General features: G+C 65.8%; 5 protein-coding genes and 1 long non-coding RNA gene across 11 annotated transcripts; 3 read left to right on the forward strand and 3 right to left on the reverse strand.

Moving 5' to 3' along the window:
- Window positions 1–18,590: 18,590 nt before the first annotated feature.
- Window positions 18,591–18,963, reverse strand: LOC118502262. The gene is made up of 2 exons (XR_004904977.1): window positions 18,912–18,963; window positions 18,591–18,807 (listed from the first exon to the last, which is right to left on the reverse strand). It is a non-coding gene; the product is annotated as an uncharacterized LOC118502262 (long non-coding RNA).
- A 248-nt stretch (window positions 18,964–19,211) lies between these two features.
- Window positions 19,212–75,146, reverse strand: TBC1D16 (TBC1 domain family member 16). Of its 5 annotated transcripts, none has more exons than XM_028522011.2 (12): window positions 75,074–75,146; window positions 62,659–62,895; window positions 60,979–61,570; window positions 29,639–29,800; window positions 28,529–28,676; window positions 27,501–27,668; window positions 26,883–27,031; window positions 26,272–26,406; window positions 25,378–25,564; window positions 23,443–23,622; window positions 20,944–21,090; window positions 19,212–20,536 (listed from the first exon to the last, which is right to left on the reverse strand). In XM_028522011.2, the coding sequence occupies exons 2-12, from the start codon at window positions 62,834–62,836 to the stop codon at window positions 20,288–20,290; spliced, it is 2,295 nt and encodes a 764-aa protein (XP_028377812.1). In that variant the 5' UTR covers window positions 62,837–62,895; window positions 75,074–75,146; the 3' UTR covers window positions 19,212–20,287. The 5 variants fall into 5 exon arrangements, with proteins under 5 accessions (XP_028377812.1, XP_028377813.1, XP_035890122.1 ...); XM_028522012.2 differs by having other exon boundaries at window positions 27,501–27,665; window positions 62,659–62,898; window positions 75,073–75,139; XM_036034229.1 differs by having other exon boundaries at window positions 26,883–26,989; window positions 62,659–62,898; window positions 75,073–75,139.
- Window positions 75,147–75,216: 70 nt separating this feature from the next.
- LOC118496666 (collagen alpha-1(I) chain-like) lies at window positions 75,217–80,147 on the forward strand. The gene is made up of 4 exons (XM_036009080.1): window positions 75,217–76,041; window positions 77,296–77,356; window positions 77,869–78,654; window positions 79,971–80,147. Exons 1-4 carry the CDS (start codon window positions 76,013–76,015, stop codon window positions 80,145–80,147), a joined length of 1,053 nt encoding a protein of 350 aa, XP_035864973.1. The 5' UTR covers window positions 75,217–76,012.
- Window positions 80,148–80,162: 15 nt separating this feature from the next.
- CCDC40 (coiled-coil domain containing 40) lies at window positions 80,163–103,525 on the forward strand. The gene is made up of 17 exons (XM_036009082.1): window positions 80,163–80,305; window positions 80,937–81,178; window positions 81,471–81,643; window positions 82,170–82,253; window positions 82,345–82,564; window positions 85,246–85,403; window positions 85,547–85,669; window positions 87,517–87,638; window positions 89,701–90,127; window positions 93,908–94,153; window positions 94,857–95,070; window positions 96,085–96,254; window positions 96,346–96,437; window positions 98,121–98,241; window positions 101,000–101,188; window positions 101,499–101,657; window positions 102,551–103,525. The coding sequence occupies exons 1-17, from the start codon at window positions 80,163–80,165 to the stop codon at window positions 102,800–102,802; spliced, it is 3,135 nt and encodes a 1,044-aa protein (XP_035864975.1). The 3' UTR covers window positions 102,803–103,525.
- A 690-nt stretch (window positions 103,526–104,215) lies between these two features.
- GAA (glucosidase alpha, acid) lies at window positions 104,216–116,540 on the forward strand. 2 transcript variants are annotated; one of them, XM_036034232.1, is made up of 20 exons: window positions 104,216–104,347; window positions 106,693–107,234; window positions 108,017–108,162; window positions 108,582–108,747; window positions 108,828–108,924; window positions 109,358–109,477; window positions 109,569–109,687; window positions 109,806–109,937; window positions 110,798–110,908; window positions 111,097–111,210; window positions 111,305–111,389; window positions 111,595–111,712; window positions 111,875–112,008; window positions 112,798–112,949; window positions 113,088–113,236; window positions 114,175–114,316; window positions 114,755–114,904; window positions 115,217–115,381; window positions 115,589–115,741; window positions 116,088–116,540. In XM_036034232.1, exons 2-20 carry the CDS (start codon window positions 106,707–106,709, stop codon window positions 116,145–116,147), a joined length of 2,841 nt encoding a protein of 946 aa, XP_035890125.1. In that variant the 5' UTR covers window positions 104,216–104,347; window positions 106,693–106,706; the 3' UTR covers window positions 116,148–116,540. The 2 variants fall into 2 exon arrangements, with proteins under 2 accessions (XP_035890125.1, XP_028377732.1); XM_028521931.2 differs by having other exon boundaries at window positions 104,291–104,347; window positions 106,670–107,234.
- A 6,741-nt stretch (window positions 116,541–123,281) lies between these two features.
- Window positions 123,282–130,775, reverse strand: EIF4A3 (eukaryotic translation initiation factor 4A3). The gene is made up of 12 exons (XM_028519537.2): window positions 130,523–130,775; window positions 128,491–128,563; window positions 127,643–127,709; window positions 127,198–127,260; window positions 126,620–126,752; window positions 126,411–126,491; window positions 125,561–125,702; window positions 125,096–125,234; window positions 124,796–124,911; window positions 124,093–124,200; window positions 123,882–124,009; window positions 123,282–123,727 (listed from the first exon to the last, which is right to left on the reverse strand). Exons 1-12 carry the CDS (start codon window positions 130,689–130,691, stop codon window positions 123,711–123,713), a joined length of 1,236 nt encoding a protein of 411 aa, XP_028375338.1. The 5' UTR covers window positions 130,692–130,775; the 3' UTR covers window positions 123,282–123,710.
- Between the last annotated feature and the right edge of the window lie 3,873 nt (window positions 130,776–134,648).

Raw genomic sequence — 134,648 nt, forward strand, 5'->3', positions numbered from 1 at the left:
TCGTGGGTACCCAAGCCTCGGCTCCCACTCCCCTGACCACGGTCGGGTGCCTGGCACCCCGTGAGGAGCTGGGCCGGGTGCCACCCGCCTTGGCAGCCCGGCCCCACGAGCTGTCTCCTCTGGACACCCGGGACATTACTCCTCCCCCACCTCAGGTCCGTGGGGCTTGTTTGGCCCCTGGGGCCCCTCTGTGCGGGGTCCACCTTCTGGGGCCCCCCACCTGCCCTCAGAGGGCCTCCTTTGGGCTGGACCGCCTCCTGGCAGGGTGACCTTGAACAGGCGACCCGAGGGCCTCCGGTTCCTCGGTGCATAGAATGGGAACTAGCCGAGGCTCTGGGGGATTCAACGGGAGGGTGAGCACAGGCGGGGCGCAGCGGCATGCCTGCCGGTGCCGGTTCCTCCCTTCTGGGGTCCCCAGGTCCCCCCCTGTCCGGCCTGCCCCTTCCCCCCGCCCCACCCCCACCCCCACCGGGTGTGTTCCTCCCCTGCGCTTCCTTCCCCCTCCTCCCTGCGCCCCTTCAGGTTCCGTCTGCGTCCTTCCGTTTCTCACTCTTGGTTTCCTTTCTCAGCTGGAATGTTCGGTGCCGCCCCAGAGCGGGTGCCGGCCGCCGCTGGCCCGCCCGCACCTGCTGCCCGGCGGCCGGGGGCCTGCCCACCTGCAGCCCGGGGCTGGGGGGCGGGGGCGGCGGCGGCGGCGCGCTGATGTCACGTTTATCTGCCGCTCCCACCTTCCGCAAATTTCATCCCCTTTCCCTCCGAATCAATTTACTTTTATTGCCTCAGCTGCTCAAAAGCAATTTTTCAAGAACAAAAAGGTCAGCACGTCCAAGACTAATCAATTCTGGGAGAGCTCCCGCCGCCACCGCCGGGGGAGCCGGGGACGGGCGCCCCACCCCCAGCCCCGCCGGCCCCCTCCTGCCGGCCCCGCCGCGGTTATTGCCTCGTGATGCCCGTCATTAGCCGTGTGTTTGAGATGCCCCACGGTGCTCTTGGAACATAAAACCGGAGCCCCTCGCGGGGGGGCGCGGGGGGCAGCGGGCGTTTATGGCCACGGCCGGGCTCCGGACAGCACGGCCCGGCTGATGGATGGCCTGCCACGGGGGACGTCCAGCCACTTGTTCAAACCGTGGCTGCAGAGGGACAGGCAGAAGGGCCGGGGCCCCGCGGGTCTGCTCTCAGGCCATCGAGTCCTGCATCTCTGTGGCCTCGGCACCTTCCCGCTGCGGCCCTGCCCGGGGCGCGGAACACTCCTCCCAGAGCGCCCCCCACCGGTGGTCCCCACCCCTGCAACCCTGTGCGGTCTCTGCTGCGGCTGGGGAAACCGAGGCCGGAGTCAGGGATGCAGGAAGAAGCAGATGCAGGCTCCAGGGGTCGCTCGGATGAGCTGTGCCCAGTGGGGAGCCGGGTCCACGGGTCCTGGCTTTGCTCGTCCACAGCCCGCCGCGGGCCGTGTCCGGGGATGCCGCCCTGACGTCGGATGCCCATGAGGACAGCAGCTCCGTGCGGCTCCCGCGGCCGAACCTCCGCTCTGGCCCCTCCGCAGACTCATTCGTGGGCCCGCTCCGCAGACAGGGGAACGGGCCCGGAGCTGGAGCGCGCCGCCGGAGCGCACGCAGCTGGAGACGCGCAGTGGGTCCCCGCTCCCTGCGGCTCGCTCTTCTGGAAATGGCTTCGGACAGAAAATATCCGGAGTGGGCCGATCCACAGCTGCAGGGGGCAGCCTGGCGATTGCCCGGGGATCGGGGGCGGGGGGGACAGACTGCCTCACGGGCACGGGCTTCCTCTCGGGGTGAAGGGAATGTGCCGGAACTAGACAGAGGTGGCGGCCCCATGACTCGGCAGACGCACCAAGTCGCACCACTCAGAATGGTTACAGTGTCCTGTTAGGCGAACCTCACTTCAGTAAGATATTTAAAACAAAAGAACACACGGCTTAGGCTTTTCTGTCGCCTGCGTGGCGGGAGGCTGGACGACCGCCAGCCCTGGCTGTCCGGCATAGGTGGCCTGGGCGGCTCTCCCGGGGGCAGGTCTGGCAGCGGGAGGCGATTCCGAGACGCCCTCCCACCCAGCAGGAGAGTCAGCCCGGGAGGGAGGCCTTCCCTGCTGACCCCGCTGGCCCAGCCCCCACAGTCCGGCAGGGCCCCGGGGCCCCGCCTGCACTTGGCTCGGAGCCACCGGTAAGAGGCGTCTGTTTATTTCCCCGGCCAGGCCACCGCCTTCTCCCTGCCGGGCGGTTTACCGCTCTGCCCACCGCGTGCAGGGCACGGTGCCACGGCCGGCCTGCCTGCCACACAGGACCCGAACCTGCTTCTCCTGCCCAGGTCCCCGGGGCGCGAGCTCCCCTGCCTCCACCTCACCGTGGGAGCCCCAAGCTCTCAGAGCCTCCGGCCTTCTGGGGTCATCTGGTAGACCCGGACCTGCTCGCCAGCGCCCCCTCCAGGCTGCCTTGCACTGCACCGGGACGCTCGCTGCTCCCCAGCAGGGCGCCTCCACCCTGATGCACGGGAAAGGTCTTCCCTGGGCAGAACCCCGGGCAGGGAGTCCCTGTGGAGTTCCAGACGTCCTGCTCCGTCCACAGAGAGCACGCCTGTGTCCTCTCTGCGGGACAGACCAGCACACCCCGAAGGCTGGCCCTGGTCCCCCCCAACCCCACCGGTGTGGGGCTGCCCCTCTCCCGCGCCCAGGCCAAGGCCAAGGCCCAGGCCCAGGCTGTGCCCAGCAGGAGCCCACACCCCCAGTGGCCCTGTCCCCGGGGGACCGATGTCCTTCCAGGTCTCTGCTCTGAGGGCCACGCTGTGTCCCTGGGGCCCCGGGGAGCCTCTGTCCCCAGGTGAGAAGGGGTCTCAGAGTGGAAGTGAAGTGCAGGGCCAGGACATAGGCCCCGGGGTCTGCCGGGTGGCAGGATTCAGCCCTTGCCAGGAAACGGATGGGGCACTGGCCGGTGCCCCACTCTCCCGCTGGGGCGCGCAGGGGAGGCCAGACAGGCAGCAACGCCATGTCTCCACGGGGCCGTGTTTTGCCACATACGGTGTGCACTTTTCTGCCCAAATTTTTGAGGGAAAAATAAGGGTGTTCCTCGTCCATGGGCAGTACCTGAAACACCTCGTATCAGGTCTTGTGTCCTGCCATTATCTGTCACCTGGAATTTCTTGTGCCACCTTGAGTTCAAAACTAAATGCTAAAATTCCTTTGCGATACAAAACTCAAGTCTCTAAATAAAAGTAAATAAATAATGGGATTAAAAAACTAAATCGGAGCCCTGGCTGGTGTAGCTCAATGGATTGAGCTCGGGCTGCGAACCAAAGCATCGCAGGTTCGATTCCCAGTCAGGGCACATGCCTGGGTTGCAGGCCACGGCCCCCAGCAACCACACATTGATGTTTCTCTCTCTCTTTCTCCTTTCCTTCCCTCTCTAAAAATAAACAAATAAAATCTTTTAAAAAACCCTAAAGCGGAAGATTTCCCCCCTTGAAAGTTTGGGCCAAAATGTGGGCATGCGTCATACACGGGAAAATACGGCGTGTTTGTTTCTGTGACAGCGATGGTGATGCTGGCGTGTGACTTGTGTCTCATCCTGGCACCGTGCCCACGGCCAAGTGCCTGTGCCCCCAGAGCCCCGCCCAGCCAGCAAGGCGGCAGTCAGGCTGGGGGTCGGGGGGCCCTTGCAGACAGAGCCCACGAGGGGCAGGGCAGCAGGAGGCCCCCTGCCGGGTCGCCTGGCTTCCAGGCCTCGGAACTGGACCCGCTCCCCTGTTCCGGCTGCCGGGGCTCCCGCCAAGTCCTTCTGGAGGAGCGGCCACTGCCAGACGTTCTCAGAAATGCCCCCTGGGGTTTTCTCCGGAGCCGGGTGGAGCAGGAAGTCCCCCGGCGCAGGCGACAGAGCGGCAGCTGACGCCCGCAGCTCCAGGCGGGCCTGTCCCTCTTGTCCTCCCTCCGTTCTCCTCTCTCTGCAAGTAAATAAATAAAGTGTGTTTCAAAAAAAGAAAAGACAATTACCCACGTATTATGTTTCTTTTTAAATTTTATTTAAACAGTATTCTGTTTACTTATTTTTAGAAAGTGGGAGAGAGAGAAAGAAAGAGAGGGAGAGAAACATCAACGTGTGGTGGCCTCTCCAGCGCCCCCTACTGGGGACCTGGCCCGCAACCCAGGCGTGTGCCCTGACCGGGAATCGAACCGGTGACCCTCTGTTTGGCAGGCTGACACTCAGTCCCCTGAGCCACACCAGCCAGGGCTGCTATTGCTGGTGTTCTGACAAGAGCTACGTACTTTCAGGTCCAGCCAGCCCCGGTGACGCGGCGTCCAGTAAGGGGCAACGTGCTGCCCTGGAGCACTGGACGCCTCCCTCGGTTCTCTCCTGCTTGCCTCTGGGCCCCCCTCTCTCCTCCCGTGTCCCCTTCTCCCCAGCTCCCCCACCCTCTCAAGCCTCGAAACCCAAGGGTCACACTGTCACCTGAACGGCCCAGTCACAATGGCATCATTATAATTCTAAGGCTACAGCCACAAAAAAAGGTGTGTGTGTGCAGGGGGTGGGGGTGGGGGCTGCAGGAACCCAGCCGCACCCGGACCGGGGAGGGCCACACAATCGGCTATTGTTGTGCGAGAAGTGTCCGGGTGATAAGAAGAGCGTCTAGAAATGCCACTTTCTGAGCCAGTTGCAAAACAGAATAGAAAGTTCAAGGCCGAGAGATAGCCCAGCACAGTGCTCCGGAGCAGCCCCTGCAAGCGGCCCCCGGGCCCTCGGCCTGCCGACGCCTGGGGGACAGACGTCCCTGACAGACGTGTGTCCCTGTGTCCCCGTCTGCCTGCTCCTCGGCTCCCGGGCTCCCCAGCCCTGGGGCTGCCCTCGTGACACCTGGCCGGAGGGGGGGGAGGGCTCTGTCCACATTCTCCTGAGCAGCTTGGGCAGTGGGGGGCCTGGGGGGCACCAGGCCCTGAGTGACAGGCGTCGTTTGTCCCCAGCCCCTCACTGACCCTCCACCTGCATAGAAAGAAGGTCTTCGTGCCTCCCACTAGGACGGGTGGGGTGGGGGGGGAACTGAGGCATGCAGAAGGGGGTGAAATGCTGGGGTCCGAACGGGAGCTGCGGGTGCCTGCCCTCTCACCCCCCCACGTTGCCTCTCGTCCATCCCCCAGGACTGTCCCTTCAGATGTCCAGTTTGTGGGGAGGACAACACCAGCCTCGAGCCTCCGGGGTCATTTCCTGTTGTTGGTTCCTGTGTTCTCTCCCTCGGGACGTGGCTGACAGCATCCGCGGGGCCCCGGCCAGTGGACAGGGACCACACTGCCCCCCGCCCCCACCCCGGCTTGCGGCCCCCGGCCATCTGGTGGGACCTGACGTGGGCCAGTCTTTCCCAGGGACACTGGCCTTGGGCCGTCAGGGTTCGCAACCAAGACGGCGGCAAGTGAGGGCAGGAGGGTCTGCGGGGACACGGTCAGAGTCGGGGCTCGGGGGCCCGGGGGCCGCTGAGCGGCTGTGTGACCTCGGGCAGGTTGCTGCACCTCTCTGCGCCTCAGCTTCCTGACCCAGGGAGTGGGCTGGGCGCCGCCCTCCCCCCACCCCGAGGACTGTGGCCGGGAGAAATAATAACAGAGTGGGTTGGCCGGGTTCCTGCCTTGTTCAGGGGCCGTGTCCCTCACTGTGTAGGCCAGCCGGGGGGCCCAGAAACGCAGAGCCCCGTTCTTCTGAATTTGGGGGCGTTGTCGTTGCACCGTGGGCCCCTTTCCCGTACGTCCAGGCCTGGGGGCGGGCGGCAGCCGCGTCCTTGGGCCACAGCCACAGGCTCGGGGACCTGGGGATGAGTCACTGCAGGTGGGGCTCCCGCGGGGACAGGGTGGCCCAGCCGGTCAAGCCTCGTGACATCACCCCTCAGATCTGCAGCCTCTCCGCGCAGGGCCCCAGGGCCCCTCCCCCCGCAGGGTGGCTCCCGGCCAGCAGCTCGGTCACCGCAGAGTCTCCGAGCCCCTCCCCCAGGGCGGAGGCCTTGGCTGGCCTCCCCTGGCTCTCTCCCAAGGACGCGAGAGCTTCCCACGGGGGGACCTCCTCTGTCCCCTGGTCTTTGCCTCTCACACCTGCTGTGGGGTGGCCGCGGCCCCCAGCCAGGCCCCCAGGGGGGCCCTGTGTGCCTGGGCTGGTGGTGGCGGCAGAGCGGGGACGTGCCTGTGAAGGCAGGGGGAGCCTTGCTCCCCGGGAGGCAGGTCCCAGGGTCGTGCTTTAGGCTCCTTCCCCCTTTTCACTGCATCCCCCCGGAGCGGGCATCAGCGGTGGTGCCATCACCTCTGACGGGCGAGCAAAGCGAGGCTCAGAGAAGCCAAGCCACTTGCTCACGGTCACACAGCGCAGGAGAGAGGCCTGGGGCGGAACCCCAGGACGCACCGTGCATAGAAGATTCCGGAGGGCAGCGAGAGCGTTCTCAGGCTCAGCTCGGAGCAGAACACCCGCTCCCCCACCTCCCGCCGTGCCCCCCGCAGCCCCTCCCCTCGCTGACCCGCGGGCCTGGCCTCCGGGCGCCGGCGCTAATCTTATCGGCGCATCGGCACTTGTCGGAGCCGCTTTTATGGTCTGTGTACTCTGACAGGGTCCGTGTCGGCGGGGACGTGCCTTCATTCCGGCCGTGTTTGCCGAGGGCGGGAGGGGCCCCGGCGTGTGAACGTGCCGCCGGCAAACAGTGTGGGGCCGCCGTGGGCGCGGGACCCAGGGTCGGGCCTGTGATGGCCGCGCACTGTCCGTGAGGGTCCCGGCGGGAGGTCCGGGGCCCGGTGGGCGCGGGTGGGGGAGCCAGTTCTGGGCGTACAGCCTGTCCTAGTCGTTACTGTGCTACTTGCTGGCACTCAGGCTCGGAGAGGTCACAGGATGGATGTGGTCAAAGCCCCGCCCCCCCCCCCCACAGTGGAAAAAGGAATTTGGGATTCAAGCATGGGCCTCCCCCACCCCCAGCCCCTGCCGTGGGGAGTCCTGGAGCCACAGGCTACCTTGGGGGGGGGGGGGTCCTCGTTACTTAGAAAGGACTGGTTGGCTTGGGGAGTGGCCATGGGCTGCAGGGACGGGGACACCCCGTGTCCATTCTGCTCCTCATGGGGACCAGGGCCCGAAGCTGTGAGGTGCATGGCGGTCACGGAGGGTGAGGGGACACACCACTCCTGTTGGGGGCACTCGGTGACAGCGGGGTCCAGCCGAGTGGAGGTGGGAGCAGCCTGCCCCCCCGCCCCCTGCAGGTGTGCTGACCCGGGGACACAGCAGCCCTGGCCCCAGGGACAGTGGAAGGTGGCAGGTGGGCAGGGCAGGGCAGGTCCGGCAGGGGCGGGGGACCCCTGAGGACTTCCGGGGCCTGTCATCTCTCCGAAGACTTGAAGAGGGAGGACGGGTCTGCTGCTGGGGCCTCCGGAATATAAAAGCAAAGGTGGGGGGGAGGTGAAGAGCCCCTCCCAGGTCCTCCCTGCAGCCCTTCGACAGGCACCCCGAGGCCTGGGAGGTCAGTGGCAGGGCAGGGGGGTACAGTGGAGGGAGGAAGGGGCAGCGAGGGGCGCCAGGCTCCGCTGGGGAGAGCCCCCCTTCCCAAGAGGGCAGGGCGGAGGCATCCTCTCGGAGGCTCCAGGGGCCTTCAAACAGACAGGGGCTCACCCTGCTTTCCCTGCCCCCCCCAAACCTGGGAGGGATCCAGGCATCCCCAGTGTTCAATCCCGGGAGATCATCCTGCCCGGTCAGGGTTGGGGCTCAGCCGAGCCGGAAACCGCTCTGCGTCCGGGCCCTGGACGGACACCCGGCACCTGGGATGCGGGACCCTCTGAGGCAGGTGTGCACTGGGTTGCAGGTGGCTGGGAGGGGGCGCTGCTGGCAGCTAAGCCACGTGGGTGGGGGGGGCAGCTTCCAGGGCACAGAAGCCACGCCCTCCTGTCACTGCCGCCGGCACCTAGGCCCTGATTGTCACCCCACGGTCTTGCCAATTTTTTAAAAATTTTATTTCTAGAGCCCTGGCTGGCGTAGCTCAGTGGATTGAGCTCAGGCTGCGAACCAAAGCATCGCAGGTTTGATTCCCAGTCAGGGCACGTGCCTGGGTTGCAGGCCATGGCCCCCAGCAACCGCACATTGAGGTTTCTCTCTCTCTCTCTCTCTTTCTCCCTCTCTTCCCTCTCTAAAAATAAATAAATAAAATCTAAAAAAAAAGAAGAACTGGTGCCTAGAGCAGCGATGTTCAATCTTTTTTAAAAAAATTTATTTCTAGAGAGAGGGGAAGGGAAGGAGAAAGAGAGGGAGAGAAACATCCATGTGTGGTTGCCTCTGGTGCGGACCCCACTGAGGACCCAGCTTGCAACCCAGGCCTGTGCCCTGACTGGGAATCGAACCCACGACCCTTTGGTTCATAGGCCGGCACTCAAACCACTGAGCAGCACCAGCCGGGGAGCCAAGCTTCCTGCGTCTTCTCTGGTTGATGGTTGCAGCCCCCTCCCCCCGCCCGCCTCTCACCTGAGAGTACCCAAAGGGTCTGCACTGGCTGCTTGGTACACAAGAGAGGCGCTTGGCACATGTGGCTGTTTGCAGGGGGTGGGGGGGCCTGGGACGGAGCCCAGAGCTCGCTCCCCCACTCCACGCACCACCGCCGTACCCCCACGGTGAGGCCAGGCTGGACCCACAAGGGTGTGCACAGGGACTCCCCACACTGCTGCCGTGTCCCCACATCCGCCCCCTGAGACCCGGGGGACTCCAGTGGGGCCTGACCTCGCCTCCCCTTTCCTCGGGGGCTGCCCTCCCTGCTCGGAGGGTCCCTGAGGTGAACAGCCCCTCCCTCCACCCCCAGGACCAAGCGCAGGGAGGCGACCAATTCTGGGCGCCCCTCTACCCCGAGGGCTCTCCGCCTAGTGGGCAGAAGACTCTGTGGTTTCTTGCCAGCCTGCTTCCGGGGTATAACCCCTGGGACCCCGAGTCTGGGTGGCCGTACCCGTGTCCCCGGCTGCTGCCTGCTGAGCACCAGGGCTTCCGTCCCCAGGCTCAGTGTCACACCCCTCAGACAGAGGTCCAGAGAGGGCAGGCTACCGCCGGAGGCCACACAGCAAGCCCCTCACCCCTGGGTGGGCCTGCGGGAGGAGCCAGGTAAACTGGGACTCGGGGTGCTGGCGGGACAGGGCTCAAAGCGACCCCCCTTGGGGAAGGACGGCCCAAGCCCGGGGCGGGGCGGGGACTGCCCCAGCACAAGGAAAGGAGAATCAGAGAGACCTGGGCATGGGTGCTGGCTCTGCCGCCTTGCCTGCCCGCCCGGCGACCTTGGGTCATTCCCGAGCCTCTCTGCCACCTCCTTCACGCAGCAGGGGGAACCCCACACTGCCCCGTCCGGTCGCCGTGAGTATCCTGTGCCGGATGGACAGGACGGGGGCCCAGGGCCCGCACAGGGGGCCACCCCCAGCCCCGCGCTCCGGCCCAATAGTCTCTGCCACGGTCCTGGGACTCCTGGGACTCCTGGCCAGAGGGTGGTTCCTGCTGGCAGGTGGCGCACTCTCCACTGCAGGGGGTATTCCAGAGGGCAGGGCGGGCAGCCTGGGGTGGGACCAGAGGAACTACCCCAGGCCTCCCCAGGGGCATCCCTGAGTAGCCGGGGGTGGCCAGCGGCACCCCCTCCCCCACCCAGGGGCTTCTCCTGCAGACAGTCCGGGCTGGGGGGGGCTGCTCATCTCGGCTGTTTGCCCCAAACACAGAAGCAAGAGCCGGCGCTGCCGCTGTGCAGGTGCAGGAGCAAGAGCTGAGTGGCCGGCCCTGGCCCGCGGGCCGCTGTCAAAGGCGGGGGCCGGGGCCCCAGTGAGGGCTGGGGCCGGGCTGCCAGCCGGGGAGCCGGTGGGGGGTGGGGGCCCTGTGCTGTGCTCAGGCTCTCCCTGCTGCCCGGGCCCGCGCCTCCTGCTCCGCGGGACCGAGCCGAGTCGGAGAAGGCGGGGAACCCCATTAACTCACACGAGGGACCCCCATCAATCTTGATTTCAAGAGAAAATGAGCCCTGAGAGCCTGCGACAGGGACCGGCCAGGCAGACAGACACCGCTGAGCGGGTGGGCCCGGCCCGGGGAGGGCTCTGCCCGCAGCCGGTGCAGCCTGCGGGGTGGGGGGGGGCCCCACTGCCCCCCCAGCGAACCCGGGGCTCTTCCGAGGCCCCCTTTCTTTGACTCTGGAGAGGGGGCTGGTGCGTGTGCTCAGGGTTTGTAAGGACAGAGCGTCAGCTTGACACAGACCGACAGACAGACAGACAGGGTGGGCGGGGCTTGGCGCGCCGAGGGGTGACGGCGCTGGGATGGGCATGCGTGGCAGCGCGCGGCGGCCTCGGGCTGGCTCCCGGGGTGGTGCCTGGAGGGGTGGGGCCCGGTGGGGTGGGCCGGGGGCTCAGAGGCCGGGGGTCCTGTGAGCTGCGTGAGTGGGAGGGGCTGGGCGGGGGTGGGCCTGGGGGGGGCGCCCAGCGGGCAGAACTCTCCAGCAGGGGGCGGCTGCGGCCACCGGGGCAGCTCCGTCTTCCTTGGGGCCTCTCAGGGGCTCGGGGAGCTCCCCGCCCCCCGCCCTCGGGGCTCCCTGGAGTGACTGCCGGCAAAGCTGCCAGCTTGCGTGGTGTCCTTTTAATTAGACCCTCCCAAATTCCCTCTGTCGCCGGGTGATTAATATTTATCGGGAGTGCACGGGATAGGATTGGCTCGTGGGCCTGCAGAGGGGCTGCCCCTCCCCCCTCCCCTCCCCTTCCCGCACCCCTCCCCCTCCCCCGGCCCCTCTGCTTCTCCCAGCCCCCCGCGACCCTCCGCCCCTCCCTCCGGAAGGCCCCCAGCCCCTCCCCGGTCCTGCCCGTCCCTCCGAGGGGGCTCCTCTCTGCCCCCCGCGGGGGCGGGAACCCACACAGAGTGCCTGTAAGGGGTGCGCCAGGCGTGGGCGGCGCCCCGACTTGAGAAACCCCCCCCCCAGGGTGAAGGCAGAAGGAATGGGCCCTGGGCAGCCCCAGCGCAGGCTGGGGGCAGCTCTGGCAGGCTGGGGTGGGGGGCCGTGAGCCAGGGTGGGGGGCGGGCTGACCGCACGTGCTGCCCCCCTCCCTCCCTCCCTCCCTCCCTCCCAGGAGGACGGTTCCAGGTGAGTGGCCCCAGCTTTGCACCCGGCTGTGCGGCTGACTCCCACAGGCAGGCCTGCGGGTCGGACTTGTCAGGACGGCTGGGGATGGGGGCTGGGGACGCCGTGCCCGCCCCCAGCCTCAGCCCCGCTACCTGTTCCCAGGGTCTGCAGCAGGCCCCAACCCAGGCTTTGGACTTGCTTGGGGGGGGGCAGGGTCAGCAGAGAGCAAACCCTGTGGGGCCCTAGTGCTGGGTGAGGTTTGGCCACCTCAGGCCCCCCTCTCCCGCCCCTCGGGGCTGGGTGGGAAGCCACAGGAACCCAGGACCGTCCCTGGGACAACTTGGGAGGGGTGGTGTCTCCTCTGACCCGAGCCGTCACTAACCAGACTCTGGGGGCTCAGCAGCCAGCCTGCCGGTCTCTAGGTCGGTTTCAGCCCGTGACGAGGCTGGGGGTTTGTGCAGGGACCCAGCAGGCCAGGCCAGGCCAGGCCAGGGCAGCCACGCCCACGGGGGGCCACCCTGGAGGCCGCACCCTAGCTGAGTGGGGGAGGGGCCCGGGCGAGAGCCCATAGTTCTTGGGCCCCAGGATGGTCCTGTCTGTGAGACTCTCGGATCTGCCGTATCCTCGGCCACCGTGCGGGGCGGGGGGGGGGGGGCAGAGGGGGGTAGAAGGGGTGCAGGCAGGAGTGGGGGGCCGACACCCAGCCCTGCTGCCCCGCACCACCCATCAGCACCCGAAGAAACACCCTGAGGTTTGTTGTCTGACCCCCCCACGCCCCGAGAAGCCAACTGGGCCCCTCCCCTGCGCCCTGTGTGCATGACCCCTCCCTGCCCCCCACACGTCTGGTTCGGGCTGCCTGACCTCGGGCCCCGAAAGTTCACTTTCACCGTCTGCCTGGCTCGGGCGGTCATGCGCCCGGTGGAGCGGCGAGACCAAGGCCGGGGAAACTCCCATCTAAATTAATCATTTGACAGAACCTGGGAATTTATCAGAAAACCGAGGGGATGCCAGGGCTCTGGAGACAGACAGACACACAGACCTTCCTGGAAGAGGAACGGACCCCCGCCCCCATGGCGTCTGCCCGGAGGTCTCCGAGTCACAGGTGCTTTTTTTCTGAAGTGGACTCAGAGGGCGGAACGAGGGGGGGACACCCGGGGCCCCCCCCACCCACGCACCATGGGAGCTCCTGGGTGGTTTTTGTCTCCGCTGGTTGTGTTCCCGGCCGCTGGGTTTCCCGCTGCAGAAACACACAGAGACCCCCCCGCCTCGCCCCCCGCCCGACTCGGGAAGCCGGCTTCCAGAGACCCCCATCCCGTTTCCTGGGACAGAGCAGGGGAGGCCCCAAGGGGCTTCTCCTGCAAAGGTGGGGGGTCCGCACCCAGAGCCTGGAGTCCCAGCGGGCAGGCCGGACAAGACTCAGACGCAGGCAGCGGCCACGGAGCCCCCTGACGCCCAGCCCCTCGGCGGTGCCGGGGGGCACAGCCAGTGGACGCTCTCTTCGCCAGTTCCCGAACCCTGCACGGCACTGGCTCTCCTTCGGCCTCTCGGTCACTGTGGGTGTCCCTCTCAGAACCCTCTGCCCGTCCCCCCGAGCTGGTGTCCAGCAGACACTGGCCACCGTCCCCCAGTGAGTCCGAGCCAACGCTCTGAACGTCCGCCCCAGGACCGACATTCTGCGGTTAGGGTTACCGACTGCCCGGCCATGGGGCTCACTCGTCACTGACTTGAAGCCACGGGGACCCTGACCCTTGGTGTCTTTGTCTGGTGTGCTCACTCACGGCCGGGAGCCTTCCCGTTCCGTGCGACTGCGCGGGACTCTCCTCGGCCCAGGGGGCGGGTCTTGAAGCTGCCTCTGCTGCTCCGCCCAGCCCTGGGCCCTGGGCCCGGGTGGAACCCCGATGTCAACGCCCGCCCATGGGCTTAGAGGGTCCGGCGATTCTCTCTGGTGACGCAGAATCCACAGCAGCCCCTCTTCCGTCTGGATGGCCGCTGGCAGAGCGCGGCACCTGGCCTGTCGAGGAGACGGAGCAGCCCGTGGGCCCAGCCTCCGTCTAAATCACGTGGCACCCGCCCCAGGAGGGAGCCTGGGGACCCGGTGGCTGTGGTGACCTGCAGAGAGCGTGGCGGAGGGAGGACTTCTGAAGAGTCCCAATGCTCAGACCCAAGCGTGGCGCACGAGGCCCGAGGCAGGTGCCTGCTGGTCCGCAGGCCGGGCCCCCGCCCCGGGATCTCCTGGAAGAGGAGAGGGCGTGAAGCAGAGCAGGCTCAGGCCAGCCCCCAGGGCACGGTCACTCAGGGAGAGGGCTGTGCTCTGTTCCCCCCCACACACACAACCCCCGGCAGGGTTCCTCCAGGCGTCTCCCAGGCCTCGCCAAGCCCAGTGCAGAAAGGTGGGCGGGGCCTGCAGCCAGCCTGCTGTGGGGTCCGTTCTGAGTCCCACCCACCGGGAGGGGAGTGGGCGGCCTGGAGGCGGAGGGGGGTGTGTGTGTGTTTGTGTGTGTGTGTGTGCGCCCGTGTGTGCTGGTCAGCAGCCTCCTCCTGGGCACAGGATGGGGGCCACCTGCTGGTGTGCCTGGGCCGGTGCCCTTGGGTCTGGACTGGGAGCCTCAGGGGCAACAGTGTGCCTGGAGCAGAGCCCTGGCATGTTTTCCGGGGACCCTCCTGCCCTGCTCATGGCACGCCCTTGGGTGGGTGGGTGGAGGAGGAGAGACTCCGGTACAGACAGAGACGGCGCTGGGTCAGCCCATAACGGGCTCCACCGCGCCGGGAGAGGTGGCGGCGCTCGGGGCTCGCTCGTCTCCAGAGGGAAGGGTCACACCTACGGGGAAGGGCTGGTGCCAACGGCCCTTCAGACTCCGAGCTTTGCCCTGGGGTCCCTGGGGGGCGGTGGACGTCCAAGTGGCCTCTCCCGGGGGCCCGAGGGTGGCTGTGCTCACTGGAGGAGGTGCGGGGTGCACACAGGCCCGTCCGGGAGCCCCAGGGACCCCTGTGCTCTGGCCTTGGTGTCCCGAGGAGGGGCCCACAGCAGGGTGTTACCGGGCCGTGCTGCTGAGGCTCTCGGCCAGCTCGAGCACCTGCGTGCGTGCACGAGTGACGTGGGGTCAGCGGTGCTCGGGACACTGATTCCACCAGGTGGACCAGGCCTCCGGCTCGTCCCTGATGGAGCCCGGACGGTGGGTGAGCGGTGTGGACGGCCGTGGACATGGCCGTGGACCAGCCGTTCCCAGGCCCCAGGCCCGCAGAGGGCAGGCCCTTCCGGGCCCCGCCCCGGAGTCTGGCTGTGCGGAGGCCGAGTGCACGGCGGTTGTTTACGGAGACCCGGAGCGAAGACAAACATCCTGGCGGGGCCACACCCGGGGAGCCGGCTGCCTCCCAGGCCGGCCCTTTCGGGCGTTGGGGGTGGGAATGGGCCTCGTCCTCCCGCAGGGCTGCCTCTGGGGGCCCTGTTCACCCCGCTCCCAGGGCCCGAGGCGGCATGGCTGTGGTCCCCGAGCACCAGGCTGCGTCTCCCCATGTGTCCGGCCGTCTCCGGGGCTTCAGATCCCAGGTCAGGGCCGGGGCCCGGCGTCTGGGCAGCGGGGGAAGCAGCCACCCCGTCCCAAAAGGACAGACTGAGGCTTCTCTCAGTGGGGCCACCAGGCAGGCCGGGTGACTGATGTGCCACATGGTCCACGGCCCGTCCTGCCCCCAGCCGGCCTCCACCCTGCCGTGCACAGGGGGTGACACCCTCAGACAGCACGGCCAAGGCCAGGCGGGGGGAGGGTGACCTGGACCCTGAGAACATGAGGTCCCCAGGGGTGTGGACAGCGGGAGGCTGCACGGGCCCTCCCACACCCCCCGTGCAGGCAGAGGGTGCTGAGGCCCTGGGCACCCGCCACCCGGTGCCCCAGCAGGTCCGGGACCCAGCGGCACCCTTGCTGCCCTGGGGGCAACACTGGGGTGTCCGTGTCCCTGCAGCGGGCTGCGGGGGCTCCCGAGGAGCCCATACTGGACTTCTTCCTCTGACTCCCCACCGCCCCCCACACAAGGCCAGCGCCTCTCGTCCGCCTCCTTTGAAGAGCTCACCACCCTGTTCTTCCTGAGGGCGGAGTCTCTCCGGGACACCGCGTGTCCCAGTCTCGGGCCCGGCGGCTGGGGTCCAAGGCTCTTCCCTGTGTCCTGTGAATTCTCCATCCACATCTCCATGGCGGGGGCACCGGGCCCCCCCCTGCCCTCCAAGCCAAGTGCCCGGGGGCCCCATGGGCCAGGCTTCCTCCTGCCGGGGGCCAGCCCTGCCGGCTTCCCAGTCCCCGAGGGCCCCTGCCACCCACCAGAACCCACCCAGGAACTATAGCCCTGGCTCTCTGGGGGGTCCTCTTTGCCCGGCACCAGAGCCTGCTGGGTTCTGACCCGCCAGACGGTCTCCCGGAGGCCCCCAGAACACACGTCTGTTTTTAACACTTTTTATTCTCTTTGCGGTGGGACCCATGAGGGCCGGAAGCATGGCCGGGCCGAGGCCAGCGGGGGTCACGGTGTCTGGGGCAGGGTCCAACCGGCAGGTGATCGTGTTTAAAAACAAAACACACAGAAGGAATCGCTGGCCACGGACACCGGCAACGTCTTGGTGGTGGCCCCTCAGACAGCACGGGCTTGTCCTCTTTGAGCCGAGATGCAGGAGAGGAGCCGGCCACGCGACTCCCTCTTGCTTGGAGCCTGAACCTTCTTAGGAAAAGCCCCCGTGGCCGGCTGCCTGCCTGCAGTCTGCAGGCCCCGCCCTGCCCGGCCCCCCTGCCCCCCCCCCAGACCCAGGGAACCAGAGCCCGGCCCAGGTGGTCCTCACACCGAGGGCGAGCCCGGGTCACACATGCCAAATCCCTGCTCCGGAGCCCTGGGGGCCATGATCACACCAACAGGCACCTGGCGTGGTGCTGAGGTCAGGGTTCGTGGCTGATTTTTCTTCGTGGCCGGGAATGGGGTGGCAGAGGGTGAACGTGGCACAGGACAGGGGCGCGGAGAGGCACCTCGCAGAAGGGAGCTCTTGAGCCCTAAGCAGGACACCTTTCTTGGTCAAGGTCGCTGAAGGCCAAGGTCAGTAGTCTCTTCCCTGAGTGGCAGGTGAGGTCCCAGAGGCCAGGTAAGCCTCCTCACGACAGCTTTCACCCGGAGTCCCCGTGGCCGTCTCCTGAGGTGGGAGTCCCCGCCCCCTCCACGGGCAGAGGAACTGAGGCTCGGGTGGTGGTGGGCCAGGCCAGGCACGGGGAGGGGTGGGGGCAGGGCCGGAACCGGGCTCCCGACCCCCGGGGAAGTGTCATCCTGAAACACAGTGCTGCGTGTCCGTCCCCTACGGGGGAGGGGGGTGCCCTGCAGCTCCACAGCTGTGGGGGGAAGAGCTGCTGGTTCCTGTGTGTCCCTCCGAGCGGGGACAGATGCTCTTGCCACTGGGGACGCCGTGCTGCCTGGACAAGACACACGGGGCTAACTGCCCCCGGGCTGCCTGGTCCCCGAGGTCTCCGGGGCATGTGTCCAGCCTTGGGCACGACCAGGGGGCTCTCTCGCTTCCCTGTGGCTGTGGCACAGCCCAAAGGCCACTCCGGGCCAGCCTCTGGCCCAGGCTGCACCCCGAAGCCAGGTGCCCCGGGGTCCTCTCCAGCCTCCCTGCAGGGGGAGGGGAGATGGGGGGGAGGGGGGAGGTTCCCCATGAGCACCGCCGGGGGCAGATTCCCATCTCCAAGGGGGCCGCCCCTCAAGCTACTCCTCCCAAACCAGAGCTGACAAGAGAGCCCGGGGGACCTCCAAACACTCAGGGTGCCCCTCTCCTGCCCCGCCACGCTCCAGCCTTGGCCCCACTTCCTACGTCCACCCATCAAAGGGTGGCGTGGGGCCACCGCTGCCAGCCACGGCCCTGCAGCCCAGGGAAGCCCATGTTCCAGGCCCCACACGTTCGTCCCGTCCAGCCGCCCGTCCCCAAGGGGCCTCGGGCAGGGCTCCTATGGAAAACCCCGAGGACATATGGTTGGGGTCTGGGGTTCAAACACCTCCACCCTGAAGCACGTGGGCACACGGGCCAGCACGGGGCTGCCCTTCCCGGGCTGCTGGCCCTCCCCCTGCAGGCGTGGGCCGGCCCCTCCCTGCCCGGCCCACCCTGCCCAACGGGCTCAGACGACTCCAATGGCGGCAGGTTCCAGTTCTCCCCGGCTGCACTTGGGTCCGGAACCTCGGGTGAGTACGCAAGGTCCCCTCCCCCCACCACCTGTGAGTGCGTCCTCCACCCCGCGGAGCCCAGCTTCCTCCTCCCCTCCCAGGCCGGGCCCCCAGCACGGCGCCCCCGCCCCAGCCAGCAGGCACGCATCAGCGGCGCCCCGGAGGCCTGAGGACACCCGCGGCGCCGGCACCGACACCAGCGCGGGGGAACTTAGGCATGCGCGCGCACGCACGCCAGCCAACAGCACTAAGTGTCATTTTAAAAAATGGGTTAAATAAGCGGCATCGCGGAGGGCCGCGGCGCGGGCTGATTACGCCGCCGCCCGCACGTGCGGGCGCTGGCGAGGCCGGCGGCTAATGACTGAATTATCACCCTGATGCGTGCGCGGCTGGGAACGGTGCTGGGCGGCAGCTGCCTCGGGCTTTCGGCTGCTTTGCTCTAATTGCATCCAGACGACGGGGTCCTAGTGGGCGGGCCTTCCGGGGCCCACACAGCCGGGGCGTCCGGGCTCCCGGCTGTTCTGAGAGGCGGCCCCCCACCCCCCGGGGCCCACGGAGGGTCGAGGTGGCACTCGGTGCTGGATCTTGGGGAGCTGTGGGGCGAGGGGCCGGGAGATGCGGGATAAAAGCTTTGTGCCAGGACTCTCCAACGAGGGGATCCCTGCACAATCCCCCTCCCACCAGCAGCCCAAAGGCACAAGGTATTGATTGCACGGCAACGCAGGACCCTCAGCCTGGGGTCGGAGGGCAGCCTCTTCCTCTCCAGGGGGAGCCTGGCCCCCGAAGAAGGCACGGTCCAAAATCGTGACTTGGGCCACCACCTCCTGACAGGGCGAGGCTGTATCGACCCCTCGTGTCCTCTGCCCTTCCCGAATCCCCAGGCCTGCTGGGTGGCCACACGGCCCCTCTCACTACGGAGACGGACGGTCCGTTCCCACACCTTGTGGCTCACTTTGGCCAGGGGGACGGCAGCCGGCGTGGCTTCCGCCGAGGCTCAGGGAGGCTCGCATCTCTGCCTCGGCCCAAGGTAGCCGGCAGGACAGGTGCGGAGACTCGGAGCAGAGCCGGGTCTGACCTCGACTCTGGCGGGCACCCCTCCGGGGCTCCACAGCAGGCTGACCCCCGACACGGCAGCGGCCCAGCCTAGCCCACGGGCCCCAGATGCGCGTGGCAGACAGGTGCATGCAGAGTGAGGCCCCCAGGCGCTGGGGCTGCTCAGCAGCGCGGCTGTGGCCCCGGGGGGCTGATGCCGTGATCGTGGGGACGCGGTTTCCAGGGGAAACACCAGAAGTGTGGTGCCTCGTTGACGTCACCCAACCCCACCATGAATCGGGGACCCGTGTGGAACAGCGGCAAGGTGGAGGAGAGGGCCACCCCCGCCCAGCCGGGACCCCTGCCGCCGGGCCAGCATGGTCAGCACCCCAAGGTCTGGGCACCGGTGGGGACCCACGATGGTCTCCCCAAAAGGTTCTTGGGCGGAGGGACCAGGAACTTGGAAGGACCAGTCTGTTTGCCTGGGGGCGGACCTGGGCTCAGGTCGCAGAGTTGGAGAGGAGGCTGCTCACTGCCCCTTCCTGCGGGAACCTTCCCCCTTCCTGCTGGAACCTTCCTCCTTCCTGCTGGAACCTTCCTCCTTCCTGCGGGAACCTTCCCCCTTCCTGCTGGAACCTTCCCCCTTCCTGCTGGAACCTTCCTCCTTCCTGCTGGAACCTTCCTCCTTCCTGCTGGAACCTTCCCCCTTCCTGCTGGAACCTTCCTCCTTCCCGCTGGAACCTTCCTCCTTCCTGCTGGAACCTTCCCCCTTCCTGCGGGAACCTTCCTCCTTCTCGCTGAAACGCTGGCTGGGAAGCTCTCAGGTGGGGCTGTGGCCCCGTGACCTCACGTCACGGTGCCTCCTCCCCAGAAGAGCGGCTGGAGGGTTCGGGTGCCCTCACTCCCAGCTGTCCAGGAAGTGGCGTTCCATGCACATGGCCTGGCCTGCCCACGTCCCAGCCTCACGGAGGAGGGAGGGCTGGCTGGGGGGGCCTGCCTCCTCCCCGGAAGCGGAGGGGCCTGGACCGTGGGCGTCTCTCCTGTGGTCCCCCCTGCATCCCACCACCTCACCACCTTCAAGTGCCTCTGTCCTGGTCGGTCTGCGACTGCACTAACCCTAGCCCCCAACGTGCCGATTCTCTCGAGGGCTTTGCACACGCGCGTGTACACACACCCCTCACCCATCCGGCGCCCCCAACCCCCCGTTTGCCACATTTGGTGAAGTTGACCTTAACATCGAAGAACCTCACATAGAAATTCCTCAACACGGGAGGAAGCCACCATTGCCAGCGCCTCTTGGCTCAGCTCACGGGCAGGTGGCTCGCTTCACACTCCAGGGTGTCCAATGTCTGCACGGACCGCGTGCGTGGAAGCCCCCAGCTTCTCACCCCCCCCACGGACCACACCTCCCTATCCTGAAACCAGTCCGTCATTTTTCCTGTGGGGGCAGGTGTCTTCACATCGGGGCTGCCTCCCCCGCTGGACAAGCTGCGGGAAATGGCTGGCTGGCGCGGGGAGCCAGGCCAGGCCGAGAGGTGTGTCCAGCTCACCCCGAAGTGTCTGGGGCTGGAGGGGACCCCTCCCCTTGCTGCTGCATCCACGGACGCTGGTGGGTGAACCGGACCCGCTTTTCCTGTCCCTGCTGGGCAGCGCCCCGCATCTGTGTGTGAACGGGGTCGGGGGACACCCTGGGCCTCCCTGGGGTGCATCGGAGGAGGGCGCCACGAGGAGCCAGCCCACTGCGTCTCCGGGCGGAGGGGCTGTGCGTTCCGGTCCCACTGTTTCCCCGGAGCCGGCTCTTCTCTGGGTGGCTGTCGGGACTTCCTTCTCTCGCCCCCGGACTCTGCTTCCGCCGTCAGTATGAAAGTTGTCCCCCTCACGTCGCCCGAAGGTGTTCTCCTCACGTTTCAACCATCCCCCGTCCCATCCACGCCCATCCCCACCCCTCCCACATGCTCGGGACCCGCGATGAGGTCCCCTGGACCCTCCTCATCTGGCGCCAGGGGCCCGACCTATCTGCGGAAGGCAAACCCTTCCCGGGGCGTCTTCGGGCCCTTCTTGCATTCCCCGGGGGCCTTGGGCGAGGGCGGCTCCACTGTGCCCCCGTAGGGACAGCTCTCCGACCCCAGGTGGTGGCCCGTGCACTCCACGGCGGGTATGTAGCCGCTGTCCCACATGCCGGGCCCGCACAGCTTACACAGGTCGTGCAGGCTGCAGGGGACCCGGGGCAGGAGGCGGAACTGGTAGAGCAAACTCCTCGCCTGTGGACAGAAAGGACCGGGGACGGGCCATGAGGAGAGTGAGGGGACAGCTGGCGGCCCAAGAGCACGCGCAGCCATGGCTCCCACCTGCGGGCGCCCCAGGCTCCCCCCAGCCTGCCTCTGCCTTCCTGGCTCTGGGCTGCGTGTGGGGTGCCCCACGGGGGGGAACGGGTCTAATGCCCCCGGTCATCTGTTCAGTCCCGCGGGGAGTGAGGCTCTAGGGGCACGGCCACGTGGGCGATGGTGCTGAGGAGCCTGCAGGCTGGCCCAGGCCACGGCCACCGGTGCTGATGGCCGGGCCCAGGTGGGGAGCTCCCTGCACCTGGGGCCTGGGGTCTAGGTGGGGCCTGAGCTCTACTACTGAGGGGGTGGGGCCTGTCGGTTCGGGGGCGGGGCCAGCCGCTCACCTTGCGGAGCACCAGCTCCCCGTTCATGTGCATGGCCAGGTTTCCGAAGTGCAGGAGCATCTGGTCGGTGGCCAGCTGCTGCTCGATGACGTCATCCCCATAGATGGCCACGATGGCCACGCAGATGAAGAGGTGGAAGTAATCCGTCTGAGGGGCATGGGGGGCGGGGTTCAGATCGGGCCCCTGGCCCGGCCGGGCCGGGATGGGGGGCCCTGGCTGCAGGCGGGGCCGAGTTCGGGGGTGCAGGCGTGGCCACACGCCCTCGTCTGTCCTCAGTTCCCCAGCCTGCAAGGGCCAGTGCCAGGGCCCGTGACAGTCAGCACCCACAGGCCACTGTGACACCCAAGGGGACAACATAGGCCCTGGCCTCCCATGCGTTTCTGGGACACTCCTGGGGGGCCCTGTGGGTGCTCGCTGTCTGGGGATCACAGAACACCCTTCCTCTGAAGGCAGGCGGGTGCTCGTTCGGACGTAGGTGACAGTCTTCAGCCACAGCGGGTGTGGAGGCCGGGGCAACGAGCCAGTAAGAAGGGGCCTGTGGCGGCCACCCACCAAACACTCAGGCCCATCGTCCCCCCCCACCCCCGGCCCAGGGATGACTCTCAGGCTTGCTGCTGAGAAAGGGGGAGGAAGGTCCTCACGGAGCGAGCCCCCAGCCCCCTGCTGGTCCCCCCCCTCCTCCGAGGAGTGGCAATGCCGGCCCACTGCAGGAAGCCTGCACTTGATCTTGACCCCGGTGCATCCTGCCTGCTCCGCGGGCCCGGACGCTCTGCGGGCGTGTGGGCTTTGATTCCAGTGCGTTTCCGGGAGCAGAGGAAGGACGAGGAGCTCCGGGAAGCCCGTGTTTAGTCTCCCGGTGCCGACTGCCCAGCCAGACGGGCCAGGGACCCACACCGGGCCAGGTGGAGCCCGCGGTGCGGGCGGGCTGTCGTCACGGCCGCAGATGCCTCATGAGCCCCGGAGAGGTCACCCCCCGGCGGCCGGCCCGTCCCCGGAACTGCCCACTACCGTCTCCTGTGGGCTCAGATCGCGCCTGCCTCCTGCGGCTGCGTGAACTCCGGCGGGCGGGGGAAGACAGCAGAGGGTTCCAGGAAGGGGGGTGTCGGCCCCTCTCAGAGAGGACGGACGGTGGAGTGGAAAGGGCACCACTCGCCCACAATCCGGCTGGACACCAGGGCAGGACCAGCTGCGGGCCTGGGGCACGGCCCCGGGCGGTCTGGCCCCCGAGGCCAGCGAGCAGCACAGGCTCAGCACAGAGCCGTTCTCTCTCGGGGGTCACCGCCTAAACCGTTAAAGGCACTGCGGAAGGTGACCCCCACCCGGAGCTCACCCCTGATGAAGGGTTGTGCCCCCACTACCCTAATTGGATCAGAGAGAGGAGCCAATGTGGCTAAATTTTGTCCAAAGTCTGACAATGATGTGAACTTGATTGGTGTACCTCAAGCCAAGAGAGATGTCCCAGGGGCTGGGGGGATGGGGGGCCTCCCCTGGGAATTTTTACTGGGGGACGGTGAGGGAGTCTCGGTGAGAAACAGCCCCGCCTCTTGGGTGGAGCTCAGGGTTTACTGATAACATCAGCCCAAACAGAATGCATGGCCGGCGGCCGCGTTGGCGGCAGAGAGGCCGAGCGAAGCAGGCGTGATCAGGGGAAAACATGCGGCGGGTCTGGACCGCCCTGGCCGGAGCTGGTCCTGACGGGGCGGGGTGGGGGGGGCATCGCCCCGAACCTACGGGTGGAGCTGGCGGGCACCCCACCGGTCCCCGTGGGTCGTGGAGTCCAAGCTGCGAGGGCAGCCGCAGTGGGGGCGGGGCGCACAGAGAGGGCCCCGGCCCCTCCCGAGGCGTCAAACGTCAAACCCGTTCCGTGTTAAAGGCTGACGGATGGGAAGGGACTCGCCTACCCTCCAGCATCGTCAGCTCGTCGCTCGTTTGGGCGTTAAAGCCCTGTGACAGGGTCAGCACTGGGCTCCCGGGGGACTTGCCGGGGAGACGTTGAGCGCCGGGGGCCGCAGGGGGAAATCGCCCTGACTGTGGCGGGGGGCCTGGGCGCTCTGGTGGGGAAGCGGGGCTGCGGCCCGTTCTCCCCGAGCCGTCCCGAGGGCAGAAGGTGGGTGGGCACCTGCTCCCGCTCGCGGACACCAGCCTCCCGGGCTGCGGGGGTGGGCCTGCCTGGCCCCGGACATGTCCTTCACGCTGATTGGATGTGACAGTGGCGAGCTGCGCGCCGGAAGGCAGTAATGAGGGCGGCCAGCGGGTGGCTCGCCTCGGTGTCAGCTCCTTGGGAGGTGGGCTGCAGGTCTGCAGCCAGCGCGGCGGGGCGGAGGGGGGGCGGCGGCAGCGTGAGGGGCCCACCTGGGGCTTTCAGCGGAGGGCCCCCCCCCCCAGGAGGTGCACGGTTACGCTGGCCCTCGGCCCCCCCAGGAAGGCGGGGCGAGGGATGGCGACGCCCACTCCGGGGCCCGGTCCTGGCGGCCCCTCCCCTCGGCGGCGCCCGCTCACCTGGTAGTGGGCCCAGCAGGCCTCCCAGACGCGCAGCGCCTCGGCTTCGGGGAACTCTCGCTTGAAGCAGAGCAGCAGCCAGCGGTGGCAGAACAGCATCTGCAGGCCGTCCTCGCCCAGCGAGGCCAGGTGCTGGTAGAAGCGCGGGTGCATCAGCCGCAGCAGCTCCCGCAGGTACAGCTGCGGTGAAGCAGACCCACCGAGTCAGCCCCCCGGGCCCGGGCCGCTGCCCCCGGGCCCTCCTCGACCGCCCCGCCCTGGAACACCGCCCGAGTGCCGCCAAGCACCAGGCCACTGGGGGCAGTGTCTGCACCTGCTCACTTCGAACCCACCCCCACCTTTGCCCGTTTACCCCGGACTGGAGACCGTGCCGGGGGCCGTGCTGTGGCCCAGGTGGACAGCCGGCTGACCAGAGCTCTGTGCTGGGAAGACCCCCCCCCCCAGGCGGCAGCCACCCTGGGGGGTGGGGCTGATTCTGACACCCCCTCCTTCCTGGGAACCCAGGGCCCGACCGCCTTCCACTCAGACCTTGAAGTCCCATCATGCCCTGGGGCTGACACAGAGCAGAGCCCCAGGACACGCCAGTCCTGCCCTTGAGGTCCCCACCCCGGGACGTGGGACGTGATTATGGCTGTTTGCAGCAGCGTCTGGCTGGGGCCGCTGACCTCGCCAGCGCCACTGGAAAATCAGTCTCCAGTGGCTAACAGGTCACGGGGCCACGTGCTTCCCAAGTGCGCCGGGGCCAGTGGCGTCAGACCCGGTAACTGGCTCCCCAGGTTCCACGGAAACCTGACCTCACACTGTAGCAGAGAGGGGAGCCTGGCGGGCCGGCGTCACATCACGGGCTCTCGGGATCACAGCGGCAGGGCTTGGGGGCGGGGCTCAGTGACTCACTGGCCCCTCCCACACAGGCAGCCCTTCCTCCCGCTCCCCAGAGACAGGACCCGGCCTACGGGCCTGGCAGGAACTGATCCTGCGGGTCCATCCCCACTGGGCACTTTCTCCCACCCTCGGCCCACGGCAGGGTCAGGCCCGTAAATGTGGCTGAGCCCTCCTCACACAGGTGCCCCTTAGCCCCCACCCATGTGCCCTCGCCGTCCTGTCCACACCCCCCTGCTCCCAGCCACCCTGGCTCAGACCCTCTGCTCTGTCCTCCTCTCCCAGGCGCAGAGTTCAGTGGCCCCCAATGGGCACTTGACAGGTCACCCGAGCCCCACTGCTCGCGACACCCATGGCCCAACGTGACCTGGCGACGCAGGGCCACTGCCCAGGACTCGCTGGGCAGCCAAGTCTCGGCCGCATCAGGGGCCTGACCCCTGCGCAGTGGAGTCGACCTGCCCACCTGCCTTACTCCCCATCGGTATCCCCCACCCCACCCCCTCTGGCTCCCAGCACCCTCCCCTCCCTGTCCGCTCTCTCCACAACTGGGGAGCCAAGGCCGTACCCCAGTTCCTGCCAGCGGCGAGGACTTGGAACCCCCAGGTGCCTTCTCGGGCTTTGCCTGCCCCCCACCCCCAGCATCCAGTGCTGCCTGCCCTGTGCGGGTCACAGGAGGCCGTGGAGCAAAGGCCACTGCCCGGGCTCTGCAGGGAAGGCCGGTGCCCTTGGGAGGGAGTGTGTGACCACTGTCCAGTGGGCCTCAGGGTGGCTTCAGGAGCCCTGGGGACCCGGGGCTGGGCTGCCGCGTGCAGGTGAGAGCCACCAGGGAGGGCCCCGTGCCGCCCAGCCTCTGAGCCTGCTGGGAATGTGGGGTGGGGGGTGAGAGCAGGCACCCTGGGACCGGGGAGCAGCAGGCGGCCCTTCCCCAGAGGCCCCCGGCTAAGCCCCCGCACCCCATCAACGGCACCCGCCCCCGGCTTTCCTGCTGACCCACAGCAGCCACGCTGCACGCAGCCGACAAGACCACCCCACGCACGTCCCCAAAGGCAGCCTCACCAGCTGCTTCTCCATGTCCTCATCCCGAGGGGAGCTGACGAAGATCGTGTTCTGCATCAGGCCCACAAAGCACCAGAAGGTGTCCGATTCGTCCAGGACCTCGGCCAGGATGGGCGCCACCAGGTCCGACATGCCCTGGGAGTAGCCGATGGCCGGGTTGTACACCGCGTAGTTCAACAGGATCCTCCTGGCGGCGCGGCCCAGAGAGCAGGTGGTCCGTGAGGGTGACCACGACACACCCACCCTCGCTGTCCTGACAGTGGCATGTTGCCTGGGGCCCACAGAACCCCGGGCTGGAGACCCCAGGCTGCCCAAACCCCTGTCCTTCGCCTCGACCCCAGGGGCACCGTCTCCAAGCCTCAGGAAGGGTAACGGCCTGCAATTAGCCACTCACCGGCCGGCCTCGAGTGAGTGGGGGGAGGCGGGGAGAGCGCAGGACTGATTTCCTTAACGGTCGGCTGCCTGTGACAAAGGGGGGGTCGGCAGGCACATTTTTATGGGCTGCTAATTTTGTGCAATTATTTGTCAGGCAGCAGCAGAATGTCAGAGATGCCGGCCCCCGCGTGGTGTGGCTTTATCGCCCGGAGGACCACCCACTGGGGGACACTCAGGCAGGCTCTGCCCTAGTTCTTGTGAGCCCAGCAAGGCCAAGCAAGGCCCAGGTGGACGCCCAGGGGGTGGTGGCTTTGCCGGCACCCTTGGGAGAGACCTGCGGGCTTCCCCAGGACACTATGGCCGCGGGGGCTGGGGGAAGCCGTCTAAAGTACCTAAAGATTCTCGGCCTCTGGGGTGACTGTACGAATCCCCTCCCTGCTCAGGAGCTGCAGTCAAGCATCCTCTCCCAAAGGGTCACCCGAGGCCGGAGGGGTACGGGGTGGCGGGGGGGGGGCGCACCTCATGCGCTCCACGTTGGGATTGCCTTCGCCGCGGAAGAACTGGTTGCTGCGATCCGTCCGCACCACGTCCTTGTCCACCGTGAACTGCACGTTCCGCCAGAACGCCCTGTGCTCTTCCGGGGCCATGGAGAGCCTGCGCCCGCCGCCGGCGCCCACCGGGGTCAGCGACTGGCACGCGCACTCCCTCCCTCCCCACCCCCACCCTGGATGGGAACTGGGGACCCTCCCTCTGGTCTCCCTGCTGACTCCGGGGAAGGGGTAGGAGTCCCCAAGGCAATGCCCAGCACAAGCGTGGCCCCAAGAGGGGAGCTGACCGCAGCCCAGGGACTTACCAGGCCCAGATGGACCTCAGCCGTCCTGGCTTCCGCTGGGCCCCTGAGCTGCCCCCAACCCCGCCCCCCAACCCCCCAGCGCCTGGCCAATTCTGCTGAAAAGAATGCTAAAACTGTGACATGTGAGCCAAAGGGGGCCTGGGCTAATGACGGCAATCACGGTCTGGGGAGAACATTCTGGAAAGAGACGGTGGGGACGGCTCGCAGAACCCGTCGACGCTGACTTGCCCCTCCCGTCGCCTTTCCGAGGGCCCCTCCCCCGCGCTCGGGCGGCTACCTTTTCTGCTGGATCTCGGCGTACTCCCTCCGCTTCTGCGCCCGCAGCGCCTCTCTCTCCTCCGACGTGGACTCGTGGCTGTAATACCGCAGCAGGAAGGGCCAGACCTCCCCCCGGATCGACACATCAATGCCGCCGAAGAAAATGGCCTGGAGGAAGCGGCCGCGGTTGGGGAGGGGCCGGCAGAGGGCCGCTCCGAGCGCCCCCCCAGCCCGGGAGGGCGGTGTTTTCGTGGCTTGGCTGCGCCTTCTGACAACTGATGCCTTGATTCGGCGGCCGCAATTTGCACTTGTTTGGAAGGGGAAAGTGCGGGCCCTCCATTCCCATACAGGACGCAGCCAGGCTCATTTCAATGTCAATGCCCCCCCGGGGTGGCGCTCGGGGAACGTGTGGTTCCCACGTCACGGCCTAATCCGCGGGTTTGGACGGGCTGCATTTCACCGCGCGCTCTTCCAGACGGGCGGAGGCGGGACCCCCGCACCCCGCGAAGGCGAAGGAGGCTGGGATTGCTACCTCGGGCGTGCTCCGCAAGGGAGGGGACCAGCCCCGCCCAGGTGGCCCCGCCCCGCCGAGGTGGCCCCGCCCCCGGGCCCGGCTCCACCCTGCGGGCGGCCTCACCTTGCGTAGCTTGTACTCTTCCTCCACCTGGCCCAGCTCGTTCAGGTGGCGCAGCCAGGCGGAGACGTCCAGCCTGCGGTACATGCTCTCCTCGGGGTGCGTCTCGGAGGAGGGCAGTTTGGGGCGTCGGATGGAGAACTTCATGCACGTCTTCTCGTCGGCGACCTGCTGGACAGGGGGGCAGGGGAGAGATGAGTGCGCAACCCCGGGGGGCCAGGCCCGCGATGCTCTTGGGGGAGGAGGGGGGCGCTGGGAAAGCCGCTCCCATTCTCCTGAAGGGAGAGAGGGGCCTCTCCCTTGCACGCAAACCCCTGGGTGGCAGCCGTCATCACACGCAATTAAAATGAAAATACCTTCATCTTCCACACGTTGCTTCCCCGGCCCCCGCCTGGCTCCCTGGCTGGCTGGCTCCCACCCACCGCCTGCCCCCGCCCCCCACTCTCCCTCGACCCCCAGCCGCAAAATGGAATTAATGCCTCGTTGGGCCCAACTTCCCTCTGTCTCTGCCGGAAGGGCCTGCAATAAATTACATGTGATTGGCCGCGTACAAAGGGGTCGCTGTTCGGCGGGCGCGGAGCCCGCCTGTCAGGCTGTCTCCACGGGCAGTCACGAATCCAGGGCAAAACTGCAGCTGACATTTAATTCAGAAATCAAAGGTTGTTCGGTGTCGGGAAAAGCCAGGCTACTGTAATAAGGGAAGCCAGCAGGAGGCTCGGTGGGAAGGAGGGGGGGTTTTCCAGCCGGCCCCATTTCTAATAAGCACATACAGCATCTTAAACAGATAATTAAAGAGCGCTTATTACATTCGTATGGAGCCTGAGCAAAATATGGCGGGAAGCCTTGTCAAAACAGGACTTTCCGAGCGCAAGGCGCTGGCATCACAGGCAGCCCTGGGCACTTGTTTCCAACCCGGAGCGGCTGCCCCATCGGCCCCCGGCACCCTCGGTGGGTCGCAGCCCACCGCCAGGCCTCGGGCGGGAGCAGGGAGCGCGGACCCTGCCGGAGGTGGGCGGGGCCTCGGCGCCTACCTGGTCTCGGAGGTGGGTCTCGGCGCAGTACTTCCACTGCTGGAACACGTCCGCCAGCTTGTCCAGGCCGCCGCGGTGGAAGTGCAGCACCTTGTACTGGCTCTCCCGGCTGGCCACCACCAGCTGGCCGCTGGTGCAGGCCTCGTCGCTGGGCGGCCATCGCAGAGGGGGGAGGAGAAGGGGTGGACGTGTAAACACGGGCTTTTATTTCCAAGTCTAATCAGAGGCCACTATCACCGACCTCAGAGGCAGGAAACAGGAAGTCCCTGTGGCGTTTGGCTGCTGGCCCGAGAGGGGGACCGAGTCCGGCCCCCGCAGAGGCCAGCACCCCTTTGCTGACGAAGGCAAAACAGCTCGCTCCCTGCTGGGGAGGCAGGGACGCAGGGCTGGCCTCGTTAGCTCCCCAGGGGGCCAGCCCGAGAGAGGTCTCATGTGCAGCCCCTTCTCTTCGGGAGTGGGGGGTGGGGCAGGGCGGATTCTGTCCGCGGAATCAGATGTTGAATCCAGGTGGGCGGCAGGCAGCCAGCCAGCCAGCCTCCTCCCGAGCTCCCTCCAGCAGGCCTGGGTGGCCCCCTGGGGGACCTCCTGGGAAATCACCGCCAGCCAGGGCCACCAGCTGACCTTGGCAGCCCTGGCCTGAGAGGCCCCAGTGCCGCTCTGGGTGTGCAAACCCGCTGGGGTGACACTCCCGCTTCTGCTGAAGGTCTGTGCTTGGTGCCATCTTGTGGCCGGGCCGCCCTGCCTCTCAGGAGGGATCTGAGGCGGCTACCGGGCGGGCAGGACAGTCACAGGGACATCCCAGAAGAAAGGGCGCCTCCCCCCAGAAAGCCCAGAGCAGCTGGGTGGGAGGTGGGGCAGCCTGAAGCGACCGCCGGGTGGGCTGGTCCCCCCACCCCTCCCGCCAGGGTCCCAAACAAAAGCTGGCCATCGCCACCCTGACCGACGGCGGATGCATGAGTTTGGGAGCCACCCCGACCCACTTCCTGTGCGGCTGCCGCCGTGGGTCCCGCTGCTGATGACATCATGATGCCAGCACCCCCCCCCGCCCAGGGCCACTGCCCACGGGCCCGCCGCGCCCAGGCCCGCCTGCCGCGGGCCGCCGGCTCTCACCTGAAGAAGAGGCGCAGGGAGTGCATATGCCCCAGGTCCACGCGGAAGACGCCGCAGATCTGCTCCAGGGCGCGCGCCCGCTGCGGCTCGTCCCAGCGCGGCGCCTGCAGGAGGCCGCTGCCGTCCGGGAACTGCAGCTGGGCGTCCACGCTGGAGGGGGAGCTGGGGGAGCAGGTCGTGGGATGGCCGCCTGTGTCTCTGTCCTCGAGGCCCAGGGGGAGGGGCGGGGGGGGGGGGCGCGAGGCGGCCGTCGAAACACGCCCGCCAGGCTCAGGCGCTCACAGACACGGCCAGGCACCCGCCAATGACCGCGCACGAGTCACACCCAGCGGCGGCGTTCACGGGCGGTCCAATCCCGTTCCGCCTCGTGACAGTAAGCTCATGCTGACCAGTCTTTGCTGTGTGACCTTAGGCGAGTTGCCAAGCCTCTCTGAACCTTTGTTTCCCCCTTTGCAAAGTGAGGAAAATAACTGGATGTTGTGTCGACTAGAGGGCTGTGGAGTGGCCACTGTGGCCCCCTGCCCTTGGGGCCTTTTCCTGGCCGTCTCAGACAGCACAGGGCTTCTGTGAGGGCGCCAGCTGGCTCCCTGCATCCCTGAGAAAACACTGGTTCAGTTAGGAAACGTTTGGGGTATTAATACTATTCATGCTAATAGTGAACATGTATTAAACACTCAGTATGGGCCTGGCCCTGGGTCAGCCACTCCTCATGTGCTGTGGCCGTCCTCACAATAACCGTAGGAAATGAATAGTGTTACCCCCCCACACACACACACACTGCACAAAACAGGAACCGAGGTCCAGAGAGGCTGAGGAACTTCCCCAAGGTCACACAGCCAGCAGGTGGTGGAGCTGGGATTTGAACCCCAGCTCTGTGGCCCATGCCCTCACCAGCATTATCTTGTGGCTCCTAACTCTGAAGTTCAGCAACACAACCCCATTTATCCTGCGTTAATTAGAAGATGCACAGATCCGTTCAGAGCCCCGGATGTAGCCTGCTTTATTATGTGGGTTCGGCCACACCACAGGCTGAGTGTGGTCTCTCGGGAGTTCGTGAACCTCGGTCAGAGCGAAGGCAATCTCCCACGGGGGACGGCAGCCCAGCGTCTGAGGAGACAGGGCTGCTGTCCCCGTGCCTTGCTGTCCTGTCTCCGCCCAGAGCGACAGTGCCGGAGGGGACGGACCCCAGGCCCCTCCGCCCCTGTGGGCACCACGTCTCTGCATGAAGCTGCGCCCGGGTCGCCTGCGCGCCGTCCCTCACAACTCGGGGACGTCCCGGCCGGCAGAGGCCGCCTGTCTAGGGTCCCAGCAGCAGCTTCTGGAACAACACCAGGCCCGGCGTGCGGGCCCGGGCGGCTTTTCTTCCCGCCCTGCCTCGAGGTGTGGGCCCAGCCGCACCCCGAGGGCGCCCGGGCTGGCGGAGGAAAGAGACTGGGGGCGGGCGGACAGGGAGTCGGGCGGGAAGGTCGGCAGATCAGCTGAACCACGGCGGCTGCAGGGCGAACACGCCCCAAAAGGCCGAGGGAGGGGCTCACTGCCTTCCCTCAGGGACCCTGCCCGGGCTTCGCCAGGGGATCACTGTGCAAAACGAGGCAAGCTGCAGGTCGGTCTGAGGACGGCCCCCCACCAGGCCGCGTCACACGGAGTTTTGTGATCCGCTCGCTGCACGGCGAGGCCTTGGTGGTGGCGGCCGGGGGGCCCGTGCTCAGCGTGTTTCCCACCGGCTGGCCCGTGCTGGGCTCACCTCCAAACCCAGCTGGAGAGGGGCCCTCAAAGGGTGGCATTATTTCCAGCCTCTCCCCCCAGCCCCCGCCCCCACCACTCCTCGAGCACCCAGCACCACCCTCCAAGGCCGGCACCCCCTTCCCAGCAGGCAGTGCCTGCGCGCCCCCGTGGGGCAGGCCTGGGGTTCCAGAAACCGGATCCAGGACGGAGACTCCCTCAGACAGGCCTGGGCGAAAACCCCTGGTCTGAGGCCGTGGCCGGGGGGACTGGTCCCTGGCCCCTGGCCCCTGGCCCCTGGTGGGGAAGGAGCCCGGGAGAGACAGAGAGACAGAGCAACGGCCCCCCACACGCCTCCCTGCAGCAACTTGCCTGCAGGCAGAAGGCTGCTTAAGCCCTTCCCAGCTCCTTAGGGGGAAATTATTTACATGAATTAATTGACTGATGAATTCATTCAGGACACCGTGTCGGGGACCTGCGGCCTGGTTTCCCCAGGTTCACCCCGGCGCAAAGCTGACGGCACCTCGGTTGTCCGCTCCCACGACCTGTCATGCCGGGTGGCTGCTCGGCCAGCTGGGCCCTCTAGGAGGATGACCCGTGTGCCCCTCAGGACCGGCTGCCTCGGGGTCAGGGCCATATCTTGGTGCCACCCCCACCCCCGGGCTCCTAGTACAGGCAGGCGTTCGAGACCCATGCCTGGGATGGAAACGTAAACCTCTGAGGATCTTGGAGTTAGAGGAAAAAAAATCATAAGAAAATAAAACTTCAGGAAAATGGAAATATATGCAGTTTCAATTTTTTTTAAATCTTTTTCCACATGTGGAGCGATTTGGTGTTAGAAATAGTCACACGTGCTGCATGCAATCTGGTGTGTCCATGGAATTATTATGTGTGGCGCATGAAAGTTAAAAGGATGGTTTATGTAGGTAATAACTCCGGACGCGCTGCAAGAAAAATGCTTTGTAGTTAAAGCTACAAGATGCGAAACTTAAAAACGCGGCGTGTTTCCGGGTTTTTGTCCTCTTCTGAGGGTCACCGAAACGCAGCAACGGAAACAGAAGGGCAAGCCGGCACCAGTACGGGAGACGGAGCAGCCCAGTTCTCCCTCCCTCGGAACCGGCGCGGGGGCCGGCCCGGAGCCCGGCCCAGGCTCGGGGACCAGAACCGGCCACAGAGTCCTTGCAACTCAACCAGGTCCAGCGTGCGGTCCGCCTGTGCGCTGGCGAATCCAGGCGGGCCGGGCAGTGGCCGTGGTGTGAGGGACATTCTGTGAGCCCCAGGGCGGCCTCAAGAAGCCGGCATCCGCAGACGCCGGGAGAGACTCAGCGGCCAGTCGGCATCGGAGCCCCTGCAGCCTGGACAGAGGCCGTCTCAGACCCTCCGCCCCCGGCCCCCCGGCCCCCGGCCGCTCCAGGAGCCTGAGCAAGCACCCGGCACAACAGCAGATCCGCCGGCAAATAAAAGGTGGTTGCTTTAAGCTGCAACATTTGAAGTCGCTTGTTACGCAGCAATAGATAGCTGGTACACGTAGGCAGTGTCTGCTTTCAGAGAAAGCCGGAGTGGGGAGGAAGACACCTCCAAAGTGACCGAGTTGTGGTTCTCAAGGTCGGAGAGACTTTGGGGCCAGATTTTAACATTTGCAAATAACCCAATGTATCAATTCATTTTTCTTCGTCCTGAGACTTTTGAGTCAGCTGAACAATAAGTGGACAGAACTCCGGTGGCAAACCCCAGACGGTGGCCTCAGTTAAATTAGCAATCGATTCACTCATGCAAATGACTTCCCCCTGAGGAGCTGGACTGGGGCTCAAGCAGACTTCCTGCTGTCTCTCTGTCTCTCCCTCTCTCTGTCTCTCTGGAGCTCCTTCCCCGCCAGGGACCAGGGACCAGGGACCAGTCCTCCCAGCCACAGCCTTGGAATAGGGGTCTTCCCATCACGAGTCTGTCCGAGTGAGTCTCCGTCCTGGATCCAGTTTCTGGAACCCCTGGCCTGCCCTTGGGGGCCAGCAGGCACAGTGTGCTGGGAAGGGCGTGCTGGTGTTGGAGGGTGGTGCTGGGTGCCCGAGGCATGGTGGGTGGGGGTTGGGGAGACGGGATGGAAACAATGTCACCCTTTGGTGGCCCCTCATAACTGCCAGAACTTGGAAGCAACCAAGATGCCCGTCTGCAGGCGAGTGGCGAGGCCAGCCATGGCACACCCAGACGACAGACTTCCCTGCTCAGCGCCGGAAGGAGCTGAGCCGCCAAGCCCCGAAAAGACTCGGGAGGAACTTTAAACGCGCACGCCCAGGTGAAGGCAGCGGGTCTGGGGAGGGTGCGCACTCCGCCTGACGCTCTGGGAAAGGCGAAGCTGTGGGGGCAGGAAAGACGGGTGCCTGCAGGCGTGTGGGGGCTGGGGGGGGGAGCAGGTGCAGCGCAGAGGGTGCGTAGGGCCCTGAGACCCCCCCCCGTGTGACCCTGCAGTGGTGGGGCCATGTCCCCCCGCATTTCTCCACACCCACAGCATGCACAGCACCGGCCTGAGCCCAGTGCCCACCGGGGGCTCGGGGTGACGGTGCCGTACGGATGAAGGTGCGTTCACGGCCGCGCATGCACCACCTGGGGGGCGGGGGGTGGGGGGAGGCTGTGCAGGTGTGGGGGCGGGAGGGCGTGGGAAGTCTGCACCCTCTGCTCGGTTTTGCTGTGAACCCGAAACTGCTCCGAAAGAGTCACGTCTGTTCAAAGGAAACAAAAGTGAAAGAACACAGAGATGGCAAGGATTGATGTCCTCAGTGTGAAAAAAGTATATGCAGCTCAAAGAGAGGAAGACGGGTGCCCGACAGAGAAAGGGACAAGGACGAGCAGAGCCAACCCCTGCAGACTAGACCCCAACAACCAGGGAGGCCTCCGCGTCCAGAGAAGGGCGACAGACGGGGACGGAAACCACGTACCACTTTGGGGGAGACCCGTGATCCTGGCGGTGACTTTAAAAATCACAAAATCGTGAACCAAAGCGTCGCAGGTTTGATTCCCAGTCAGGGCACACACCTTGGTTGTGGGCCAGGTCCCCAGTGGGGGGCCAGGTGAGAGTCAACTACACATTGATATTTCTCTCTCTCCCTCCCTTCCCCTCTCCCTAAAAATAAATAAATAAAATTTAAAAAATAAAGTTTCTTTTAAAAAAGGCTTAAAATGCTTATTATACATTTTGACCCTTTACTTTCATGTCTAGGTATTGATCCCAGGAAAATAACCAGGTTTGTCCATGAAAAATACGCACGATTTGCTGCAGACAAAGCGCCTGACACTCATTCATGATAACAACAGTCAGCTGGTGAGAAAGAAGGGAGCCCCTCGAACCCATAAAGGGTGCCCACAAACACGCTCCAGTTCCCACGTGCTCCGTGGGGGGGGGGGGGGCACTGAGCAGCTTCCCTCTGCGTCGGGAGGAGGCGAGGACGGCCGCCCTCCCTGAGGCCGCTCGTGATGAGCCGTGGAGGGCAAGAACAGGAAATGAAATGCGTGCAGGTTGGGGGAGAAGAGGTGAAACCGTCCCTCTGTAAACAGCGCGATGTCACTGTCCACGGGAGAAACCCCAGGGAGCTCACAGGACACCCCCTGGAGCAAATGCATGCATTCAGCCAGACTGCAGGACCACAGGGTAATGTGCAAACGTCAGTGGTATTTTAAAGGACTAACAGCACACAACTGGGAAATGTGATAACATTTTTAAATTTCATTATGGTAGCAAAAAAAAAAAAAACAACCCTACATGAAATCCTTAGAAATAAGTGTGACATATGACACCCAAGACCTTTCTATAGAGAAGCACAGTTCCTGGCAGAGAGCAATGAAAGGGAGCCCAAGCGGCCGGAGCCGGCACCGCGTCCCCGGAGCCCAGCGGCCGACGCGGGGAGCAGGGTGGTCTTGCCCAGAGCATCTGAGTATTGGACACAGGGTCCCCTCAGAATGCCGGCAGGCCTCGGGGCAGGGAGTCAAGACTGACCAGCAGACTCCAAAATTCATATGTGGATGAAAATTTCCCAGAGTAAGCAATGCAAATGTTTTTTAAAAGGAGGAAAGTTGGAGGATGTACTTGATTTCGGGACATTACATACCTTCAGTGACAAGGCTGCTTGGTGTTGGTAAAAAAAGGTAAGACTTTTAAATCAATGGAACCGAACGGAGAGCCCAGAAACAGACAAATACGAACAGCTGGTTATGGACAAAGACACAGCGGAGAAAGGGCGGTTTCCCGTGATGGTGTTCCAGTGGCCGGGTGTCTGCGTGGGGAACAGTAACCCCCCCCCCCCACGTTATACACAGAAATGACCTGGATCGCAGACCTCGATGGGATACCGAAGCCACGCATTCTGAAAGAATCCGCAAGCAAAAAAACTTGTTGACCTTAGAAGAGGCCCAGATTCCCTACAACACAAAAAGCGCAGACCATGAAAGAAATGATGAATGAGCTAAGCAGGAAGAGGAAAACGCTCGTCTTGGAAACAGAGCGGCGAGGAAACGAAGGCGGGGAGCAGGGCCGGGGAGACGCCGACCCTCCCCACGTGTGCGCGCACGCCCGGTAGCGGACGCGTGTCCGTGGAACGCACGGGAGCCCCTCCCCTCCAGCGGCGCTGTTAGACTGAGCTTTCTTAGGCGCAACACCAAAAGGGTGGCCCGGAAAAGGAGAGAACCGATCGGCTGGGTGATCTGGCCTTGGGGGAAATGGAAAACTCCTGTCCTCCAAAGACGCCGGTAAGGAAACAGAAAGACGAGCCACACACGGAGCGGGAAAAGATGTTCGAGAAGCGCCTCTGGTGGGGAGCCTGCGTCCGGGACAGAGGAAGGAAGGACATTCCGATCTCAGCAGCGAGGAAACCAAGAACGTGATCTAAAAACCGGCGACAGATTTGAAAAGACGCTTCACCAAACCAGGTGGCGGACAGACATGACCTCACCGGGTGTGAGAGAGATGCAAGTGGGACCCACCGCAGCGCACGGATATGTTTCGAATATGATGCCTTTCGATACCTCGTACGGATACAGGAAGAGAGAAGGCCACCACGGGAAGACAGGTCGCGGTGACACGCACTTGGGTGTTTCAGTACCTGAAGCACAAATGACCCATCGGGCACGGATGGGGGGTGTCTGCACCTTCAGCACAGGGCACGGGCGGCTGCGCCCCGCCCCCGGCTGGTGCTGCTTCCGAGGGTTCCCCACCTCGGCTGGGCCTCAGTCTGCATCCGTGCAAGGGGGTGCCCAGGGGAGGGGACACGTGCAGGGACCTGGCAGAGCAGAGCAGAGCAGGACCGGCCTGGTCAACCCGGCCATCACCCTTGGCTACTGGACAGTCAGTCCCTGGGGAGACGTCCTGGGCCTTCCAACGCGCCCGTCACCCCCGTCACTCCTGGCACGTCAGGCTCCAGAGTCCCCGCTGCTCCCGACCCCGGCCACCCCCTGGCCCTCAGCTCTGGCGTGTCCCCGTCCGTCACCTCCCCTGCCCCCTCTGCTCTTACCTCTGGGCCCCGCCGAGCCCTCCCTGAGCGAGGGGTCGGAGGACATGGGACTTCAGGGAGTCCCTGTCCCAGCCCATGTTCCCTGCACCCTGACCCAGGGGACCTCTCCGGGGCCTTGTTAAGTAGAGGAGGAAGATGGGGTGGGGCTGTGGCCTCCACCTCTGGGTCTCTGACTTCCACCGACAGGGAGCACCCCCCTTCCCCACACCTCACCCCCACCCTGAGCCCTTCCCCAGCATCTGTGCTGCCAGCGGATGGGCACGCCCTCCCCAGGGAGGGAGGGAGGGTGCCACGGCCGTGTCTGTACTCTCGCCCCGCAGGGACGCAGGTGGATGACGGGGTCACTTCTGTCTGTGCGAGGGAGGTGATGGGCTCCACTTCCGGGACCTCCTCCGGCGCTCAAACCCCAGTGGTTTCTGAAACGCTACTAAGCTGACGGGTCCAAGTAAAACTGCAGTCGCGGCTGCCGGAATGAACGGCGCGCGTGTGCGCGCACGCACGCAGCGCTGGACCAACCCGCCCGCTGGGCTGGACGCGGCCTGCTTCCCGCGGACCGCGGGGCGGAGGTCCGGGCGGGCTGGCTCTCGGAGCACCAGGGGCGCACGCAGTCAGTGAGCCCGGCCAGGGCGCTAAGCCTGGGCCGTGGAGCCCTTTTCACCAACAATGTGCGTGTTACACGCTTTCCGAGACCTCGAATGGAGTGGTCAGGGCAAAGGCCCCCAAGACTCCGTCATCCCAGCCCCCAAAACCTGCGGTTGCGGAGCTCGGAGGTGTCATCAGCCGCGGGTGCAGGCGGGCGGCCGCGCGGAGCAGGGCATAAATCACAGCTCTCCCCGCCTGCAGCCCGGCGCTGTGCCGAGCGCGGGGGACAGCGCCCCACCCGGCGATCGGCTCGGCCACACGTCCCTGACGCCGCGGGAGCTCGCACAGCGCTAATTATGGAAGGTGTAAATCACGGGAGGAAGAGAGCAGGCACATTATTCAGGTTTATTACCCACACAATTTAGGAAAAGATAACCAGGCCAGCCCCGGCTTCTCTGCCGCGCGGGGAGGGTGCGGGGCGCGCGAGAACGCTCCGCCTGCGGGAGGAGAGGCCCCCGCATCCTCTGGGCGCTGTTTTTATTTTCACTTTTTTTTTCCTGCCTCAAAGAGAACGACGTGGTCGGATTTCTGAGTAAAAGGAAGAGCGGTTTTACTTGAGCAGCCGGGCTGCGTTCCCGGGTCTCCGCGCGGCTGCCTCTCACGGGTTTCTAGCTGCTGAGCAGGTAGGTTCTGGCTGCCCCCGGAGGCCGCGGCTCTCCCGCCTTAACAAGATCACCGGGCGCCATTCATTACGGGCTGGAGACTCTGACGGCAGGGATCATTTGTTTCTCTTTTTCCCTGAAGGCGTGTGCAAATATGCTTGGAGGCTGAGGGATGCCGCGCACGTCTAATAAATAAAGCAAAATAATTAATAGCACCGGCAGCCTAGAGACCACGCCTAGCTGCTGCGGATCCGGGCCACCAAGAGCCCTCCGCTCCGCTCCATTCCCGGCCGGCCGCGTCCTCCAACCGCCCCGCCGCCGAGAAGACCCCCGCTAAGAGAGCCTTCCGGACCCAGGGGGAGCCAGAGCCGACCTGCACCTTCCCCCAGATGTCACAGGAATTCCACGCACATACGAAGGGGTATTTCTAAAGGGAGGTGCTCTCCCTAGCTGTGCGTGCCTGGCCCGTTCTCGGGCGGACCTGGGAGGCGTCGTGGGACCAAGAGAAAGAATGAGGAGCAGCCCCCGTTCGGGCCAGAGTGGGCCCCGGACAGAGGCCGGCCCTCCCGTGAGCCGCCCTGGTGACTCCCTGGCCTGGCAGAGGAAGCCAGGGCCAGCGGGCGGGTGCGTGGTAGGTTCACACCTGCCCGCAACGCCCGGCTGAGGTTACCAACTCGGGGCTCCCCAGGGCGAGCCCCAACCCGGTGAGTGACCTGCTCCAGCTGGTCACGTGAGCCTCCGGATGGGGAAGCGGCAACCTCAGCCCCGGAGAAGGAAGAGGCGGGTGGGCGGGCAGGGCGGAGAGGGGACGCCTGGGTGAGAGCCACCGGTGGGCTTCCCGGGGGGCCGGCACAACGCATGGCCACCCCGGGGCTGTTTGGCGGGAGGCAGCTCGGCCTGGGGGGGGGGGGGGGTCGTCCGCCCACTGAAGAGGCGCCACGTTGCCCGTGTGGTTTTTCTGCAGAAACACCTGGCGTGGACCACCAGCGCTGAACGGCTACCCCACAGTCTGATGGGCCCCTGTCCCGGCGGGGGGTTACCGGGAGCGGGAAGGGCCTCTGTCCTCCTCCTCCACACGCCTTTTGGGGACCTTCACAGCCATCGAAAAGCCCGCCCTGTCTACAGGGCCAGCAGAGAGCGAGGCCAAGGGAGGGAACTAAGCAACTAGGAGCCGGATTCGTGGGGACGGGTGCCGACCGGTGGGGACCGGTGCGGACCGGCATGGACCGCCAAGGACCAGTGGACGAGGCCCAGGTCCACTGTGGTCCCCTGCAAGTTTCTTACCGCCAAATGCAGGACACCCTCGGGTCTGCCTGACCCCACCGTGGGTGCCAGCCCCTCCCGGCCCCCTCCGGCTCCCGAGTGGCCACCACTGGTGGCAGGGGCGTGGTTGACGGGACCCCCAGGTCCCTGACACGTCCCTAGGCTCTGTAGAAACAGAGTTGTCACAACCCAGGCTGGCTGGTGGCTTCCCAGTGTTCCTGGTGACGTTCCCCCCAGGCGACTCAAAAATGGGATGAACGCTAATAATAATTTGACTAAATTTAGGTGTCCCCCTCAGGCATCTGATTAAATTCCATCAGCTCCTTCTCGGGTTCGCTGTGCCCAAGTGCGGTTTCTCTCTCCGCTTCGAAGCGAGGGCTCTGACCACCCAAGGGGCCCGCAAAAACCCCGCCGGACAGGCTGGAGCGCCCCTCCCCGGAGGGACGAGGAAACGGGGACAGGCTCTCGGGGGCCGGCAGGGGGCTGGGTGACCAGAGGCCTGTCCAGAGGAGCAGCCGGTGGTGGCAGAAGCACCTTAGAGATAAAGTGCCACTTGGTGCATCGTCCTAACAAGGACACGGGGACTCGGAGAAGCAAGGCGGACGGAGGAGGGCGTGGCTGGAAGCCAGGACCTTCTGGGTCCCGAGCTGTGGGCGTGGCGCGCTCCGGGGCGTGGTCCCAGGCTCCGCCACTCCCGCCCGCCGGGAACCGCCTTGGGAGCCCCCTGCGGCAGACAGGCGGGCCCCAAACGGCCACTCCAACCGTGCCAGCCGGGACTTTCAGAGGGCCCTCCCGGGACTGCCCGAACCTGTGCTTGCCCATCACCCCCGGTCCCTGCAGGCTGGGAGGGGAGCCACACCCTGGGCTTAGTGAGGGCGTCCCCGTAGCCAGATGGCTGGTCACTAACCCGGTGAGGATGGGCTCAGAAAGCTCTTCTGCCCACCAGCCGGGCTCGGCATCCCACCTGGAGCTCCCGGACCCCCTGACCACCATGCGAGTGTCCGACCTCGGGGCCGGTCGAAGGGACGGAGACGCCAGAGCGCCATGAGCGGCAGATCCCGGGGCGGGGGCACATCCTCTGTCTCCCGGCGACCACCAACTCGTCTCCGAAGGGGGTGGGACACTGGAGGGGGCTTTGGGGACCCGCCAAGGGGGGCTAACGCCCTTTCTCTCTCTCATTCGCTCCTCTAAGAAATCAGAGACCCCAGGAGGCTAATGGGCTGAGGCCGCAGACTCCCCGGAAGAAGCGGAGCGAATCAGCACAGCCACACAGTGCGGGGGGAGGGGGGGGGGATGCAAATGAGCCTGGGTCTCTAGCTGGTGTGTCCGAAACGGACTTATTTCCAAACGGGGTTGGGGGGTGCGGACCAGGCGCCCCCTCCCGCCCGAGGCAGCGTGCACAGCCGGATCTCTGCCCTCCCCACCAGCTCGTTTCAGTTGGGAAGCGCCCCATCGCACACCCAGATGCTCAGCCGCACGTGAGGTGACACAACTGTCCGCCCCCCCCATCAGTGTGGAAATCCCGCACACGGCTGTGTCATGGCTGGGTCCATCCGGGGACCGCGTCCAGGCCTCTGTCTGGTCCGTACGTCCGGTTGGCCACCCCTCATTTTAACGGCCACCTCCGGTCCCCAAGGGTATGCACGAACCTCTGTGCAGGCACGCGCTTGTGCATCAAACTTCAGCACACCCGTGTTCGTGCCTTCTCGCACACCCGTGAGTCTGTCGGCGTTAGATCTGCATCGCCCCAGCCCCGACACTGGTGGCCATTCTGCAGACACACCAGCTTGGGGGAAATTGGGGGTTGCGCGCAGGTGGGAGACAGCAGGCTGGGACCCACGCGCTCCGGCGGCGGCGGGAGGGGAAGCTGGCCCGGCGCCCGCAGGAAACAGTCGGCGCGTCTCCGGCCGCCGGGCTCCCACCCGCCCCGGTGGGCCCCCCAAGGGGTGGGCACCGAAGGGCCAACACGGCAGCCCTGCTCCCCGACGGGGACCCTGAGAAGGAACCCAAGGGCGAGCCAGAAGGCACGGGCCGTCTGGAGAGTCGTGGCCACACGGGGTGCCGCGTGGCCGTCGAGAGAAGTGGGCGCCCGCGGCTGCATCACGGAGGGTCGTGAAGGGCGGTGACGTGTCCCTGGTGCTCACGGCCACACGAAACTGGCGGCGTGCTGCTGGGAAGGGCGCACATGTGTGGGCAGCCTGCCCCGGAGCCAGGAAGTGACGCGCTCGGCATCCCGCAGAGCGGCGTCTTCCGGAGACCGGATTCTGGGGCCGAGGTGGGGTGGGGGGGTGTGGGGGGCTGTGTGTGGGGTGGGGGGCTGTGGCCCTGTCAGCCCCCGTCCGCGGAGGTGAGCCACGCACTGGGCCTGGGGTTGCTGCCGTGCCGCGCGGCTCCTCCGTCTCACATGCATCTCCACATACATCAGAGGGAGCAGAATCCGGGATTGTGTTTTTAAGACAATCAGGACACCCGGCCCCGGCTGGCGTAGCTCAGTGGATTGAGCGCGGGCTGTGAACCAGTGTCGCAGGTTCGATTCCCAGTCAGGGTACATGCCTGGGTTGCAGGCCACAGCCCCCAGCAACCGCACATTGATGTTTCTCTCTCTTTCTCCCTCCCTTCCCTCTCTAAAAAAAATAAATAAATAAAATCTTAAAAAAAAAAAAAAAAAGAAAATCAGGACACCGAACAGCGTGTCCACAACTTGGTCACACAGCCGAGGCGTCGGACGCAGAACGAAGACATCGGAACAACAGCACACCAGCGGCCGAAGCCGGAGGAAACGGCCCCGGTGTTCGCGATGGCCGGCTGGGGGGCGGGCCTGGGTAGCGGGTCACCCCTTTGGCCTCTCGTCTTTTCCCTACTTTCCAAAATCCCCGTGGTGGGGAGCTGTTGCTTTGATCATTAAAAAGGAAAACAACCCCCCATCCTGAAACACATCAAGGGTGAAAACAAACAAACAAGAACCAGGCGGAGCAGAGCCCTGCCCTCGGCCAGCACAACGTTACCTGAGCAAACCGGTTGCGAACGGGAAACGAAACCAGGAGGCCCGGTGGCCACACCCGCGTCCATCCTCGGACGGCAGGGAAACAGAGTCCCTCCCTCTGCCCCCCTCACCTTCCCGGGCACCCCCCCGGCTTCCTCCTGCTCCCCCCCACGACCCACGCTGGGCCACCCACCCCTGTGGCCCAAGGCCGCTGGGGCAAATCACCATGCACCAGGAGCTTAAAGCACAGAATTTATTCGGTCCCGGTTCTGGAGGCCAGGGGTCCAAAACCCAGGGGTCCGAGGGGCCGGGCCCCCCCCCCAGAGGTCCCGGGAGGGCCCTTCCTGCCTCCTCCAGGGTCAGGTGGCCGCTGACGCCCTCGGCGTCCCTGGGCTTGCAGAGCGGTCACTCTGTCACCCTGAGGTCAGCCTCCTCGCCTGGTGGCCTTCTCCATGCCATTGGCCCCTTTCTGTCCCTCATAAGGACGCTCGCTGGATTGGGGCCCGCCCGCATCCAGGGTGGCCGTGACCCTCAGTCACCCCTGCAGAGACCCTTCCCCGTGGGGTCCCGCTCTGAGGTTCTGGGGGGACGGTGTGATTTTGGGGGGGCACTGTTCAACCCAGTGCAGACACGTAGGAAGACAAGTCTGACTGATTTTTAAGACGGGGACGTGGGAAGTGCATGGGAGGCGGAGTGGCCACTCTGAGTCCAGTCAGACCACTCAGGGGGCTTCACGCACCGGTCCTGGAGGGACCGGCCTCCACTCTCAGAGGGGACAGCTCCCGGGGACGTGGGCCAGTCCCTCTCGTGGGCCGTTCTCCGGCCCTTCCCCTCGCCCCACCAGGGAACGCCCGCCCCAGGCCCCCAGGCCGCCGCGCTGAGTCAGACGGGAGGGGGTGCACGGACGTGGGATGGGCCCCCTCTGCCTCCCGCCCCCCATCAGCAGCTGCTGCGCGTTGACCCCGTCCGCTCCCACACGGGCCTCGCCCGCCCGCCCGCCCGCCACGGGGCTGAACGCTCCCCAGCAGCTAATGAACTTTCTGTGTGAAGCCCTCTCTGATTGCTCGGTCTCCCCCTCCGGCCCGGGCCCCCGGGGACACACAGCTGTCGTTGGGCGCGGGTCCCGCTCCCCCGGACTCACAGGCACAGCCTCCAGCCCCGCGACACCCTGCCCATCGAGACCGGAGAGGTCGAGGGGAACCAAATTAGGAGCCCCCCCTGCCCCCACCCCCGCCAAACTTGCTTGGTGAAGCTTCATGTAAATGGGAAGCAAAAAGGTTATAGAAAACAATGTTTCCCCACGAATGTCTGGGCTGCGGGAACGGCTGATTTCTTCCTTGAAACGTTCCGACCGGGACCTGAGGCTGCTCTGACGGCCCCGGCACCTGCCATCCATGAAGAGGCCGTCGGGAAACGCAGGCGGCTGGTGAGTCCACGCGGAAGCCAGCATGGCGGCCCCACGCACGGGAGGCGGGCGGTGGGTCCCCACCCCCCCGCCGTGGCCAGAGCCGTCACTCCCTCTGCGTTCTGGCCCCGACCTCGCATTTCCCGGGTGCACAGGGCACCGGCTCCGTGTCTCGGGTTCCCTCGGTACACGCAAGGGCATCTCTGACCGCCCCCCGAGACCGGGGCCACTCTGGGCCTCACCGCGGCGGGGGTTTCACAGACCCCATTTTCAGATGCTCTGCCCCCACCCGGAAGGTGCCCCGGTGAAGTCTCCCCCCCAAAGCCCTTCTCATCTGAAAAGACAGACGGGAGGGGAGAAAAGCCACCTCAGAAAGCGGAGGCCCAGGGTGGGGACTCGGGGCCTGGAAGGATGACCAGGGAGGAGTGTGTCCGCCGGGCGCCCCGACGCCCAGCTCTTGGCTCCTGTTCAGGGAACGGGTTCAGTCCAGGGCCTCAGGCCCCACTGGGTCTCCCGCTCGCCAGGAAAGGCCTGACAAACCGGACCCTGCAGGAGGCCTCGCTGAGCCCTGCGTCCTGTGTCTTCCGCGGGGACGTCCCCGTCGGGCCAACAACAGGAAGGTCGGGTTGAGGGAGAAGCCTGCAGCCAGACCCGGGTCTGAGGCCCTTCCCCGGGCAGGCTGGGCAGGCTGGGGTGGGGGGCCCCGGGGCCATCCAGGCACAGCTTGGGCTGCATTTGTCATGGCCTCAGGAAGGAGCCGGACTTGAGGCCAGCTGTCCCCTCGCATCCTGTGGTCCCCACTGCTGCGTCCCCGGCGCCCTGCCTGCAGCAGCCCGGGAGCAGAGCCATCTGGGATGTGTCTTGTGTCCACGCAGGGCCCTGGACAGGAGGTGGGGCCAGGCTCCTCCATCACAGGCAACAGGGGGCCAGGGCCAGGGCCAGGGCCAGGGCCAGGGCCGGCCGGGGCCGTGGCCAGCCTCACTGCCCAGGCAGACCGGGACCTGTGGCCAGGAGCAGGCATCGGGGACCCCTGTGCGGCCGTGGCCCCCACCCCGGCCCCCCCCGGGGGAAGTGCCCCAGCATAGCTTTCTCTGTGTGTGGGGGGGGGCGGGGAGTGCTTCTTTGAGGATGGCTATTTTTAAAACAGAATAAACAGGCGTCTGGTGACCAGGAATGGTTACTCTCTCAGACAACGAGGCAGGGGTGGGGGGAGGGACCTCGGGGAGCAAGGTCGCTCCTGGATTTGTGACTGCAGCCTCGCTGCTGGAGCCTCGCCCCCGCCCCCGGAGAGCCCTGGGCGCTGCCACTTCTCGCTTCTCGGGCAAAGGGCGTGTGGGGAGAGCCAGGCGGTTTCGAGTAGAGGGGGCGGGGCCCCTCCCACAGCGGCGGGCTGCGGGCGGGCAGGGCCTGTCCTTCCCGAGAGCGCGGGAGGCACGTGGGCTCGCCCCCCCCCCCATAAGCTGGTGCGGAATCTGAGGGGAACAGCGTTCACCTGTGGGGGTCAGGCAGCCCAGCAGCTCCGACCGCGACTTACAGGGAACAGAGACGCAAAGGGGAATTAGACACGGGGTGGGGGGCGGGGGGAGAGCGAGGGCGCTAATCCTCATCTGACTCACCTGTGTGTGTGCATGTGTGTGTCACGTGTGCTTGTGACATGTTTGTTTGTGAACATGCATGTGCATGCCACGTGCACACATCACATGGTGCGATGTGTGTGCATGCATGTGTGCTTGCCCGATGCCTGTTCATGTGCATGTGTGTGGGTCATGTGTGCATTTGTGTGTCCATGGATGCACATATGTTATGTGTGTTGCATGACATGTGCTTGTGTGTGTGTACAGCCCCCCACCCCTGTCCAGGCCCAGGCCCATGTTCAGTTGCGAAAGGACCAGCGTGTCCCCAGGGGTCCCAGCCCCACGCACACGCACAGACCCCCGTGTTCATCCGCTCCGTGTGTTTGCCCTGACGCCCACCCGTAGGCAGGCGCTGGCCTGGCTGCCGGCCCGGCTCCTCGGCCAGCGGCCCCGGCCCAGCCTCTCACCACGTTCTCCCCAAAGTCACAACACACACAAACAGCACCACCTCGAGCCGTCACTCTGGCCCGGGGGCTGCATCCCCAGCGTCGGCGACGGCGACCGCAAACCGTCAGGTTCCGGAGAATTCTGTCCGCAGCTCCACACACCCGTCGTGCGACAAAGGGGGAAAACCATTAACTCTAGGAGCGAGGGGTGGTGCTCTGGAAGGTTCTGGGTGTGGGGTGTGGGTCCCTTCGTTCATCAGCCCCAGGGAAACCCCAGCGGCCCCCGAGTGCTTTGTCAGCGAGAGCCTCGAGGAGTCAGGGCCCCGTTCGCACGAGCACCGTGAGGTCGGTCCCCGCCTGTCCACCACGGTGTGTGTCTCGGGCCGGGCCGGGCCAGGCTGCACGGCGCCGCCCGCACCTGCACCCGCACCCGCACCCCCCGCCTTGCCTCCCTGTCCCCGGGCCCAGCCGTCTCAGTCCACTGAGGAAAAGCCTTTCAATCAGTAAGACAGAAACAGGTTTCCCCAAAGGACATTTTTTAAATCAGAAAAAAAAATAGCGGTGGGGAGTGGGACGCTTCTCACCGCCCGGTAGAGGACCTGCCACGCTGGGTGCACACTCAGTGTGAGTGACCAGGGAGTGAGCCCCGCTCACAGACAGGATTCCAGGTGGCCCCACGGGCACCCCAAATGGGGGGGTGCCACACAGACCCTCGTGAGTGGCCCTGCTTTCCTGGTAAAACCCGCTTCAAGCCCAGGGACAGACTTTGCCCGTTTACTAACTGCAGCGGAGCCTCCCGCCGAGGCCCGACCCCTGGGCTCTGGTGCCTTCTGCGGGGGGCGGGGGGGGGGGGGCGCTGCATCACCTGGGACCGGCCACCCACGTCCAGGCTTTGTGAGCAGGCTGAGCTGGACGGACGCTGTATTGGCCTCGGCCTCATCTGAGTGACAGAGGGGTGCCCAGGTGAACGTGTTGCCGGGGTCCCCGCCGGACCCCAGGGAGCCCTGGGAAGGGCTGCTTGTCCTCACCGCCCCCACCCCACCCTCCCCAGGTGTGGGCGGGGGCCTTGGCAGAGGAGCTCAGAATTGTTCCGCGGGCTGCGCCTGTGTGGGCGGGGCTGCTCGCCTCACTGGGGGACGAGCGAGTCCCCACAGGCCCCCGGTGGCCCTGCCGTGGTGGAGTGGCAGGTGCTGAGTCATCAGGGATTGGGCTCCGGCCGGGCCAACCCCGGGGGAACAGGCTGATGACCCCAGGGGTGGGCCCCAGGTGGCCCGGAGTCTTGTCTGGGCGACCCTGTGACCTCAGGGTCACTGGGCTTTCAGAGCTGTTTTCGGGCTGACCTGCGCCCGAGCACCCTCCAAACTCAGAGGTCACGTGTGCATGAGCTCTTTCCGGGCCCTGGACTTTGCCCCTGGGTCCCCGCTCTCCAGAGGGTGCGTGCCCTCCAGGGCAGTGGGGCTCTGGCCCGGCACCAGCCCCCCGATGCACCCCAGCCCCTGGGGCTTGGCTCCAAGGCACCAAGGGGAGTGTTTTGGGACCCCGAGCTCAGCCTCGCAGCGTGGCTGGGGGACGGGCCCAGCCCATGAACGGGAGGGGACAAGGAAACAGGCCACGAGCCCGGGTCCTGCAAGCCAGGCGCCCTTCCCGTGCCTCGCCACACTCCGGGGGGCTCCAGGACCTTCACCAACACAGAAAAACCGGTGCTCACACCTGCTACGGGAAGACACTGGCCCTGGCCAGTCTTGTCACACAGTGTCACCGACAAAGAGTTCCGGGGGCTGCAGAGGGGTCCCTCTGTGTCGGCCAGGCAGGTGCACCCAGCCAGCCAGCCCCTCCCTGACACCCCTTCCCGACCCCAGGGCTGGCCGCAGAGGGTGGGTCAAGGCGCCCTGGTCAATCCCCACCCTCCTGGGGTGGCCAGGGGCTCTGGGGTCAGCTTTGGGGAGCCCAGGCCTGAGGGTGCCCCGCCTTCCGTGACAGGCCCAGCACCTTCGCCCGGAGGGGTGCACCCGAGTGTCCCCGCTCCCAGAAGATGGTGGAGAGAGCCTCTGTCTCCAGGCTCTGCTGAAGGCTGGGCTCCGTGACCTCGACGAGGCCCCGAGGGCTCCCGCCACGTCAGGGTCTCTCGGAAGAACGAGATTCCAGGGCCTGGCTCTGATTCCGATGGGACAGCAGGGGTCCATCTGTCCTACAGGGAGTCCCCGCGCCCCGGCCAGCGAGAGGACAGGATCAGCCTGAGCCCGGGCCCGGGCACCACAGCCGGCAGCACGAGCCTTCCCTCGCAGCCCGGGCAGAGGGCAGGGGCTGCTGCAGCGAGGCGGCCGGGGCCACATCAGCGAACGTCCCCCGAGCGCAGGTCTGGAGCAGGGGCAGTGTGCCCAGGCTTACGGGACCCAACAAGCTGGCCCTCAGGCTGGAAGGGGACCCCAGGCGGCGTCTCACAGCCCCAGGGCTGCCCTGGCGCCTCAACCTCCTCTTCCTCCCCTCCCTCTTCCCTATCGCGGCAAAAACACCGAACACCGACGGTCTCAGCCTTTTTTAAAGCACAGCGCGGGGGCACCGAACCCATTCACGCTGCTGGACAGCCGTCACCACGTCCTCCGCCTGAAACCCCGCCCCCACGAACGTTCGCCCCGCCCCCCGTCTGCGCCAGCCCCTCCCACTTCCTGTCTGTGGCTCGGTGGCTCCAGGGACCGCGTGTCACTGGGGTCACACGGGGTGGCCCTGAGCGCTGTGTCCCGCGGGCCCCTCCAGGGTATAGCGGGTGCCGGGACGGCTCCCTTCTCAGGGCCGGGCGAGCGTCCCCGTCGTTTGTGCGTCACCCGCCTGCCCACCCGCGGCGGCGGCGGCTCCCACCCGCGGCTGCTGCGGACGCGGTGCGCGCCTGTCTTTTCAGTCCCGTGTTCACTCCTTCTGGGCGGCCGCTCCTCACCTCTAACCCGTCTCCGCTGGCCACATACTAGCCGTACAGTAATAATAATAATAATAATAATAATAACAACAACAATAATATTTTACGAAAGTAGGGGCTCCAGCAAAGCGCAATGCAGACAAGGCCTCCGTGGAGACTCAGCTGGGCCGTGCGAGGGGTCAGCACGTCCACGCGGCGGTGTGGGAAGGGCGGGAACCAGGCTGCCTCCCTGGTCCGGCTGGCCCGGGCCGGCCCCGCCCCGCCCCATCCTGGGTCTAACGCCAGCGGGGCGCCTCTGCTCGGAGGCCAGAGGCCAAGCCGAGGGAGGGCCTGCCTGGTTTCTGGGAGGCACTGGCTGGGGCAAGGGGGTGGGGGTGGGTATGCTGGCTGCTCTCCACCGGACCCCCGGAGAGGAGGTGGAGCGTCTGGGGAGACAGCGGTCAGCTAACAACAGAGACGGGACACAGGGAAGGAGCGGCCAGGGGCCCTGCAGCCCCCGGAGCCCGGCTGGGGTCTGAGCCTGCCCCGGGCCCGCAGCACACAGCCAGCCGGCCTTGACAGCTGGCCCTACATTGGGCGATGGCCGGTCTACATGATGCTCGGAAAAGAAACCCAGCTTGGGGGCAGGTAGTGGGAGGGGGGGAGGGTAGGTGGGCCACCCAGGGTGAGGGGACTTCCTTCTCTGCGTCATCCTTGGCCCTTAGCAACTGGGGGGCACCTCGGAGGGGGGGCCTTGGGGGGAAGGTGGCAGGAGGCACGGTGGCCAGGGCAGGGCCGCGAACACCCCGGCCTGATCTGGGCAAAGCCTGCCATCTGCTGGGCGCGCGGGGCTCCCTCCGCGTGAGGTGCCACCTCCAGGAAAGGGAGCTCAGGGGTGGGGACAAGGCCGTGCCCTTCACAGGGGGGTGTTGCGGGGCCGTGCCGCCCAGACACGGGACTCTGGGCCTCGAGGAGAGCGGCCGGCACTTCCCAGGGAGCAGGGCCCAGGCGCCCCCCCGCCCCGCGCCCTGCGCGCACCCCGGCGGTCCAGTGCCACGCCTGCCCGTGAGGCGCGCACCCCCGCACGCCCGCCGGGCGGGCCCGACACAGACGCCGCTCTGCCGGCTTCCTGCGCTGGGGACACACAATGCATCCTTTCACGCCAGGTGGGGCCGCTGGGGCGCGGAGGCCTCCCTGGGGTCCGCGGCGTGCGGTTGGGGAACTCAGGGAGCTGTCACTCTCGACGCCCGTCAGGAAGCTCCGGAGACGCGAGGCCCAGGCTCGTCACGCTGGCGTCGCCCGGAAGGTGACAGCCCAGAAGCCTCTGACCACGCTGTGCGGAAAGTGGGGGAGCCGTGACCGACCCCCGCCGCGCTGTGGCTGCTGGAAGGGCGGCCCCGCGGAGCCCCGCGGCGTGAAGTGAGCCATCTGTCACCCGACACCCCGCCCGGCAGCCCGCCAGGCTCGGAGAGAGACCGTGGCTACCAAAAATAATCCTCCGGTGTTTAAATATTTACAGAAGCAGACAGATCCCCGTGCCTTCGCCCTGCACGGCGGGGCCCTGACCGCCGGCCCCAGGCTCCTGCGCGAGGCCACGCCCACCTCCCAGGTCCTCGCCCCGCCCCCGCCCTCCCATCCCCCCCCCACCGGGCTGGGTCTCCTACGGACCCGCGAGAGCCACCCTGCCTCCTCCCAGAACAAGTCCACTCCCACTTCCTTCCCCCCTGCGACCCCAGCCCTGGCAGGCGCCGCCCTCCTGTGGCCCCTTCTGTCCCCAAAGCCCCTCGGGAAAGGGCCCCCTTGTCTAGGGGGTCTGCGCCCCGTGTTGGACGTCGGCAAACACACTGGCGTGTGGGGGTGCGCCCACGGAAGCCCTCGATGTCTCCCCTCCTGGGTGCCCGGTCACGGGCCGCGGGTCTCAGGATGGTGAGTACAAGCAAGGGCAGCTCCTTGGGAGGAGAGAGTGAGACGGGCGGGGGGGGGGGGGGGGGGACGACTTTTGGGGACCACCAGTGCGCAGAGCTGGGAACAGTGACCAGGGCTTTCGCGCCCCAAGGTCCCTCCCTCAGGGACAGGGACGCCCTGTGTCACCGCCTGCTGTCAGAAAGGCCGGGACTTGCCGCGGGCCACCTGCTGGCCCCAGAGCCCACGCCTGCTCCCAGCGGCCCGGCTGGCAAAGGGCGAAGGTCGAGAATGACCCGTGTGATCCACCCGTGTGGACCATCTTCATCCGCCCTAGATCGTCCGGGAACCGGCCCCCGGAAGCCAGGAAGCAGCTCTGATGTCGGGGGAGGGGCCTCAGGAGCCCTGTGCCCCCCGTCTGTCACAGGTGCGTTGACAACACGGGTCGAACCCAGTGGAAGCCCAGGTGGACAGGCCCGGGCTCCGTGCTGGCCGGGGGGGCGGGAGGGGGGAATTCTGGGGCGAACGGGAGCCCACGGAGCGGCTGCAGCACAGACAGAGGTCATCTGCCCCCCCCACCCCACCCCCGGGGCGATTTCATCAGGTTTGGGGTTACATTGCAACAGCCAGGTGGGGGTCTCCCAGGGCGGGGGGTTCGAGCGCCCCCCCCCGTTTCACTGCCTGTGACCTCATGCTCAGGGCCCTCGGAGGGGCGGCCACGCGGGCCTCTGCCAGGGCTGCTGATGCAAGAGTGGGGGCCCCCGGCTCCCCAGGGCTCAGTGCCATCGGGGCGGTGCTGCCGGAGAACGTCCCACGGCCCCTGCAACCGTCAGCGAGGGTTGCGTCACGGGTCCCCAGAGGCGCCGTCATGGTTCGCGAGCGACAACAGCCTGTCCCCCGCATCCCCCCTTGCAGCTGGCGTGCCGGTCCCCAGGGAGTGCTGCCTCTCCGGGAGGCCGGACTTCCCTCTCTCCGTGGCGTGGCGGAGGGCTGATGGATACACCGTTTCCTGCCAGTCCTGGCAGCTCCAGGGGGAACCGGGGTGGGGGGGTGAGCCGGGGGGGCCTTTGGAGGGCAGACCACAGCCAACAGCTGGACTTCAAGAAGACCCACCCGGCATCTCTCTGGCACCTTGCTTCTTCGTCCCCCTTGGGCGGTGACTTCAGGGGTTCACACGCTCAGAGCCAGGGAGGGGTCAGTGCAGCAGAACTCTCTCCCAATGCCCTCCCCCTGGCCGCCGGCCGCCACCCGCCACTCGTGGAGGACCCAGGAAGAGGGGAGACCTAGGGAACAGGGCGAGAGAGAACGTGAGAGAAGAGCTGGACACCAACCTGCAGAGACGTGAGCTGGCCGTGCGGGAGACCCCGCTGCCCACCCGCCCGCGGGCCGACTCCTGACGGACGTGTGGGGAGTCCTTGGGGAAGGTGCACACGGGCCCCAAGACTCAGTGCAAACCAGAGCGCAAAGCCCTCTCGTCAGCAACTCTTGAAACGCTGACCACATGGTGCAATGTTGACATGGGAGGGACATGGGATTGTTAAAATTAATTTTGCGTGTCTCCTTTTTTTTTAACTTTAAAAAATGTGGCCGTCTGACCGGTATGACTGAGTGGGTTGGGTGTCGTCCTGCAAAGCGAAAGGTCGCCAGTTTGATTCCCAGCCAGGGCCCAGGCCTGGGTTTCGGGCCAGGTTCCCGGTGGGGGGCGGGCGAGAGGCAACTGATCCATGTGTCTCTCCTTCTCTCCGGCCCCTTCCCTCTCTCTAAAAATAAATAAGTAAAATCTTCCAAGTGTGGCTACTAGACCCACACAGAAATGCCCAAATGGTTTTTGGCAAAGATGCAGAAACTCTTCAAAGGAGGGACAGCTTCTCAACCCACGAAAGGAGGGATCGCGGCCTGGGCCTCACTCCTGCCGTGGAAGTCACCCCCAGGTGACCCTCACCGTCCCGCGGGCAGACTGCGGGGAGGACCACGCAGGGGGTCACCTTCAGGATCCAGGGCCAGGCCGGGAGCCCCTAACCCTTGACACCCAAAGCAAGGTCCACACGAGGGAAAACTGAGACGTGGACGCCACCACGATCCAAGCCTTCCCGCCTGTGGACGGCCCCGCGAGGGGCCGGCGAAGAGAGCTGCGACCGGGAGAAACGCCCGCAGAGCCACAGGGACGACACGAAAGCAGCGTCCGGAACACGTAAGGACCCTTGAAAAGGCTGCAGCCACGAAGGAAGGCCCCTCGGAACACGGGTGAGAGACACGAAGAGGCGTCTCGCTGAGGAGGAGGAGGAGCGGGCGACCGGGGGACATGCGGAAAGACGCCCGGCGTCACCAGCAAAGTGCGGATTAAACCGCCAGGAGCTACCACGCCACGGTGTCCGAATGGCCAAAAATACCCCACAAACCCCCACCCAACGCTGTGACCACGCGGAGAAGCCGGGCCGCTCCTACCGCTGGGGACAGGGAGGGGGCGCCACTGCTCCGGAAGTAAACAGGTTGGCGATTTCTTTCATCACTAAACACGCGACCGCCATCCGCGTGACCCAGCGGCCCCACGTTATCCCGGAGACGTGAGAACCGTGCTCCCACAAACACCTGCGCGGGAACGGCCCTGGAGGCTTCATCCATGAGCCCCTTCCTGGAGGGGACCCGGGACCCCCGTGGGCGGCTGGGCGGCCCGACCCACCGGGACGTGCACACCGGGAAGAGCCGGTCCCAAAGGCTACCTAGCATTTCTTCTAGAAAATTCCTGCACAGATGGAGAGTGCCGTGGGGGGTGCCAGGGGTGAGGAAACGGGGACAAGGACTTGGGGACAAGGACTCAGGTGTGACTACAGAGGAGCCTAGGGGAGCCACGTGGCGACGGGCTGGGCCGGCACTCGATGCTGGCGGCAGTCACACCAGGCTACAGGGGGTTCATACCGGGGATCAGTCTCAGGACCCCCAGATACCAAACCCACAGAGCAGTATCTGCATATGACCCCCACACATCCTCCTGTGGGTTTTTTAAAGGTTTTTCTATTCATTGTTTTGAGAGAGAGAGAGAGGGCGGGGGGAGGGAGGGAGAAACATCCATTTGTTATCCCCCTTACTTGCGCACTCACTGGTTGGTTGGTTTCTGAGTGTGCCCTGACGGGGGATCGAACCTGCAACCTTGCTACGTATAGCAGGATGATGCTCCATCCAACTGAGCTACCCAGCCAGGGCCCTGCCGGAGTTCTTTAAACCGACTCTAGAGGGCTTGTACTACCTGACACAATGTAAATACGGTGTAAATACTACGTAAATCGGCGCTGTAGCGTGTGGTTTAGGGAGCAAGAGAACAAGAACAAAACCTCCGTACGGACTTGGTGCAGAGTGGGCCCAGGCCCAGCAACAACGTAAGCAATTTTGTTTCCAAACATTGCTGACCCACCTGGGCCGGCCCCGCAGGTGTGGAGCGGGGGCTGTGGGAGCCGGCGCCGAGGAGAGAGGAGCGAGGAGCAGGAGCTGGCAGAGGCAGCGAGCCCCGCACCGGGACGCCCTGTGACTTTCGCTCAGGGCGCTGGGAGGGGGGGGGAGGGTGGCTGCAGGAAGAGCACCCGGGACCTCCCTGCACGTCTTTGGCAGCTTCCTGCAGCCTCCTCCTCGTTATGTGGAGGAAATGGCGTTTTTTTACAGGCGTGGCCCCGAGGCAGTGGCACCTGGAAGCCGAGGTCCCCAGGCATTCCCGAGCCAGGCGCAGGGTCGGATCGGGGTGGGCACGGTTCCGGCCCCCGTCTGGCACCGCACGGCTCAGGCACTAAGGCGGCATTTCCTACGACTGTATTTTTTAGAGCAGTTTCAGGTTACAGAAAACTCGAGTGGAAGGTACAGAGTGCCCCCCGCCCACGCCCTGGTGCGTTTGTTCAAACTGATGAGCCAGCGTCCACACACAGCTGCCGGGGACCGAGGTCGGCAGGGCACACCAGGGTGCCCTGTGCCATGGGTCCTGCGGGTCTGCCCAAGCATGAACCCACGCAGAGCCACCGGTACCGCACCGTGTGGTCCTAGGTGTGTCTTCACTGAACCTTCCCAATGGCCCCAGGTCACAGGCAAGGAAACGCAGGCTCAGGAGGGTAAGCGCCCAGCCAGGTCAGGCCCTTGGGGTCACGGGTGGGGCTCAGGTTCCCACTGGAGCAGCTGGCCGCGGAGCCACCGCCCAGCCCCTTCCCCGCCCCAGAGGGGCGCCCGTGAGCCAAGCAGCCGCCCTGAGTCCTTATAGCAAAGGACCGGGCGCTTCGAGGCCCGGCCTGGATTCTCCGGCAGCCCCTCCAGGCTCCTGGAGCCGGGGGTCGCTGCCGCCGCCTGCTAATGAGCTCCCAGCACTGACAGGGGCCAGCGAGGGGCCACCGATAGGCCAGCCCGGCTCTGCCCACCACCTGGCGTCCTCTCCTGGCGGGGAGACCCCTGGGCACGAACAGCCTGTCCGAGGCTGCGGGCCAGTCCACAGGGCTTGGACCAGCTGGTCGCCTTTCCTTCGGACCCCTGATTCCGGCCGCCCCCGGGGCCCGCTGGTGACGGCCGCCGTGACGGGCTTGGCGAGGGCGCAGCAGCGAGGCAGAGATGCCGCGCGGGATCCTGCCGAGCGCCGCGGAGACGCGCGCGAGCTGCATCTGCGGGAGCAGATTGCGGGGAGGCGGGGACGAGCTGTCGCGCAGAAAGAAGTCCCGGCTCCCGGCGGCGCCGGACACGCAAACACAGTCAAACAACAGGCCCGCGGAGGCTGCCAGCTTGCAGGCTGGCAGGCTGCCTCCGGGAGCCCAGGGGGGCGGGGGAGGCTGGCCCCGAAGGCTGGGCTGCTCGGAGGCACCTCCGGGAAATCCGGAGGGTGGGACACGCACCCCCACCCCTGCTCCAGGCCCTCCCATCCCCCCTCGCCAGGTTCTGGCCACCCCCACCCCCCCACCTGTCTCTCCCGGACCGGCTCAGGCGTCAGCGGCCTGCTCACACCTGGTCACACCGACAGTCACCCCTCTCCCCTGGGCGGCAGCCACACCCCTGCACCCCGCACCCCACCTCTGGAGGGTGCACCCACTCCCCCGCCCCGCCACCCTGAGACGGCTGTGCCGGACAGGAGCAGCCGCCAGGAGCGACTGGGAGTCTGGCGGTGTAACACTGGCGCCGGCACCCCCTCCCCCCAGCTCTGGGTGACCCCCCGACACCCCCCAGGGTCCCTTGAGGCCACTGCCCGGCAATGACACCTTCAGGTGCTCGGACCTGGTGCACTGAGCTCATCGGTTCTGCATCCTTCTAAGAGGCTGGGGTTCGCCCCGCCCAGAGCATCCCGTTCCTGCCCCACCCCCCATGGGAGGGGCTGGCCTGTCCCACCGGGAGGAGGACACGCACTGATAACGCTGCCTTGGGGGCGAGCGCCCCGGCTCACAGGAACCCGCCTGCGACCAGCAGACCGTGCTCGGACACCCCTTATTTCCGCCTCCCGGGCCTGGTGGGGGGTGGGGGGGGGGCGGGACTGGCAGGGACGGCCCCTGTCCCTCCGCACTGGCCCCTGTCTGGGGCTGCCCGGGAACCTGAGCCCCCCGCCGCCCCTAGAAACCTGCCGCCCTGGGGGTGGGGGACAGGGCTCTTGTTCATTGGTCTTTTCCCTTCTCCTGGAGGCCTGCTCTGTGCCTGGGGGTGACGACACCGTCACCTGCCTCCCAGGCCTGGTCCATCGGGGCCTGTGCGGTCCACCATCCGTACGGAAGGCCCCTCCCATATGTGGCCATTAAAATTTAAATTCGTTGAAGATGAATAAAATGTAAAGTCCTGTTTCTCAGCCACAACAGCCACATCCCAGGGCTTGATGGCACCTGTGGCCCGGGGGCACCACCCTGGACAGCGTCCCCTCCTGCAGGGTGACGAAGGTTAGGTCTCACCGACGGGCAACAGTGCAGGACAGCATTTTAAAAGGCACCCGAGGGAGACGTATAGGGGGCGGCGGGAGCTCTGCGCAGGGAAGTTCACATGCAAGCAGCGGTCCCCGGGAGGGGTCCCCTCAGCTGGCTGGGGCTTCCGCAGCAGAGGGGGCGAGGCTGGGACTCCCGGGGCCCACGGGAAGGGCTGAGAGGAGAGACTGGGTAGGCAGGTGGGCATCTGAGCAGGACCTGGGGCAGGTGGGCCGGGGGGCCCCCGTGGCTGCACCTGGCTCTTGTGGACGGGCGCTGGAGCTGGCTGGGCCCCTGCCCCAAGGACGCCACAGAGGCCCCCTGCATGGGAGGCGCCCCCTCTGTGACCTGCGTGCCACCGCCCTGCACCGCCGGGAGAAAGCACAGCCAGAGCGAGGCCAGAGCCACGCGAGGATCCTATGAGAAAGGAAACGAGGCGCTCGTGTCCCCTGGGAGCGGGGACAAGGAGGACACGCTCTGGGGACAAGGACGGTGGCAGGTCATTAGCATCAGTTTCCTCGGAAGGACCTCAGGCAGCCCCAGGGGGTTCATTAACAAGTGTGCAAGCCAGCTGGGGGGGGCGGGGCAGTGGCAGGGGGGCGTGGGGGGGAGGGAGCCAGAGTGCCACGTGCAGGGATTAACCGGCGATTTGGGTTAGAAAACGTGGACTCGTAACCACAGCCTAACATTTTTGAACATTGAGAAAAGAAAAAAATTACTCAAAAGTACACGATCCTAACTTACTGGCCTACCTTTCCCTCGGCCTGTGCCGTCCAATAAGGTGGGCCCACACACTATTTAAACCTGTCTTCACCAGTATTCTGTGAAATTTGTAACTCAGTGCCTGCGTCCCACTGGTTAGGGCTCCCGGCGGCAGGAAGGCAGCCACCGCACCGGAAGGCCGGGACCTGGACTGTCACCTCCGGGCGCCAAGCTGTGCTGGGCAGGGGGGGCAGCCCTGCCCATGCACCCGCCTGCCTCTCCGTAGATTTCAACCAAAAGGAGCTCCTAATTCACTGCCTGCTCTGTTTTCGATACAATGAACTTCCAAGTGGCGACACAGTCTATAAATACTGCATACTCTTCCATCTGCAGCACCGCCAAGGTTGTGAACTTTGGCGGGGGGCAGGGAGGGTCACAGGCTCTTTGGGAAATCAGCTGGCGGCCCCCCCTCAGGAAAGTGCGCGCCGTGCGTACAGAGACGAAAGGGACACGGAGGTCTTTTTCTCTCCCCGTTGGAAAGGACACCGCGGCGAACATCTTCGTGCGGGTGCGTTCGATTTCTGCGCCTTCTACCACTTCTCCGGACGCAAGGAGACCCCTTGACTCAGCGGGACGGGGCAGGGCCGGCCGACGAGCACATGGGGACCCGCCCGGGGGGTCGGCTCCGAGAACCGGGTGGGGGGGTCCTATTGTGTTACTGCCTCACCCGGCTGGCCCCCTGAGACCGGACCAGGTGCCTTTCAGGACAGAAACGAAGGATGAGCCGGCCACTGATCTCGCCTGGTGCTCACGCTCACCCCAGCCCAGAGCCTTGACCTCTGGCCCCGGAGGGTGTGGGACGAGGAGCTGCCCCAGAAGCTAACCCTGTTGGCAGAACCTGACCCCAGTGGGAGGAGGGGCGTCCCCAGGGGGCTTTGAGCATACACTGGGTGGAGGGCATCTGGCCATCACGGCGCGGGGGCCTCGCCATCTGGAGACCAGGCCCTGCTGGACATAACCCACAGGTGGCGCAGGGATGAACCGTGTCCTTCCTGCCTCGTGGGCAGGATGTGCCCCGTGGGCACAAAATGTTTGGGGGGGGGGCTCTTCCCCCTCACCCATTCCTAGCCACACGCCCAGCCTCCATGTGTAGTTCTCTGGTGCTACCGCTAGAGGGATCCCATGAGCTAGCCTGACCTCATCCCCTCTTGGGGACCCAATTGCCAGTTAAACTAGGAACCGTTGTTCCAGGGAGCAGCTTTGGGCGCACGCAGGTCCTCAAGGCCAATGCCCCTGAGGGGGGTCTGGCCCAGCCAGATGCCTGCACTCCGGGACCTCGGCCCAGACGCCCTCTCTTCCAGAGGAGCAGGGACCATGCCTCCCTCGCGCTGGTGTCCCTCACGGCAGGGTTCTGCACCCGGACTGCGCTCTGCGCGCCCCCGGGGAGCTCAGCCACTGCCCTTCCCTGGGCCCCATCCCCCGCGGTCCTGGCTCCGCTGGTCTGGCTTCAGCCTGGGCATCAGTGTTTAACGCTGCCCAGGGTTGCCCCGTGAACAGGGGGGCTGGGGGTGTCTGCCCTGTGGTGCCCAGGGTCATGGCCCCTGAGCCCGGGACCCCCAGTCCCATCACCCCGTGGGCGCTGCAGGGGAGGAGAGGCAGCAGGGAAGGAGATGGGACCCCCGTGGGCTGTGGGGACCGCCCGGTGCCCAGATCCGGCTCACGCTGAAGTCTCCGGCGAGAAAATGCAGGTTTCAGGCCCCGCCCCCGCCCCTCGTGGAACCCTCCCCATTTGCACGTTCGGTACATTTTAGCCACGTGCCGTGCTTGGTGGGGCCGGGACCCTGGGTGCGTGCGGACCTGGCCCGAAGAGCGGCTGCACCGGGCTCCCAGGGCCGCACGGGAGGGGGCGCCTCCCTGGTGGCCACAGTGTGTGAACGCGCTCGGGGCCGGAGCACCAGCTGCCGGGCAGCTCCGCGCAGACAGGCGACCCCTGAACCAGACCGCGCGGGGCGCCAGAGCACCGCCGCAGGTGGTGGGGCGGGGAGCTGGGCGGAGGGGCGCGCCCAGCGGCAGCTCGGGAGTCGGCGCACGGCGCGGGGTGGGGCTCTGGAACCCAGCTACCGGCCAGAACCACCCGGACACCAGCGGACCGGAAAAACGGAGCCCTGGCCCACGCTGCGTCGCGGACGGCCCTCGAGGACGGGGTGCCGAGTAGAAGGGATCAGACGCAAAGGCCACGTCCTGTGTGACTCCACGTGCAACCGTAGGGGCGGTGTCCAGGGGCTGGCGGAGGGAGGAAGGGAGGCGGGGCGGGGCCCTGTTGGGGCGACGAGAAAGTTCTGGAACTAGCGAGAGGGGGCGCAGCGCCGTGAGCACACTGACTGCCGCTGAACTGCAGTCTGAAACGGTTGCACCCGCCAGTCCGCGTCACGTGTACTTCGTGCGTGCATCCGAGAAGTTCTCCGCCGGGGCACCGGGAAACGGGGCCAGACCACTCCGCCCTGGGGGTGCCCTGTGCACGGCGGGGGCGCAGCCCGAGCCTCTGGTGAGAAGCCACCCTCAGGGGTGGCCGAAATGTCCGTTGACACTGCCACAGGTCCCCTGGGGGCAGAGCGGCCCGGAAGAACTGTTGACGGAATAGCCCGGGCACCGGACTGCACGGAAGGTCCCCGGGGCTCTCGGGGCGACTGAGGCGGAGAACCACCGGGGCCGAGAGGAAGGGGGGCCTGGGGGTGGGTTCTCCGGCTGCACCCGCAACACGGATATCGCCACTCCATCTTACGAGCGAGGACACAGAGGCTCGCAGACCGGAAGGAGCCGGCCGGGCCTCACGCCCACCAGGTCCCACAGCTCCCAAATCCAAGCCCCGCAGGCGCTCAGGCTGCTGGAGGGAGCTGAGCAGGCCAGGCGCTGGGTCCGGTTCTGCCACTAAGTCCTCGGCCATGGCCCGGCAGCCAGGCCCGCCACCTCTGTGGGGCTCGGCGAAGATAAGAGCTCGGGCCCCTGTGCCTCAGCCTGGACCCTGGGGGTGCTGGACACCCACAGGTATCGCTGTGCTGGCAACGTGGCACCACCAGGGGGAGCCCTGGGGCCCGCGGGCGGGACCCCCGCAGGGGCTGGCGTGTGGATGGCGGCCTGGCTCTCGGGTGGGAACCACTATGCAGCTGCTCGGACCCCATGGGGCGCCCGGAGCCCCAGGGCACAGCCGACTGCCCCTTTTATGTGGGCGCCCCAGTCCTGGAACAAGTGCTCCCAGTCCACTCTTTATCGGACCGCCGTTTATAGAGGGTTTGACAGCAGAAAGAACCCATCTCAAATTCCTCCCCGCTGAAGCTGGCAAAGCGTTCCACGTCCCTACACCCTGCCCCTTGGCTGCTGGGCTTACAGGGGCCCCCGGGGGCCCTCATGGGCACCTCGGCCGGTGAGCACCCGGTGGGGTGTGATTCCAGCCTGGCCGGTGTTCTGGCTGGGTGACCTCCCCAGCCCTTACTTCCACCTGCTGCCCCCAGGGGGCGATGTCGGGACCTGCCTCCCAGGGTTTGCCAGCTCTGGGAGGCCCTGAGGACCCCAGGACGCCGAGTGGTGGCCTGGACAGCCACCCCCCATCAAGCCCACGGCAGACACGATGCCCTCGGGTGGCACGGAGGGACAGGACCCCGCTGCCATGGCCCCGGTGTGGGGACAGCTGGCACCTGCAGCAGAGGCCGGACAGGACGCAGGCCGGCCTCAGCACCCAGCGAGCAGAGCCAGTGACGCCCATGGCGGCCCCCAACACTCCCGGCCAGAGCGCCCGGGTCCCAGGGCGGGAACTCACCTGCTCTCGCTCTCCGGGAACACGGAGCCGCCGCTGCTCTCGGCCAGGGCGGCGCTGACGGGCGACAGGCAGAAGGGGGAGGAGAAGGCGTCCGAGTCCGAGTCGAAGGAGCTGTCCCTGCTCACGCCCTCAGCCGACAGCTCCAGGGAGCCCTCCTCCTCGCCGGCCTCGGGCCGCGGCTCCTCCACGCCGTCCTGCGAACCGGCCCTGGACCAGGCCCCGGGGTCGAAGGGGGCCGGCCGCGCGGCTGGGAGTGGGCCATCCACCCCCGGGCCCTGGGCCAGCTTCTCCCCGTCCTCGGGGGAAGGGCTCACGTGCACAGTGTCCGGGAGGCCCTGGGCCGCCCCCGGGGTGTCCTCGTCTCCGGGGGTCAGGGCGGGCCTGGGCTCCGTGGGGGAGGCCTGGCGGGCGGCGCCCAAGCTGTGGGCGCGCCGGCCCCGCGGGCGGGGTGCCTTGCGCACGGGGGAGCTCTCGGGCGTGATGTAGCGCAGCGCCTCCTCGTCCTGCCGCTGGATCCGGGAGTTGGGGACCCAGGCGAGGATGAGGGTGGCCCCCAGCAGCTCATCCTTCTCCATGTACAAGCACAGGTAGCCTGCGGGGGCGAGGGCGGGGGTCAGGGGGGGCCGCGCACACACAGGGGCTTCAGACACTGCCCGGCCCCAGGTGCAGGCCGCCGGGACCGCCGGGCTCCGGGAGCAGGGGAGCCATGGGTCCTTGCTGAGCGCCCACACCGAGCACTGGCCGGAGCCTCGGCCTGGCGAGGGCTTTTCCGAACTCAGGGGTCCCGCCCTGTCTACTGCCGGGGGCCGGTCAGTGCCCGGGAACAGGCTCGCAGCGTCACAGCCCGGTTGGGGGGGGGGGCACAGGCTGCAGACTCCCTCCCCCGGGAACGAGTCCGGGACAGGCGGCCGGCGTGCGGGTCTGTTCCGGTGGCCGCGGCCCTCTCCACGTCTTTTCTCCGAGACGCAGCCTTTCGGGAGAAGGGCTCCTCTCCCCAGGCCACGCCCTGGATGGCTCACACGGGGCGGGCTCTGAGGCCGGCAGCAAGCGGGGGGCGTTCTAGGCCCCTGACCGCTCAGGGTGGGGGGATGGTGGCACTTCCCCTGGCAGTCCCTGTGCCTGCCCTTTGGGGGTGTCCTGATTCCCCAGCCTACAGCACAGGCCCCCGGCCCCCGCCGTCTCTGTTCTGCACAGTCGCCTGGGGTGGGAGCGGGGCCCCCACATCCCTCAGGGCCCCGGCCCCACGTGTGGCTCCCATTCCAGAACAGCTCGGGGCTGTCACCCGGCCGTGCTCGAGGGGTGCGGCTGGGAGGCCAAGGGTTGCCGCCTGCGGACCATGTGGCTTTGGGACAGGGAATGGGGCCCCAGACCTCGGTCCCCCTCTGTCCCCCACCTTCCATCACGGCAGGGCTAGACCCCAAGCTCTCCAAGGGCCACGCTCTTCCTCCTGTTTTATACCCAGAACAGGCAGCACCTTCAGAAGCACCCAGAGACTTGGCCACGCCACTAGTCAGGGGGCCTCGGGGTCCAGGTACGGGCAAGTGGGGATGTGAGGCCAGAGCCTCTGAAGCCGGGGCCTGTGTCCCCGGTCCCTCCCTCTCGTGCTTGTGACCCCAGTCCCTTCCTTATCCAGGTCTGGGAGCCCGGTCCCTCCCATCCCCCCCCCCCCCCCCGGCTCACCTGGGTGGTGCTCCCCCAGCCCCTGCAGCCCCTCCGGCGGGTGCACGCAGACATTGTTCTTGGAGTAGATGATCTCGCCATCCAGGACGGAGGGGGGCCCGCCGCCGCCGCCGGGGGCGAGGGTCAGGAGGTCCGAGGCTTTGGAGGAGGCCCGGCGGAGGAGACGGCCCAGAGACATTGCCGGGGGGGTGTTCCCATCCTCCGCACGCGGGGGCCCAGGTGGGGCTCGTCCACACCGGCCTGGGAAGGGGGAGAGGGGGGATGCGTCGGGCCCCGGGTCGGGGACTCGGCCGGGGTCCCTGGGGCTGTGTCCCGCCTCACGCCCGTCAGCCCCCGATGGGCTGTGCTCAGCTGTGTGTGAGTGCGTCCCGCCGACACAGGCCACAGAGCGGGGTCTCAGCCCAGGCGCCGTGGACGCTGCGGGCCGGGCCCTCCTGGGTGACAGGGGGTCCTGGGCCTTGTAGGGTGGCCAGCAGCCTCCCTGGCCCCCGCCTACTAGATGCCCCCAGCTGCCACCAGCAGGACGACCAAATATGTCCCCTGGGGACAAAGCAGCCAGCCCCCGGCTTAACCACTTTCTGGGCGCCTGGGCAGGCCACTCCTGCCAACCCCGATCACCTCTAGACCCCTCCCGGAGGCCTCCCTGGCCACGCCACACCGAGGCTATCTCTCCTTCGTCTGGTTTTTTTTTCTATTGCATCCAAGTGAACATGGCCCGCGCTGGTCTGTGACTCTCAAGCGTATGACGCAGGGATTCGACACCCGCACACCTCGCAACGGGGTCGCCGCACGGAGCCCGGTGGCCGTCTGCCACGCCACCCTACAGTCGCCGCCGTGCTGCGGCCCCGGCCCGCCCGGCGCCGTGTGAGCCCTCACAGTGTCCCACGCCCTGACCACCTCCAGCCGCGCCAGCACAGAGGGCAGCCACTGGGAGGGAACTTTTAAAAAATCGCACCTCGAAACACGTGTCGTCTTTCCAATGAATTGTCTGGAACAGCTCTGTCCCTGTGCTAGTGACGGTCCCTTTGTCGGGCATATTTTTTTTTAAAGATTTTATTTATTTATTTTTAGGGAGGGAAGGGGGGGGAGAGAGAGAGAGAGAGAGAGAGAGAAACATCCATGTGTGGTTGCTGGGGGTTGTGGCCTGCAACCCAGGCATGTGCCCTGACTGGGAATCAAACCAGCGACACTTTGGTTCCCAGCCTGCACTCAATCCACTGAGCTACGCCAGCCAGGGCTGTCGGGCGTATTTTTAAAAAAGTCCACACCCTGGCTGGCATAGCTCAGTGGATTGAGCGCGGGCTGCGAACCAAAGCATCGCAGGTTCGATTCCCAGTCAGGGCACATGTGTGGGTTGCAGGCCACAGCCCCCAGCAACCACACATGGATGTTTCTCTCTCTATCTCCCTCCCTTCCCTCTCTAAAAACAAATAAATAAAACCTAAAACAAAAAAAGTCCAAGCCTTCTTCAAGAACCACAAGGTTGGCTAAGGAGCCACGAACCCCACTGTCCGGGCCGGCGCTGCCCCGCCAAAGCACAACACGGGCCACACGGACAGCGTCCCGTGTCCTGTCGGCTGCACTCACGAGAACCAGAAAGAAACGAGGGGCACGAAGACTCTTTGTGCCCAACCGCCCCCCCCCCCCGCACCCCAGAGAGTTGCGTCATCAGCTCCCAAACGACTCCCGGCCCTGGCCCCGGCCGGCGTGGCTCAGTGGGCCTCGTGCCCATCTGCCTACCCGAGACCTGTCGGCAGCTGGGTCCCCGGGCAGGGCCCAAGCCGGGCTTCGGGCCGGGCCCCCAGCGGGAGGCGTGAGAGAGGCAACAGACCCACGTTTCCCTCCCTCTCCATCGCCCTCGATTTCCCCCTCTAGAAATAAATAAATAAAATATTTCTAAAAAAAAAAAGCCTGGGGAGCTATCTTGCATTCTTTAAGTCTCTGAAGCCTGGTGTGTGCTTTACACGTCAGACACCCCAGTTCGGAGCAGCCACGCTCCGTGTGCTCCGTGGCCGCCCGTGGCCCCAGGTGGGCGAGGCCGGGCTGGCGGGGCCCACCTCCCGGCGGGCTCCCACGGCCTCGCTCACTTGAATCTCCGTGGGCCGCACACGAGTGTCTGCTGGCTCCCCGAACCGCAGCGCCACGGAGGATCATCCAAAGAATGTGCCAGAAGGTGCGGAGGCGGTTCCCACGTAGCGTCAGAGGAGACCCTCGCCGCGGCTCTGGGAATCCCCGCCCCCCGCCCCCAGATGCTCCGTTTTGCAAATCAGGCGACAGGCTCGGGGCACCCGAGGTCGCCCAGTGATGGACAGCCCCAGTGCCGGGACCCCCGCCCAGGACAGCGGAGCCTCGGGTGCAGGCAGTCCAGCCGCTCCCCACCCCGGCCGCCCCGGGGGGCTGGCCTGCCCCCTCCCCCCGCCCCATCTCCAGCCCCTGGTGGGGAGGGGGCAGTTCTGGGCCACAGCGCGCCTTGGGGGGGGTCGGGGCATGTCTGCGGAAGGCCAGCCACAAATATCCCTCTCCGGACGGTGCGTGTCTGTCTGTGAGCTGTGCCTGCCCGTGTGGGAGCCTCTGCCACCCCAGCTGAAGCCGGCCCCCCGCCTCCGGGGTCTTTCGAAGTGGAGGTTCCTCGACCTATTTTTAAAGCGTGTTTCGAAAAATTATGAGATGTGCTCAGACGTATAAGAAAAAGACCACATGTCCCTGCAATCGCACAATCCAAAAATATTTGCATATTTTCTGCCGCCTTCTGTGCCTTCCTTAAAAAACAAACAACAAAAAATACCGCTCGCTGGGAGTATGTCATACCCGCTTTTACTCGTCTCAGAAATGTACTGCCCAGCCCTGGCCGGTGGCTCCGTGGTCTGCAGTGCCTTCCCGTGCACCACAAGGTTGCAGGTTCGATTCCTGGTCAGGGCACATACCTAGGCGGCGGGTTCGACCCCCTGTCCGGGTGCGTACAGGAGGCAACTGATCAATGTTTCTCTCTCTCTCTCAAATCAACCCATGTACCCTCAGGTGAGGATACGTTACCCAGGTGTTACAGGTGGAAGTGTGTCCCGCCCCCCCCAAATTCCTGTGTGGGAGTCCTAACCCCCAGGACCTGAGGGTGACCTGATTGCAGACCGGGCTTCCTCGAGGGGACCAAGTTAGGATTAGGTTCTGAGGGGGGGTCCTCAGCCCAAGCCACAGGCATCCCTTGAAGAAAGGGAATTTGGAGACAGACATCGACACGCAGGAATCCAGACCATGTCTGGAAGCGTCGGAGGGAGCCGGCCCTGCCCGCACCGTGACCTTGGGCTCCCGGCCTCCGGAACTCCCAGACAATAACCCGTTCTCTAAGCCGCCCGCCTGGAGCACCCGGCTCTGGCAGCCACAGAAAATGAACACCGCGTGGTAGCAGGAGGTTAAACATTCAAAATGCCGCCCCTCCATCCTCCCCGCTGGGTGTGGACGGTGGGCACGCACCGTCCCCCAGCCAGCCCGCCAGTCGGTCTCGGGAGAATGGCTACTGGACGAACAGCCCCCACACGTGGACACGCGAACCTCCGTCTGCACCCACCCTTCCTTCAGGGCCACTCCCGGAATTCTGAGCCGTTGCCCGGGGTGGGCAGCTGGGCCCCCGGCACACAGCACCCACGGGGTTCCCACGAGCTGCCGGCACCACCAGAGGCTTGAACCTTCGCCAGTTCGGGCGCTGAAGACGGGTTTGATGATCGACTCCCGCGGCAGGGGTGAGCCCGAGTGAACCAGACGTTCCCCCCCCCCCCACGCCGGGACCTGTGCGTGGGTGCGCACCGCCGGCGTCTCCGCCACAGTGGGGGTCTGTGGCTGACACTGGATAGCTCTCCGCACAGCGAGGGTCTCAGTCCTTCGCTCCCGGGGCTGCGCTGCACTGCTGGGGGGGTTCCCGGCCCCCTGCCCGCCTTCTCGTCGCCGTACCATCTGTCAGATGCACCTTGAACTTCCGCGGAGGGGAAGGGACGGTACCTTCTCCCTGATGCTTTGTGTTTTTATTGCTTTTCTGCTTTACATCATCCTTCCCAAGCCAAGAGAATGGTGTTTCCTTGTCATTTCCGTCGGCAACGCAGTACTCCCGGTATTTCCAAAACCCTGAGGCCCAGGGCACGTTTCTGGAGAAGGCAACCCCTGCGGAGCGCAGCCCCACCCCTCCCAGGTCTCCCCGCCCCCCCAGGTCTCGTGTGCCCCGCCGTCTGGCCCACAGACACGGACTCCCGTCATAGGTCAGTAACCCTGGGGGCTTGTTCCGGAATATTTAACGGAAGTTTTAAAAGAGGGGGGCCCTCACTTGTGACCCAGAGACCGGCATGGGCTGGCCCGAGCTCTGGGCACACCCTCTCCGCTTCTCCCACAGCGCACACGGGACAGACACACGCGTCGCCACGTGATTTCATACTGCCGACACGCTCCAAAGAGAACAACGTGTCGCAGGCGTGTTTCGGTGAGAAGTAGGAGGCGAGGTCATCTAACCCTCCCGCCCAGGCGACCCTTTGGCCTCGGACACTCCCAGGGGCCTCTGGTCACATGGAGGCGGGGGCGGGAACCCACTGGCAGTTTCCGGGGGCACCCACCAGCCCCAGGACCGCCGGAACGCACCCTGGGCGAGCTCTGCAGACGGGCCATCCTGAACCCAGACCCGCCCCCGCAGCCACTTCCTCCAGGACCCCCTTCCCGCCTTATTTCCTCGCCGTTCAGAGAGATGGCGTCCTGCCCTGGCCGGCGGCTCCGTAGGTTGGAGTGTCGTCCCCCACACCAAAAGGTAGCGGGTTCGATTCCCGATCTGGGCACCTGCCTTGGTCTCGGGATTCGTCCCCGAGTATGGGAGGCAACCGATCAATGATGTTTCTCTCTCTCTCCGCCCCCCCCCCTCTCAAATCAATAAAGATATCCTCGGGTGAGGATTAAAGGTTTTTAAATTGAAAGAGCTGGATTTGAGCGATGCAGAAGCTGGGCCCATGGTCCAGGGTGCTCACGCTGGGCGGCCCTGCCTGGCTTCCTCACAGCCACTCAGGCCAGAAGGGACCACGGCCTGTCGTCCACTTGGCCTCGTGGGGCCACAGCGACCTGCCTCCACAGTGAGTGCCCCTCCTGTCACCGCCCCCGGCCCACAACCACGGTTCCGTGTCCGGGGATTGTCCACGCCACGGTTGGGGGTCGCTGGGGGCGCCTGCAAGGCCGAGGTGGCCACAGGCTCCTCCCTCGGGGTGGAGTCCCACGCGGCTCCCACAGTGCCAGCTGGCAGCATCCTGACTTGGCAGCTCTGCCCTCCAGCTGGGGAGGCCGAATCTGAGCCACCCCCCCTCACTGTCAGAGGAAAGATGGGGGGACCCGGTCCCAGAGCGCCGAGCGGGGCCAGACCCCGTCCTGTCCCCGGAGAGCCAGAGGCCCCAGCTCCCCCCCAGCTCAGGACACCCCGCCAGGGACCCTGGTGGCCCTGAGAGGCCTGGCAGGGCCCAGCCCTGGGACAGCCATTAGCTGCAGGTGGCAACTCCATCCCCGGCTGAGATTGGACCCAATCCACCCCCCTCAGATCAGAGAAAGGCAGGTGGGGCTGGGGCTGGGACAGGAGGCAGTGCCTCCCACCCCACCCCCTCCCCCTCCGCCTGAGGCCAGGCTGTCATCGGGCAGCTCGGGAGACACGCCCTCTCCCCGAGTCTGTCACCAGCCGGATGTTAAACAGGATCCTGGCAGCCGCTGGGTGGATCCGGGCTGCAGTCTGTCCCTGCCCCCGGGGGGCCCACCTGTCACCGGGAGCGGCAGGAAGCGGCCGGCCCAGCGGCCCAGTGCGGCCCAAGACAAGGAGTCAAAGGCGCCCGGGGGTACCCCCTGGCCTCCGGTTCCTGCGCCCCGGCTCCCCTGGTCTGCCGTGGGCTCGTCCAGTCAGGGGCTGGCCCACCTGTCTCTCGGGGGTGGAGGAGGGGACCCGCGTGAACCAAGCGTCCGATCCTCCCATCGCGCAAACAGAGCGGCGGGCAGGGCCCATCCGCACAGTCTGTAAACGCCACCCACGGGGCCCGGAGACACAGACGCGGCCAGCGGCCGACAGGGGGCAGCGAGGAGCCCGCGGCGGCGAGAACTGTTAGCTCCTCCCCCCACCTCGCACGGAGGCGGAGCTCCCCGCGGTGGAAACCAGCAGCGGAGAGGCTCGGGGGGTCACTGGGTGCCAGACCCTCGCCGCCAGCCTGAAGACGTATGGACACGGGGCTCCCCCCTCTCCGTCTCCCTCCAGGGGAGACGCTCGCTCCCGGGATGCGTTCTTAGAGCTTTTGTTTTAAAGGGGTCGCGCCCACGCGGCAGCGCTGATTGCAGGCGATGAGCCCCCGAGTCCCAGCCGTCTCTGAGGGTCCCGCTGGTGACGAGTGGGCCAGCAGGCCGTCCTCAGTCGCGCCCAAATGCCGTTTCTGACGGCGGAAAGGGCGGCGGTGCCAACCGGGCAGCGGGCGCCGAGACGGGGCGCCGAGACCGGGCACCGGCGGGGGCGCACGGCACAGACGGGGGGACGACTGAAAACCTGCAAAGTAAAGATGCCGGTGCTGGGTTCGAGCCACCCGCTGGGCGTGGGGTTGCAAGATCAACTTCGTGCCGCTCCCGGCGACCGGATTTTTGCAAAACAGGCTGTTGTGCAATCGGAAAGGAAGGAGCGACTTGGCTCCCGTAATAACACAAAAACTCTCGGCAGAAACTCCGAGGCGACGGCCACGGCGACGCTCTTTCCCGGTCTGGCACCTCCGCAAGCACTAGCGCGACGTTCGGAAGCACGGATTCCTGGCCACAGGCAGGTGAGTCCGCCAGATGCGGAGGGCGCTGGTCGCACTCCAGGGGGAGACAGGCTGGAGGTGGTTGGCACGTGGGCAGCTGCCTGGGCAGGAAGCCCCAGGGGGGAGGGGAGGCGGGGGGGGGAGGGGAGCAGATTGCTTCCTTCGCAGCCCTGCTCAGAGCAGGGAGGGCGTGGGGCCTGCTGTGAACCACGTGACCCCGCCACATCTCAGGGCCACGCAGCCACTGGCTCTTGGACCAGAGCAGCCAAGGCATCTGTGACTCAGCTGCGAGGCTCAGACATCTGTTACCCAAAATTCGTTCCCCGAGATTTTCCAACTCACACCCGAGGAAAGAGAACCCTGCTGGATGCAGAGACCAAGTCCCTGAAAGGGCGGAGACCAGCGAAGCCCGGGTCACGAAACGCCCCCCTTCAGAACAGACCCAGGTCCCTGTGCCGCTGCTTCCGGAAAGTGCTTCCGCTCCACTCGGAGCCACACCCACCACCAGGAACTCAACACAAAGCTACCACATCACTGTCCCGGGGGCCTCGGGTCCGACCGGGCCCCACCGTGCTGACACCGGGGCTCGGGTGTCACCGGGGCCGGTTCCTGCCGGAGGCTCCCACCCCTCCAGGATTCCAGAGTCGCCCGAAAGCCTCCCGCCTCCGCGCCATCAAGGACAGCCCAGCTTCACTCACATCCAGTTCCCGTGACGCTGACTCACAGCTCCCTGGTCCCCTCGTGGGGGTGACACTGGCCCTGGGGACTCCAGGACACCCCCCCAGCCCCAGGTCAGCTGACTGACGACCTCAGTCCCACCTGCCACCTTAGCCCTTTGCCACGCGCCCTGACGCATTCCCAGGTGCCCAGGGTTAGGACGCAGACCACTTTGGGGGCAGTTTTTCTGCGGCCCACAGCACACCCAGGTCGCTGTCAAGAGCCGATGCCACCTCGGGCAGGTTTGCCTTTCTTTCACCGCCCCCCATTGGCCACCGGAGCCCTCTGAGCAGCTGGTGAGGGGCTGGCCGGGGGCCGGGGTGGGGGAGAGCCTGGGCCTGCCCGAGAAGGCCACAGACACGCCCGCCTGGAGCCGCCAGGAGCCGTGACTTCTCCGTTCCCTGCTCTGTGCTGGCCCTGCCTCGGGCCACCTCGGGCTCAGGTGCTGCGACACAGTGGTCAGCGGTGCGGACGTGGTCCTGACACGTCACGGGGCCAGCAGTCACCATGCACGGAGGGGACACAGCCCACACGCGTCATGGCAGCTGCTCGCCCGGGAGGCAGCAGGTTGGGGCACCGGACACGCACGGAACCGGACGTATCACGGAACACAGTCCCCAGGAGGTGACCCCCGGCCGCGTCCCTGCCAGACCGCCCCACGAGCTCCAGGCAGGCAGGTGGCCAGCAGAAACCGGTTCCCCTGCTCCGGCCCCGAAGCCCAGCCGACGGAGACCGGGCACGAGGAGTGCCGGGGAAACGGGAGCCGGACACATGCCCACCAATCTCTTCTCCCCTGAAACGCCTGCGGCGGGCACGCCCTGGTGGGGCCCAACCCCCGTCCCAGCAGCGGGCCCAGGAGGCCCGGGCACCGCGGTCCCTGGGGAGCCCCGGCTTCGTGTGCAGGGCCGCGGTGGTGGAAACCCTGCAGCCGGCCCGGCTCCAGGACCCCGTCTGGGTGCGGCCCAGGGACGTTGGGTCTCCTCTGCACCCCTGGGCTGAGACGCCCCCCCCTCAGCTGTATGTGACATGGGGAGCTGGGGTGACTGCGGACAGGCAGCGAGCTTGCTGCGGGGGTCAGGTGGGAAGGGCAGGGCCTCCGTGTGGAATGGAGGACGAGACCACTTCTGTTTAAACGAAGCCACAGAGCGGACGGCACGAACCCCAGTGCGGAGCTCCGGCCGCACAGCCACAGGAAGGTGCCCGGAGAGGCGGTCCCCGGACAGGGCAGTTGGAGAAAGGGCAGCGAGGGGGGACCGGCAGGCTGGGCATGCGTGTCGCTTCGGCGGGACTGCCGTTCCCCCCCAGAGAGCCAGGACAGCAGGGCCTGGGAGACAGAACCAGCCTTCAAGAAGCACCAGAACCGGGACCGAGGCAGGACCAGGCCCCAACGTGGCGGGGATGTGCGGACCAGCCGGGAAACCAGCACCCGACCCCGAGGTGGACGCGGGCCTGGCGACAGTCTCTGTCGCAGACAAGGGCTTGGCACAGCGGGGTCCTCGCTGTCCGAGGCTCAGGCGGGGCCAGTGCACCGCCCAGCAGAGACCTGACGGGGGTGGGGAAGGTGGGATGGCACCCCCGGAGAGCAGCACACAGCACGGTGCCTAGGAGAGCATCTTAGCCCTGGCTGGCGTAGCTCAGTGGATTGGGCGCGGGCTGCGAACCAAAGCGTCGCAGGTTCGATTCCCAGTCAGGGCACATGCCTGGGTTGCAGACCATGACCCCCAGCAACCACACATGGATGTTTCTCTCTCTTTCTCCCTCCCTCCCTTCCCTCTCTAAAAATAAATAAATAAATCTTTAAAAAATGAAAAGAAAGCATCTTAGTGACAGAAACTGAAAAGCTAGGGGCATCCAATGACACCTAACCGTGCCCTTTGCCCGGAGTCCAGCGTGTGATGACCCGCTCTCGGACCGCGGAGGTCAGGGTCACTCGGTGTGGACGAGCGTGCGGGCGGCACGGCCGGAGGAGGGCGGCGCTGGAGGGGGAAGGCGGATCTGGGGTCTTCACCCCCCTTTCCTTGTGCCGCGTGACCCTCTGCGGTCAGACGCTGACCTCGGCCTTTGGGCAGCCCGGCCCCTCTCCTCCCCTGCGGCCGGCCGGCTCCGTGAGCTCAGGTCGGACGCCAGCCCTCAGAGAGCTCTTCGGGGCAGACGGACGAGCGGTGCCGGACCAGGGGACCGGAGGACGCACGGGGGGCCAGTGGCATCGAGAGACCAGCCCCGAAGTGCACGGGAGACGATGTCCTGCCCCGTTGCCCCCCGATGTTGGGGGGCGGGGGCAGACGTGCGCCCGCTTTTCTGCTCGCTGGGCTCGTCCAGACTGCGAAGGCAGCAAGTGCCACTGGACACCCCAGCTAGGCTCTGCGACTCTGGGACAAGACTCTTCTCACCGGGAGCTAATGGACGCAAACACGCGTGGAGCTCCAAGAGCCCCCGATGGGTGTTGCAATGAAATGGCATCGGACGAAACGGCGTCGTTCGAGGACCCGCAGTGATACAATACTGAGGGCCTGCTGTACGGCAGGACAATGGACAATGGACAGTGGACAATAGAACCACGTGCAACACTCCACTCGCCCGTCCAGCCCATCCTGCTGCCGGGAGGGTTCCGCCCTCACGCCGCCGCCGCCCTCCTGACGTTCTACCGCGAAACTAAGCAGCTGATGTTACAAACGAGGATTCAAGCCATGAAGAAATCTGGGTCTCTCAGCTGGGGGGTGGGGGAGACAAGGTTTGTGTTGCCAGGCAACCTGGTGGGCCCGTTCCCTGGGACAGCCAGCAGGGACCCAGCGCCCCCCCCGCCCCCACCCCGCCCCCCTCCCCTGCACAGTTACAAACACGAGCATAAACATACCTAAACGGCAAATCTCACTTTTGCTCATGATGACGTCCTCCCTGACGGAGCACACACGTACAGAGCGTCACCAAACCGAACCAAAATATTTCTGCCCACTAGTTCCAAGTGAGGCTTGAAAACCATGGTCGTTAATAATAATAATAATAGTAGTAGTAACAATAATAGTGACAAGCCCTTAGCACTCGTCAGGTACTAGACACCTTAGGTAGCCATTGCAAAAGGCCTGTGAGGCAGGTGGTATTATTTCCATTTTACAGACAGACACACTGAGGCCCGGGGGCATCAAGCCCACACTGGGCGCCGGGGCTGGCCCTGAAGCAGCGGCCAGCTCTGGAGGCTGCACTGCGACCCCTGCCCCAAACCACCCAGAACCCGGGCAGAGCGGCCAGCCCGGGGAGGCAGGCTGGGCCTGCCCCTGGCCACTCATGCTGACTGGGATTAGTCCCCGCTGCCCTGCATTTTAATGAGTCACCCGGCAGAGCGAGCTGGGCCGTCTTGTCCGCACGAGGGGACGGGGAGAGTGCCCGTGTGAGCGAGCCCTGGGGACCGGTCACCGAGGGCAGGCGAGGCGCACCCTGGGGTTGTTTTGGTAGTGGGACCGTCCTGCGCCCAAGGCCCCGAGTCCCAGCTGCCTGAGCCTGGGGCGGTCCCTTCTCGAGGCCTCCGGGTCCCTGTCTGTAAAGAGGGGACAACGTATCCGTCCCGGCGTTACGGGTTTGCTTCACGGGTTAAATGAACTCACGCACGCCCGAGTATCAGAAGCCACGCCGGCCACCACCCTCGCTGTCCGGGGGTTCAACGCTCCACGGACAAGAGCTTCCTTCCGAGAGCCTCACTCGGAGGCTCCGCTCCCCGCAGGCACCCGAGGTCCCCGAGTGCTGGAGAGAACACGGGGACCCCGCTCGGCCCACGCTGCGCCGTCAGCAAACTTTACAGGGACGGAGAAAAGGCCTCCCTCCCGCGAACAGACCCTTCCTTTGCAAACGCCTTCACGGTGTAGCTCTTACCCAGTCAACGCCAATGTCACCAGGGAGGGTTTTTTTTCTAAAACTAGCATGCGGATTTCCAAGCCTTCCCTGCTGGAGGGTGGCAGCCTGGGGACGGAATTCTCCAATCCGGGGCCTTCAGCCCACCGGCTAGTAATGCACCCGGGGGGGCGTGGTCTTAAGGACGGGTCCCCCCTTCCTTCCACACGGGAGCTGCTCCAGGGCCTCCAGGAGGTGAAGAAAGACGGAGGGACCAGCCACAGGGCGCACCCCCCTCCTCCCACAAACTTGGGGAAGCGGGGACACAAACTCGGGCTGAGGAAGCAGAGAGGCCCGGCCTGTTCTGCTTCTGAACTGAATGCGAACTAGACTGTGCTCCCGGTAGGACGCCAACTTCCCAGCGTGAGAGTAACGGGGTTTCCAGACCCCTGGCTGCTGGCGAGGTGCCGAGATTACATTTGGCGATCCCAAATTGCTTATTTTTCTCTTTCTCCTTGTTTCTATTCTTCTTTTCTCTTGCTTGCTTTTCTTTCTTTTTTTTCCCCTTAAGTAGAGAACAAGGGGGAAGAGCCCCGGCCTAAGGGAAGTGAGTTTCCTGACGTGAGGTTCCGGGCCAGACCGCCCCACGGGTGCGGCGAATGCCAAGAACGAGCGCCGGGGGTGGACAGCACACTTCGGGGGGCTGTGTGGGCAAACGGCGGCCCCTACAACTTCTCTCTCGCGTGCTCCGACCACCCAGCCAGACAAAGACCGCAAGTTCTCCGGTCCACCGCTCCAAACAGGCGGGAACCTAATGTCCCCGAATTAGGCCCACTCCGCCCGGGCGCCCCCACCGCCACGGAGGGGGCCACCAGCCTGCGCCTTGCGCGATCCGGAGCGCCTGCGCGCCGCCCGACCCCCGCTCGGGCCCTGCACGCTCTAGGCTGCGGCCAGACCCTGGCCCCTCCCGGGCTCGCGGCTGCAGGCCCACGCGCTCCGCGCGTCCACCCCATCCCTGCCGAGGCGGCGCCGCCCCGTCCCCCGCCCGCCCTTGCGACCCCGCCCCCATGGCCCTAGGCCGGGCCCCAATACCCACCCGGATCCCACAGAGGGGGCCGGATTCGCGCCGGCTCCGGCAGCCGCCGCCGCCACCGCCACCACTGCCGCCGCCGCCAGTGAGGCGCTGCGGGGCGGGGACGCGCGGCAAGGCCCGGCCCCTGGCCCGCCTACGGCCCAACCCGGTCCCCGCCCTCGGCCCAACCAGGCCCTCAGCGGACCCCTGCCCGACCTGGGGCCGAATCCGACACTGCCCCGATTGCCTTAGCCCCCTGGCCCCAGGCCCCAGGCCTCAGGCCCCTCGATTCCAGGCCTTGCCGCCTGCCCAAGTCCCAGGCGCTGGACTCTGCCCCCCCCACGCGAGCGCCGAGCCCCCCAGAGTGAAGGCGGGGTCTCTGGGACACTCAACGTGCGCTCTCGCCCTCGCCGTCGGCCCCCTCAGTGTTTTGTTTTGTTTTCTATTTGGGGGGTAGGAAGGGGGCGACGCAAGCAGGAAGCCACTGGGGACCCCCGTCCTCCGAGGATGCTTCGCGGGAACCCTGCGGAGGGGGCGCCCAGACACCCAGGTCTGGAGAAGGGTGGGCGGGCACCAGGCTGGGGTTCCCGGCCCACCCGAAGGTGCAGCCGGCTCCAGGGCTCCTCCCGTCTCCACCTCCACCTGCCACCCTGGGGCGCTGAGCCGCCCGGGGCTCCGGAGGGTACCCCGCGCGGTCCCCTGGGCGTAGGAGTTTCCGGGCTGGACGCACGCTGACACGGTGGTCGCTTTACAGAAACTCAGCCCAGTGGGGTAGCGCTCCGGCCGCGAGCAGCGAGGGAGGGTCCACGCTGAAGCTCGGACACATCTACTCATCAGAGAGCCTGTGTCTCCAGCGCGCGGAAACCGCCCCGGGGCCGCGCGCCCCGGCCGCCCGCCGCGCGCGCGCTCGCGCGCGCGGGGTCTCCGCCGGCCGGATGTTGACGGCGTCGCCTAGTAACGGGAGATGGCGGAGCCGGGCGGCGGGGCCGGCGGGTAAGCGGGGTCCAGAGGCTGCGTTCTTGGGGCAGCTCCCCCTTCCCATAGCGCACCGTAGCCCCCGGGACGCCCCTTCCCTCTCGCCCCTTTCTCCCCACCTTTGCCCCTTCCATCCCCACTCTCCGCGCCGTGCCCCGCACCCCCGCCCGCCCCTCCCACCCCTCCCGCCCCTGCGCGCCCCTTCTCCCTCCTCACCGCCCTTTGTCCTCTCCCGCACCCGCTCTCTCTCCCCTGGCCCTAGAGGCTCCACTCGCGAAAACCCGGACGCCCGGCAGTAACCATGGCAACCCCCACGCCGGGCGGCTTGTGCTGCGGAGCTGCAGCCTCGCGCAGGCGGCTCTGCGGGGTGGGGGTCCTCCGGGCCGCCGCCCCCGCTGCGGTGACCCCGGGAGCGGGGACCCAGCCTCCCTTCCCCCTTAGAAGGGTGACCCTGGCCCCTCCCCGGGCTGGCGGGGGTGCGGGGCAAGTGACCTGAGCACAGGTAGTCGGGGAAGGTCCTGCCGCCAGGCCAGTCTCCTATGCTTCGTTTGAAAGCATAGACGCAGTTTTAAAGAATTCGCCCTTAACCTGAGACATGGCTGTATTGCTCCATTAAACAAAAGAAAAAGAAAAAGAACAAGAAAGTCTGGGCCTGGTCTGGCAGCACCAGGAAGTCCGGGTCACGTGCAATGCAGAGTCCGGACCCGCCCGCGCGCAGGGGGTCTCCAGCGAAGGGAGTGTCTGACTCCCCCCTGGGAAACCCGGGGGAGAGCGTGCGGTCCAATCCCTCGCTGGCACCGCGGGTGGTTTGAGAAGGAGAGGCCGAGTCACCCATTTCTGCTCTAGTGTGACTTTAAACAGATAATGAACTTGTGTTGTGAGTTAGAAAAAAATCATTCTAAGCCTGTCCATCAGGACATTCCCGCCCTACCCAACCCAGAGTTCAGAGTAGTTGTCCTTTTTCCGCCGCGGCGTCTTCCTCGTCCTCGGCCCCGGTTTTCTCGCGGACACGAGTGCGTTCCAGGTGGCTTTCCTGGCGCGACCCACTCGCGCTGGTGGCGTTTCAGCGGTTGTGTTTTTCTTTCTCTCACCACACGGAGCCGCCTCGGGCGCCCTCCCACCACCCGACTGGCACGGTCCGGGGTCGGGGTTGGTGACGCGCGGGCACCCACACGTCACCACCTAGACACGCAGGCCTCAGGAGGTGAGGACGGCGGGAGGGAAAAGAGCCCTCCAGTGTGTCACGCCATTCCGCGGTCTTTCTGCCACCAGGTCTCACCGGGAGGGAGACTCGACCCCCGAAGCGGAGGACCAGGACACCGGAGGCCACAGGGTAAAGGTCCCCACGGGGCGAGTCGCCCCGGGCGAGTGTTCACTGGGAGTTGGAGGCGTTCGGGGCTTGCGCCAGAACGGAGGGCCCCGCCCCAGAGCGGACTCCGCCCCGTGCGGAGAGCCGCGGTCTCCTTCCGCGCATGGCGAAGTGTGTGCGGCCTGGCGGGTCTGGGGGCACACCTTGCTCCCCAGAGAACCCCAGCTGGTCGGCGGTTGCGCCCTGCAAGGAAGGGTGCAGGCTCACTACCAACGAGAGGAAGCAGCAGCGACAAAAAGGCAGCACAGACCCGTGGGAGGGGGAAGGCATCGCCGGGGGTGCCCGGAAGCGTGTGTGGGGGTGGAGTTCCTTCTTCGGCGCGAGCACACGGCTGTAAAACCCCCCAAGGGGGGGATTGGGGTGACTATGGTCGCATAACCAATAAGATACAATGCAAGCATAAAAATAAAAATAAAAGAAGAAGCAGACCTCATGTAACTTTGTTTCCCGGCTTTTTCCCTGCCCCGTGGCTGCAGGTGCCAACGGCAGAAGAGGGTGGTGACCAGGAAAATGAAGACCCTGTGGATGCTACAGAACCTCCTGAGAGGGAGGTCGCACCTGGTGGGGAAGTGGCACCTGATGGAGAAGTCGCACCTGGTGGGGAAGTAGCACCTGATGGGGAAGTCGCACCTGATGGGGAAGTCGCACCTGGTGGGGAAGTAGCACCTGAAGGGGAAGTCACACCTGATGGAGAAGTCGCACCTGGTGGGGAAGTAGCACCTGATGGAGAAGTCACACCTGGTGGGGAAGTAGCACCTGAAGGAGAAGTTGCACCCGAAGGGGAAGTCACACCTGAAGGGGAAGTGGCACCTGATGGAGAAGTGGCACCTGGTGGGGAAGTCGCACCCGAAGGGGAAGTGGCACCTGATGGAGAAGTGGCACCTGGTGGGGAAGTCGCACCCGAAGGGGAAGTGGCACCTGATGGAGAAGCAGCACCTGATGGAGAAGCGGCACCTGGTGGGGAAGTCGCACCTGAAGGAGAAGCAGCACCCGATGGGGAAGTCACACCTGCCGAGGAGGTGGAGACCTCGGAGGAGGCGGAGACGGGAGAGGAGCTGGAGTCTGAAGAGGATACCGCGCCCCCCGAGGGCAGAGCCAGCTCTTCGGACGCCAGCCCCGCGGATGTGGCCAGAGAGCAAGGCCGCTACGCATCCCCGTCTGAACGGGCGCGGAGGGCGGCCCGTCTCCAGGACGGAGAGCCGCTCCCTCGGGCAGGACCCCGAGACGGCGGCGGCGCTCCCTGGCGCAGGGCCAGCCCCCCGGTGAGTAGCCGCGGTCCGGGTCTGTGTCAGGCGGCGTGTGGCTGCCCCTGCGGCGTGTCACCCCGTGCGGGGAACTTGGGGTGTACTTCCAGTCCCCACGGCGACCCCTGTCGGAACTTGCCTGGCAGGCGTCTGGACGCCAAGGGCGGGCCCCCTCCCCGGGGGAGGGTTTGTGGTCTCTGAGCCCCCGTCCGGCGAGACACTCCGTGACCGGGAGGGGGGTGCCCTCTGCCGGCGCCCTCCAGCGTGGGGACCGCCTGTTGGGTGTGGCTGCAGAGTGCTCCAGTCGTGCCCGGGAGGCAGGGGGGTCGCTGGGGTGCCCGCACCCCAAAGGGTAACCTCTGCACCCCATCTCCTCGCCCTCCCTGAGCAGGCCCTCACCCGCCTCGGGTGGGCTGCCCTGTGGGGCGAGCCCTGAAGGGGAGCAAGGTGCCGGGAGGGGGGACCCCTCTGTGTCCCGGGCGTGTGCTGTCTCAGTGAATCCGACGGCAGCCCTGTGCAGCAGGCACAGCACCAGCCTCACACACGGGGGCGGGGGGGGGGGGGCTGGGGCGGAGGGCCCACCCTGCCCTGTGCCACGCAGCTGCCAGGGCAGACCGTCACTCTTGCTCCCCCCGGCTGCCCTCCTGAGCCACGAAGCAATGGTAGCTCCCCGCCCCGTGAAACCCCAGTTCACGACTTTGGAGAAAGACGTGATTGGATGTTTCGTGGGCCCTCATCTGGCTTTCTTATCATACGTGGCACACACACGATCGAGACCACGTCTGAGGATTTGACCGCAGCGCAGAGGGTCTTCCCCTTCTGACATGACCAGGAGACCTGACGTGTGGGGCGGTCTGTGGAGCTGTGGACCCAGTGTCCACCCTTGGCACTAGTTTCCAGAAATTTCCCTGGGAGATGGTTTCCAAATGTGACCAACGGGAAAAGCAGAAACAGTCCCTAGGGGGGAGCCCTGTGTCCTTCCTCCCTGCTGGTGGCCCTGGCTGCTGTGGCTCGGTGGATTGAGTGCCGGCCTGCCAACCAAAGGGTCGCTGGTCCGATTCCCAGTCAGGGCACATGCCTGGGTTGCAGGCCAGGTCCCCAGTAGGGGGCGTTGGAGAGGCAACCACACACGGATGTTTCTCTCTTTCTCCCTCCCTTCCCCTCTCTCTCTCTAAAAAAAAAAAAAAAAAGAGTTGTGGAAGTATGAGCCGCTGTGTCCAGCGGCGTGCAGGGACGCCTCGGGGACCCTCTCTGGACACCCCAGAGGTGGGCATTTCACTCCGGGTCCCCACGGATGTCGCTGAGCCTCTGGGTGCCTCAGACGTCGTTTCCAGAGTCGGCATCGTCTGAGGGAGCGCAGCCACTTGCTGCGGGTGGAGACACCCCGACCTCGGCCGGCTGCGCAAACGCGGGCCAAGTCTTCAGCTTCCGTGGGGCCGCCTCACCTACGGGTGCCCCCCTCCCAGGGCGGCTGTGCAGGGTCCTGGCTGGCGCTCACGTTCACCAGGTGACCCTCGGCAAGAACTATGGCCAGCAATGAGATCGAGAGTCCCTTGACATGGAGCTGGGCGGTTTTATCGGGGGAAAACATCTTTGACCCCGGTGTTCCGCGTGTGAACGGTTTGAGAGAAGAGGAAGAGCCCTCTTGGAAGACCCGGGCGGGGCCCAGGCGCCCCAGAGCACATCCATGACGAGGAGGATGCTCGGAGAGGCTGCCCGGTGCCCGGGGGTCGGCGCCTGCGGGGAAGGGGCCTCGCCCAGCACGCCGGCTCCTCGGCATTCCCGGACCCAGACAGCGGGACAGCGCGCCTGGGGCCCAGGTCGGGGCTGGGGGCTCGGGGTAGACTAGGTCCATTCTGACCATCTGCAAAAGCCAAGCACTCTTAAAAAAAAAAAAAAAAGATTTATTCGATTCCCAGTCAGGGCACATGCCTGGGTTGCAGGCCATGACCCCCAGCAACCGCACAATGATGTTTCTCTCTCTCTTTCTCTATCTCCTTCCCTTCCCTCTCTAAAAATAAGTAAACTAAATCTTTTTTAAAAAGATTCAATTTCTTTATTTTTAGAGAGAAGGGAAGGGAGGGAGAAGGGGTGGGGAGAGAAACATCGATCAGTTGCCTCTCCTGCACCCCCTGACCGGAAACTGAACCCACAACTTGGGCACGGACCGGGACGGGGAATCGAACCAGCAGCCTTTGGTTTTGCAGGACGAGGTTCCAACCAACTGAACTGCACCGGTCAGGGCAACCCGAATAACCTCTGTACCCCAACGGTTTCCTCTGCCTCTAACAATCCCGTAGGGCTGTGAGCGCCGCGGTGAGCCGAACCGGTCGCTCCACCCCCCCCCCCCACCCGCGTCTGACCGAGTGCTCGCAGACCCGGGACTGGTGGTTCTCGCTCCAGGACACGTCGGACGAGGAGCTCCCGCAGGAGGGCCCTGCTCGTCGGGCGCGGCACCCCCTGAGGCTGAGCCGGTGGAGCAGCGCCTCCTCCTCAGACGAGCTGCTCCTGACCCCGGGGGGGCCCTCGGGACGCGAGCCAGGTACCACGGGCAGCCCCTGCCTCCAGGACGAGCCCCCTCGTGGCCCCTTGGGATGCCCAGTCCGTGAGGTGCCAGCTTCCTCCCCACCGTTTATGGGGCCCTTTCCGCGGAGCGTGTCCCCTCGGGGGACAGAGATTCAGGAGCAGAAGACGCTGCCAATGCCCACGGAACCCCGAACCCCGCCCGCCGGGCACCTTTCCCCTGAGGCCCCCCACGTGCCCGGGGCTGGAAACCGGCTCCGCCTGAGAGCTGACTCTGCCGCCCCCTCCGTGTCACCTGCTGTCCCCTCCAGAGGAGCCCGACGCCCGCCCCAGGGAAGGAGGCTCCCCGCCCTCCCTCCTGGACCGGACCCAGGAGCTCAGCCCCTCCCAGGAAGGGCCGGCGCAGCCCGCGGAGTCCGAGGGGAGTGAAGAGGCCGCTGCAGAGGAAGACGCGGCCCCGCTGGTGGTCTTGGACCCGAGCCACGTAAGGAGACCCTGCCCGGTCCTGCGTAGGCCAGGGGCGACTCAGGGGTGCTCGGGCCTCCCTCCGCCCGCACGGCCCCGCCCCATCGCCCCAGCGCTGGGCCCCCGTGGCCCCTGCTCACGGAACAGTTACTCTGCCCTGTCCTGGCTGCTGCTTGGGCAGCACGCTCCCCTCTCAGGACCATACGCCCCACATTGGCCTTCCCCAGCCGCGGCACCCATCCGCAGGAGGGACGGGGCTGCCCCCCAAGGGGCTGAGTGCCCATGGGTGCCAGCGCACCCTCTGACCCTGCATCATCATGGGACCCCCGCCAGCTTGCCCTGTCCTTTTGCCAGAACACCCACTCGGGCCTGCAGGGCCTGCAAGGGGACCCCTGGCTTCCGGAGTGAGAATCCGGGCCCGACGTCGTGAGCACCCAGTGCCAAAGTCCTGCCCGCCTCGCCCCCACCCCCCAGGGAGGAGGACACCAGAGGCTGAGGTGAGGAGGGGCGGGGAGCCTGACCCAGGTGCTCTGCCCTCGTTTTAGCCCCTGATGCTGAGATTCCAGGCCGCCCTGAAGAGCTACCTGCACCGCCAGATAGAGAAGCTGACGCTGGAGGTCCGCGAGCTGGTGCGTACGCGCCGTCCCCCACCCTGGCCGCCCGCCCGCTGGCCCGGTGCCCACGTCCCCCTCACCTGGCGGTTCCTCTCCGCCACTGCAGGGCATGGCCACCAAGCGCAGCCGGGCCCAGCGGCAGGAGCTGGGGGTGGACCTCTACGGGGTGCAGCAGCACCTGGCGCGCCTGCAGATGCAGCTGGAGAAGAGCCACGACCGCCACTCCATCGCGGCGTGCGCCCGCCAGCAGCAGGAGGAGGAGCTGAAGCAGGCGCGGGCGCTCTACTCCAAGACCTGCGAGGCCACCAACGAGGAACACAGGAAGCGTAAGCGGCTCCGAGCCTCCTCGAGTCCCTGAGGGCTCCCCACCTCCCGGAGGGCCCCCCACGGGCTGTCACAGAACACACAGAAAAGCGAGGCCCAGAGGGTGCCCAGGCTTTTTGGAAAGGGGTTGCATAGACGTCTGAGAAGGCACCTGCTCAGGAAGCAGCCGCTGGGGAGGGGAGCCTGCCCCTCAGAGCGGCACAGTGAGAAGCAGGGGAGGCGGCCGGGCTGCAGCGCTCCAAGGTGGGCGTGTGCAGGAGGCCGGGAGGCCTGGGCCCACAGGGCATGGGCAGGTGCCAACGGTCAGGCGAAGCCCGTGGGGCGCAAGGGCTTGAACGAGCCGCAGGCCCGAGGCTGGGGAGGCAGCCACTGACGCAGGGAGGCCGGGCGGCTTTGGAGCAGACGAGACGGCGGCGCTGGGACCCTCACACGCCCTAGCGCGACTACAGCACCCAACACCCTGCGCAGGGCCGGGGTCGGGCTGGCTCACGGGGAGCAGCGACTTCTTGGACCTACTGCACGCCGTTTTAATCTGGGCGCTTTTTTACACTGAAACATTCCAACTCCAACAACACGGTGTTTCTGTCGTAATGGAGGGGAGGGCCTAAGAGAATCGGGAAGAGAACCGGATGGCGCGTCCGTCCCCGCCGTGGCCGGGAGGAAGCGCCATGGGCCCTGAGGACAGCCGGAGAGGCTGCCCGACCACGGTCCTGCCAGTGCTCACTGGTGGAGCGCCGACTGCCTCCGATATGGCCGGAAATGCCCGGAAGGGAAGAGCACGACTTTTGGCTGAAGCAAGAAAGAGCTGCGTGGGCCCTGCAGGTGTGACCGCCGCCTGCCAGCGGGCGTGCCCTCCCCGCTGCACACCTCAGGGAGCGCCTGCCAGCGCCCCTCAGCCGAGGCTCCAGGTGTGGGGGTGGGCTTCTGGAAAGATCTAAGCATCTCCGCCGACGGTGTGTGCTTTCTGGAGGTGGCCAGGCAGCAGGAGCGGGGACGGTCCCGCCAGCACAGGTCCCGGCCAACAGCACCGGTTCTCCCTCCCTGGCCCTGCCCACCCGTGTGGCCGCTGCGTCCCTTTGGTCAACAGGAAACTTTGCCACTGGACAAGGTCCATGGCTGCGGCCTCACCTGGGAGGGAGGTGAGCCCAGCAGCCACAGAAACCTTCCGGTCAAAGGGTGAGTCATGGGGCGGCCAGCACATAGGAGAGGAGGCGGGGCAGACCCAGGCAGACCGGGCCCCCAAAACGGAGCAGGGCCCCAGCTGGTGCTCTGGGAAGCTGGTCCATGAAATGAGACCAAAGTACCGGAGAAAAGGATGCTTGGAATTTAAAAATAATCGTCAGCCAAGAGAAGGCGTTAAGTATTCAGACCAGTACCGTGAGAAGTGAACACGGAAACGGAAAAGCCGGTTGGAGGAATTCCCCCCACAGTTCAGGGCGAGCACCCCAAGCGATGGGTGTTCTGAGAAAGATAAAAGGTGGCGGATCTGGGAACGCGTACTATTCCTAGGAGAGGAATTCCAGAAGATCAGGGGCACTAGCCAGCGACCTCAGAGGAGAACATTCGCAGGAATTCAAGACACAGGCGTGCTCAGGGTCAAAGACTCCTGGGGGGGCCACGCAGGTGGCAGAGACGATGAGCATGCACAGACAGCGCTGGCGACGTCTCTAAATTCCGGAAGCGCGGGGGGGTGGGGTGGGGGGGATGCTGTGGACGGACAGAGAGGACAACACTTCCTTCGCCACTCAGCCCTCCGCGGGCGGGAAGCTGGGGAGCTAGCCGCCCCCAGCCTCGTCTTACAAGGCCCGGGACAACCCTGCCGCAGACGCCGGCCGCGCCGGAAACAGAGAACCGTGCAGCCGGCCCACGTAGGAGGTGTCCCAGTCCTGGATAAGCAGTAGCGAATATTAAGTATTGGTTCAGCAGCAGATCCAGCTCGACGATGTATTCGAAGAAAAATCCCCCCCCAGCCAAGAAGGGCTCATTTCGGGAATAATTTGCGATCAGGAAGCGCACTAGTTTAATATGTTATATTCGTCCGTCAAAGGAGAGGGAGAATCCTCTCTGCGGGGGTGCTAGGGGGAGTCTGAGGGAGCCCGCTGTGCGCCCCCGGGCTGGGGCAGAAGGCCAGGCCTCGGTAAGAGTGTGTCTGGAACCAGCAGGGGAGCGTGACTCCGCTCCCGGCCCCGCCCCGGAGAAGTTACGGTGAGAAAACCGGGGTGGGCGGGGCGCGCTCACCGGCGCCCCTGCTGGCCGCCGGAGGAACTGGAAAGGAGCGCGGCGCACGGCCGAGCTCGCCCCGGTGGCACCATCCCCTGGGCCCCGGGAGAACTGGAGGATCGTTCTCACGTCCTCCTCCGCTTTTCCCCGGCCGGGAGGAGACGCTCTGCTTTAAAAAAAGGCTCGCCCGCTTGGGTCAGGCCCCCCTGAAGGTGTCCCTCCTGCCGCACGAGGGTCGCCGCTGGAATCGATTCATTCCCGGGAATGTCGCTGGGGTCGAAGGTTGCGGGAGCCGCTGAAGAGTCTGCCCCCCCCAACCCCCCGCTGTTCCACGAGGGGCTTCCAGTTAGAAGCGGGTCGCTGGATGTGGGGCGTCCCAGCAGAAGCAGGGCCCGCGGCCGGGGGTGGCGGCGCGGGGGAGGAGCCCGGCGGCGGGCCCTGACCCGGACGGCTCCCTCCGCAGTGGCGGCCCTGCACGCGGAGATGGAGAACCTGTCCCTGAACGTCTTCTACATGCAGAACGTGGACCGGGACATGCAGGGCGACATCCTCGTGATGACACAGGTCGTGAAGAAGTCGGAGGCGGAGCGGGCGCGGGCCGAGCTGGAAAAGAAGCAGCAGGTACAGGGCACCCCGAGGCCGAGGCCAGGGCGGCGCCCCTGGCGTGAACCCCGCAGCCTGGAGGGGCCGCAGCCAGCCTCCGGGTCACCCCCTGGGGTCGGGGGTCTGGCCTTGAGACGCCTGCACGTGGTCTCGTCCCCCAGGACCTGCACGTGGACCGACTCACCGCCAGGGCCCACCAGCTGGAGGAACAAATCGCCCTGTTCGAGGCTCAGCACGTCGCCCAGGCCGAGGACACCCAGCTGCTGCGGAAGGCCGTGAGCGAGGTGAGAGCGCCCCCCCGCGGGCTGTGCTGCAGACGCGCCCGCGGCCCAGGCGCCTGGTGCGTGAGCGGCCCAGCTCTGGGTCCTGGGCAGCGTCTCACAGCGTCGGGCTGGCCCTGTGGGGACACAACAGGGACCGGCTGCCGGAGGCCGTGCAGTTGTTCCTCCGGGAACTGGCGCTTCGTGCTGTGCCCGCGGGGCGGCCCCTGGGGGCGGGCGGAAGCATCCCGGACAAGCTCAGGCCCTGGCAGCGCCCTCGTCTCCGCCCCTTGTGGAGTGACGGGTCAGGCCCGGTGTGGCACCTGATTCCGGGGCCAGCGCTGGAGACCGAAGCTGCTTGACTCCCTTTTTTCCTGCGACCCCCCCCCCGTCAGTGTCTGCGCGCGCAGGAACACAGGGAGGGACAGGCCACTGTCCCCAAGGGAGGGAGAGGCCTCGGGCGGGTGGACCGGACACGCGGCCAGGACCCACGGGACAGCCGCCTCCCTCCCAGCCTGGAGACAGACTGAGTCCAGATGTGTTCCCGTCGGAGTCTCAGCCAACACGGCTTTCAGCTAGCGCAGCGGTTCTGTAGTTTATCTGGAGAATGGCTTCAGAAGGCCAGCCAAGACTTGGTTTGGAGGGGAAGGTTTGCGGAGGGTGACCGACCGCCCCGGGTTCAGCCCCGAGACGGGTTTCTGGAGACTCGGGACGTGCTGTGCCCCCGCCAGGCGGACCCGGGCCCCCCGGGACCCCAGCATCGCGCAGAGGCCGGCATCGCAGGTCCCCAAAAATGCTGAGGGCTGTAAATTACGGAGAAAGAGTGAGTTACACACCCCGTGGTGTCGAGCCATGTGGTTAATCATTTTGGGGGGGGGGGATTAGACTTTTTCCTCATACCAGACACTGAAATAAATTCCAGATGGGATCAAGAATTTAAATGGGGAAAATGTAGCAGAGGAAAAGAGAAGAGAAGTATTTCTAAAACTCCTGGGCCGGAGAGGGCTTCCCCGGCGTGACCCGGGACGCAGCCGCCGGGAGGGAACAGCCGCCCGGAGGACCTCGACATGGGCACCACCCACCAGGCAGGAAGACCCGGGCACGCCGGGTGTCGCCTGCCCCAGGGGTCAGCTCCCCGAGCCGCTCAAGGTCGGTGGTGGTAAACATTTGCTGACGTGGAAACCCACTCAGCATATGCTGAGGGTCAGCACGGAATCACGAGCAGACACGGAGAACATGGTGACACACACAGGCAGGCACACGGGGGAGACAGCGCCGGGCATCAGAGGTGGCGCCCTCTACGGGGGGCTCATGGGTGGTGTCATTTCCTTCTTGCTTGCTGTATGGAAGCGACACACTTTTTAAAATTTTTTTAATTTCTCCATTTTAGAGAGAGAGAGGCGGGGGGGTTGGGGAAGAGAGAGAGAAACGTCCATTTTTGTTCTATTTATTGGTGGGTTCATCGGGTGGTTCTTGTGTGAGCCCCGGCTGGGGATTGAACCCGCAACCCTGGTGCATCCGGACGACGCTCTGACCCACGGAGCTACCTGGCCAGGGCCACAATTTTTTTGAAAAAACCGACGTGGGTGTTTAAAATACTTAAAGAAAGACTTCGGCCAAGGTCTTTGCAGCCCAGCCCGCACCTGGGCTCCGAGGCCCGCTCCCATGCGGGGTCTGGTGGGCCGGGCCCCAAGGAAAGGCTCGGGCGGGGGTCCTAGGGGCCTGTAGGGCCGAGTATCATTCTGTGTTTGTCCTCTTGCTGGATCGAGAGAAAGGAGGTGGGGGGTAGGGGTGACGGGGAGGGGTGAGGGTGCCGGCAGCTTGGGGCTCTGATCCCGGCGCGTGGACACAGCGTCCCCTCTTGGCTGCAGGCTGGGGCGGAGATCGATGCCATCAGCATTGAGAAGAGGCGGATCCTGCAGCAGTGGGCAGCCTGCCTGGTGGGCATGAAGTGCCGGGACGATGCCCACCAGACCGTCCGGGAGGCGCTCAGGTACGGCGCCCCCCTGTGGCACTCCTGCCCCCCCCCCCCTCGTCGAGGGGCCGGGCTGTCATCTCCCCGCTCGGGCCCACCTGGCCCCAGGTGAGCGGGCCTCCGGGGACAAAGGAGGCACCTGCGGCCCCGCTTCCGCCCTGAAAGCTCCCTTATTGTTCACCCAGATTTCGGCGATTCTTAAACCCTTTCAAACTTCCCCGGGCCCCCGAGCAGCCCGGCTTTCCTGCTCAGATTTCCTGGGAGGATTAAGGAGACAGGAGGAGGAAGAGAAAGACATGTTTATCTGCAGGAGATAAGGTGTCCCTTTGATTCCAGGCCTCGCCACCTGTGAGCGGAAACCCCATCCCGCCCGATTGTTCACTCCGGGGCTGCGTTCCTGCCAGAATCCCGTTTAATCTCCCCGCCCAGGGGGAGTCAGAGGCCCCCGATCTGTTACTTCTAGCCAGGGTGGGCGTGTCCTGGGGCCAGGTGTTGGAGACAGGGGGCTCTAGGCACAGCGCTGCCTTAATTCCCCAAACCACCCAGGCGATGGGGACCCCTATGTGACACCCCAGTGGCGTGCCGCTCACCTGCGTGGCTTCCACTCGGTCCCCACCACTGGCACTGGCCCAGAGCCCGGCAGAAGACGGAGGCCCGAGAAAGACTTGCTAATGAGGGGACAAACCACAGCACGCGGGTGGCTCCTGTGTGACCCCCACCCCCACCTTTGTCCAGTCCTTGGTGCCTCCAGGATGCCCACCCCCGCCCACCCCCCTCCCAGCCGCAACACCGTCCCCCCAGCTTCGTCTCCCAGCTGTTCCTGGAGAGAGTGCCCGCTGGAAACGTGTCCCCAGACACAGGGCCACGGCAAGGGGGTGGGGCCAGCTCCCGCGGTGTGCCGAGTCCCACCCAGGCTCCGAGGAGGGTCCCCTCCTCATCCTCACACGGCCCAGCAGGCGGGACACGGTCCTGCACCCACCAGTTCCTGTTGCAACGGTTTTCCGTCAGTAGCTACCAAGCAAGGAAGTTTTTCTCTTTTTCTAAAATGCCGTGATTTTTGTTCTTGTGGTCTTTTTTATTTTTAAGATTTTATGTATTTATTTTTAGAGAGAGGGGAAGGGAGGGAAAAAGAGAGGGAGAAAAACACGCACAAGAGATGCATCAACCAGTCGCCTCTCGTGCGCCCCCTACTGGGGATCCAGCCTGCAACCCAGGCCTGTGCCCTGACTGGGAATCGAACCTGCCACTGTCCAGTTCGCAGGCCAGTGCCTAGTCCACTGAGCCACACCAGCGAGGGCTCAAGGAAGCATTTTTTAATTTTTAAAAAAATTATCTTTATCAAGGATAAGTGATCACATCACAGGGCATTTGAAAAACCAGGTACAGGATTTTAAAATGTTGCTGTCTCGCCCCTTTTGTGACTGTGACACTTTGCTGGTGTCGGACCCTCCGGGGGCTGCAGAGGGAGGCGGGTGGGAAGCAGGCAGCCCCCGGGGAGAAGGAGAGCCTGCCCACAAAGAATCAAATCCCGCCCTGCAGGACCTGCCCTCCTTCCCTTGGCGTCAGTCACAGATATTCCCACGGCCAGCTGCTGAGCGGGGAGCAGTCGAATTTGAGGTGACGGCCGCCCAGGGGTGGGGTGAGCCGCTGTCCTGTCAGTGTTCCCACCTTCAGAACCGGGACAGCCCTGGCTGGTGTGGCTCAGTGGACTGGGCACCGGCCTGCAAGCCAAAGGGTCGCCAGTTCGATTCCCAGTCAGGGCACATGCCTGGGTTGCGGACCAGGCCCCCCAGTAGGGGTGTTTCTCCCCCTTTCTCCCTCCCTCCTCCCCCACTCTCTAAAGATAAGTGAGTAAGTAAATAAAACCTTTAAAGACAAACCAGGACAGCACTCAGGTGTAACGTGACGGCACAGACGGGCCTCTGCGTGCCAGCTCCCTCCCCTCCCCCACCACGCCATCTCAAACTCGCTCTAGGCGCGGGCTCGAAGTGGGTCACAGCCCTACCACGGTGTTGGCAAGCGGCCGTCGAGGCCCGGGTGCTGGCCTGACCTACACGCTGGCTTTGCTCTCGTTGGGCAGCGAGTGCCGGCACCAGCTGAAGTCCCTGGACGCCGAGGTGGAAGCCTACAAGAAGTCCATCGTGCTCGAGGAGGAGAAGAACGAGCGGCTGGCGGGCCTCCTGCACCGGGCGGAGACCGGCGCGGCGCTGACGCAGAAGCTGACCGCGCAGTGCCTGACCCGGCAGGAGGCGCTGCAGGGCCAGGTCAACACCTACCGGCTGGTGCTGCAGGACACAGAGGACGCGCTGGGCCGCGCCCACACAGAGCAGGAGGCGGCCATGGCCGAGCTGCAGGCGGCCCGCCAGGCCATCCGGCAGGAGCTGGACGTGCGCCGGAAGCTGGACACCTGCATCCTGGAGAAGCTGCAGGAGCAGATGACCTCCAACAAGATGACCAAGTACTTCCACCAGCTCATCCTGAAGCTGCGGAAGGAGAAGACCAACCTGGTATGTGCACCTCCCCCTGCCGCTGCTGCCGCCGCGGCGGAGGGCACCCCCCAGTGGACAGCGGGGCTGGGGCGTGCCCCACAGACAGACCACGTGGCGGCGGGGCCCCGGCGTGTCCCTTCACGTTGCACTCTCTGTAGCCGTGAAAGCCTGGAGAAGGCTTTTTCTCATTCGAGAAAACCTGGAGAGAGAGAGGGGCAGTCGGAGGAGAATGAGGCAGCTGTCCCAGCATCATCCTTCTAGAATGTTGGCACGTTTCCATCTGGGGGCGTCTCTAAACACACACGCTCGTCCACATGCAGCCACATACACGCACGGGAAGACACACACAGGGACACGCACCTGCGCACACCTGCACGCGCACGCTGGCGGCCACACACGAACACAGAGGCACACGCTGGGCCTCACGCGTGCCGCTGGCCGAGTCCACTCCAGTCCACCTCCGCTCGTTTCCTGAGACGGACACAGAAGCGCATAGGCGGAAAGCGCAGCTCCAACGTCTCCCCGCGTCCGTGCTGCTTTGTCTCACTCCGCTGGCCGTCTGTAACGTGGCGTTTTCCAGTCGCGCTCTTTGAAAGCCACGCGGTCGTGCTCATGCCACTGCGTCTCGCCAACGCGCTCTGGGGGGCGTGGCCGGCTGTCGCTAGGCGTCGGACACTGAGGCACTCGGCAGGGGCCGGCTCGCCCTGAGCCCTTGTCCACCGTCTGAGGGGGAAGCCCCGTGGCCCGAGCCCCGGGTCCGAGGGCAGGGGCGTGTGAAACGGACCTCAGAACCTCCGAGCCTCCGCCTGCCCGAGGTCGACCTGGGGTTCCTGACGGGGGTGCGGCCTTCCTGGCTTGGGGACCCCTGTCCCCCACCATGAGCTCTCTCTCTGCATCCTCCGGGGTCTTGCCTCGCTCTGAACTGTGGTCCCAGGTCCCCGTGTCCTTATTGCTGGAATTGCTGGAATTGCTTCTCCTTCGCCTGTTCCCATGCTGTGACCCTGTGGGAGGCCCCACCCCCTCATGGGCAGCCCCCCAGTGGGGTCTCAGGGGACAGGCCGGTCCTCGCTATGGGTCTGCAGAGCGGCCACCACACGAACCAGGAGCGCACGCCCGTGCTTTTTGGCCCCTCCGGAAGGTTCCGCCTGTGTGCCTCCAGCCCAGGCCCTTTGCAGGGTGGCAGGTGGGGGACCCTGGGTGGAGGTCCCAGGAGTTTGGTGCGCAGCCCCTGTGGGACCCTGGGCCTCACTGGCACTGTCTTCCCGGGCAGGAGACCCCCACAGGTGTCAGAGGGTGGACTCTGACCCTTTACAGAATTTGAGCCCAACTCAGGAGGCCCGAGGCAGCGCCCCCTGGAGGTCACTGTCGTCAAGGCGACCAGCAACCCAGCTGGTGGGGCTCCCCTGTCCTGGGGGGGGGCTGGGTCCCCACGACCTGGTGACTGCCTGTAGCTGCCTCACCGCCCCCAGACACCTGGGAGGGGGGCAGCTGTCCTGTCTGCGCTGAGGACGGGGTGGGGGGGACACGGGGCTGGAACCGAGCCTGTGAAAAGCTGGATCTCCTCGGGACGCCCTGATGGGAGTCCCGCCAGGTGGTTCTCTGGGAGCTGGGGGCAAGACCAGCAGCTGGGAGCAAATGTGGGGACCCTGGGGTGTGCTGCAGGGGCTAAGGAGTGCGGGGGGGGGGGGTGAAGCCACCTGTCCGGCCCCGCTGCGGCACCTCTGAAGCCAGTCCGCAGCCCCCACCCCCCAGCCTTACCCTGCCCTCCTGCTGCCCACGAAGCTCATACACGTACTGCCGTCAGTGTCCAGAAGAGGGCGGTGAAGAGCCAGCTCGGAAACCCCCAGGGCTGGAGGCGGGCCCGGTGGGGCGAGTCTGGGGCAGAGGTTGTGGGTGGACTGAATTACCTGGGCCCCAGGGGCCCCGAGAGCAGGTGGGCAGGGGCCAGCGGTGGGGTCTGGGCAGTTCACTCGAGGGCTGTACTGACGTCCGGGAGGCCGGGTGACTCAGTGGGAGAGCGGCCTGAGAATGGAGCAGTGTCCCTGGGGCGTTCTGGCTGGCGGGGGGGTGCTGAGCGCCAGGGCTGAGAGGGAGGGGGGGCCCTGGGAAGACCCCAGGGTGGCCTGGTGACCGCGGACAATCTTGGCAAAGGAAGGGACCGGTGGGGTAGGCCGAGCTCAGATAGCAGGAGGGCCCCGGGGTGGCCCCTCAGGGCGCTGGCGACTGCAGATGCTGGAACCTTCTGCTCCAGGGGGGCGGGGCCTGGCTTCGAAACCTAGAACTGTTGAGTGTCCTGGGAAATCACCCACGGTGGCCGGTCAGACAGTGCCTGTGGGACAGAGCTCTAAGGGGTCCAGGGGAGGAGCCCAGGTGGCCGGGAGGGGAGGGGCTGGGGGTTGGTGGGAGCCTGGGGGTGCGGCTGGGGGGGTCAGGGCAGAGCCACTGCCACGGGAAAGGACCCGTTCCCAAGTGAGCCACCTCCGTGCCTGACTTGCACAAACGCCTTGTGATGACCCTGTGTCACAGGAGGGGACCTGCCTTCCGAGAGACCGTGGCGGAGGCCGGGTGGGCTGGTCAGAGCCTCGGGCCCTGGGGCGGGCCCTGCGGTGCTCTCAGGCCACTCTTCCAGGGCCGCAGCCCCGCCCCTTAACCCAAGGTGGGCTAGCGCCCCCGGGTCACACGCCTCCAGTGGGGTGCTGGACAACACTCCACCAACCGTAGGACCCTTCTTTGCAGGACTGTGTCCAGCTCTTTGGTAAAAGGCAGGGACGTTTGCCCCACGAGTACAAATGAGAAGCCCAGTGTCTGCCACGGCGTTATTCAGAGGGACTGTCAGTGACCGCCTGCTGGCGGAGCCGCCAGGCACCTTGGTTTCCTCCGCCGAAGCTGGAAGCTGGCCGACCGTGGACGGGGGGGCAGGGCGCTCCCCTGATACCGGCGGAGGGATGGAGGCGTGCCCGCCGAGGCTGTGACTCCTGCCCTAGACTGTGTTCACAAACACAATGGCCAGGGCGTGGCACGGCCGTCAGAAATGGTAGGGTGAGAAGCGGAGACAAGACTTATCAAATCAAAAAGTGGCTCACGCCCTGGTCAGGTGGCTCAGTTGGTTGGAGCGTCGTCCCAGACACCAAGAGGGCTGTGGGTTCGATTCCTGGTCAGGGCAGATGCCCATACTGCAGGTCCAGTCCTTGCTAGGGGCTCGTACGGAAGGTCACTGATCGATGCTTCCTCTCACACATCAGTGTTCCTCTCTGCCTCGCTCTCTCTACAACCAGTAAATTTTTAATCCGTGAGGATCAAAAAAAGGGGCTTACAAACCTCTGTGTGGGGCATGACCCTGCCGTACACAGAAGGACGGACAGGTTCCAGGTGGGGGCAATGTCCTCACCCGTGTCTGCACACTTCCCCACCGCGGGTGTTACTGTCTGTCTAAGAAGAAACAATCAGCCCTGGCTGGTGTAGCTCAGTGGGTTGAGCACGGGCTGTGAACCAAAGTGTCGCAGGTTCGATTCCCAGTCAGGGCACATGCCTGGGTTGCAGGCCACGGCCCCCAGCAACCGCACATGGATGTTTCTCTCTCCCTCTCTCTATCTCCCTTCCTTCCCTCTCTAAAAATAAATAAATAAAATCTTAAAAAAATAAAAAAAGAAACGATCATTACCTTTCTTTGTTGTGAGCGGGCGAACCCAGAGCTTCCTGCCGTCCCGGTGACCAAGAATAGCGGCCGTGTCGGCAGCGTGCGGTTCCTCCAGCCCGGGGGAGTCCGGTGCTCAGACGCGTTTCTTCCCGCTCGCTCAGGTGACGCATCTTTCCAAAATCGACGGCGACATCGCCCAGGCCACGCTGGACATCACGAACGCGGCCTGCCGGCTGGAGGCCCACCGGGCGGCGCTGGCCGAGCTGGATGCCGAGGTGAAGAGGGTGGGCGAGCTCATCAGCACCAGCGAGAGCGAGGTGTGCCGGCGCACGACGCTCATCGAGCGGAAGCAGAGCCTCATCAATGCGCTGAGCAAGGAGCTGGAGCAGATGGTGTCGGAGCTGGGGGTAGGCCCGGCCTGGGGCTGGGGGCCCGGGGGCCGCCAGGTGTGCCTGGCCATTTCGGGAACCTCTCAGGGTCAGACGTGGACCCACGGGGAATTCGACCCTCCTTCCCCACCCATCCGGCGGGGGTGGGGGGGGCTCTAAGCCAGGGCCCGCAGCCCTCCCTGTCTGGGGCCAGAGAGCGACTGCATCAGGTGCTGGGGGCTGGGCCGCTCTCGCCGCTGCGTTGTGGTGAGCGGACAGGTGTGGCCCAGTCCAGTCTGGGTTTGAGGCTGGGAGTCCCGTAGCTTTCCCAGGGGCTCTGACCTGAGGACCCCAACTGGGGCCTCGAGCCCCAGCACGGGGCGAGCAGCAAGCGCTCGGGTGGGCCCCGAGCCCCCGAGGGCTCTCTCCAAGCAGCACCCGGCGGGTGCCAAGGGAAAGAAGTCCCTGAGTGGGACAGTCTGCCGGGAAAAGACCATTTGCTGGGTCCTGTCCAGTGAGCAAGGCCCCGCCCAACCTGCCCCAGGCCCCAGGTGGCCGCGGCACAATGGGGCCCGGGCAGCAGTGGGGACCAGCGGGTCTCCCGCAGCGGGTCAGGGGCGTGTGGACGGGGCCCTGGCGGGGGTGCGGGGTCCCCAGCGTCCAGCCGCCCCCCCACCCAGAGAGCAGGCCTCGGCCAACAAACAAGGAGGCCCATTGCGCCTTCTGGCGAACCCCCTCTCAGGGCGAGGAGCTGGGGCCCCTGGAGCTGGAGATGAAGAGGCTGCACCGGCAGCTGGACGAGCAGGGCACAGAGGTGGCGCGGGCCCAGGCCAGCTGGCTGCGGCTGCAGCAGGACATGGTGAGGGCCACGCAGGAGCTCGAGGAGCAGCTGGCCTCCCTGCACCTGCTCCGGAAGGAGGTGCACATCCTGGAGCGGAAGAAGCTGCGCGTGGAGAGTAAGGGCCTCCCCACGCCCGGCGCCCGTGACTCTGCAGCCCGGGGTTGGTGGCGGGGGGGTGGGTTGCACGAGGCCTCAGAGGCAGACCCGCGGCCCTCACGGCTCAGGGTGGCAGTGTGGCCCGCCCGCGGCGCCCTGACCGGCAGGCGGTTTGCAGGCACGGTGGCGGACGATGGGGACATGCACTGAGTTTGTTAAGTGGCGGCCTTCGGGGTGCGGCCAGAGACAGTCCCCGGAGGGGCGCCCTCCCGCCCAAGAAGGGCGACTCGGCTGACATGCGGGTCCCCGGGCCGGTCTCCTGCCCAGGGGGTCGGCGGCCCCTCGGGCCCCCAGCCCGGGGCTTCCGGAACAGAATCCTCCTTCCTCTGCAGCTGAGCTTAGAGCACTGCCCCCCCCCCACAAGTCCCTGGCACACCCCAGGCTGTGTCTAAACCCTAGGGGTCTGGCACGTGCCCGGGCGTCCAGGGTGGTCAGGCATCCTTCCTGGGTGCCATCCGCCCAGTGGCCACCTGCTGAGGCGCCCTGGTCCCTGTGGCTCCATCTGGTTTCCGACCCAGGGTCCGCACAGGTCAGCCCAGCCACGCGGCCCCTGCGGATGCTGCCCAGTGGTTGGGTTCCCTGCACCTGAGCGGGGCTGCTCCCTGCTTGCCCTGCCGGGGGCGCTGAGCCCCCTGTTGGAGACTAGGGCCAGTGTTTTCCGCCTGTGACCCCTGAGCTTGGAGGGGGTGCCAAGGGCAGGGCCAGGGTCCCCGCGTGTCCTGCCGTGCCCGGAACCTGCGTGTCCTCCTCTATCACGCCCCCGCCTGCCTGGGTCCTTCCAGGCCCTGGGAGGGACAGGCTTTGGAAACCAAGCAGCCAGAAGGGACCTTGTCCCTCGCCCCTGGTCCTGGAGGGACGCGACTGGGTGGGGGGTGCCCAGAGGACAGTGGGGCGGGAGGCGAGCCGAGGGGAGTCACAGGCCTGCTCACCCACCCTCGGGGCCTGCCTCCCGGGCCCCCGTTCTGCACCACAGACAAGATCGACCAGGAGAAGAAGGAGCAGAAGGACATCGAGCGGCACCTGCGAGACCTGGACAACGACCTGCGGAAGCTCAACGTGCTGCTGAGCAAGAGCCGGAGCAGCTCCGAGGACCTGCAGCAGGAGCGCCTGGTGGCCGAGGGCGTCTTCGTGCAGGCGCTCAAGGTTGGTGCCTGCCGCCCCCAGGATGCGGGCGGGCGGGGGGGGCCGGCTGTGGGCACCCACTGCATAGCCACCCCCATCTTGCCCTCTGCAGGCCTTGGAGCGGGAGACCCTCCAGATGCAGGAGCGGCTGGACCAGCTGACGGAGGAGAAGGCGTCCATCCTCAACAGCCTGGTGGAGGCCGAGTGAGTGCCCGGCCTGCCCCCAGCCCCGCGCCCCTGAGGGCCCCGGTGTGTCCGCCGCCCACGGAAACCCCCTCCCCGGGCTGGCTGACCCCAGACGCAGGTGGCCGGTACTGCCGGGTTCTGGTCCCCCAGACCAGGTGTCGCTGAGAATAGAGCAGGTTCGTTGAGATGAAGTTTTTTTTTAATTACATTGTTTTTATGAAGCCTGACTGTAAAGCAACCCATGCTAACGTTCCAGCAGCCTGCTCTGGGTTTTCTTCGTGCCAGCTTGTCACTGTGCTCGCTGTCCTCGGCGCCTCCCGAAGCTGCCCGCTCCACCCTCTCTGTGTCTGTGTCTCTCTCTGTCTCTGTGTCTCTCTGTCTCCCTGTCTCTCTGTCTCTGTGTCTCTGTGTCTCTCTGTGTCTCCATGTCTCTCTGTCTCTGTCTCTCTGTGTGTCTCTCTCTGTCTCTGTGTCTCTCTGTCTCTGTGTCTCTCTGTCTCTGTCTGTCTGTGTGTCTCTCTGTCTCTGTATCTCTCTGTGTCTGTCTCTGTTGTCTCTGTCTCTCTCTGTCTCTGTGTCTCTCTGTCTCTGTCTCTCTGTGTGTCTCTGCCTCTGTGTCTGTTGTCTCTCTGTCTCTGTCTCTCTGTCTCTGTGTCTCTCTGTCTCTGTGTCTCTCTTTGTCTCTGTGTCTCTGTCTCTCTGTCTCTGTGTCTCCCTGCCTTTCTCTGTCTCTGTGGGCCACAGGCTGTCTATTTCAAGAGCTGGCAAAGCTTCTCCAGAAACAGCCGGGCGGTGCCTGTTCTCGGCTTTGGGAGCCGCACGGTCTCTGTGGAAGCCACCGGACTCTGGGGCCACGGCTCACACACAGCTGTGGACGCGCTGTGAGCCAGCAGCTGGTGCTCCCACTGGGGTTTGAATTTCACACCCTGTCCCGTGCCCACTCTGGGAAACCGGCTGTGTGTTCTCCACTCACGGCAACGCTCACGGTCCGACGCGCTGTGGCCACGGTGGCTGGGCTGCCGTGTTCACGCAGGAGAGGCCAGCTGGCAGCTGGTCTGGGCCGTGACAGTGTCCTGGGCCCAGGTCCCTCTCGCCGTGCTCGGCCCCCTCTGCCCCTGCCTAGGCCAGCCTGGGAGCCCCACCTGCCCCCCACCCCCCTGGGTGCTGTGGACGGGAGTTGCCACCGGTAGCACCACGTCTGGGGACAGTGGCTCCAGGGGCAGGGAGAGGAACGGAGGGGGAAGGCAGGGAGCAGCAGGGTGGGAAACGCACCCCCGCCTCCAGGGAGGGGAACCTGTACAGCTGCGGCCCCTCTCCGGTCCCCAGGGAGGCATGGCCCCCCGGCCTGGGCTGGGTAGGCCGGCAGGGACTGGAGAGAGGACGTCGGGGCCTGGCCCCAGAATGGGGGAGCTTGGTGCCTGTTTACCAGGCACGGCCTTCGCTGTGCCTGGGCAGGGAAACGTGCCACCGGCCCCCCAACGGCTAGGACTGGGTGGAGGGTCTCCCAGAGGGACCACACGCAATCACAGACGTGAGCCCCGGGACCAGGCACTGCGCCCCCCTCTGCCCGGGCCTGACCTCCGGCCCCCCAGCGGGGCTCCTGGGGGCGCAGCGAGGCCTCAGGGGCGGAGCCCAGGGAAGCTGCAGGGGGAGAGCTCCCGAGACCCTTGGGCCCTCACTCGGCCTTGTCTCCGCCCCGAGACACCAGATCATGCTCTGGGAGAAGAAGATCCAGCTGGCCAAGGAGATGCGCGCCTCGGTGAGCTCGGAGACGGGCCAGACGGAGATCCGGGCCATGAAGGCCGAGATCCACAGGATGCAGGTGGGCGGGGGCGCGGGGGGCGGGGCCGGTGGGGGGGCCTGGGGGGCGCCAGCCGCACCTCAGCGTCTGTGCTTCCCCCCGGAACTGATGACGGGGCGACCTAGGCTCACACGGCCCCAGCTCGGCGGGTCCGAGTGCCCTCTGACCCTGCCCCGGGGCAGGCCGTGCGCTCAGGTGTCTGAAACGCTGGTGTGGCCCCGAACCTCATGGCCCACTGGGGAGGCGCACCCCACTGTCGGGCCAGAGGGAGTCCCGCTTGACACAAGGGTTCAGAGAGCACACCCCCTGTGTCCCTGGGGGGCGCTCCTGCAGGGCCGCCCTCCCCGGCCGCCTTTCGCTGGGTTTTGTGACCTTAAGGTCATGCCAGCGATGACGTCACGAGCTGTCACTGAGCCCAAGGTCCAGGGCTCGAAGGACACCGCCAGGAGCAGCTCGGGGAGGTAGGTGGGAGCTCGGTCTCACTGGCTGGTTTGAACAATCCGCCCTCTGGCGGGGGAGCTCAGAGGGCCCTGACCGGATACACGTGCTCTGGGCGCCTCAGGGACAAAAAACACCCCACTAAGCCCTGGCTGGCGTAGTTCAGTGGATTGAGCTCGGGGTTCGAACCAAAGTGTCGCAGGTTCGATTCCCAGTCAGGGCACATGCCTGGGTTGCAGACCACGGCCCCCAGCAACCGCACATTGATGTTTCTCTCTCTCTCTCTTTCTCCCTCCCTTCCCTCTCTGAAAAAATAAATAAATAACATCTTTAAAAAATTTTTTTAAATAAAAAACCACACCCCATTTAATTGACTTTTCAAACCACAGGCGCCCGGTCTGCGGCCACAGCAGGTCGGTCGGTCCAGCACAGCTGGGACAGACGCACGGACGGGCCGCCGCCGCCCTCCCTCCTGCTGGCGGTTCGCTTTCTCCTCAACAAAAAGGGGGTCCGGGCCTACAGGTCGGCGGCTCCTGGTTCAAGAGCAGCGTGGGCCCCGGCCCGCCCTGTAACGGACACAGGATGTACTCCCCGCAGCCTGTACCTGACTGAGACCGCCCCGGCTGATGAAAAGGGGGTGGTTTCCAGTTTGCTGGTCCGTCACTACACACAATGTTAGAATAGTGTTGAACTATAAACAATGTTACATTATTGTTCAATAGTGTCGTCCCAGTAGCCCCCGAGTCTGGGCCTCTCCCCGCAACACCAAACCTCCTCTGAGCAATGTTCCCCCCCTACACACACACACACACACACACACACACACACACACACACGGACCCTTCACTCCGGGGAAGCCCCTTCCGGCTTTTCTCTGGCGCGTCTCAGCCGCCAGCGCCACTGCTTTTGCGCTTGGGGGCCGTGACGATCAGGTGGCACGCGGGCCACTTGAACACCAGCACCTGGACTGCACGGTCGACCCGGGGACCCAGGTGGCTGCTAAAGTGACAGCCGGGCGGGGGGTGTCCCCAGCGTGGAGATGGGGACGGAGCGACAGGCGGGAGGTGTCCCCAGGCTGCTCAGCACGGGCCCATGTAAAACCTGCGAACCGTTGCTTTCTGGAATGTTCCGAGTGACAGCGTCGGCGCCCGGTTGAGCCTGTGTAGCTGAGACCTCAGGACGCGAAACCACAGAGAAGGGGCCTGGCTTTTCTTCGCTGGCTCTCTGTGGGCGGGAGCCCGGAATTAGGGTTCCAGGGTCAGAGAATGGGTGACCTCCTGGCCGAGCTACAGTCTGACAGATGGTTTTCCCCAGAACGTACTTGAGAATCCCTGTGTCCCTTCCGCCTTGGCAGTCAAGGGTGTCTTCAGTCGGCTAACGTTTTAATTTTTTTTACTTAAAGATTTAATTAGTTATCTTTAGAGAGAGGGGAAGGAAGAGAGAACGAGGGAGAGAAACATCGATGTGCGAGAGATTCATCAGTTGGTTGCTTCTCCTATATGCCGTGACAGGGGACCGAACCCACACCCCCGGGCGCGGGCCCGGCCCGGAATCAATGGTGAAACGGCGTCCTTCTGTTTTGCAGGACGACACCCAAGCCGCTGAAGCCACACCGGTCAGGGCTCCATTGATGTTTTTTTTAAGACTTTATTTACTTTTAGAGAGAGGGGAAGGGAGGGAGAAAGAGAGGGAGAAAAACATCAATGTGTGGTTGCCTCTCGTGCGCCCCCTACTGGACACCTGGCCCACAACCCAGGCATGTGCCCTGACTGGGAGTCGAACCGGTGGCCCTTTGGTTCTCAGGCTGGCGCTCAATCCACTGTGCTGCAGCAGCCAGGGCTCCACTAATATTTTCAATTGGGGTAATTAACTGAGCAAATGCTCACCTGTCGTGGCCCACAGGGCTGTGAGGGCTGACGAAGATACACACCTGTGTCCCTGCTTGTCAGATTCCCTTTCGTGCTGCCCAGCCCCAGCCCCAGCCCCAGGCCCAGGCCCCACCCACCTTGGTGTGTCTGTCCCAACGGAAAAGGTTGCCCTGGGACAGCCCGATGACCCAGACTGCAGACAAACCAGACTCCCTGGGGGCCTGGCTGACATCCTTCTTCCGGTCCAGCCCTGGGCTGCGTGTGGTCCTCGTGAGGCCTGACCTCCCTTGCTCTCCGACCGGGTCTCGGGGTCGCCCTACCCCCCTTTCACTCTCCATGCAGACCCTCACGTGACTGTCCAGCAGACAGGGCGTCCAGACCCCTGGTCCTCCGGGGGCTGTCCCCCCGCCAGCCCCGGCAGGCGTGGGGCGGCGGCCAGCCTCCCACCTGCCCCCTCGGCCCCGCGTCTGCAGGTCAAGCACGCGCAGCTGCTGAAGCGGCAGGAGAGGATGGTCCGCGACATGGAGCTGGCCGTCACCCGCAGGGAGACCATCGCCACCCAGGCCGAGGGGCAGAGCAAGAGGGACAAGAAGCTGCTCACCCGCACGGACTTCTACCACAAGCAGGCAGAGCTGCGGCGGAAGATCAGGGACCTTCACAAAGTAGGGGGCCCGCCGGGGACGGCCCGGCCACGGGCCGGCATCCGCCTGTCCCCCTCCCTCCGGGTCGGCCTGGGCCACCAGCCTCGCTGGCGGGCGTCACCGGCCTCTGGGGAGCAGTCTGCGGCGAGGGCTTAGCCGGAACTCACCCCCCACACCCCCCGGGTCACAGACCCCGAGGGGCGGGGCTGTCCGTGCCCTCTCTGGGGGTCCTCCCACGTGGTGCGGAGGAGGCTCGCCGGAGCCCAGCTGCCCTCCGCCTGCTGGCCAGCCAGGACACAGGGCCCCGGATGACCCCGTCTGTGCCCCCTAGGCCACCGAGGTGTGCAGCAACAACGTCCTGGAGCTGGAGGAAACCCAGAAACGCATGAGCGACTCTCTCGTGGAGAAGCAGGCGCAGCTGACGGCCGTGCAGACGCAGACCGAGGAGCTCGAAGCCGACCTGCAGCGGCTCACCGCCCTCAAGCGGCAGGTAGACTGGGGGTGGCCCCACCAAGCGCTTGGCAACCCTCCGGCCGTCCCACACGCACCAGGCTCCGGCCGTGGTCCCGGCACAGCCCTGGGAGCCAGCGCTGCCGAGCGGGACAGAAGAGGCAGCAGCCGCTGTCCCCGAGGCTGCGTTCCGGGGGCAGGGGGACAGGTGGTGAACAGGGTCAGAGCCAAGCCATCAGGTGGTAGAGGCGGCAAACGCAACGGAGAAGAATAAACAGGAACAGAGTGGGGTGGGGTCGCACTTTTAGGTGGGGGGCTCAGAGGACAGGGCATGGGAGTCAGGCTGCAGGAGGCGGGGGAGCCGGCCGCCCCAGGCAGAGGGGACAGTGGCCCAGGCTGGAGCTCCAGGTCGCTCGGAGCCACCGGAGGCCACAGGCTGGACTGCAGGGAAGCGAGGCCCCCGTGGGGGACCACCGTGGTGACCTTGGACCTTTCTCTCTGGGTGGGTGCGGGGCTGAGGGGACCCACAGAGAGGGCCTCCGCCTGCCATGGGGCCAGTGGGCGGCACTCTGAGCGCGCCCAGAATTTCAGAGTCACCCCAGTGGGATTGGGCGAGACTGGGCGTTGTGAGTGGAAGAGGGTCAGGCAGGACTGGGGACTCTGGGGCTGGTTGGCTTGGATGGGGAGATGGCAGGGGGAAGCGTCCGGCCTCAGGCCTGCCGCACGGCCGGTCACCCGCCCCTCGGACCATGGAGGAAGGCTCTACCCCAGCCTTGTCCCCTAGACGTGGAGGCCTCCTGCCATCCTTTTCCCGTGCAGCTCTGCTCTGCATCGTATTTTCCAGCCTGGGTTTGTTGGGGGGGCCGGTGGGCGTCCTCTCTACACTTCCCCAGCCTGACTCGGCCTGACTCGGGGTCTCTCGTCTCACCCAAGAGACTCTCCGAGCTGGTGGCCCTGCAGACACGCCTGAGGCACCTGCAGGCCGCGAGGGAGGGCAGGTACGTGTTCCTGTTCCGCTCCAAGCAGCCGCTGCTGGAGGAGCGCCGGCGCCTGGAGGACCGGCTGGCCGCCATCGGCACCATCCTCGCCCGCGTGCAGGAGGAGCACCCCCAGTTCCGGAAGGCCCTGCTCAAGCTCACGGAGACCGTGGCCGGCAAGCTGGGCGCCCTCAGGCCCTCCCTCTAGGAGGCAGCCGGACCTGCGCCTCCCAGGCCGGCCCCCGGGGGAGAGGCAGTGATTTCGCGTGTCACCGGGGGCCACAGGATCTCTTTGTGTCGTGACAGCCACGTCCACCCTCGGAGAGTGACACTGATTAGAGACATGCACAGGCCAGCCCTGCAGGAATGTTCCCCACCACCCACCGGACTAAACCAAGTCAGACCCCAGCGTTCCCAGTCCCCCCTTCCCTTCGCCAAGGCAGCGCCTGCGGACCAAACCCTGCTCCCAGGCTGCACGGGCCCCCCCGAGCGAGACCTGGGTCTGGGGGCTCCCGCTTCTGCGCGTGGAGGGCTCGCATGGGCGCTGGACTTCCTGCTCACCTGGGCTGGCTCCTGCTCTGTCCAGTGGGGCGCATCGGCAAACCCACCTTCTCATCCGAAGCTTGCCCGCTGCCACCTCCCAGGGAACTTGGGTCCCTTCTCCTGCCCCCACTCCCGGCCAGGGTTAAACCCCGAGTCTCAGCTCAGGGGACAAAGTGCAGGGGCTGTGACCACCCGGCGCTGTTTACAGAGACCTAGTGACTGCAGTGAGCCCTCGCACAGTGGGTGCACACTCAGACCCCCCCGGCTCTGCTTGCTGGTCCCGCCTTCGTCGTCACCCGAGTGTCCTTGTCCCACACCCAGTTCCTGAGCAACTGTTGGTACCTGTGTCCTCTCTGTAGCGTCAAGGGAACACAGTCTACAAAATAATTTCACTTTCAAACTTTTCAACAGGAAAATAAACTATTTTTTTTCTGAATATGGAGGAAGGCGTATTCATTCTAAAACAAAGACAAAAACCATGAGGAAGCTGGGGACGCCCTTAGTGTCGCCAGCTGCGTGCCGGCGCCTTGCTGGTGACCGCTAGCCAGGCAGGATCCCACGGGGTTCGGGCTTGAGTTCCCCTCCGAGAAGCGCGCTCCTGTAAACAAGCATTTTCTCGGTGTGAAAAACGCCTTGTGAGTGTCCTGTAACGTTTCACCACAGTCGGCTCCACGGGTAACGTGTTCCTTCGCGGAGCGAGTTACTAAGTTTAAGTTGAGTAACTGAAGTTGCTTCCAACAGTTCGCTCCCTGCCATTCCGGTGCCAAGCACCTGCGCCCGCCTCTCAGGCCGGACTGGCAGGAGGGGGGCCCCTGGGCCGCCGGGCCGGTTCCCAGGAAGCCTGACTGCCGCCAGGGCGTGCCCGCGGGTGCGTGTCGCCCCTCCCCCAACCCGAAAGGCGTCGGAGCGCCGCTGCCGAGAGCTGCTGTGCCCGCCAGGTGCGCCGCTCACCCCGCCCACATTCCAGGTGCTTGGCTGGAGGAGGGCGAGGAGGGCCCAGGCGGCCCGGCTCGCCCTTCCACTAGGGGGCGCACGGCCAAAGGAGCGCATCCTCGCCCAAGGCGCCTGCGCAGACTCTGATCGCGTGACCCGTCCCTCCCCGGCCCGGGCGGGCGCCCGCCCGCACCTGACCCGCGGTCGCTGCTGCCGACCCGGCGCGCGTGCGCAAAGGAGTGCGAGGGCCCGGAGCTGAGTGCGCGCGCGCGCGGAGGTGAGCGGGCCGTGGGTAACGGGCCCGGGGCTGAGCGCGGTCCCAGCGAGGGGTCGGGGCGGTCCGCTGCAGCCCTCTCTGTCGGGTCGGGGCAGTCGTGAGGCCCTCAAGGGCAGCAGGGATTGATGGATCGATGCCCCGATCGTCAGTGATTTCCCACTGGAGAAGCTGGGCACGCCGTGCTAGGGTCCACGCGCGGCGGGGGCAATAGTAACGGCTGGGACCCCGGAAGCCGCACGGTCCTCATTCAGTCCCGCGGTGCCGGGCCAGGAAGACTGCACTGGCCCATTTCACGGGGAAGCAACTGAGGCACGGGCGGACCCTTGCTTGCCCCTCCAGTGGTGGAGCTGGGCTTTGAACCGGCCGATCTACACCGCCACCCTGGCCGGGGAACAGGGTCCGAGCCACTTCCCTGAACACCATGCCGGTCTTCTGGAGAGCAGCGCTGCTGGCCCGCCTGACCTTGGACTCTTCCCCTTTTTCTCTGCATTGCCCGCCCCCCCTCCCCCCCCACACACACCGCGGCTCGCCCCGTCTCTGGCACCCTTCCCCCGCAGTTCTATGGAAGCCACGGGAGGGCTGTGACACTTAGTCCCGCCTGGGCTCCACACCATAGCTTCTGAACTCTGGGTGGGGAGGGGGGCCGTTGCCCAAGAGCCCCTAGCCGAGGACCCTGCTGACACCCCGAGTTCCCTAGTTTCTGAGCTGTCGTGGTCACAGCTCTCAGATGTGTCTGGAAGGGTCAGGTGGGGCCGGGACACCTTGTGATAGAAAAAATAAATATTCAGTCTTTGTCCCCCACTCCCGAACCCCTGGTATCTTGGCAGTGACGGGTGTCTTTTATATGCTAATGAGACGATGGGTGGCTTGGGGCTGGTCCCCAGAAAGACAAGCTGGGCTCAGGGTGGGAACTTTCACTCCCAATTTCTGGGGAGCTGAGAGGGCCAGTGATTAACCAATCGTGCCTGCAGAACGAAACCCCAAATTACTTGGGGTTCAGAGAGCTTGCGGGCTGGTGGGCGGGTTTGATGCTGGGAGGGTGGCAGGCCCCAGAGGCTCCCCACGCCTCCCCCCACCCCCCCGTACCTCAACACCTGGCGGCTCCTGAGTTGGACCCTTTACAGCAAACCCGGGCTCTGCGACTCGTCCTGGCCGATAGCGAGCCTGAGGAGGTTGGGGGTTGTGAACCCTTGGATTTCCAGCTGGTCGGTCAGGTGTGCAGTGACCCCCGGGGACGAAGGACTGCCGTCCGAGTGGGGGTGGCTGTGCCGTCTCTGGCCCTCAGTGTCAGAACGGAAGGGAAGGGAAGGGAAGGGACGATGCCCGCTGGGCTGTTGCAGTCTGAAACCCTCCGCTGTCCTGAGGCAGACGGCTTCTGGCCCGTGACACCAGGGCAAGCCATGTCCGGGAGCCCCAGGCCCCCTGACGGCTCCAGGACCCCCCTGAGCCAGTGGCCCTGCCGAACTTTGCTCAGCCTGCGCCGCAGTCTGGGACACATGGGCCCAGCCCCCGTCCCACCGCCTGTGGGGTCAGTCCTGCGTGGGGTGCGATGACCCCTAGTCCCCCCCGAAATTCCCCACTTTCTCAGACAGACAGAAGGGACCCCCCACCCGAGTCCCTGCACGCTTAATCCCATGCTGGTGTCTCTGCTCCTCGGAGGTGCTGGACCCGCACTGGTTCTTACAAAATACTTAGAACATACAGATGAGCGAAAAAAGTGAGGTTCTGGTGTGGCTGCTGTGACAGAGGCTCCGCCAGCCACGCCGGGGTCCCCTGAGCCTGACCTCCGGGGGCTGGGCCTTTCCCCTGGGCCTGGGCCGTCCCGGGGTGTTGCGCTCGGCTACCGTGCCGGAGACCTGTGGGCAGGTGGTAACCCTATGCAGGTCAGCGGGAGGGGGCAGAGGGGAGGTGGCGCGGTGTCCCTAAGGACATCCCACCGGTCACAGTGTAATAGCCTCGGTGTTCATGCAGGAGCCGGCTCACCCCGTCTACCGTCTGCCGTGGGGACCAGCTCATTCCACTTGTCCCTCTGCCACGCGGGTCTTCTCGTGTCCTCAGCTAGTCATTTTTACAGACCTTCCAAATAAATGCATTTTGTTTGCAACAATTCCCTGTGCTCTGCAGCCCCGTTTGGGACTTTTCTCCCCGTTCCCTTTCTCACTGCCCCCATGTCTGTCCGAACAGTGCTGGCCCGCCCCCTCGACAGACCTGAGCTCTGGGCCACCGCACGCACGGGGTCACGTCTGGAAGCTGCTCCGAGGGCCCCGAGGTCCTGGCCGCTCCTCACTCCCCTGTCGAACAGCATGGTTCCTCTCTTCACAGGCCGGCGGGACCAGTCCCCACAGGCACGGCCGAGACCATGGACCGGAAGCGGCCGCCCTGCTCCCGCCCGCTGCTGGGGGCCTGCGCCCTCCTCTCCTTGGCCACCGCTGTCCTCCTGGGGCACGTCCTGCTCCACGATTTGGCGGTGATGCCCCAGGAGCCGCGCGGCTTGTCTCGAGACCCTGAGGAGAAGCTCGGAGCTCACCAGCAGGGAGCCAGCGGCCCCGGGCCCCGCCCCCGCCCAGGGGGAGCGGCACCCACACAGTGCGATGCGCCCCCCAACAGCCGCTTCGACTGCGCCCCCGACAGGGCCATCACCCGGGAGCAGTGCGAGGCCCGCGGCTGCTGCTATGTGCCCGTGGGGCCGCCCCGGGGCTCCCAGATGGGGCCGCCCTGGTGCTTCTTCCCCCCCAGCTACCCGAGCTACAGGCTGGGGAACCTGACCGCCACGGACACGGGCTACACGGCCAGCCTGGCCCGCGCCACCCCGACCTTCTTCCCCAGGGACATCCTGAGCTTGCGGCTGGACGTGCTGCTGGAGACCGACAGCCGTCTCCACTTCACGGTGGGTGGGGCAGGCCGGGCGGGGCGGGGTGGGGCCTGTGTAGAGACACGGAGGTCGGCCGGGGCTCCTCGGGGGTCTCATGCTGCACAGAGGGCGTCCTGCCCCCACGGGCAGCCCTGGCGTGAGCAGACACAGCCCCCCCCCCAGGAGCAGTGGCTGCCAGGACAGTGGGAGGTGGGGGGCATTCCTGGCCGGGATGGGGAGCAGTGTCTCGGCCCCTGGCACACAGCCCGGCGCCGGGCGGGGGTGCTGCCACCCAAGCGCACGTGCAAACGCACGGGGAGCTGACACCCCGTTCAGAGGGCCTTGTTGTCTCCACGGCGCTTAAAACGCCACCGTCCTCCACATAGTCACTGCGCACCAGACGAGAGCTGGGGCCCCACGCTCTCCCATTCGCCTGTGGCGGCCCAAACGGCGGCGCCAAGCTCAGCAGGCGGACATACAGGATGCGCGGTAAACTCAGGCCAGGTAGCCGGGGACTGAGTTCACGCTTTCGGTGACGGTCCCACGCAACCTTGGAGACACACTTACCCTAGAGAAAGGTGTTTCTCTGAACCGTGGGCTCCCCGGCACCCTGTACTGACCTGCCACCTTGGTGGGTGTGCCGCAGGCTCTGGAGGCGAGGAGACTGAGGCTCAGGAGGGTGCCCGCCGTGCCCGGGCTCCGGGCCGTGCTGGGTCTGAGCTGACCCTTGCTCCCCGGGGGGCGAAGGACAGAGCAGGCAGGTGCAGGGACAGCTGCCAGCCCGGCAGCGGCCTGGTGACACCACTGCCCGTGTCTAGATCAGAGACCCCGCCAGCAGGCGCTACGAGGTGCCCATGGAGACCCCGCGTGTCCACAGCCGGGCGCCGTCCACGCTGTACACTGTGGAGTTCTCCGAGGAGCCCTTCGGGCTGGTGGTGCGGCGGAAGCTGGACGGCCGGGTGCTGTGAGTGCTCAGACCCCGGGCGGGGGATCAGGGAGTTGGGACGGCCAGGCCCCTGACCCCGCCCGGGCCCACCCTCCCCCTCCGGCCTCCCTGCTGGAGCTCAGGGCCGCCACTCCCAGGCCAGGGGGGGTCTGGGGCAGCACCGGCCTGCAGCCGGGGCTCCTAGGGCCCATCCGGGACAGTGTGGGCTCGGCCGGGCAGCGCCCCGTGTTGGATGTGCCCCGGGCACTCACCGCACCGAGTCAGGTCCCCGGGTTGCGGGGCCTCACGCGGCTGCTACCGCCCGAGGTCATCCTGTCTAGAGCCGGCCAGGCCACGCTGGCCTCAGGGGACACCAGGGCCCGGGGTCCCTCTGGGAGGGCCTGCGTCGGGTTCATCTGGCCTCTGCGTGGTGACACCAGCCGGTCCCTTCCCGGCAGGCTGAACACCTCGGTGGCGCCCCTGTTCTTCGCTGACCAGTTCCTGCAGCTGTCCACCTCGCTGCCCTCCCAGCGGGTCACCGGCCTGGCCGAGCACCTGGGCCCCCTCATGCTCAACACCAACTGGACCAAGATCACGCTCTGGAACCGGGACCTGGCGCCCACTGTAAGGGGGGCCCGGGGCGGGACCCGGGCTGGGGGCGCTGCACGGGCCAGGGAGCCAAGAGCCGTGTCCTCTGCGCCCAGGCCGATGCGAACCTGTACGGGTCCCACCCTTTCTACCTGGTGCTGGAGGACGGCGGGCTGGCGCACGGGGTCTTCCTGCTGAACAGCAACGCCATGGGTGAGCCAGCAGCCCAGCCCCCCCCGCCCCCCGCTGGTTCTGAGAGCCCAGGCTGAGGGCTTCCCGTCCCCTCCTCCGTCTCTGCCCCTGCTCTGCCCAGCCGGGGGCCGGCGAGGGGCTGTGGACCGGGGCCCGGCCTCACGCACTCTCCTGAGGAACTCGTCCAGCGGAGTGTGGCCCCTCCAGCTCGGCCCTCGGCCCCGGGAGTAGGCGAGGACCGGAAGGGGGAGGTCTGAGGTGCAGCCACTCGGCAAGGTCCCCGCAGGTCCTCGGGGTCCCCTGCGCCCCAAGCAGGCTGGTCCCAGGCTGCCTGTGGGAGGACACTCCTCTCCGGAGGGGGTCTGGCCTATCCACCCGAGAGGGGCCGAGGGTCCCCGGGGCAGATGGGAGTGTGTCCCTGAGCCCAGGGCTGCCCCCCCTGCTCCCCCCACAGACGTGGTCCTGCAGCCGAGCCCGGCCCTCAGCTGGAGGTCGACCGGCGGGATCCTGGACATGTTTGTCTTCCTGGGCCCGGAGCCCGAGAGCGTGGTGCGGCAGTACCTGGACATCGTAGGTGGGCCTCCTGCTCCCGGCCCCGGGCCCTCCCACCCCCCCCCCCCCGCTCACCCCCACCCGCTCACCCAGCCGCCTCGTCCGTCCCGCAGGCCGCCCGTTCATGCCGCCCTACTGGGCGCTGGGCTTCCACCTCTGCCGCTGGGGCTACTCCTCCACCGCCGTCACCCGCCAGGTGGTGGAGAACATGACCAGGGCCGGCTTCCCGCTGGTGAGTGCCGCGGGCGGGGTCCTCGGGGCGGCGGGGAGGGGGCAGGGCCGGGGGTGGGGGGGCACGGGCTGCCGGGCCGCTCCCTAGGCCCCCAGCGCCCCACGCCGCCGCCCCGCAGGACGTGCAGTGGAACGACCTGGACTACATGGACGCCAGGAGGGACTTCACCTTCAACCCGGACGGCTTTGGGGACTTCCCGGCCATGGTGGAGGAGTTCCACCGGGGCGGCCGGCGGTACGTGATGATCGTGGTGAGTACCCGGCCCGCGAAGCTGCACTTAGGGGAGTAGGAGCCGCCCCAGCGGGTGGCTCCCGCTCTCCGTGGTGCCACCCTGCTGCCGGCCGTGGCCACTGGGGCCGTTTGTGGAGCCTGCGTGACGGGGAGGGGGCATTGGGTTTGCAGACTCGGCCCCTGCTGCCACTTGGGGTCCCTGAGGACATCTGCCTGCTGCTCAGGCTCCTTACAGGTCAGGGTCAGGGCGTAGGCTACTCGAGGGGATGCTCAGTGGACGCCAGCAGCACAGGTGGGGCAGGTGGAGCTGTGTACACGGCGCTCGTGGCTCTGGGCCCCACCTGCCCAGCCAGCTCTGTCTCAGGGGGAGGGTGGCAGGAGGCAGTGGCCTGGCGCAAAGACAGCCCCTCCCCGGGCTGGTTCCCACAGCCGTGTGGCTCAGGGGCTGCCGAGGCCTGTCCCGTGCCCGGCTCTGCGGCCAGAGGTGGGCAGGGAGGGGACGGCCGAGACCCAGTGGCCGCCACCACAGGTGCCCATCGGGGAAGTCCGTCCACCAAGAGGCTTGCCGCCGTGCTGGCGTCGGTCCCTCATCCTCGCCGCCCCTCTGATGGCGGCTGGCAGCGGCGGCTCCTCTCAGGGAGGTCAATGCAGACACTGTGTCTGTTCTGAAAGGAGCGGGCACCCCCCGCCGGCTGCAGGAGTCCATGCTCCGCCTCCAGCAGCCGCGGGCACGTCCACGCTCGGTGGACGCACGGACGGCTCCGTCCTGCCGTGGCACCCTGCTGACGGTCCATTGAGGGCATTTCCCCTCTTCCCAGCGACCGGCCAGGGCCACAGCTCCGGGCTCTTCCTTCTCCCACTGGCCCCTCTGCCCCCCAGGACCCCGCCATCAGCAGCTCCGGCCCTGCCGGGAGCTACCGGCCCTACGACGAGGGTCTGCGAAGGGGGGTCTTCATCACCAATGAGACCGGGCAGCCGCTGATCGGGAAGGTAGAGCGGGGGGGCGGGGGTGGGAGGGAGAGTGGGGGGGGTCCCGGCCACTGGGAACAGGGTGCCGTCCAGTGGGACAGAGCCAGGCCGGGCCCCAGCTGGGGGTACGGTGGCTCCGGACAGGAAGGTCCACGCTGAGGTCCTTCCATCGGGGCCCCCGGGCTCCACCCCTCTTGTCCCTCACGCAGGTGTGGCCGGGGCCCACCGCCTTCCCCGACTTCACCAACCCCGAGACCCTGGACTGGTGGCAGGACATGGTGGCTGAGTTCCACGCCCAGGTGCCCTTCGACGGCATGTGGATCGTGAGTGCGGCCCTGCCCCGGGGGTCCCTGGGCCTTGGGGTCAGCCCCACCCCCTGTTCTGGGTGGACACCCACCTCCGGGGCCTCCCTTGCAGGACATGAACGAGCCGTCCAACTTCGTGAAGGGCTCCGTGGACGGCTGCCCGGACAATGACCTGGAGAACCCGCCCTACGTGCCAGGTGAGCCCCCCCGCCCGCCCCCACCGCCCACCCCAGGCCCAGCCGTCAGGATGTGGCGGCCCCCCACCGGGTCCTCGGGGGCAGCCTCGGCATCCACCTCGTCCCCGTCCCCGGAGAAGTGGGGTCTCCAAGGGCGCTCCCAGGATGCGGGGGGCACGGGCCTGCCAGGCAGAGGCTCCCTGGACACAGTGCCCCTCGCCCCCAGGCGTGGTTGGCGGGACGCTCCGGGCGGCCACCATCTGTGCCTCCAGCCGCCAGTGGCTGTCCACCCACTACAACCTGCACAACCTGTACGGCCTGACCGAGGCCCAGGCCTCCAGCCGGTGAGGCCCGTGCGCGGGGCTCCGGTGGGGGGTGCGGGGTGGGGGGCAGGGAGGGACCCCGGGCTGCCCCAGGGTCAGATGTCAGCGGGGCCGCGCCTCCCGCTCTGTCCCAGCCCCGTGACCTCCGACCCCTGCACAGCTCTTTGTCCCCACCCCGCCCAGGGCCCTGGTGAAGGCTCGGGGGACGCGCCCCTTTGTCATCTCCCGCTCTACCTTCGCCGGCCACGGCCAGTACGCCGGCCACTGGACGGGAGACGTGGAGAGCAGCTGGGAGCACCTGTCCCTGTCCGTGCCGGGTGAGAGCCTGTGGCCAGGGGGCACGTCCGGAGCCGGGTGCTGGGCTCAGCCGGCTCAGGGACACATGAGCAGCTGCGGTGGCCGAGGTGCCACCGATTCCCATGGGGCATAGGCTTCTGGGCCCGCGGGCTGGTTGTACACCCTCTTCCCCGTGTCCCCACCCCTCCACTCCCTCCTCCCGCGGTGTCCCTTCTGGCCACCACTCCCTGAGCCACAGGGGACGGCAGGCCTGCGCCTCTGCTCTAGGCGAGGGCCGCACCCGGGGCTAGAAATGCAGAGTCAGATGCGCGCCTGCAGCAGGGCCGGCTCCAGGGGTCCCGGGCGGGGTCCCGCCTGCCTCTTCCAGCGGCTGCGTCGCTCTGACCTCTGGGCCTCTGTCACCGCTCGGCTCCCTCCTCCTGTGTCCTGGTGTCCTCGTAAGGTCGCAGGTCACAGTGGTTCAGGGCCTCAGGGCCTCACCCCAGGACCTCAGGGTCGCACTCGATCCCGTCTGCAAGGCCCCTGCTCCCCAGTAAGGCCGCAGCCGCGGCGCCAGGGCTAGGGCTGGAATGCCGTCTTGTGCGGGGAGGGGGGCAGCCAACACAAACGGGCTGGCCTGCTCTGCCAGCCCCCGGCCAGGAGTCAAGTCAGGGAGCAGCCTGCGTGGCAGGTGCGGACTGTCCTGCCCACCCCGGTCCGACCAGGTGCGAGGCCAGCTCGGGGCTGCCCCAGGGGCCAGCGCCCAGCCCAGCAGACCCGTCTGAGGGCTCCGAGGCGCTGAACCGGCCCCGTCGGGCTCCGCCCTGCAGAGATCCTGCTGTTCAACCTGCTGGGGGTGCCCCTGGTGGGGGCCGACATCTGCGGCTTCCGCGGCAGCACGTCGGAGGAGCTGTGTGTGCGCTGGACCCAGCTGGGGGCCTTCTACCCCTTCATGCGGAACCACAACGAGCTGCAGAGCCTGGTAGGCGGGCGGCGGGGGTCCTGCCGGGGCCGGCACTCGGGGGGGGGCTGCCCAGCCCAGAGGTGCAGGACGCGGGACTAGGGCGGGGCCTCGAGTCCCAGAGGCCAGTGCTCCCTCCGCCCCTCCGCCCCCTCCCAGCCCCAGGAGCCCTACAGGTTCAGCGAGCCGGCGCAGCAGGCCATGAGGAGGGCGCTCACCCTGCGCTACGTGCTGCTGCCCCACCTCTACACGCTGTTCCACGGCGCCCACACCAGGGGCGACACCGTGGCCCGGCCGCTGTTCCTGGAGTGAGTACCCCAGGTCCAGGGAGACGGCCCACAGATGCCCCGGGGGAGGGAGGTGACCCCCGGCCCAGGGAGGCAGGGCCAGCCCGTACCGCTGCGGGGCGTCCCCGGAACTGAGCGAGAGCAGGTGCAGGAGAGAGTGGAGGCCAGAATCTGGGGTCTGCCTGCTGGGGTGCCCTCCGCACCCCCGCACCGCCGGGCTGGGGCACACCAAGCCCAGGATCCCCAGGAGGCAGAGCGCTGAGTGGGGACCGTACATGGAATCGTTCCTCAAGTCAGAGAAGCTGTTGCGATGGAGTCTGTTCGGGGAGGTCGAGGGAGAGGGGCCACTCCGAAGCACGGCCGCCCTCCCGGGGTCTCTGGGGCGGGGCCATCAGTCAGCCGTGGGGGCCTTCGGGTGCTCTCCGCCCGTGCGGCGCGCGGCCCGAGCTCCAGGTGGGCGCACTGAGCAGGCACCAGAGACGGGCGCGGGCGTCCCCACGCCCGGCGGGAGTCGCTTCCCGAGCAGCGAACGTGGGAGGAAAGGGGCGGGGTTGACTCGGAAAACCTGCGTTTCTCTGAACGCAAAGAGAAGCCTTAGACCCGCTGTGAACTCGGACTGTGGGGGCAGACCAATCAGAGGCCGGCCAATCAGAGACAGGCCAATCAGAGAGGCCGGCCAATCAGAGAGGCCGACCAATCAGAGAGGCCGTGGCGGGCAGAACGACAAAACCTCGGGCTCCCTGGGCCAGAGCGGCCCTGAGGGCCCGGTTCCCAGACGGGTGGCGGGTGGCACCCCGCCTGGCGTGTCCCCTGCCAGGGGGAGGCTCAGGCGCCTTCCCGGCTCCCGGCCCCCACATGGGCCAGGTGGCCCGAAGCGGCCCTGCCCCGAGCTCGGGCCTTGCCTGGCGAGCACGCGGAGCTCAGGCCCCCGCACTCCGCCCCTCCCGTCCCGTGCGAAGGTTCCCTGAGGACTCCCGCACCTGGACCGTGGACCGCCAGCTCCTGTGGGGCAGGGCTCTGCTCGTCACGCCGGTCCTCGAGCCCGGGAAGGTCGAAGTGACTGGCTACTTCCCCGCCGGCACCTGGTACGACCTGCAGGCGGTGAGTCCTGGGTCCCCGACCCCGGGGCTGGGGTGGCGGGGGAGCTGTGAGAACAAAGGGGCCCCTCCCTCGTGGCCTGTGGGCGGGGTCAGGTGGTGAGAGGGGCGCCCTGCTTCCTGGCGCCGCCACCCCAGTCCTGGCAGGAACCCGTGTTCCAGGTGAGCAGACTGAGGCCCGAGCAGTGACTTGCCAGGGGCCTCCCTGCTGCTGCCGCGGCCGCCAACAACCTGACCCTGCCGTGCCCCCTGACTGTCCCCACCCCTGGGCCCCGCATCTGGGCCCTTGAGGCCCTGTCCCCCGCTAGGTGGCCGGTCTCCACCCCTGAGGTCACAGCAGCTCATCTCTGCCGGGCCTCCTGGGCCTCGGGGTGCAGCCCCCGCCGACGGCACAGCGCTCAGCGCTGCCCGGGATCCTCGGTGACGTGCCGTCCCCACCCAGGTGTCAGCAGAGGTCCTGGGGAGCCTCCCGCCTGCACCCGCGGGACGCCCCGCGCCGGCCATCCACAGCGAGGGGCAGTGGGTGACGCTGCCAGCCCCCCTGGACACCATCAACCTCCACCTCCGGGCCGGGCACATCATCCCCCTGCAGGTACCTGAGCCGGCCCCTGGAGCCCCGTGTCCGGACCCGCACGGCTGACCGTGGCCTGCCGGGCGGAGGGGCGGGGCCTGCTGGGCTGGCCTGTGTCCTGAGTCAGCCTGCCGACAGCTGTGGGCCGCCCACACCCCCACCCAGGGCTGCGCCCCGGCCAGGCTGGCCCCCCCAGAGTCCACACCTCCCGGCTGCAGGCTGTGCTGCAGACCCTGGTTGCCTGGGTGGGGGCTGTCCCCACGCAGGGTCCCCTGCTGTGGGTGTGGAGGCTGCTGCCAGGCTGGCACAGTGACCTGTGTCCCCGGTTCCCAGGGCCCCGGCCTCACGACCACGGAGTCCCGCAAGCAGCCCATGGCGCTGGCCGTGGCCCTGACCTCGGGCGGGGAGGCCCAAGGGGAGCTCTTCTGGGACGATGGGGAGAGCCTGGGGGCGCTGGAGCGCGGGGCCTACACCCAGGTCGCCTTCCTGGCCGGGAATGTGAGTCGGGAGCCAGGCCTGGGGTCCTGAGGGGGCCACCTGTCCCCTGGGGGGGCAGCCCAGGAGTGGGCTGTCTGTGCCCATGGGGGTGGTGGGGGTCCTGAGCACCGTGCTGAGGCCCCTCCCTGGTGCTGTCCGGGGGTTGGAGGGGGGCCACCACCAGGGCCGTCGGCTGACGGCTGCTCTCTCCGTCTCGCTTGGGGCCAGAACACAGTCATGAACCAGCTGGTGCACGTGGACAGTGAGGGGGCCGGCCTGCAGCTGAGGAGGGTGGTGGTCCTGGGGGTGGCCTCGGCCCCCCAGCAGGTCCTCTCCGATGGCGCCCAGGTCTCCAACTTCACCTACAGCCCCGACACCCAGGCAAGAGCCCACAGACGGGGTGGGCGGTGTGGAGGGTCCCCGGGGTACGGCGTCCCCAGCTGGCATCACGGGGCATGCTGTCTAGAAGCCAGAGGACGCCCTGCGTCACGGGGGGCGGGGAGGGTGGGTCCTTGTGGGGGGTGGGAAGGGGCTTCTGCCTGTGCCCACACTGATGGCACCTCCTTAGAGGGATGGATTGAGGCGGCCGGTGCCAAGAGCATGAGTGCCCCCCCCCCCCACCGCACCCCCACCCTCTGTGATAAGCCTCCCCGGGGCCGAGCACTCGGGGCCCCGCCTCTGCGGGTGACGGTGGGTTTGGTGGCCAGCTATTTGTTCCTGTTTCCAGACCCTGGACATCCCTGTCTCGCTGATGGTGGCACAGCAGTTTCTGATCAGCTGGTCCTAACGGGCGGCCCCGGCGCTCCCCTGAGCCACGAGGCCCTGACTCGTCCTCCGTGTCTCCTGTGCTGGGGCTCGGCCGGAGCGGCACCGTCACAGCACTCAGCTGGGGCCCCAGGTGGGGCCGTGCCCTGGGGGCCGCCTGGATTCTGAATGTTTTCTCGAGAGACCTGCTCTCCACAGCCCGTCCCTAGAATGCACTAGTGGTCAGCTGCCGCTGGCCGCCCACCCGTGATGAGGGGTGGTACATGGAGGGCCTCACCCCAAAGTCTTACCCGGGGCGGCTCTGCTGCTTCCCTGGCCGATGGCGGAGCTGGACGGTCACCACAGACTGCTTCCTGGGGACCTCGGGAGAATTCCCAGAACCGGGGAAACCTTCCTTTCAAGTGCAATTGTTTGTCACAGAAGGGGCGTCTGCTGTCCCTCTGGCATCCAGGGTGCGAAGGGGGTGCCTGGGGCCGTGACGTGGAGGCTGACAGTCCACCCCCCTTGGGCCCCCAGCCTTTCCCCAGGCGGGGTGGGAGGGGGCTGCACTGCGCAGGCTCAAAGCAGCCCCTCCGTCCCCACCTCGCCCCCCGTCCCAGCCCCCCATCTCTCAGGTGACAGGGGCCAGAGAGGCACACAGTGGGCCAGGTGTGTCCCCAGCACCCTCGTCCCCGGGCAGCTCCTGGTCTTGACGGAACCCCGCAGCGTGCAGTCTCTGTGTGTGCGCGGCGACACCTCGTCCTCTCGCCGCCACCACGTAGTCCTCCCCGGGCGGGCCTGCCGCGGGCCCCGGCTCTGAACCAGCACCGTTCTCAGTTTGGGGCCCGTGCGGGTGGAGTCTCCACGGCGGTCGTGGCATGAAATGAGTGGATGTGCTTCACGTCTCTGGAGCAAACACCAGGCTGATTCGGTCCAGTCCTATACTCGGGGGTGGGGGGGGTCTGTGTTAAAAAGCGGCCACACTGCCTTGGCTGGTGTGGCTCAGTGGACTGAGTGCCAGCCTGCAAACCAAAGGGTCGCCGGTTCGATTCCCAGTCAGGGCACAGGCCTGGGTTGCAGGCCAGGTCCCAAGTTGGGGACAAATGAGAGGCAACCACACATGGATGTTTCTCTCCTCCTCTTTCTCCCTCACTTCCCTCTCTCTAAAATAAATAAATAAAATCTTTTAAAAAGTGGCCAAACTGCTACCCCCCCGTGGTCAGTTGCACCTGTCACTCCTGCCCAGTGGGGACACTTTCAGGCCCCGCCTCCCAGCCAGCCAGGACATCCCCCAGCCTCAGCCTTCCAGCGGGTGTGGTCTCCCTGCTGTCCCCGTGGCCACACCCCCAGTGACATGGTGACAGGAAGCACCTCTCCAGGGGCTCACCTGCCACCCACCATTCTGGGTAAACCGTTGGCTCAGGTCTGCCCACCTGCCCTGCGGGAGGTTTTCCTGATGATCGAGTTACACAGTAAAATGCGCTGGACTTCTGTCATTGCCGAAACAGTCCCCGCAGACGCAGCCCCCTAAATAATGCAAATCTGTGTCACCTCTGCCTGCGGGCTAGAACTCGGGCGGGGTCTCCCCGGGCTGCGGTGGGGTGGGGGCCGCCCCCTTCCCGCCCCAGAGCTGCGGGTCTGGCTGCAAGCCCCACACCCACCTGCTCCCAGCGTCTCACCTGCGGAATGGTGTCTTCGAAGAGGGAAGGGTTTAACTTTCGTGAGTTCCACTTACACACTTCCATGTCCTTTTAAAGACACATTTGCCAAACCCGAAGCCACGGAGACGCTCCTCCGGCTTTCTTCTCCAGAAGGTTTCCCGTTTGGGGTCTGCGGGTCCTGGCTCGGGGCGCCTGCTGTGAGCATGGGCCAGTCGAGGCCCCTCTGTGTTTCCGGCGCCCGGCCGCCCGGTTGTTCGGCCCCGTGCGTCCCAAATCCTCGCCTTCGCCCCGGAGCTGCCTCGGGGCTTTGGCCGGCACCCACTCCCAGCACCGCCCACTCCCCGCACCCCAGGGCCGGCATCTGGACTTCCCATCCTGCAGCCCCGGGACAGCGCGTCTCCCAGCTTCCTGCCAGTGCCAAGCTGTCCCCAGTGAGGGTCCTCAATGGCAGGTGGTGGAATCCCCACTTGGTCCCCTTCCGGGTGGTGCTCCTCTGCTGGTCCTTTGCATGCCCACGTGCATTTTAGGAACAGCTTGTCAGTTTTTACCAAAAGAAAGAAGTCTCCTGGCATTCCGACTAGGGTTATGGCGAGGCTGCCCGTGAACTTGGGTAGCACAGCCGACTTAAAACGGGCTCATCCGTCCTCCGCCCACTGGGACAGGCTCTCGTCACTCACCCCCTCCATTCCTCACAGCCACGCAGGGTCACGGGGAGCCCCGGGCGCTCCCCACGCTCAATGCCGTTGTCAGCGGGGCTCTAACCTCCCCTTCCCCCTGCTCGGTGCTCGCACGGAGGAGTACGAGTGACCTTTGACTGTTGACCTCACACCCCCCCCCCATTCCCTAAACTCAGTTATGGTTCCGGGGCTTCGTTGTAGATTTGGTCAGCGCTAGACTCTCCCCGCTGCCCCGCCAGCCCCGGCCCCGGCCCCGGGACGCCTCCTGCCCCTTCCTTGCCTGTCTCACTGCAAGGCTGTGGCCAGAGCCGGGGGACCTCAGACGGGTGTGACGAGGACACAGTGACAAAAGTACCGGGTGGCCTGCTTCTCTTCCGTTTCTTCCGTTTCTTCTCTTCCATTCTCTTCCGTTTCTGCACCCTGGACTCCCCGTTGGGAAACTGCTGGGTGTGCGGATGTTGAGGGTTGTTGCGTTGTTTTGACAGATGACCCTCCGTTGTAGAGAGCCCCCTCAGCTGCCTGGTGACACCTTCCCGGGGATGCTCGTCTGCCGTGGCAGTGGCCGCTGCAGGGTCCTGGGGGCTGGCGCCGTGCCGTGCGGGGCTGCCTGCCTGGTTCTTCTCCTTAAAGATACTCGCACCTTCACGCAGGTGCGTGCACACGGAGGCCTTCATTCTCGTGTCAGCACTTACAGATCGCTGCGCTGTTTGCCTCGCGGGCAGCTGGCGGCCTCTGCCCCGTTCGGTGCTCCTCGTCACGGCCTCTCCACTCCGGCTCGCTCCGACTCCACGCTGGAGCCAGTCCCGGGGCCTGTGTGCGGGGACCTGCCCGTCTGTCTTGGGGGGTGGGGGGCTGGTGGGCATGCCGCTGCTCATGGGAGCCTGCCAGAGGCCTCTGTGTCCTCTGAGGGCAGTCGGGACGGCACCTCTTTCTCTCCCGATTTTGGTAATTTTGAGTCTTTTTTAAAAATATATTTTAATATATTCTATTACAGTTGTCCCATTTCCCCCCTTCACTCCCCTCCACTCTGCATACCCTTCCCACCCACTTCCCCCCTTTAGTTCATGTCCATGTGTCATAAGTTCTTTGGCTTCTACATTTCCCGTACTGTTCTTACCTTCCCTCTGTCTATTTTCTCCCTACCATCTATGCTACTTATTCTCTGTCCCTTTTCCCCCTCTCTTCTCCTCCCACTCCCCTGGTGCTAACCCTCCATGTGCCCTCCATTTCTGTGGTTCTGCTCCTGTTCTAGTTGTTTGCTTAGTTTCTTTTGGTTTCGCTTTAGGTGTGGTTGTTCATAAGTGTGAGTTTGCTGCCCTTTTACTATATATGTTTTTTTAAATCTTCTTTTCTTAGATAAGTCCCTTTAACATTTCATAAAATAAGGGCTTGGTGATGATGAACTCCATTAACTTGACCTTATCTGAGAAGCACTTTATCTGTCCTTCCATTCTAAATGAAAGCTTTGCTGGATAGAGTCATCTTGGATGTAGGTCCTTGTCTTTCATAACTTGGAATACTTCTTTCCAGCCCCTTCTTGACTGCAAGGTCTCTTTTAAGAAATCAGCTGACAGTCTGATGGGAACTCCTTTGTAGGTTACTGTCCCCTTATCTCTTGCTGCTTCTAGGATTCTCTTCTTCATTTTTACCTTGGCTAATGTAATGATGATGTGCCTTGGTGTGTTTCTTCTTGGGTCCAACTTCTTTGGGACTCTCTGAGCTTCCTGGACTTCCTGGAAGTCTATTTCCTTTGCCAGATTGGGGGAGTTCTCCTTTATTATTTGTTCAAATAACTTTTCCACTTGTTCTTCCTCTTCCCCTTCTGGTACCCCTATGATTCAGATGTTGAAACATTTAAAGATGTCCTGGAGGTTCCTAAGCTTCTCCTAGCTTTTTTGAATTCTTATTTCTTCGTTCTTTCCTGTTTGGCTGTTTCTTTCTTCCTTCTGGTCCACTCTATTATTTTGAGTCCCAGTTTCCTTCCCATCGCTATTGGTTCCCTGTGCATTTTCCTTCATTTCTTTTATGGTAACCTGCATTTGTTCATCTAATTTGCGACCAAAACCAACCAATTCTGTGAGCTCCCTGATCACCAGTGTTTTGAACTGTGCATCTGATAGGTTGGCTATCTCTTAGTCGCTCAAAAGGATGACTTCTGGGGCACTGATTTGTTCTTTTGTTTGAGCCATCTCTCTCTCTCTCTCTCTCTCTCTTTTTTTTTTTTTTTTTTTGGTCTGGTCGCTCCTGTTACGGTGAGGGGCGGAGCCTTAGGCGTTCACCGGGGCTGGGCACCCCAGTCGCTAGACTGTGACGTTGTATGTGGGGGCGGGGCTGGGGCGGGAGGGAGCAATGGTGGTAGCTCCGTTCTCCGTGGGACCTCAGTCCCTTCTCTGGGACCCTGGGTTGCGCGCTCTGCCCTGGTCCACAATTGCCGCCTCACTGGGTCTGCCGGCTGCCGCTTGCGTACTCAGGGTGCTCAAGATCCACCCGCTGCGGCCTTGTGCGCCCCAGATGCCTTACAGGCTCCTGGTTGCCTTATGCACCCAGTTCTCCCCGATCTCCACACGCCGCGCCCCATGCCTGGCTGCTTCTCTCCGCCCCTCCTACCGGTCTGGATGAACGGTTCTACTTCAACTTCTTGGCTGTCCGACTTCCATTCAGATAAATTCTCTGTCAGTTCTGGGTGTTAATTCTGCCTCTAAATTGTTGTTGTTCCAATCTTGGTTGTGCGTGGAGGTGCGGTGCGTCCACCTATGCCTCCGTCTTGGCCAGAAGTCCGGTAATTTTGAGTCTCTTCATTCTTGGTCATTGTCACTTAAAATTTGCCAACACTGATGATCTTTTGAAACAACCAACTTTGGGTTTTCTTTATTTTTTTTCTAGTATTTCATTGACTTCTGGAATCTTTCTCCTGCCGGCTCAGGGTGAGGCTGACTTTTCCTCGTTTCGGAAGGTAGGCAGCGTGGTTGCTGGTGTGCTTCTTTGGACTCTACCCCTCTGCTGCCTAGGTCTTTCTCCTTGGTTTCGTTCTTGTTTCCAGCCCCGTGTTTTACAATTTTTTACTTATTTTTATTATTTTAGAGATTTATAGACAGAAAGGGAGAGAGGGAGAGAAACATCAGTGTGTGGTTGCTTCTCACGTGCCCCATACTGGGGACCTGGCCCGCAACCCAGGCCTATGCCCTGACTGGGAATCGAACCAGGAACCCTTTGGTTCTCAGGCTGGTGCTCAATCCACTGAGCCACACCGGCCAGGGCTGTTTATTGAGCTTAGAGAGAGGAACATGGACTTGCTGTCGCACTCACTGCTGCATTCGTGGGTTGCTTCCTCTGCGTGCCCTGCCCGGGGACGGAATGCCCGCCCTCGGCGTCGGGACGAAGCTCCGACCCCCTGAGCCACCTGGCCGGGGCCTCCAGCCCTTTCCGGCTCAGAATCTGCCGGGTCCCTTTTTGTCTCCAGTGTTGGCTGGTCCCTTTCTTTACTGGTTCCTTTAAGGGTTACACCTGAACATCAGCTTCACGAGCTACACCGACTCGCGGAAGGCGGCCCCGAGGACCAGCCGCCAGGTCACACACAGTCCAAACCCCCATGCCGTCAGTGCCGCCTTCTCAGGCTTTGGGCTTTTGGTCACTCTGCTTTCGTGCGTGTCACTACTCTTGCATGAAGCAGTCCCCAGAGCCCGAGCCCGCGTGCTCACGGGGACCACAGGGTGCGTGACTGGATGGCAGCTGCTCGAGCCTTTGCCTGTGCGACCTTGAGGAAAGAGCCAAGGTCATGGGCAGTGGCTGAGCTGTCCCCTACAACACTGGTGATTTTCATACTAGGGTTATTTCACAACTTTTCCTACAATGGATGTGGAGTTTTACAGTCAAATAGTGTTTTTAAATATTAAACTAGTTGAGCCCTGACTGGTGTGACTCAGTGGATTGAGTGTGGGCCTGCAAACCAAAAGGTTGCAAGTTCGATTCCCGGTCAGGGCACATTCCTAGGTTGCAGGCCAGGTCCCCAGTAGGGGACGCGTGAGACAACCACACATGGATGTTTTTCTTCCTTTTTGTGAGCCTCTTCCCCTCTCCCTAAAAGTAAAGAAAATCACTGTTCTTTAACCAAAAAACTTCAACTACTTGAAAATGACTTTGTTCTTTAACCAAAAAACTTCAACTACTTGAGTGGACGACCCTCTAAGCCCAAGTCTGTGAAGGGCCCGGCGGCAAGACAGCAGCTGCCACCCAGAGCGTGCCCACTGACCATGTCACCGACGTCCAGAGCAGTGGTGGCAGCACCTTCGCTGCCTGACCGCCACAGGCCACTCCTCGGTCGCCAGCAAGGTCAGACACTGAGTGTGACTGCCTCGTCTTCGACTGTGACCTGTCCCCTCCACCGGAACACTGTGTGAGTCCATCTGTCACCCGCCGTCCACAAGAAGGAGGTCGGGGGCAGGTGTAGCTCCTCCTCTCACTGTCACCTTCTTGGGTGGGGACGAGGGGCCCGCTGTGGCGGAGCTGTGCTGTCACTGTGCTGCTGCTCAGCGACCACCCCCCACACCATCTGAGTCCCAAGTGACCCCTCCTCGCTGGAAAGTCAGAGGAAACCCCTTCCCTACGCTCCCGGACTTCACATGCTCTGAGTGAGAACTGCCCGAGGAGCTTCCAGAGTATTTCCAGGCCCCCCACCGCCCCCGCCAATCTGGACGGTTCCCACCCACCCCAGCCAGTGAAGCCAGCACCCCCCTCCGCCCCCATGGCCGGGCTCCGCCCAAGCGCTTGGCAAACACGGCGAATGACCTGCCCAGCGGGTGACGAGAAAAGCTGGTGGCACCTTAAGAAATAACAGGAGTCCGTGGGAAAAGCGTAAAGGTTTAATGAGAAAGACACACAGCAAAGCAGTATGTACACATAGAGAGAGGTCGACGGCACTCTGGCCGGGCTCTGGGGGACAGAGCAGCATAGCTCGCGAACTCCAGTCGCGGAATCTGTCCCCCAGGAGCCCCCGGGGCCGCCGCCAGCCCGAGTGGTCCTCGAGGGGAGGTCAATGGGACTGTGGCCGGGCCAGGGGAGCACAGCGCACACCCCTGCAGACGCTGGATCTGGCTCCCAGCAGCCCTCGGGGCCGCCGCCAGCCCGACTGGTCCTCGCGGGGAGGTCGACAGGACTGTGGCCCCGGGCCTGGGCAGCACAGCGTGTACACCTCCAGACGCGGGATCTGGACCCCAGCAGGCCCCGGGGCCGCCGCCGGCCCGGCTGGTCCTCACGGTCACAGGCAGACCCTCAGATCAGGTCGGCCACTGAAAGAGAGCGCACGGGAGAAGGCAGTCGTGATTAAAGGCCCCAGTGGAGCCCCCAGTGGAGCTCGGAAACACTGGCACCACGAAACCCACTGACGGGGCAGCGCCCAGGGAATCCCCCCCCCCCCCCCCCCCGGCCCCGCCCGCCGCGCACCGTTCATGGGCATCTCGTCGATCTGCGTGGAGTAGTACTGCTCGATGTCCCGCAGGATGCGGATGTCGTCGTTCTTCACGAAGTTGATGGCCACGCCCTTCCGGCCGTACCGGCCCGACCGCCCGATCCTGCGGGAGAGGCGGAGTCGGCCAGGGGGACGCGGCGCAGGCCCCCCCAGGACCGCCCCCCCACCGCCGCGGCAGGGCCGCACCTGTGGATGTACAGCTCCCTGTTGTTGGGCAAGTCGTAGTTGATGATGAGCGACACCTGCGGCACGTCCAGGCCCCGGGCCCAGACGTCGGTCGAGATGAGCACCCGGCTGCAGAGGGAAGAGGCGGTGGGGGCGCGTCCGGCACACACCAGGCCCCGAGGGACACGCTCAGAAAGGGCGTTGGGGGAGCGTCGCTCCTCTGGCCACGTGTGCCAGCGAGCGAGTGAGCGAGCGAACAGCTCGGGTCCCCTCGCAGCACCTCCAGTGACCCCCTAAAGCCCCAGCGGCACAGGGACAGCCACCGTGCCCCTGCAAATGCTCCACCGAGGCCCGGCAGAGCCTCCCGGCACCCTCGCCCGCAGCCACCCAGCACGCCTGGGACAGAGCACACGGGGTTGGCGGCTGAACCTGACCGGGCATGTGCGGGAGGCCAGGGTACCGCCCACGGCACCCCCCTGCCTGTGCGCACGGACCCACCACAGCCCACCCCACCAGGCAGTCATGAGGATGCCGCAGGAGAGCAGCCACGCGAAGCACGTTCTCTGGCCACTATGGGACAGAGCTGAAGACCCCCAATCGCACACATGGAACCGGACCGTCCCCGTCTACGCGAGGCACGGACCCGTGGCCCACCCTGCCACAGCAGCGGGCGCCCCCACACCCAGGAGGGAAGGGCCGGGCCCAGGGGCCGGGGGCCACCCACCTGGCGCCGGACCGGAACTCCTTCATGATGGACTCGCGCTCCTTCTGCGGCATGTCGCCGTGCATGGACGACACCGTGAAGTTGGCCTCCCGCATCTTCTCCGTGAGCCAGTCCACCTGCCGCCCGGACCACAGACGCCGCGTGAGCCCGCACGCACGCACACACGACTGGGGCGCGGGGCTCAGTGCAGCTACCCCAGAGCCCATGTGCCCGTAGAGCCCGGAGCCTGGCCCCCACGGAGGCAGACCCCGTCCGCAGAGACCCGCAGGGCGGGGGGCGAAGAGCCGCGCCCGAGCCCACCTTCCTCTTGGTGTTGCAGAAGATGACCGCCTGGGTGATGGTCAGCGTGTCGTAGAGGTCGCACAGCGTGTCGAACTTCCACTCCTCCCTCTCCACCGCCACGAAGAACTGCTTGATGCCTTCCAGAGTCAGCTCGTCGCTGCGGGGCAGGGGCAGAGCCTGTCGCCCGCTCTGCCGAGACTGGAGGGCCACCCAGGCCGAGCGCCCCAGCCCGGCCCCAGCCCCTCCACCGCCCCTCAGCTCTGGGACAGAGGGGACACCTCCCACCACCCCGACCACCACAACCCTCAACCGCTCAACGGCACGCTCGTTTCACTCTCAGACCACCGACGGAACCTTGAAGCTAACTTCATGATTTGGAGTCCGGGGTCAGAGGGGAGTGTGCACAGTAAAAGCTGCCTTTTCACCAAGGAAAGCCCAGGCCTCCGTGTCCCAAACAGAGCAAGGCCCGCGCAGCCCGCTCACCGCTTCACCAGGATGCGGATGGGGTCCGTCATGAACTTGTTGGTCATCTCCAGGATCTCGTGCGGCAGCGTGGCACTGATGAGCACCACCTGCGTGGCTGGGGGCAGGTACCTGTACACGTCGTAGATCTGCTCCTTGAAGCCTGGGGCGGGACACGGGGCCCGTGAGGCCGCACGCCCGGTCTCAGGTGGGGTCGGGCACAGCTGTGGCGTGACCACGCAGCCCGACGCCACCAGGAGCCCTTTCCTCTCAGTCCCTCTCCTCCCCCCCGCGCCCCGCAAACTCCAGGGTCACGCCGCACCCGAGGGGCCCGAAGGCCCAGTTAGGAGTCGCCCCCCTTGAACGCTGGCCCAGGTTCCCCACTTGGTTCTGGCTGCCGCTGTCTGCAAACACTTGCACCCAAGGCGGCCAGATGGGCCGAGTTTTAAGAGAGTCCAGAGATCCGGGCTTTTACCAAACACATCCCCCAATGAAAACCCCACCCCAAAGTTCAAACCATCACGTTATGCACCCAAAACTACTGTTACTAAGCCTCAGTACCCACCCCCCCATCAAACAGGCAACTAGTTCCCGTCCGTGAACACGGCCCGGGCCGAGCAAACAGCCCAGGGAACCTACAGGACGACGGCCCCCGAGCGCGGGTCGCCTGCAGGACAGGACGCCCTGCTGCCCCCCACCTCCCCTCCAGGTGGCAGCTGCCGGGCCGGCGTGCCCGGCCTCAGAGACCGGGGCCGGGGGAAGACCGAGGTGTGAGGCTGCTCATGGCCCGCGGCCCCACTCTGCGCTGCCCCACTCTGCGCCGCCCCACTCTGCGCCGCGACCACGCAGACCCACGGGCAGGCGCGCGCACCTTTGTTCAGCATCTCGTCGGCCTCGTCCAGGACCAGCATCTTGATGGCGCGCGTCCTCAGGCTCCTGCGGCGGATCATGTCTGCGGAGCCGCGTTCCAGAGGAGTCAGGCCCCGCGCCGCGAGGGACGAGCTGGCCCAGCCAGAGGCCTCCCCTCCCCCGACAGGCGGCCCGGCGGTGCGGGCGCACGGCTGCGGGCAAGGCGCTCACCGAAGACGCGCCCGGGCGTGCCGGCCACGACGTGCTGCCCGTAGTCCAGCTTCCGGATGTCCTCCCCGACGTTGGTGCCCCCGATGCAGGCGTGGCACTGCACGTTCATGTAGTCCCCCAGCGCCAGCAGCCCCTGCTCGGAGCAAGCACAGCGCCGCCTGCACTCCGGTTCTGGTGCCCCCACTCGCACCGCCGACCAGCCCCGCGCTCCTCCTCCCGAGGCCCCTCCTCCCCCTCCACCACGGCTTTCTACAGCGGGGGAGGCAGGCAGTGTTGGCGGTCCCGTACCACAGAGGCACAACCATCGCAGGAGAGTCAGGGCACGTGTAAAGCCCCCCCCCACCCGCCCAGAGACCGCAGCGCGCTGACGGACAGACGGCCCCCCACAGTGCCCGCCGGCAGCGGGGAAGCCGCAGCTCTGAGGCCGCCGAGACCAGCGGGACCGCACAAGCCCCGCCTGGAACCAGGAACGCCTGGCACAAACCAGCAAGTCACGGAGCGCGTGACGGTCTGTGGTAGAACGCCGGGGCTTGGGACAGCTCTGGGAGCAGAAAGCCCGGGCCCGCAGGCCACCTCACCTTCTGGATCTGCACGGCCAGCTCTCGGGTCGGCGCCAGGATCAGGGCCTGGGTCTCCCGGACCTGGCGGGACAAGGCGTGGGAACGGGCTTCAGTCGCCGGGAGGCAGACCCGCTGGTTCGGACTCAGCTTGTCCCGAGCGTCGTCTCCCGTCGAGCACACAGACTCCAGACACGGGTGAACAGGCTGCCTGTTCCCGGGCCGCGCCCCCGGCACCCATGGTGTGTGGGTGTGCCGACAGGAGTGGCCCCCAGCCCACGCCCCCTGACCCCCAGACACGACGGGCTGTGACGGGGCCCCGGCGGGCTGGGACACTGGCGCGCAGGGAGGGTCCCTCTGAGGACTGGAGCGCGCCCGCCGAGACGCACAGAAGCTGCGCTTCCGGACCCTGTGGTCCCAGGGAGGCGAGTCCCCCCCCGGATGGCAGGAGCGGGGCAGCGGGTACCTGGATGTCCAGACACTGCAGAACGGAGATGCTGAAGGTGGCCGTTTTGCCCGTGCCGGACTGAGACCTAGGGGAGAGGGCACCGGTGGGCGGGGCTGCTCTGGTCCCGCCCCCAAACAGCCCCCCCCCTCAGCTGTCAGGGGTGGGACGCAGGCGGGAGACGGGGACAGCAGCTGCGGCCGGGGTCTCGGGGCTGAGGGCGCTGCGGAACCCGGCCCCGGGCGGCGGCGGCCCCTTCAGCAGCACCGTCTGCACCAAAGCCCCCCTGCAGGCTGTGCCTGTGTGTCTGGTTTGTCTTCCGGGAAACGGGGCTTTAAACACCGGGTGGACCAGGACTACGGCCGTCTGAGGAGCATCCCGCACAGCTCTACAGGCCGGCGGGCGGGCAGCGGGGCTGGGAGAACCAGAGCCCTCGGCACCAGCGAGCTCGGGAACGCCCGCACTCAGGGCTCCCCGGGGCTGAGCCAGGGACACGGCGGGTGACACGGAGCGGACCCCCGACCACGCAGGGTCAGCAGGGCCGGGCTCCCGCACAGCACAAGCGCCGACCCCCCAGCCTCAGCTGCTCCCGCCGGCTCTGGCCCAAGTCTTCCCGCTGACACGGGCGACTGTCAGCGGACACGCCCCGCACGTCACAGGCCAGCGCCTGCTGCACGGTAGAGCGAGCTGGAGGAGGCGCTGTTAGGGAACCGCAAGGGAGAAAAGCACGGTTGCGGATCTACTGAAAAGGCGACCCACGTATCAGCGGGCCCTCAGGGCTCAGCCCCGTGCTGTCCAAGGGTCCGAGGACGCGCTTCCCAACGGGCCGTGGCCCCCCCAGCCCCGCCCCTCCGGGCGAGCGGACTCACTGCGCGATGACGTCCCTCCCTTTGATGATCTGCTTGATGGCCCGCTGCTGGATGGCGGACGGCTTCTCAAACCCTGCAGCCGAGACAGAGAGGGGGGCGCTCCACACCAGGCCAGCGTGCCGGTGACCAGCAGTGCGGTAAGCTCCCTGGGGCAGAGAGGAGCAATCTTCCTCCACCCTCCGCCCCCGGCTCCCCCACCCCTGGCTACACCCCCGTCCGACACGCTGAGCCCCCACGACACGGCCGCTGCGGGAACGGGGCTGCAGCGGGTCTTCCCGGCCGGTGCGGGCTGGGGTCTCCTTCCTGGAGACTGAAGGGCTTTCTGCTGCAGGCATGGCCTCGTGGCACGGAGACCCCTGAGGCCCGAAACAGGCATCAGCCAGCGGGGGTGCCCCGGAGAGGGCGGGGAGGCGCACTTTCCGCCCCAGTCCCGCCGCTGTCTGGCTGCCTCACAAAAACCTACGTGTTCTCCTTTGCACTGCTCTCCAGGTTACAGAGAGAAAGTCAGTCCCTCAGAGCCACAGTGTCCCCACTCTCCTCCTCCGCCGCTGGGCGGCACTGGGGCGGCCTGCACCCCAGCCCTCTCGCGGGGCGGTCCACACCACCGAGGACGAGGCCACCCTGAAAGAGGACCAGTATCTCCCAACCAAACAAACAAAACTCTACGGACAAAACTGCATTTTGAACATTTCTCGTAGCCTTTCAGAATGCAGCGCAATCCCCTGCCTAACACGGAGCAGGCAGAGCAGACGACTTAGAGCCCCGCTGAGGACCCCGCACCCGGGAGGCTGCAGGGTGTCGGGGCCGGGGGGCCTGGGTGCCAGAGGCGGGACTGGCTGCCTGCCGCCCCACCAGGCCGAAGGGCTGGTTCTTCACCTTCCGTCCCCGCAGTGAGTCCTGTCCCGTCTAAACTACCCTGACACCAAGGACCGCTGGGCGACAGCTGCCCCGTCGCAGGCCGCCTGCACAGGTGCAGACCGCTCCTGTCAGCATCCCCGGCACCAACCTGGACAGCCGCCTCCCACAGACCAGCAGGACAGCCCACGGGCCCCTCGAGCTCACCTCGTCCAGGACCAAACCCCGACCCTGCCTCCCTCGAGGGCTGCTCACCTACGCTGACCTCGGCATGACCTGTGGGGTCACTCACAACACCCAGTAGTCAGAGGCCCTCTGCCGTTCACCCTCACCCCCAGCGCAGCCAGGGGGCAGCACGCCACAGCCACCGAGACCCCGTCCCTCTGCCTCTCTCCAGGACGCGGGGCAAAAGCCTCCTAGCTCCGCCCTGTTTCCTTCCTCCCCCCAGCCCAGGAGAACCCCCCAACTGTGAACCGGTCCCTCTTCAGCCTACAGCTCCTCCGGCTTCCCGGGCACTTAGTAAACTTGGCATCACCTCGTGGGACGCCACGCGAGCTCTGGGGCCTGCCTCGCACTCCCAACGCACCCCTGGGCTCCCAGGACAGGAGGCTCTGCTCCTGGGATACACCCAGTGTCACCACGGTCTTCTCTTAACCGGCCCCTTAATCCCGACCGCAGCGCAAATGCCACCCGTCCCGGGAACCCCCGCATCTCTGCTGGTTCAGCTGTCTTCACCCCCCCGGGACACAGTCGAGTTCCAGTCCCGCCGCACTGTCTGCACGGCCGTCCCCGCTGCCTGAAGCGACCTTCTCCGGAACACAACTAGAGCTCCCCAGGGCACGAGCTGCTCCGGCTCGCTGCTCAACCCCCGGTGCCTGGAGCGGCGCCCGAGCCTCGCACCGGGGGATGCGAGACGCCGGTCCGTTAAATGCACGACTCCGAACGCCCGGACGGCTGTGCAACCTTTGAGGGACCCGCACGTTGCTCCGCGCCGGGGACAACACGCCAAGCCCACGGGCGCGGAGTGATGACGGATGATGGCGCGCTGGAGAGGGGGTCGCCCGCCAACGGCCGCGGCTCGGAGCCTCGCAGCCCCCAAGCCCGGCCCCGCCAGCCCTCCACCGGGCTCGCGTGCGCTGACCCCCGCGCCGCGCTCTCCCGGCCCATGCCCACCAACCGTAGGCGTAGATGCCGCGCAGCAGGTCCTCCCGCAGGCCCATGGTGTCGAACGTGGGGGTCACGTCCACCTCCTCGCTGGTCTCGAACTCCACCTTGGTCATGTCCTCCTCTTTGAGCAGCCGCTTCCGCGCCGAGCCCGAGTTCGCCATCGTGGCCGCGGCCGCCATGATCGGGAGTCGGCTGAGAGCGAAGCGCGCGCAGTGGAGAAAACCGGAAGCAGGGCCGGCACCGCCAGGAACTGACGTCACTGCGCGCCGACGTGCGTGCGAGCGGGCGTCGGGGCTGCTCCGGGGGGGCGGGGAGTTCTCGTCGCGGGAAAGGGGGATGGGAGCTTGCCGCAGGAAAAGGGGCGGGCTGCTGAGCCTCTTGCGAGATCCGAGCTCTCGCGGGATCTCGCAGGGGGCGGGGCCTCGCCGCCCCTATAAAAGTTGCAGAGCCAGCACGACGCTGTTGTCGCCTGGGTTAGGAGCGGGGTTTACGTTCAGTACCGGGTCCCCGGCGCCGGCCCAGCCAGGGCGGTCCCGCCCCGAGTGAGAGCCTGGGCGCGGGCCGCCTGGCGCTTGTGCGCGTGTGCGGTGTCACTGGCCGGACACAGCGTGGGAAACGGGTTATCGCTGACGCCGGATGGAAACGCTCGCTGCAAATAGTCTGCTTTGGGAAAACCTGGGATCAGCTCCGATTCGGTCGCCGTGTTTTATTTTTTAAGATTTTATTTATTTATTTTTAGAGAGGGAAGGGAGGGAGAGAGAGAGAAACATCAATGGGCGGTTGCTGGAGGTCATGGCCTGCAACTCAGGCCTGTGCCCTGGCTGGGAATCGAACCTGCGACACTTTGTTTCGCAGCCCGCGCTCAATCCACTGAGCTACGCCAGCCAGGGCTCAGCCAGCCAGGGCTCGGTCGCCGTGTTTTCACCCCTTCGGGAGCAGCCCCTACTCGGCTTCGAGTGCGGAGACAGGGCTGCGCCTGGGGGTGTGCGCACTGGGGTCCCCCGGCGTCCTCCTTACCGGGACCCCGGGCCTGGCCGCGGGACAGTGAGGACGCGCCTTCGTTTGGCTGCAGCGCCCTCTTCCCCGCGGCCTCACACTGAACCCTGCCGTGAAGACCAGACGCCCCCATGGGCACTGGCTTCTTGCCACTTCGCCAACACACCCAGCTACGCCAACTTAACCCTACACTCCCTTAAGTCCCCGGGCCCTGGCACCAGCCTCTCCGCCTGACCCGTGTTCATTCTCTGTCGTATGAGAAGCGGCTTTTGTGAAAGTTGTGCACTAACAGTGCCGGCTGTGTCCTTGCCGGTCCGTTGTTTTCTTGGCTCGCCACCTGGAGACATCCTTACTCCGGGGCCGCCTTCCCAGCAGCGCGGGAACCCCCTCCCGCTGTGAAGGTCGGTCTAGTGGAAACTAGGTAACCGGCTCACCGGCTCAGTGCCAGGCTCAGGGAGAGGACCGTGGGGTGTGACTGGCTGACAGCAAGGAAGTGAATGCGGGCTTGCTCCTGCAAGGTTCTTGGCCCTCGGGAGAACCGCCCGAACAAGCGGGCCCAGCAAGGACGCCGTTATTAACCCAATGTTTAATGTTCGCAAAGCCAAATTCCTTCCTTGGACTGCCGGTAGCATAGGAACGGAAGTTCTTCGGGCTTCCCACCCCTCGGAGGACATCCGGTGCCTCTTCGGAGGTTGCCCACGCTGCTTTGCAAGCCATGCAACAGGGCGAGTTGTGAAACAGATCTCTAGGACGGTACAGGAAAGGAATGTGAAAACATCTCGATGATGTTTACGTTGATTTGGTGTGGAAATGACTGTTTTAGACATACTGAGTTAAATATGTTACTTTGAGGTCACCTGTTTCTTTGTGCTATCAAAACATAGCTACGTTATGGAAACATTTTACTTGGTAGAAACGTTTTACTGTGTATGATATTCCTAGGGGAGGGCGCTGTTATTGCAAGGGCTTCCCAGTGGGGGCGTGAGCAGGCCAGGCGCTGGGGAGAGGGTGGGCTGAAGGTGGAGCGGGAGGTGACAGAGGGCGGGTTCTGGAATGAACGGGGAGGGCGGGCGAGATCGCCGGGCCGGATTCCCCGCCAGTGTCCGGGGATCGTGGCCTCCGTGACACTTGCTGGGCATTTTAAAGTCTCACTCCGGGCCACCTACACTTGTCTTTGGCTTCTCCGCTTTCCTGTCCCTTCCCACCATTCTCCTGGCCGTGTTCCTTCCACTGTGTGGGTGCACCTTCCAAAGCCCTCCTCCTCGTGTTTGGAACCAGAGTTCCGTGACAGTCACAGGAGCTGTGGGGTGGGACAGGGGTTGGGGCCTCCGGGTGAGCACTGTGGAGCAAAGCAGACTTGTCCTTGGCCCCCTTGGGATGAGTCTAACAGGTGGGGTACCCATCCCTTGAAATACGGACTGTTTCCGGGGCCTCCCCTCCCACCCTGCCATATTTGGGCGGGGGGGGAGTCTAATTTCTCACCTGATTAGACTAATCTCAAGGAGGGCCCATGTGCGTCTGGCTCCCCAGGGCTGCCCTAGCACACCGTAGGTGTGCCTGGATCCAGGGCAGGCAGAGGGCAGAGGCCAGGGGCCCTGCCGACCAGGAGCTCCTGGAGCTCAGGCCAGAGCGACGGGGCAGGCTGGAGCGGCTCTGTGGCCGCACCTGCCTGCCCGGCCTGTTTCCCTGGGCCCGTGCAGGTACAGACGGGTGGGCGAGGCGGCCCGTCTGGTCCCAGGGCAGAGGAGGTCTGGGTGCAGTGCTCCTGGGCCGGCTGGGCTTCCTCCGTGAGTCATCACCGTAGGAGTCGCTGTCCTGGATGAGAGGGGCTGCCCCTGAAGATGGACTTCCTGCCAGAGACCCCGCCCAGCACGCAGTGGCAAACACTCGTTCCTTTCTAGGTGCGGCCCCTCCGGCTCCCCCCCCCCTCCGTGAGGCACAGGATGAAGCCCGAAGCCCCGCCTGACCCCGCCCGACTGGACCATGGACCCCGCACTGCCGGCGTCCAGCGTGGGGCAGCAGATGTGCGTGGGGCATCTGTGGGCAGCAAAAGGGACAGATGGCACTGCCCTCCAGAGCTGTGCTCCGGAGAAGGGTAAGCCCGACAGAACGTGCAAACAGCAACACGATTGCAGTTTTCACAGCTTCTGTGACGCAAACGAAATGAGGCCAGTAGAGAGGCGAGTGGGCTGCAGGTTGGGCGGGGGACACACCAGCAGTGGCAGTGGGAGGAAGGTGCCCCCAGGTGGTGAGAGGAGGTGGCCATGGCAGCCTCCCGGGAGGAGTGTCCCAGGAAGAAGGGACTGGACGGGAGTCCGAAGACCCACAGGTGGGCAGGGTGCTGGCAGGACCCAGGGCCCAAGGCCAGGCTGGTGGTGACACGGGGGATTCGGGTGGGTGGGGAGTGGGGAGGGGGGTGACCAGGGACAGGGCAGGGAAGGCCTGACAGATGATGGAATGGCATTTGGATGCGTCACGGTGTCCCTGGCGGCCACGTCAGGGTGCTCTTTCCTCGGGGGCCAGGAGCCCAGGGCACCCGGGCTGAACCATGACCTGGGTTCTTGTCCTCCGGAGGCCGTGTGCTCCGGGGGTGGGGGGTGGCGTGGGCCAGAAACCAGCAAGGAAGTGGAACGCACTGTGTGTCGGGAGCGGTGGGTCCAGTACAGGAAAACGACCCGGGGGAGGGGGAGCGAGGGCAGGGCGTGGGGGGCCATGGTTTTAGATAGAAAGGCCCGGAGAGGCCTCGCTGGGAAGGCGGCCGTGTGTGCGGAGTCCTGACGGAGGTGGGGGAAGGGCCTTGCCCGCAGCCAGGGCAGCAGGTGCAAAGGCCCCGGGGCGGCGTGCGGCGTGCGCACTCGCATCAGACTGGCAGGGAGGCCCTGTGCGTGGAGCAGGCGAGTGTAAGTGAGGGTAACGAGCACCGGACACACAGGGCTTGTGTCTGGGCGGCAGGGAGGACTCGGCGGCTCTCGGGCCAAAGAGAAGGGCGGACCAGACCCCCGGCGGCTGCGGCAGGAGGGCGGCTCCGCCAGCTGTGTTGAGAGCGGGCGCTGGGGGCGGGGAGGAGACGGCTAGGACGTGACTGCAGGGCTCCAGGTGGGTGGTGACCGGGGCACAGCCATGCAGGTGTCCCCCGGGCC

This window comes from Phyllostomus discolor, chromosome 8 (assembly GCF_004126475.2).
Source record: "Phyllostomus discolor isolate MPI-MPIP mPhyDis1 chromosome 8, mPhyDis1.pri.v3, whole genome shotgun sequence".
In the NCBI taxonomy this organism is placed as follows: Eukaryota; Metazoa; Chordata; class Mammalia; order Chiroptera; family Phyllostomidae; genus Phyllostomus; species Phyllostomus discolor.

What these genes read in the sequence shown, in the direction of transcription:
- GAA (XM_036034232.1), top strand. Translation starts at nt 106,707, where the DNA reads ATGGACCGGAAGCGGCCGCCCTGCTCCCGCCCGCTGCTGGGGGCCTGC. An exon ending in GCAGTACCTGGACATCGTAG is followed by an intron (nt 109,478 to 109,568) that starts GTGGGCCTCCTG and finishes TCCGTCCCGCAG; the next exon opens with GCCGCCCGTTCATGCCGCCC. An exon ending in TCGCCTTCCTGGCCGGGAAT is followed by an intron (nt 115,382 to 115,588) that starts GTGAGTCGGGAG and finishes GCTTGGGGCCAG; the next exon opens with AACACAGTCATGAACCAGCT.
- LOC118496666 (XM_036009080.1), top strand. Translation starts at nt 76,013, where the DNA reads ATGGCGGAGCCGGGCGGCGGGGCCGGCGG. An exon ending in CCGGGCGGCGGGGCCGGCGG is followed by an intron (nt 76,042 to 77,295) that starts GTAAGCGGGGTC and finishes TTCTGCCACCAG; the next exon opens with GTCTCACCGGGAGGGAGACT. An exon ending in AGGACACCGGAGGCCACAGG is followed by an intron (nt 77,357 to 77,868) that starts GTAAAGGTCCCC and finishes CCGTGGCTGCAG; the next exon opens with GTGCCAACGGCAGAAGAGGG.
- TBC1D16 (XM_028522011.2), bottom strand. Translation starts at nt 62,836, where the DNA reads ATGTCTCTGGGCCGTCTCCTCCGCCGGGCCTCCTCCAAAGCCTCGGAC. An exon ending in GCCGAGATCCAGCAGAAAAG is followed by an intron (nt 26,407 to 26,882) that starts GTAGCCGCCCGA and finishes CGGCGGGCGCAG; the next exon opens with GCTCTCCATGGCCCCGGAAG. An exon ending in AGGACATGGAGAAGCAGCTG is followed by an intron (nt 23,623 to 25,377) that starts GTGAGGCTGCCT and finishes GCTTCACCGCAG; the next exon opens with CTGTACCTGCGGGAGCTGCT.
- EIF4A3 (XM_028519537.2), bottom strand. Translation starts at nt 130,691, where the DNA reads ATGGCGGCCGCGGCCACGATGGCGAACTCGGGCTCGGCGCGGAAGCGG. An exon ending in TCTGCAACACCAAGAGGAAG is followed by an intron (nt 124,912 to 125,095) that starts GTGGGCTCGGGC and finishes TCCGGGCGGCAG; the next exon opens with GTGGACTGGCTCACGGAGAA. An exon ending in AGGGAGCTGTACATCCACAG is followed by an intron (nt 124,010 to 124,092) that starts GTGCGGCCCTGC and finishes CCTCTCCCGCAG; the next exon opens with GATCGGGCGGTCGGGCCGGT.
- CCDC40 (XM_036009082.1), top strand. Translation starts at nt 80,163, where the DNA reads ATGGCCAGCAATGAGATCGAGAGTCCCTTGACATGGAGCTGGGCGGTT. An exon ending in GCCCTCGGGACGCGAGCCAG is followed by an intron (nt 81,179 to 81,470) that starts GTACCACGGGCA and finishes TGTCCCCTCCAG; the next exon opens with AGGAGCCCGACGCCCGCCCC. An exon ending in AACAGCCTGGTGGAGGCCGA is followed by an intron (nt 96,438 to 98,120) that starts GTGAGTGCCCGG and finishes CTCCGCCCCGAG; the next exon opens with ACACCAGATCATGCTCTGGG.